This window comes from Ixodes scapularis, unplaced genomic scaffold (assembly GCF_016920785.2).
Source record: "Ixodes scapularis isolate PalLabHiFi unplaced genomic scaffold, ASM1692078v2 PGA_scaffold1__304_contigs__length_218370807, whole genome shotgun sequence".
NCBI lineage: Eukaryota > Metazoa > Arthropoda > Arachnida > Ixodida > Ixodidae > Ixodes > Ixodes scapularis.
The window spans coordinates 85,975,897-86,120,075 of NW_024609846.1; the positions used below are offsets into that span (position 1 = coordinate 85,975,897).

At 43.8% G+C, this 144,179-nt stretch overlaps 2 protein-coding genes across 3 annotated transcripts; one reads left to right on the forward strand and one right to left on the reverse strand.

Annotated features, from left to right (window-relative positions):
• The first annotated feature begins 18,384 nt into the window (after window positions 1-18,384).
• On the forward strand, window positions 18,385-93,149 carry LOC121832955 (cytochrome P450 2H2-like). 2 transcript variants are annotated; one of them, XM_042290828.1, is made up of 9 exons: window positions 18,385-18,475; window positions 56,501-56,712; window positions 68,979-69,109; window positions 71,019-71,125; window positions 73,985-74,289; window positions 78,866-78,981; window positions 83,383-83,641; window positions 86,873-87,063; window positions 92,363-93,149. In XM_042290828.1, the coding sequence occupies exons 1-9, from the start codon at window positions 18,437-18,439 to the stop codon at window positions 92,542-92,544; spliced, it is 1,542 nt and encodes a 513-aa protein (XP_042146762.1). In that variant the 5' UTR covers window positions 18,385-18,436; the 3' UTR covers window positions 92,545-93,149. The 2 variants fall into 2 exon arrangements, with proteins under 2 accessions (XP_042146762.1, XP_042146763.1); XM_042290829.1 differs by lacking the exon at window positions 18,385-18,475 and adding an exon at window positions 54,855-54,906.
• A 7,191-nt stretch (window positions 93,150-100,340) lies between these two features.
• Window positions 100,341-119,880, reverse strand: LOC8023600 (cytochrome P450 2J2). Its single transcript, XM_042290258.1, has 7 exons — window positions 119,673-119,880; window positions 115,164-115,270; window positions 113,769-114,073; window positions 112,682-112,797; window positions 109,065-109,323; window positions 102,006-102,196; window positions 100,341-100,573 (listed from the first exon to the last, which is right to left on the reverse strand). Exons 1-7 carry the CDS (start codon window positions 119,878-119,880, stop codon window positions 100,398-100,400), a joined length of 1,362 nt encoding a protein of 453 aa, XP_042146192.1. The 3' UTR covers window positions 100,341-100,397.
• Window positions 119,881-144,179: the final 24,299 nt, after the last annotated feature.

The following is a 144,179-nucleotide window of genomic DNA, read 5'->3' on the forward strand; positions in this document are numbered from 1 at the left end:
CCGGCAGAAAAATTGGGATGCGGGCCTTTTGTCGAAAGACAATTCCCAATAGGGCAAGTCATAGAAGCGCTATTCGTCACAAAGTGAAATTCGTCATATATATATAGGGCAATTCGGCAGTGGGACAACTCGCTGAAGAACCGGAGATAATGTTTGAGGATATTGTTTCCCGAGTACTAGCTTTTTTTAGCGTTCGGTCGCTTTCGTTATTCAGCTTCTGTGTAGTGTCCTATTCAGAAAGTTTTAGGTTGGTAAGCACTTTAGTTCACCTTGGAAGCATATAATATGACTTTCAAGAGCTCGACAGTGCTACTGTGCATGCACTACACGAGCTTGGCATGGAGCACACGCACTGCGCAGGCGCGACCGAAACGTTTCATAAACCCCCCCCCCCCCCCCCCCAATTCCCTAGCAATTTGCCATCCTTTTTTTTTCTATTAGTGACTGAGAGAGGTGCGAAAATTCTGGTGGACAACACATAACTAGTCAATGGCTATTAGCAATTAGTCAGTCTGATTTCTTGTGTCAAGGAAAAAATTAATTCAAGGAAGGTGATCGCTGGTAATTGTACCCTCTTGGTAGATGTATGCTTGATAAACATAAAAAAGCTACAAAACAAAAAGAAATACATGTTATTAGTCGGACGAATTTTCATAATGTCGAACTGCCCTATGAAGAATTGCCCTATGTGACGAACAGCCCGGCTACCAGTTGACGTGTGACGAATTGTCATTCGATGACCTTTTTCCTGGCCTAGAAAAATCGACCTTTCTGAAAATCCGAAGTCATCGGAAAAGTAACGGTTACTTTTTCAATTAATGTCACATTACTTCTCCTTTGAAGTAATCAGGTAATTTATTTGAATAATTTTTAAACAAGAGGAATTATGAATTTAGTCAATTATTTTTTTTATTAACGTGTATAAAACTGATTAAAACATGGAACAAGTAAACACACATAGGTAAGGTAAAACAAGAATGATACACAGCCGCCAGTTAAACGTAAGCTTTTCCCAGTAGCGTGGCGAGAGCGAAACAATGTTTTCCCTCATACCGGAAGTTCTGCGGTTCAAGGTGGCGGCGTCCACGTCGAAAAAGTCTACAGGATAACCGTTTGCTTACACTTAACATATGTGTTATCCGTCTCTCGACTAAGTGCTTCTCACTTGAAAAGACGGAGCAATGATAAAGAGGGAGCGGGCTTCCCTGCATTATATTGTATTGCAAGTGAAAACTGGACATTCTAAAACAATTTGTGTGCGTCTCTTGACATCCAGCTAAACTTTGACATATACAGAGATACACTATTATTCCGCGAGACTTTATTGCGAGCATCGCGTCCACTGGTAAACTCTAGGCGTATAATAACGTCAAAGTTGTCGTCATTGAAGTGCATAGGGACTTCACACGAAATGTAATACGCGAGAACAGGGGCTGGGAAAGTAAGCAGAATCCCTTATACACAATGACGATATATTCGAAAGAACATTGGTCACCTATTAAACACATGAGAATTTTGTGGAAACAAAATAAAACAAAAGGGCCACAGAAGCAAAGACGAACAGTTATTTACGAAACATAGATGGATCATTTTCGGTGTATCATTGCTATGTTATATTTCACTTAGTAATAGCCAGAGCCAAAAAATATGTACGTTATTTCCAATGTGCATTTCGTGTTCATTAAATTACTCGTTCAAATTAATTTTAGTTTAGCCAACATAAAAGATGTTTCGGAGAGTGCAGGTAGAACGCAGCCTACGGCAGTATAGCTTTGCAATCCAACCGTGTTGTCGCAAAAAAAAAAAGAAGATAAAATAAAGAGTTACTAGAAAAGCTGTCATGCAAGCAATGAGACAACACTCTATTGTTGTTGACTCTTGTAAAAAATGCGTGAAATTTATAGCTTGATTTTAGTGAAGCAATGACCGAATCATATATTTTGCAGAAAATGTATTAACGAGATATTCTATGACATAAGAAAAGTACAGAAAGCGATCAAGGGCCTTTCGTAGCTGAAACGCTAGAGGTAAGATGACAATAACAATGGTGTCAAGTTTCACAATGGCCTCGAACATTACGCAGTAGTTTAAAATACTGTCATCTCCGCCGGTTCTGTTCATTTTTGTCCGTTCCATATTGGAGCTTGCTTCAACTGCCTAGAATTTAGTTTATTCTTCAAAATCTAAGCGCACATAAAGCGTCAAAAAACGGTTTAATCGTTTTTTTTATCACCGGCACAACGGCAAGAAATATTATGACTATAACTGGCTGCTGAATAAAACAGGTTTGGACACACTTTCTTAAAAAGGAGATATTCAGAATTTGTTATTTTTGAACAAACGTTTAACCGGCAAATTGCCACGCTCAAGTTTATTATCCACCGTAAGTCTTTTTTGCTTCTTTCCCTTTCAAACCCACAGAACTGTTTTATGTTGATGGGGCGCTCGAAACTTTCGCCTGTGATCCGAATGTAAGATTTGTGTACTCGCATTTTGTCATCTTCGATTGACATGTTCATGCCTTAAAGCTATTTTAAAAGTGCAATGTCAGAACCATAACAGAACATGTGATTTTATTTAATTTGTTATTTTTGCGTGTAATTTCGGTGTGCTGGATGTGTATGTGTGTGTGTTTTTCTTCGTCAGTACTATTATGCACCACCGGGAAGGTAGGTGGCTGTTGGTGAGAGTCAACAAATAAACATAAACGTAAACATAAACATACAAAATTTGCTCCGCGGTTTCGCAGATCTTCGAGCTTGGTCACAAGCGTCGTGTCACTGGTGTCCCTAATTGAAGCTTCATATTAAAGCTTGGGTCGAACTAGTTTTCCACGGAAGTCGTTTTAATAACATAAAGGAAAAGTTAAATTTTTTCTTCTGATATCCAAGCACAAAGTTAGGCTTCGCGATAATGATATGAGTCTTATGTGTAGCAGTTAAGGGCACACCAAGAAGTTTATGATACGCCTCCTACTGCAGTTGGGTATTACAAATTGAGTATAACAATAGGGACGTGTTCCGACAAGAAACCCACATAGTTTCACATTTGTTGAGAGTAATGTGCCATGAGTTTCACCAATCGGATACCGCACATTTGATCGCTTTGAATCGCGGCATCCGATTCGTTACTTAATTGACGATACATTTCAAAGAGTGGGCGCGGGAACGTACGCCCGAAAGATATTCCTGACCTCGATATGTTTGTTTTCGTACAGTTTCCGCTTGGCCTGCCGGTATCAGCCCTACAGCTCCACCCGTTTCTAACACTGTAAAAAGGCGTCTACTTCCCCGCACAACACCCGGAGGTCCAATCACCTCAACTTACGCAGGCAGCTCAGCGAATGACGATGCCGAAACATATATCTAGACAAAAAACGTAGTCAGCGTTGTGACATTAAGCAAATCAAGCGTGACGTTTTGCGTTGCTTAATGTCCCAACTCCGACTGCGTTTTTTGGTCTAAACATATGTTTCGGCATCGTCATTCGCTGAGCTGCCTCCGTAAGTGGCGGTGATCGGCTCTCCGAGTGTTGTGCGGGAAATTAGACGCACGGGCTTTGATCTACAACCGGCAAGACGGACTGCATCTCGACGCTTATCAACTTCTGTGACTACAACAACGCGATCAAGATATCCATGGTGCTTCTCGGCACCATAAAAAAGGAACTGTAGCAATTACGGTCACTCCAGTGGGCGCGGCAGCGTACGCCCGACAGAGATTCCTTACCCCAAAATGTTCGTTTTCGTACAGGTATGCAAACCCTTTATGTAAAATGAAAGGTAACAATGATGACTTTATTGGGCTCCCGTGCCCCCGTATTTGTTTTAATGTTGTACGCGACTGTGCGAGTGTACTCTGGTCCCTACTTTCACTATCGGGTGACGTTGAGTCCAACCCAAGAACTTTGACCGTTCTGCAAGCAGAGCAAGTTAATGCAATGCACGAACTCCTTATGTCACTCGATGTTAAGTCTTCAAGACTTGGAGAGCGGCAGGTTGCTCTTGGAACTGATGATAAACATGTGCTTATTGATAAACATGTACTTGTAGATAGCCGTATCGCATCCCTTGATAGGAGAATTGCTACTAAATGCTAAACAAAGCCCGTGCGCGTATTTTCCGCACAACAACCGGAGAGCCAACCACAGCAACGTACGGAGGTAGCCCAGCGAATGACGATGCCGAAACATATGTTTAGATAAAAAAAACGCAGTCTGAGTTGTGACATTAGGCAATGAAAGCGTGACGTTTTGCATTGCTTAATGCCACAACTCGGACTGCATTTGTTCGTCTAAAGATTTTTAGAATATATTGAAAGTGAGCTTTCATCGGCTACCTCGATAAAACAAATAGGTCGCCGACTTAAGCAGGATCGTCAATGACCAGACAACTGCTACGTCCTCTTCGGTATCTCGTCTGGATGACGCTAAAATCGCTCATGGCGGTGCAACCTTATGTTTTATTGTTGACCAGATACTGCGGGTGGAACCTGGTCTGAATCGGAACGAAAGATCATAAGTCTTGCAAATGAACATCTCGGCATTACTCTTGATGACTCCTACATAGAGCGTGCACACAAAATAGGTAAAATTAATGCAAATAAAACTAGACCGGTTATTGTCATGATTTCTTCATTTAAAAAGAAAAAAAAATGTCCTTCTTTGTGCGTTTAAATTGAAAGGCTCACCGGTTTCTTTGTCCGAAGACTTCTCTGTGGCGACGCGAGCAGCTCGTAGCCGTCTCATTGCGTTTGCAAAATCGCAACTGCAACCGTACAAAATGCGCTATGATAAGCTGCACACTGGCGAAAGGACTTTAATTTGCGACCCCGCGACTACATCTTTTAAAGACCTCACTAGATAGGACCGTGCGGGGAGTGCTTGTACCGTTGAATCTGTGACAGCGAAAACCATGCACACCAGTGTTCTTCATGAAAATGCTGGAAGTGCTGATGTCGCTCGCTCTGTAATATGTAATAGCGAAACCTACCACCATCAGCGTTCTTTATCCTAATTCTTAAGTATTCTACCCAATCAAGAGCATCTGTGTTCCTTAATCAGCTCCTGTGAAGCAGGTAATATTTTCATATCGGGAATGTTGGTTTTCTCCTGATATAGATGACTGTGAAATTTTAGGCGATCATCATGACTTCAACATTTATCGTTGCGACAGGACAGGCCGGCGGGCCGGTGGTTTTCTTATTGGTGTTAAAAAAGACATTCCCAACCGGCTTATCTCAATATCAAGTGTGCTGGAATCAGTCTGGGTGTATTTAAAGTTTCCCTGTGAGACAGTACTTATAGGTGTTTACTACCGCCCTCCTGACGCCCGATTGGCATTTACTGATTGACTACAAGATGACCTACCCGTCTTGCCGCGCTCCGGTCTTGATTGTCCCGGGTTTATCTTCGGTGATTTTAACTTTCCCGGTATAGATTGAAGCGGTACTACGCACAATTCTGTAGAGGGGCAAGCGCCCGTGCATTTCTAGGTTTGTGTTTGACGTTTAACCTGAGCTAGTACAGTTCGCAACTAGAGTTAGAGACAATTGTTCCAGCACCCTAGATTTATTTATTTCTAATAACCCTCCATTTGTCCATTAAATTTCCTGCTTAGGTGGGTGAAGCGACCACAAAGCATTTCAGTGCTTTCTTGTGTGTGGTAAAGTGTGTGAGTGTGGTAAAAATATACTTTTCTTCAATACGAGCGATGTTGATTTAATTATACCTGTGTATCAGAGTACTAGCTTTCCCTCCTATAAAAGCAATTTTGGTTCGAGAAGTGTTAAACAATTGGTGTTTATTCCATGGTAAAATTAAAGACCTTATAGAACTCTGCGTTGCTCGCGTTGTAACTGAATCTAATACCTCGAGTTCATGGTTTACTCGATCGCTCCGTTCCCTCTCTAACCAAAAGAAACGACTCTTTTGTACAGCCAAATTTATCAGTACGCCTGTGTCTTGGTTACGACACAATGATTGCGACAGTAAGTATAAAATTGAGCTACGTCAGCGTAAGCAAATATTTTTTTTGTGATACATGCCTAGTATTTTTCAAAGTAACCTTCCCCAATTCTGGTCTGTTGTGAATCCTAAACTGCTGTCTTTCTTTAACCTTGTTAATGACTCTTGCACTCTTATTCCGGATAGCGAGCATGCATCCCTTTTTAATAACGTTTTTTAAGTGTTTTAACTGATCCTACTTTTGGCAATCGTGACTCCTTTGTCTCATGCGATTACCTCCCAATAGACCTAAATTATAGTCGATTCCATTGGCATTGTTAAGATCAGCCATTCTCTGAAAAAATTATCTTCCTGTGGCTTCAATAATATAAGTTCTAAAGGACTTCGTAGTACAAAGCTGAAAAATGCCCTTTTTCTAACCAGGACATTTCAACAATTGCTCGAGGTTGGAGAGGAACCTGATAATTGGAAATTCGGCAAGGTCCTTCTGATCTGTTAGGGACGTGCTAAAACATCCCCTCTCAACTATAGACCAGTTTCCCTAACTTTCATATCTTCCATAATTCTGGAGCCTATCATCGCCAAACATCTTCGTACTTTTGCTTGATTCAAACAGCTTTTTCTGCAGCTCTCAACATGGTTTTCACATGTCCCTATCCTGTGAGACCCAACTTGTCTCCTTTACTAATGACCTCTATCAGAATATGGACTGCGGTTATCCTACTCACGCGGTGTTTCTCGATTTCCCCAAAGCCTTTGATAAGGCCCCACATAACATTTTATTTCATAACTTATCTACGTTAAATATTGACCCTCAAGTACTAGAATAGATTATTTCTTTCCTATCAGATCGTTCGCAGCCTGTTAATGATAACAACGCAGCTTTCGCTGCCATTTCTGTTACTTCTGGCGTCCCTCAAGGAACTATTCTTAAGCCTCTGCTTTTCCTAATATATATAAATGATCTCCCTCTTCACATTTTTTCCCCTCTTCGTATCTTCGCAGATGATTGTGTTGTGCACAGAAAAATAACGACCCCCGACTATACTTCCTAACATTACAGACAGACATCGTTAAAATAGCCGACTGGTGCATTACGCGGACAGATGAATCTTAACATTGATAAATGTAAATGTATGTGTTTCTTCCGTTCTCCATCTTACCCCCAATGGAATCACACTCTTCGCGGTACAACCCTAGTTATACTAATTAGTGTAAGTATCTAGGTGTCCACATTACTTCTGATCTCTCCTGGCATACTCATATTAATACTATCATAGCATCAGCAAACTGCACTTTAGGATATTTGAGCCGCAACTTTAAGTCCTCTTGTCCTGTCCTTGAGCGTATTCTATGTGCTTGCCTTGTCGGCCCTAAATTAGAATATTCGTCTTTGATCTGGAGTCCTCACCAGGTTATTTTAGCAAACCCAATTGAGTCCGTCGAGAACCGAGCCGTTCGTTTCGTCCTGTCTAATTACTCACGTGCCTGCCATGAAAGCCCAGCTTGACATCCCCGATCTTTCTATTCGTCGTGACATTTCCCGTCTTTGTCTACGGCATAAAATCTATTATTACCCACCCTTATATTACTCCCTGCTTCACCTGCCTACTTACGTCTCTTCGAGGTTTGATCATCCCAGCAAAATAGCCCGGCCCAAATGCAACTCAACGGCCTACCTTTATACTAAACTTCCGAACGACATTGTGAGCTGGAACGACCTTTTGGAGAATATCGCCACCATCAGCTACGGCACCCTCTTTCGGAGCGTTACAACTAGTCGCCTTACTAACACCCACTCCCCTGTGTAATGCCTGTGGCCTTGAGGGTATTTGACATAAATAAATAAATAAATGGATAAATCATCGGTGAATGAACTAATTGATGATGCACACATTGATAACTCATTTATATAAATAAGGAACAGAAGAGGTCCAGAATGATCCCCTGGGGAACATCAGAGGTAACAGTACTAAAGGAAGAATTAGCTCCATTAGTGCGACAAACTGAGATAGACCAGTTATAAAACATTTATTTTGGTACAAGCTGTTAGGATCAATATTATACTGACTAAGTTAAAAAGAAAAAGTTCATGAGAAACTCAATCGAATGTTTTGAAAGAAATTAAGAAAGATAAAGATATACAAAGCACCTAGATCCGAAGGTAAGTAAGAAGTTAAGTTTCGCAGGACAAATATATTTTTAAATAATAAGGTGACGGAGAGAAAACATAATTGGTGACCAAAAACACTAAAAGATGAAAGTAAATACAGATGAAAATTTAAATTCAGATTTATTCATTTTTTCAGAAATTTAGTGCAGACACACAAAAAGTGTTTGGGCCCCTTAACCACAGTGGCTATAGTGTCGTGCCCAATCACAGTAAGTTTACAATACTGCACACATGTAGAAATTGCAGCACAAAAAATGGCCAGGTTTTGTTACGGAGTAATATGCAGTTTGTCGAATTAAAAAAATTTGTTACGGAGTAATATGCAGTTTGCGAATTAAAAAAAAATATTTTTATGTTGCGAAAAAATTTAAGTTATGCCTCATATTTGTTGGCAAAGCATTACAAATTAATGTACAGAGCGCGACACTGCTAGCGCGAACAAGCGATCGCCGGGTTTTAAAGTTTTTCTTTTTGAAACCAAGGTATGTCATCCAAGTTATTATTGCTACGGAAAGAGCTCATTTAGTTCTATAATGTAAGTGATAAAATTTCGTGCTTGCTAATACTATTTAGAAGTAAAATACAAAATGCGTCGATGTCGTGTTCGCGCTAACAGTGTCGCGATGTGTACTTCTACATTCAATGAGTCGTTGAGCGTAAGTATTTTCACATAAAGGTAAGTTAAAAAGATGACTAAACAGACCTTGTATTTGTAGGTATTACCAATGTAGCAATATTCATTTTACTAAAATATCTAATTTATTGAAATAAAGTTCGCTGTGGCAAGCGTTACGTCCGGACGTAGCACTGAAACGCGTATACCTAACCCTTCCCCCCGCCCTCCTTTCTCTCCCCCGTGAACCTAGGGAAGGCGGAGATTTGGACGTAACTTGGGTTACGTAGGACGTAACGCTAGACACTTTGAATAAAGTTACATGGCCGAATTCAGAATAGGAATAAAGACGCGGTGTTTTCGTATGTCCCTGCCGCTGGTCTCAAGTCGTCTCACCTAGACCAGGGTCGTGCTTTGTCTGCTGTACTTCCTCTTATACCGGCACCTCGCAGTGCATCGCTTCGTTGGAAGAAGGAAGAGCGATGGTCCCAAACAGCAGGTCGGGTGTCGGCCCTCGCTGCGTGCAGGGTCTTGTGAGAACGCCGTCTGGGGGACGTGTTGGTGGAGTGGAAAGCGGGCGCCCCTATGGGGCCGAACGGCCACATATTCCTTGTTGGAGATTTACACAAACTTAATGGAAAGGCTTCATTAATTTTATCATGGCAGGTAGAGTCTAGGGTGTTTTTTATTGGAATACTGTGCTTACGCGTAACACGTTTATATATTGATTGGTAGCATTTTAAAGGTCTGTTTGGGTCGGTTAGACTTGTAAATGTGATATCTCCTATCGTCTGTTTCTGTAATTGACTAATTGTACGTATGGACATAGTATATGCATTTTCCAGGGCTGTATGGAATAGGTCAGATGACCATGCACAAATGCGAAGTAAAGAATGCGAAGGGTCGATATATCAAAACATTCACGCGTCTTTAAACTACACAGGTTTTTTTCATTGTCTCCGATTTGCGTGAAATTTTGCTAAACTCACCAAGAAACATCGCTAAAGTAATATAAAAATATTAACGAGAAAAGAGTCAAAGTACAGGCTAGCTGGTGGAAGTCAACCATTTCGTCGTTTACCCTGAGACTGGGGGTTTTTTTGAAGAGCAGAAGAAACAGAAAAAACAGACAGGTCTCAAACTCAGCTACACGTTTATTTCAAAAACTTCCTCTTATATAGTTCGTTTTCGTCGTCAACAACCAATCACATACGACTTGTCCTTTGCACCGTGACTCTACATGTTCCACTATATCACAAAAGAAGCGGACACTCCCAACGTTTCCAAGTGAGTGGGATGTTGTTGTTGGCTGTTGTCCTGTTTATTGTGAGGACACAAAAGAGTTGCTTGGGGCTTTGTGAGGCATATCTTCTGCTAGAACCTTTTCACTTGGAAACGTTGGGAGTGTCCGCTTCTTTTGTGATATAGTGGAACCTGTAGAGTCACGGTGCAAAGGACAAGTCGTATGTAATTGGTTGTTGACGACGAAAACGAACTATATAAGAGGAAGTTTTTGAAATAAACGTGTAGCTGAGTTTGAGACCTGTCTGTTTTTTCTGTTTCTTCTGCTCTTCAAAAAAACCCCCAGTCTCAGGGTAAACGACGAAATGATAAAAATATTGTTTTTTTTTCGCGAAGTTATTGAATTTACAGTTCTGGTCTTCACTGTGCTTTTGTTTTTTTATCTGAAAGTCTCTACTGGCCACAATGAAAAAGTGACGTCAGTGGAACGCAGGGGTTCTCTTTGGACAGTAGACTTTGTTCCCGACTGATTCGAAGCAGTTTCATGGTGTCAAATGAATGCTTTGGAACCTCGCTCCAGTAGCCGCGCTCCAGCACAGAACAAATGGTTGCCATATTTTATTTTTTAGACTGCTCGCTCGATTGGCAAGCCTGCCTGCCACTGACGTGACGGCGCAGAAAAGTGTGGGTATATTTGAATCTTGGTTTTTATCATTTTCATTGGTCGATTTCACAATAACTATTATAAATTTCGGGATACTAAATAGCATACCGGAAGGGCAAAGGCCGGGGAGTTAGAAAATATAGTTAGGCGAGGTTGATAAATATTACTAATTTGGCTTTTCCACTGGGAATTTAACGCGAAGAGCGCACCTAGGTAGTTAAAAGAAAAACCTTGCTGCAAATCGTTAATATCTAGGCGTATTTTCATAGCCTACTTAAATATTTTTTAGAATTAATTTTTAGTCTTCGTTATCTAAAGGTGAGTTTATTGTGTGCGGACTATTCATTATACCTAGACAATCTTACTTCCTTTACACCGTAGTTCGTCTATATTTTGCGCTATAAAATTAATCATGTATCCTCAGCATACATTAGCACCCCAGAGTATTTTAGACACAATAAAAATCATTATTGTAAAAAGAAAAAAAAATATGCCCATGAACTTGAGCCCTGCCCCAGTCAACACATTTTGGGAGGAAAAATAAATATTTAAATATTATTTATTGTTTTCTAACTGTGCTAGAGTGCATGTGGGCAAGGCGAAAGCGCAGGGAACAGAGCGCTCATCATGTGTCCTTTCGAACTATTACAGACCCTGCTGCTATCTTTTGCCGGTGCATTGGCTTCGCGACCACAGGTTGCTGACCCTGCATGTCACCTAACGTCATCGAGCTGCTGCAGTCATGCTGACAACAGCCATTTCATCAAATCCTTCCTGGACTACCACGTGATCAGCGGAGGTGGGACGTCATCTGCCTGGACCCCTATAAGACCGTCGCCCCACACGACCATCTTCAGTGGGCAAGGCGAAAGCGCAGGGAACAGAGCGCTCATCATGTATCCTCTCGAACTATTACAGACCCTGCTGCTATCTTTTGCCAGTGCATTGGCTTCGCGACCATAGTTTGCTGACCCTGCATGTCACCTAACGTCATCGAGCTGCTGCATTCATGCTGACAACAGCCATTTCATCAAATCCTTCCTGGACTACCACGTGATCAGCGGAGGTGGGACGTCATCTGCCTGGACCCCTATAAGACCATCGCCTCACACGACCATCTTCAGTGGGCAAGGCGAAAGCGCAGGGAACAGAGCGCTCATCATGTGTCCTCTCGAACTATTACAGGTTAGTTACACATGCTCGTGTAGAAGTGATGATAAATGCCTTGTTGTTGTGCCTTGCCCACGTACTTTGCTAGTCATTGCATCCGATTGTCTCCATGTGTGCAAATTATTACTATGCGGGGACGTGGAAGAAAACCCGGGCCCAACAGTTGAAGAAATGTTTGAATCACTTTTAGAAGGTCAAAAGGCCATACGGAATGATTTGGCCGAAGTTAAGAAAAGGCTAGAAGTGACAGAGTCAACTGTGAGCAATATTGGTGTGCGGATAAATCAGCTTGAGAGCAATGTTAAAGAAATGTTCGAGAAAACTGAGACCGTGGATAACTTAAATCAATGCGTCATGAGGATGCAGGAGGCCATGAGATTGCAGAACCTAAAGTTAGTCGCGCTGGAGGACCGTGGCAGGAGAGCGAATTTGGTTGTTTTTGGAATTAAAGACTCTCCTGAGGAAACGGAGGCGGTGCTGCGTCATAATGTGATCAAAGAAGTGTTCCTGGATAAACTGGGTGTAAGTTGTTCTTCCGTGGCAAGAATTCATCGGCTGGGGAGGCCTGCTAAAGATCGGCCGGTCATACTTTATTTCCAAGACTATCATGAAAAACAGGCAGTTCTGCGGAATAGTGGGAAACTGAAGGGAACGCGTATTTTTATTCAGAACGACTATTCTCCAGAAACACTCCGAAAACGAAAAGAACTTTGGCGGACCGCTAAAACCAATAAAAATCACGGTGTGAAGGTTTCTCTGGTAAACGATAAACTTCGCATTAACGATGCGTACTACGTATGGGACGACACTTCTAACACACGTATTCCAGTACAGGCGGCGAGTGGGAATGACACTCATAATAAAGACAACTCAGTAGAAGTGATGAGCAGGGACGACGCTTTTAATGAACGCATCCCAGTGCAGGCGGGGAGTAGCACACAGTCTACCATTTAGCAGTTACGGTCCCCGTCGCATCAGTTACGTGTGCTTTCATTGAATGCCAGAAGCATTGTAAATAAAACTGATAGTCTTGAACTGTTGCTTCCTTCATATGACCCCCATTTAGTTGGTTTAACAGAAACTTGGCTCCACGAGGGAATCCGTGACGATGAAATAATTCCACCGGGTTATCAACTACTTAGGCGTGATCGTGGTTCACGCGGTGGAGGCGTAGCAGTTATCGCAAAGTCCCATATCAATGTAACCTTACTTGATCAGATTGACGACCATGAAAGTTTGTTTTTGAATATATCACTGTGGGGTTTCACTGTTTTACTTTGTGCTGTTTATAGGCCCCCAAATGCGGCCGACTTGTTCCTTGATAACTTATACGATCATCTTCTAGCCCAGCATGCACAGAATGTTATTGTAACAGGCGATTTTAATTTGTCCGCTATTGATTGGAATCAACTGGCCTATGGAATGTCCGATTGCAGTGATAGAATCTTAGACATTATGCTGGCTTTAAACCTTGATCAAATTGTTTGTGAGCACACTCGTGAAAATGCTCTTTTGGATCTTTTTTTTGTTAGTCAAATGTTTCTCACTGGAGTGCTAAGTGTTGAACCTGGTATCTCTGATCATCGTTTGTTGTCTTTTTGTTGGACTGCTAGACACGTGGGAAGTACGCGGAATCGTTCTGTTGTGAATGTTAAAGACTATGAACGAGTTAACGATATCGACATAATCGATTACCTTGATGATAAGTTAAGTATTAACTCCGAGCAAAGCGTTTCCGGCTTGTGGAAACATTTTAAGGAAGCTATAAAGTTTTCCGTCGAACACTTTGTCCCTTCGAGGAAAGTACGAAATAAACGTCAAAACCCCTGGATTAGCCGAGAAATTATTCAGATTAAGCGTAAATTAAAGCGCCGTAGAAGACAACATAACACTGCATCAGAGTACTTTGAGGAACTTAAAAAACAACTTGTGGCTATGGTAAATTTAGCAAAAACACGTTATTTTAAAATTACGCTTCCTGAGTTCATTAAAAGCGACCCACAGAAATTTCGGCGTTATCTGGGATCAAATAAACAAGTGTTAACAAAAATTAAAGTGGATGGGAACCTTGTGACCGAGGGTAAGGAAATAGCGACAATTTTTAACCAATATTTTCAAAGTGTATTTATTCCAAAAGATGACAACGGAACACCAGCCCCTCCTATAAATTCTCTCGAGGTTCCAGTAACTTCAGTCGAAGGTGTCTTGTCAATGTTGCGTAAACTGAAAGTAAAAAAGAGTTCTGGTCCAGACGGTCTACCCAATGCCTTTTTAAAACGTTATGCACTGCAATTAGCTGAATTTTTGACCAAGATTTTTCAAGTTTCCTTACTTACCAGAGTAGTGCCAGATGACTGGAATAGAGCTCGGGTTGTACCGATTCACAAGAAAGGGGATAAGTTATTGGTGTCTAATTATAGGCCGATTTCAATTACTTGTAGTTGCTGCAAGTTATTGGAACACGTCGTGGCCGGTTATATTAAAAGCTTCTTATCTGAAAAGGGTATCTTATCGCCTAAGCAGCATGGATTTAGGAAGAGAATGTCCACCGTCACGCAACTCGTTACGTCTGTTCATGAATTTCTCGCGATACTCGATGATTCAGGGCAATGCGATGTGCTTTTTTTAGACTTTTGTAAGGCGTTCGATAAGGTGCCGCATGCAAAACTGCTTTATAAACTTGAACGCATAGGACTTCCCTCTTACATTATTCTTTGGATAAGTGCCTACTTAAGAAATATATCCCAATTCGTTGATGTTAACGGCCATGTTTCAAACGTTCTATCTGTCACTTCCGGCGTGCCCCAAGGAAGTGTGTTGGAACCATTACTATTTCTTATTTATATAAATGATCTAACCGAAGTGGTTTCTTCGTCTGTTTCCATGAGATTGTTTGCGGATGACTGTATTGTTTTTAAAGACATCAACACTGCTGACGACAGTCTTGCGCTTCAAGAATCTATTATCGAGATAGAGCACTGGTGTGAAGCTTGGGATATGGATTTGAATATTGAAAAAACTGTGCTTCTAAAAATTACACGAAAAAAACATATAAGCTCATTTGAGTATCAACTTCACAACATTGCCATTCCTGAGGTCACTAGCTATAAATATCTAGGTGTTACCATTACTAATCGTTTAATTTGGTCTACGCACATTTCAAATATTTGCTCTAAAGCTTTCGCTAAACTGTGTTTTCTAAGGCGAAAGCTCAAACACGTTCCCAGTAGTGTTAAGCTCCTCGCATACAATACGTTCATCAGGTCAAAACTCTAATATGCATCAGTCATTTGGGATCCCCACAATAAAAAAGATATCCACCAGCTTGAACTTGTACAAAGAAAGGCAGTTAGGTTTATATTCAGTAAATACAATCGATTGGACTCGCCCACGGAACTTATGAGGGATAACCAAATACCACCTCTCGATACACGTCGGAAATGACTCGTATTTTATTTCTTTACAACATCCTGACATCCAGAGTAAGCCTAAATACACTCCCATATCTCAATCAACTAACTTCAAGAAAAACGCGACACACTAGGGATCACGCACTACAGCCCATCTTCGCAAAAACAAATGCCTTTAAGCACAGTTTTTTTCCACGCACTATTTCGGACTGGAACTTGCTACCAGAAACCATTATTCAGTCAGCCAATTTCATTCAGGAATTAGAACGGTACCTAATTCGATAATGCATTCCGCAGCAGTGGTCTTGTCTTCTTTCGTATTATTGTTTTTGTCATTTTTTCATGTGCACCCATATGTTGCATTTTTTGCCCCTCCTGCTTGGGCCAGAGAACTGGCCTGCAGTATTGTAAAATAAATAAATAAATAAATAATAAATAAATAAATATACTGGTTACACAAACTTGTCAGTAATTCAGAGGATCATAGTTGTAACCAGCTGTTTAAGTGGAACCACATTTTCTATTTTCGAATCATTTGGTGAAGCTCCCTGGTCTAGTAAATATCTCGTCTAGGATAATGTAAAAATAAATTTAAATTAAATATTTAGTATTTGTAAGATATTTAGAAATAATATGTCGGTACAACAACAACAAAAAAGATATGTACAAGTTATCAATCCGTTTAACTATCCCGTCATGTACAAAACAATTGAAGTTGTAGGGGGAAAGAAGTAATTAAGAGGATGAAAATGGCAGGCTGTCTCTTTAGGAGGCTAAACCTCCAGCATACCTATAGCTTTTCCAAGTTGTATTGTCCCAAGAAGATCATCACGTTGATTGACGGGAAAAGCTTCCACCAATCAAACGAGGACACCAACCCGAAAAGCACTGATAGAAATTGGAGAGCATGGCGTATTGACTCCGCACCTGTTGTAGCGACAGGCATGCGCTGCCTATTGTTTTGGATTTTTGGAACTGTTATCTCTTCTACATGCGATAGCATTTCCAGGGCCGCCCTACTTTTGGGTTATGAGCGTCTGTGCGTCCCGGCTCGATAGCTAATTAAACTGAAAGCGTCTCTCTACGAAATCTAGCGAGAAACCTTGCATATCATTGAGGCAGTGCCACGCCATTTAAAAATGCGTCACAAGACGTGACGTCACATGACATCGCAGTCATCTGACATCACGTTATGTCACGTCATGCTGTTACGTGAAGACGCACGACGTCAGGTCTTGTCAATGAAGCCACAATGTCGCAAAACGTCACGAGACAATGAGCAACAGTACGTGACGTCAGGTAACTCGCCTGGCAAATATACATAATTCTATCGTGTTACATCTTTAGAAACCGCCAAAAGAAGGCGCAAATTTTTTTATTGCGAGTTTGGCAGCGATGCATTAGTATCTTGAGTAATTTAATAGTATCTAAAACCCATGGATTACACCGCGGCAAGAAGCTGTGCCTCTAATTTACCATTTTCTTGTAGTTCGAGCACATTGAAGTAGAGGTTGACGTGAGCGTAAAGGTTTGTTGAGCAGCAAATTAATCCAGAAGAGCGTTTCTTTTTAATTAACAACCAAAAAAAAGAAAGGATTCTTAAGATTTCACTTTTTCTTTGGTCACTTTTCGAAAAGGCGTACCTTAGTCGAACATCGAAAGTCGGACGCCGAACGCCAGTCCGGCGCTCGAACCCCAGACCGAGCGCGAGGAGCAGATAACGCTCTTGTTCGCTCTAATTGAAGGGAGACGCTGGGTAAAGACAAAGGCAGCTGGCCTTGGCGTTTACCCACCAATCTTTCCAATCAGAGTTTGGGTCTCTGACCTCCACGCACGCCACGCCTTATCTCTTCCTCTCCCTTAGTTTGTCATCGTGTAGTAGATTCGTGCCCACGTCACAGAGTTCTGGCCACGTCCGAAACTGATATCTACGTGAATGAGGCTGAACCTTACCCCTTATCGTGTTTGTCAGCCGAGTAAAGTTGCGCAGCGTTGGGCGAAGTCTTCACCAGGGAAATCCTTCTTAAACTTTGTTTCAACTTAAGTCTATGCGAAGCCGACTCTACAAGCTCATAAAGCCAATCAGAGAGCGCAAAAAAAAACGCACAATCATGCTCTTCGTCATGTCTCTGCACGTGTTCCATCTTCACTGAACCAATCATTAGCAGAAACGGTCCAGTGACTTACGCTTTTAACGTTGTTTGATCAGTCCCATTAGCTCGTAGCGTCGGCTGCGTTTGTACTTAATGAAACGAAGTATACGGTTGGAAAACATGAGTAAGAAAACCAGCTGAAATGTAGATAAAAATCGGAAGTTAAAAAAAAAGTTTCATGCTATTAAAAGAAACGCAAACCACACCAGGGTATTTACCATGCTGAAATCCCGGGTACATGCATTTAACGGGACCACATTAGCGGGTTTTGTGCGATCAATACACTCGTCTTCAAAAGCACGAAACAAGTTTCGCACGTTCCGATTTATTTTTAAGGTAAATTTTAAGTTTTACAGCAAAAGAAAAAAAAACAGCTACAGTGGTGCTTTTCATGCTTATTTCCCCTTTAACCTGAAAAGGCAAGAAAGTTCCGTCTCTAATTTTTATTTTATTCTTCAACTCAAGTGTCAGAAACAGCCTTTAAATTGCCGATATATCGCCCGGTTCATTTTCGGCATCTAGGTGGAGGTTTCGTTCAATGGACCCTCTTTAAAAGCACGTCGAGCGACACTGGCCGTAGCCATTTCTCGGACACGAAGCGTGTGATAGGTTCCGAGTCTTCACCGAAAGCAGCCATCGCACTCGTTGGCACGCGCTGAGCCGAGCTCACGCCGAATGCTGACAGATCCCTGGTGTCCCATACAGCCTCAGGGTGCATGCCCAAAACTCTGCGTGTTCAATAATTAGCTCAACAGCTAATTGATGGTGGTCACTTTTAAAGAGGGTCTATAGCAACAGGTGAGCGCATTGTTTATTAAAGATCTTACTTTGTTTCTTAGTGGGGTTCTCTCTGCCAAGTCCGCGTTCGGTCGATTGCGCACATGTCAGACCGTCCTTTCGCGTTCGGTCAGCCTTCCTCTAGATATCTTATCAAAGGAGTTGCCCGAGAGGCAACCCCCCAGTAAAAATATAGTCGACACACGCGATATCGGAAACTCCTCGGAACTTCGCGCTCTTATTCACAGGCTATTCTCTCCGGTGAGAGCGATGGGTGGACTATTATACAATGTGCTCCAGAAGGCCGTGGTGAGTACGGACATTTGAAACTTCGTGGTGCAACCTCTTGTCGCAGCTGAATTATGACATGCAAGCAAGTTGTTGTTAATGGGTTACTCGGAAACGATTATAGAAAAATTATCTGTTCGCTTCATGACTCGGGGAATGGAACCGAGCTGAACTTGAACTACTAATTCTGCATGATTTTTTTAAGTCAAGCGCATATACTTTTGTTTGTTTGTATCAATTGAATTGGAAAAATTTGAATTTACCGAAACGGACATGCTTATTGCTGGTTCTTGTCCCTCTAGCAAAAGTGCTGGTGTACTATTAGGGGAGACGTGTACGAGAGGCGTTGCAAATATTTTTCTATTTTATATAGCACATGAGTCAAACGAATCGTTGCCTTTTGGAAGGGACCGAATAAATCGGATTCGGAACGTATCTCTATATAATTTACAACAGGGGTGCCTAAAGGTGGTTAATCTTGAGTATAAACACCTCATTAATTTTTTTTAAAAATTGTCCTAACGTTGTCTTCGATTAAAAATTAAAAACAAAAACACAGACGGATTTTGAGAAGACATCATATGAGAAGAAAAGGCCTCAACCACAAAACCAATGCGAAGTAAAGAGCGTTTTAGACCTGAGTGTGTACACATATACTCTTAATTTCTTAGAAGCTTCACCACGATTGTCACACCGCTTTATGCAATGGCAGATCATTACATAGAATTTAAATAGAATATATTAGTTAAAGAGTCACTCTTCATGCTCAGGCACCCTCTTACCATAACTTCAATTATTTTGCTATTTTTTTTAAAACCAAAGTGCTGGTGTGTCCTCGACACCGACGCCGGCTTAGATGCTGTTTTGTCCTACATACAAAATGGCTCTGAAGGGGCTTTTTTTAAAAAATGAAGTGTTGAGAAGGTCACCAGAGTGTTAAAAACCGAACAAAGCTACAGCATTAAAGGAAAGGAACCATTATCAGTTGTGAAAGCCATGACCTATTTCCACCATTACTTGTACGGTATACAATGCCCCTAAGAAGTGATTACGCAGCGGTCAGTTTTTTGTTTTTTTCCTTTTAATTTAAAAAAAATTATAAAGACCCGATTGGTGCAGTATTGGCAGCTGTGAAACACCAGCAAGTTGAGCAGAACCTTACGAACCGGAGTGTTGATGCTCCCCGCGTTCTTCAGAAAAACGCCAACGATTTACGATCTATTCAACTGAGGAAACCGGCTCGAGAGCTAGCAGATTGAAACATGGTTACACCATATAGCAACGTAGTAAAAGCCTTATCGGCTCGATGGGATTTCCATATTCTGAGTGTTGTGCCCGCTACCGAAGTAAGTAAAGAAATAGCGTTACTCGTCAGATTGGAACAAAAGCTAACGCGTTCAGTGCTCGGTTACCATTTTGCAAAGAGTAAAGCTATACGGACTCCGTCGTGCACCTCGACCGGAAAAGGCTATACGCACTACGCAAAATTCGTGTAAAACGAATGGTTACAACCAGTATTCTAAGCGATAGCATAGCATCGTGTAAAGATGTCTGCTTCATACGCTAGTGGACGCGGGTTCGATCCGCGGTGTGAGCCTACTTTTCTCTTTTTCGAATTTTTTGTAGTGTCGAGACATTTGACGATATTTAGGACATTTCGTTTTTACGATAAACACTACAAAAAAAGAAAAAGAAACGAATGTTGTCGACAAAAGTTTGTTGAACTTAATGGTATGGGACTCCCTTTCCGGAGGTGCAATCGTGGACAGCGGGGCTTTGGTTGCCAAATGGGCGCCGGGAAGCGGCGTGTACGGGTGAAGTTTTGTAATTAGCAGCTGCACACTGTCGCCATGAAGCGGCGTGAAAGCAGGCGGGGAGGTGTGTTAACGAGCTCCCCAGTGATACACGCGCCGTTCGAAAAGGGTGACCCAAATGATGAGCTCTCTGCGTAGTGCGTATAGCCATTTCCGGCCAAAGTGTACTACGTATTACGGATAGCTTTACTCTTTTCCAAATGTAGCGACATATCGGTGTCGTTAGTTGCCATGGCTAAGGAATGTTAATTTTACGTTAGTTTGTTGTTACTTAGTGTTTCACTGTTAGTATATTACAGATATTACATGACTGCCGCGTCTCAACCACAAACGTCTCCACAATATTGTTGAACCGTTCTTGAGAAACGGAAACTTGATGCATACGGTTGACCTTCATCTGCTTCAGCAAGGGTGCTTCGGGATATAGGGTTGTTGTCTCGGTTTTTCGTTTCTTTGAAAGCACGTCTAACTCTGATAGCTTCTGCGAATGGAGGGACTGGCGGAAAGGAAACAAATGAAGAATGATGCGAAGCACCGCTGTAAATTTGTAGTTATGAGTGGTGTGGTACAACGAAATATTAACTAAATAGACTGTATCACGAATTATTATAAAAAGACGGTCTAAATAAATCGCAAAATTAAACAAATATCAAATAGGAGTGTTTATATATAACTGTCGTGATTGATATATTCTCCTGAAATATACAAGTAAACTAATTTAAACCGTTTTTGAAAAGTTTTCGCTAGCTAACATTAATGATCATTGTGAGATGTAACTGAAAAAAATATGCGACTAATAAAACGATCTCGAAAAAAAGAGGGCGTGTTTTGGGTAACAAAACTCAACCACGACATTTTAACAAATAAATGAATAAATGAATAAATAAAGGTAAATGACACTGAAAAATAACTCGCCTTAATCTATTTCTTTTTTTTTTAAATTAGACTTAGACGTCCCGTGTGTACTCACCAGCTTGAGTTTCAGCATACAGAATAGATATTTAAATAGCAAATTGTCTGACTTCGTTTCCCTCAGTTCTAACACTGCACTTAGCCTGGGCCATGCAAACGGAGTTTCGGTGGCTATTGCCGTCTTGCACTAAAAAGTGAGTGGGAGATGGCAGCAAAAAGGGGCTTTTATAACAAGCGTTCCAAAACGCCTTGTTGGTTGTTGACAGACTTTGCATGACAAAGACAACTGTTCAGTACACAGACTGCTCACAAACAACACACCTGATAGCCAAGCCGGTTTTAGTCACGGTCCGGTTTAGGCTACACAAGTAACAAAAAGTCGACACCGATCGTTTATTATAACCAATAACTATAACGAAAGTTGATTATGGGTTATTATAAACGAAGTATAGTGCCAGTCATACTATGGTTATAATCTCATACATAGTCATAGTATATTTGCGTGTATATATGACTAAAAAAGGTGGCGAGAGCTAATAAGCTTTCTACACTAACTTTCTCTTTTACATCCAAAAACCTTTTTCTTTTTTTTTTTCTCGCTGGCAGCAGCAAAGTAAGGGTAAAGCAGACGAAAGCCATCACCATAACTGCTACGAATGTGTCTCTCTAGAAGAATGGTATCGTAGTCTTCATACACAACCAGGAACTGCAAGAAGGAAAAGGCGGGCGCAGCGTCCAGCAATAGAAATTTCGGTCTTTGAATGAAAGGAAGTTGAGGGCGTGCTTTCTTGTGGAAGAATATGATATTTATGTCTGATGAACTGCGATACAAAGAGGTACCGTTCGTAGTGGTGATCCAGCCTTTCGTCTAATTTTTGAGGCGTCATGGGAAAAAGGATGCCCAGAGGATTTAGTAAGAGGCGACCTTCTGAACGGGAGCCGTTCTCCATCGAGAGGCCGCACCTTTGTACTACGGCCACAGGGATTCTAAAAGATGGTGACGTCTTTCTCCTGCTGGTCGCCGTTCAGTGCTGCGATAACCTTGCCATTTGTTTTGGTTCAAAGCGTGGGAACGTCAACTCTTCCAAACTTAGAGTTTATATTTTCTTTGATTGGTAGAAATAGAATTCATTTGTTTTGAAGAAAAGGATGTGACTAGCTAGAGTAGCTACGGACGCCGAGGCAAAATCTTTCGAGCGGCGGCAGACTGCTGCCTTCTAGACGGATCTCTTTCGAGCGAGACGACTGCTCCTTCAGGGTACGGCGACGTTGATCTCAGCAGCTTCTTTTCAAAGACTGCACCAAGGACGCTTAGGGGATCCACACAGTGATAATCTCGGGTCTATTGGGCCTGGTCGTGGCAGTGTAAAAAGTGTCTTCCGAAGAAATTGGAAATTACGCCGTTTAAACATAGCTTTAATTGTTGGGGTTTCTTTGCCACTTTTACGCAGTGAAGTGAATAAATATTAGTTTATTTCCAAAGAATTATGCGGTTATTTTTTATCAAAGGTAACAAGTAATTGGTAACGTAATTTTATAAGAGATGCTGTAAAATAAGAACGACATTACTTTACTCCTTAGCCATTTGAAACTCTAACGAGTACGTTAGTACGTTAGTAAAAAAACTAACGCGTTACCAGTAGCCTCGTTACCTGTAACGCGTTATTTCCAAGAATGCTTATTCTTTAAGATAGACTACTGTATCGTGCCCGGGAGACCAAAAACGGAAGATGAAACATGCATCAGCTAATTTTACCTATACATCCTGTTGACCTTGTGTCGCATTAAGTACACGCCATTCCTGTTGGCGGACATCTAGGAGTGTACAAGACTATACGATGAGTTCGTGATAACATCATTAGATTGCTTCCACTCGAGACGTGTGCGAATAGATCAAAATGTGTAACCACTCTGCGTCGCGCTAAAAATCACCATAGCGAAACAAAGGGCAAACGGGCCTTTACGCACTACGTAGGTGCCCCGTTTAGAAGAGCGGCAGTTGATGATGTAGGTCTACATACCGCAGGAGGCGCAGGGGAATGGATACATAATCATAGCTGGCTTTGACCATTTTACCAAAAGGTCAAAAGCCAGACGTCCACGTCATACGAACGTACGACAAAAACGGTGTTACCAGTGTCTTAATGAAAACTATTGTCCTAGACACAGTGTAACAGTCGAAATTTATTCCAACCAGGGTAGCACTTTTTAGCAGCATTTTTTTTAGGAGCATGTGCACGGCGCTCGGATCAGCGAAGAGGATAACAACGCCCTTACACCCCCGGTAACATTACAAGGCTGAAAGGTTGAACTTTTCACTTAATCATTAGTTTTTCTGTCCATTCAATAAAGCTTGGGTTTGGGCTAGTTGGTTTTTCATTATTTTCTTTCTGCGCTGCTAAGGTATACAAACTTGGACAAAGAAGAACGACACTTACACACGAGAGGCGCAACTGTTTGTTGTTTGTAAACCTTAGCAGCGCAGAAAAAAAAAATTAAAGCACCGTTGACACTCACATTCAGTTTCAACGGATAATGTGCTTATGGGTTTGTAATTACGAGAAAAGCCTAACGCTCGACTGTGACCAAAACGCGTTACAGGCAGTACAGGGCGACATAAAGGACACTCAGCTCAAAGCAGGCAGTGCAAACGTATTCAAACAGACTCCATACTTTGTCATGATACCACCATACCTAATCACAATTTTGCGCAGCTGATTGTAACAGTGAAGTTTTACCACGCGGGTTAGCGTGAATTAATCCCCCGACCGCGCGATCCGTATTTCGATGTCTTCGTTCGACACCACAAATAGGATATGAAAGGGATCGCAAACAACGGAACCAAATAGGACTCACGCGTGAGCCTGCGTGAGCTAGTTTAGCGTCGGCGCGCTTAAATCGCTTTCGAATATCCAACGTTCCTCACTTCGAGATGTCACAACAACACTGGGCGGATATTAACACACAAATGGTTAGCCCAGCGGGCATATAACGTCATTATTTCGCACAGCAGGCAAAAAAAGATATCATTTCATTTCATCCATTTGTACCTTAAGGACCCGTGAAGGGCATTACATATGGGGAGGGAGATATTCGAGACTTGTACAATACAGGAACGCAAATACAAGAAAAATACAAAACTAAAAACTTTACACACTTAACATATTTGGGACCGCTTACGATTACACATATCATAAAGACGAAAAATGAAGTTCAATACAAGATAGAAATTTATTCGGGTCCAAAGTGGTGACAGTGGATGATGGGAGGTTGTTCCAGCCGCTGATGGTCTGAGGTAAGGAATGATCGATTAAGTGCGTTCGTATATCCTGAAATACGTTTGATGGCACGTGTGCTGTTAAGGCGCGAAAATGTTTGGGGGGGTTATAGGAACTGATCTTTAAGGTCTGGAATGTCGTGGTATATTTTATAAAGGAGGCAGAGCTTAGGGACTTTCCTGTGGAGCTGCAAAGAGGGCATGGTTAGTTGGTTTTCAATGCGGAAACACTGAATCCTGAAGGATTATAGCTTTACAAGCTAAATCGGGCAGCCCTGTTTTGAACAGCTTTGAGTTTTCTAATTATGTAAATTTGAGCGGTATTCGAGATGGCTGCTGCATATTGCCCCGAGCGCAGCTGACCAAGCAGGCAGCGCGCCCGTGGCCTAACGGTTATTCGCGCGTGCCTTCCACGCGGAAAGCTGGGTTCGATTCCTGGCCGCGGGGACGCATTTTTGTTGACTCTGACGTAAAGCTCTGGTAAATTCGAGAACCGTGTTGCTTGTTCGAGGTCAGAATGTTCTACACGCAGAACCTTCTACGCCGAATCTTCCGGAACCCCACGCGTGTACATAAGGGGCTCCGCGTGGCGAGCCGGAGTCAGTTTCGCCCCAGCGTTCGACTCTGCTCTTTCGCCGACTTCGACGCCCGCGACGCTCTGTTATTATCTTTTGTTTCCTTCTTTAATTTGGGCACAAGTTCGCTCGATTAAACGTTTAGTTTACTCAGTGGTTTGCCGCCTCATCACTTGTCATTCGTGACAATATTCTAATTTAGATCTTACGTACGTGTCGTACACCAGCTTGCGGACAATGGGAGGTGCAGATCGTACGTTACGTCTTACCAGGTCAGGGGTTCTTGATGAGACAGCAGTGATTGTTTCAGTGTGATTATTTCAGGAGAAAGGTGGTGTTAGTCTTACACCAAGATATGTAGACATACTAACAGTCTCAATTAAATTGGAATCCAGGTATTATTGGTAGGACAGTACCAATTTGTTTCTAGTGAAGGGGAGTAGTTTGCATTTAGGTTTGTTTAGCGACGTCAACCAGTCATTTCACAATGCGTTAATTTTTATTCGGTCACTTTAGAGTAAATTATCTTGGGCGCTTGTTACTTTGTCACAGACTTCGCAGTCATCTGTAAAATACCTATTTGAGAGGAAATAGTGCTAGTGAGGTGATCTATACACATTAAAACAATAGAGGCCCTAAACGGACCCCTGCTGAACAGCGGAGGACTTGTTTGTTAGAAAATATTCTTTGTAATTAATGAACGTTTGGTGCACGCGGGACGACAGGAAGTCACGTATCCGTGCAAATGTGAGCGGGTGAAGACGAAGAGATGACAACTTAGAGAGCAGGCGTGTATGGCAAATGGTCAAATGCATTGGAGAAATCAAGAAAATCTCCCTCAGTCGGAGTATGGCATCACAGAGCTGGGTCTCGCAGGAAAGTCCCTTTTGAAATCCGTGCCCCTGTTTAAAGAAAAAAAGAATTACTTGTAAGGTGAATCATGATGTGGGAGTAAAGTGTATGCCCTAGTAGTTTGCGAGAGGTAGAGGTTAAAGATATTGGGCCATAATTAGACACAGAAGAGCGACTACACTGCTTAAAACTGGCATGACCTCTCCTATCTTCCAGTCGGAGAGAAGGCAGAATTCTGATAATGATTGGGTAAAGGTGAGTTTCAAACATCCTTAGAAATTATACTAGTATTTTTTTTAAGACTTTAGGGTTGATGTTATTGGGAACAGCAGATGATGTAAGTTTTAGTTTATTAATGAGATTTTTTATTTCGGCAGAGTTAACAGTGATACTAAGCATGGGCTCATAGGTTTTATCGGAAATGATGGGAACGTTGCCCAAACATTCCTTTGTAAGAATTGAGGAAAAGGTATTGTTAAAAGCTATAGGGCAGTCGCTCTCCAGGATGGGGTCACCATTAGCGTCTGTAAGATGTATGATATGGTTGCTACTTTTTGGCAAGACCGAGTTCCAAAACTTTCTTGGGTTACTATGAAGTATGTTAGGTAAGTTGTATAAAAAAAACTTTTTTTTTTTTTTTATACATAATTCGAGGTTACGTGTGTACACTTTGGAACAGAATTATAAGCATCCCAAGCTTCGGGAGTGTTCGTACGTTTCGCTTTTGCGAAAAGTCTTTGCTTCCTGTTACCTTATGACAGATTTTTTTTGTAAACCATGGGTTTGTTGCATCGGAGCGTATATGAATTGTTGAAACAAAGACGCGAACAATATTATTCATTTTAGTCTTGAATAACACCCACTTTTTTTCTAATGGTCTACAATGAAAACTAAAAATGAAATGGTCAAAGAAAATTGTCAACTCACTGTTAACTTATGCGTAGTCAGCCTTCTTATAGACGTGAATGATTTTGGAAATCAGATGCTTCATGAGAACGGTCAGTGACAAGTCGGTGTGCAGAACTTTGTAATCACTAAGCCCATCGCAGTAGTGAATAGATTTGGAAATGTCTGATGACGTAGTTAAAATCAAGTCGAGAATGTTGTGTGAGCGTGTTGGTTTATCAACCATATAACTGCGTGAAGTTTAAAATGAGGCACATATCTAAGAACAATTTTGATGCGACGGAGCCTCCGGGTGATAGATTAGACCAGTCTATGGAATAAAAATTGAAATCGCCAAAAACGAACAAGTCAGGTTTCGGGAAACTATTTTATTTTTTTTTTATTTTTAGAAGGACAGTGTGAAAGGATGAAGCACAATCAGGTGGCCTATAACATACACAAAGAATGACTTTACTATACGGTGTACAAATGTATATACACATAAATTCTAAGCCATGAATTATCAAACAAATCTGAAAAGAAGAAATATGCTGTTTTATAGCACTTAGCACACCGCCGCCTCTGCGGCTGGGCCGGTCGTGCCGGAAAATGTGATAGAATAGATGTACAGGGGAAAAGTCTTTATCTTCAATATCAGCTTTTAACCAGGTTTCAGTGAGAATGACTATGTCAGACGAATTGTCCTCAAGACCACTATGCAGCTCGTATCGTTTTGGTATGATGCTACAAATATTTCGGGAGAAGAAAGAGAATGTATTATTTTTATCGCGCGTTATGGGATGACGGAAAGATGACAATGTTTTTTTTTTCCATGTACATAGTTATGCAATCTCCACTACAGACTTAGACTCCAAGTTGAAGACGAAACGTTTGATATTGGTGTGCAATTTGCTAAAACGAACTTTATACGGCATGTTCAGGCTGTTTCTGTACTTATAAGCGCACTCTAAAGGGGTATCTTTCAGCTTTAATCCGGCAGCCAAGATGCTCCCTTTATCTTTAAAGCGGGTAAACGTGACGATAATTGGTCTATTTTTATTGGGTTTAAAGTTCGCTAAGCGGTGCGATCCTTTTTTAGGTTAGAGCACGGTATCCAGTTGTACGCCTAGATTGTTTGTGAGGAAGTCGACAATTTTTCTTTTCGATTGACTTTATGTTTCAACTCGGTCATCTATTGGGTCTGATAAGCCTAAAGCCCCTTGATGTGTTTGTGTTTGTCTTGCAAGTAGCCTCAAGTGGGTTAGTGCACAAGGTCGGCACCGAGCGCAGCTCTTCGAGAAGAAACGCCGGCGCAGCACTTGCACGAGGCACGTGTTCATCACGTTTGCACAACAACAGTTATCGGTACTCGCAGGAACCGCAAAGCGTAGCAGGGGCTCCAGATAAACCTCCTGCCGTCTGGACTAATTCAGCTACCTAAAGGTGTTCCTTTCAAGTCAAGAACACTATAACTCAAGACACTACACGCCACCTCAGAAGGAGTAGAACCGATAGAAACGTTTCATTAAAGCACACTCCTCACATACTTCGCACCAGCATTTGGATTAAAATAATGCATAATTTTAGATGTAGCACTCGTAAGGTCATTTTAAGCTTGTCTTAATCGTTGTAATAAACCCGAGGGGCACCGGAGTATGTCGAGTGACCAAAGCATCCGAAACTACCTAAAGCTCTCTGTAACCAGGCATAACAAATCTCCCGCGTGATGCACCTGCGACACATTCTGGGATTCACTGGAATATTGAAATGGTCAAGACAAGCTTTAATGCAATAGCATGATTACGCTATTACTCAAGATTATTTTACAATATAAGGTCCTAGCAAATACTTGATTTATATAGAAGAAACACCAATTTCCTGTCCTGGAGCATAGTTTTTTTATGTGTAACCGTTGATAAATCTCTCACGTGGGTCCTCACGTCAAAGGGCTTAAAAGAAAACTAATGTTTTTAGTCAAACTATTCGAATGATCAGCGGTGCAAGATGGGGGTGTTCTGCCTCTGCACTAATGACTCTTTATCACTCGCGTTTTGTAGGACTGTTGAGGTCTAGCTTACCAGTTATGCGCACTGCCTTGAAGACAGTAATGAAAGATCTTTAGAGTGCCCAGGCACAAGCCCTGAGCACGTGCCTAGGGATACCCAAATACACGTCAAACACTGGTACAGTCGCTGAAGCTAGAGAACTACCGCAGCTGTCTGCCCTGAGAGCTCAAGAAACGTTTCAACTTCACCTTCACCACGTAACTCGTAAGAAATACAACCACCTTGAAAATATTGTTTAATAAAAACGTTCTACTGGTTTTGCCAAAGTAATCTTGGATTACTTTGCTCATTACCCTAGCTCATTTAGGGCAGCTGAGAGTCCAACACATCCACCATGTATGTATCCTATATTAGAATAAAGAAATAATATTCTAGGAATTGGAACGAAAGCGGCGATAACTATAATTGTGATGATGCAAATTGCTTTAGAATACATACATCGAACATATTCACTATCAAGTTCAACTCATGTATATAGGGACGGCTCTACGACTATGACATCATCACATTTTGGAGTGCATCTTCCATACATCATAACTACTATAAAAGCAAAACTATGTCACGTAACAGTCTCCACGACAGTAGGCTTGCAGTGATAAACGCAGCAATTAAATATATGTGTCGTCAAACTCCGAACCTCTGGGTGATCTTTGTCGACTCAAAGTGTGCACCCCTAGCTATATAATCAATCAATAAACAAAGTCTGCATCTTCAACTTACTCACCTAATCCTGCAACTTCACCAAACTGCATCAGTTGAAGGACATGACGTAGTCCGGCAATGAATAGCGGGACATTGTGGGATTAATGAGGATGTGATTGCAGACAAGGTCGCCAGAGATGCTCATGAGGAAAATGTAACTGTCCTTATTCTATTTTCGAAAACTGATTCCAAAGGCATTACTTGAAAGTTCGACAAGGAAATTACGTTGTTATTATGGACATACCCCGATTTATTACTACATATACCTAAAATACAGCGATCCAAAATTACGACTTCATATGCCAGGAGGTCTTATAAGAGATAAAGAAACAATAATTCATAGACTACGTCTCAATGTAGCATTCACTCAAAATAACTCCAAAGAAGAATGACCTATGTGCTCTTCGCGCTTTTCACTCCAAGACAGCAGCCATGTTTTATGCAACCGCGCTACATGCAACTCTCAAAGGGAGACGATGAAGATGAAAGTGGGACCAAGAACAAGCGAAGATATTCAACTGCACCACCTTTTTGGGCCTCGGCCAACTCCCTAGGATGAATATTAGACTGCTAAAGCACTCATCAATTCTCTTACTAGGTTGTATACGGTCGGGTATATACGTATATACGGTTAGCAATCGGGTCAGCTGAACTCTTGGTAGTACTCGTTTGTTGAAAGTACTTTACACTTCACTGTTGCGTGAGCAAATTGTAAGGCGAAGCTGTATATAACTCGTAGGTAGTTTTTTTTTTGTGTCCGTCAACAGAACAGTAGTCGACAAGGCAACCATAGCGTGCGTCTTATCATCATTAGCGCGCGCCTTGTCATCCATTATACGGTTTTGACATTTGTTTAAATAAGAAAACCACAAAGCAAGTGTCAAAACCACGAGGTAGATGATAAGGCGCGCGCGAACAATGAGAAGCACGTGCCACTCTCCGCATGCGTTTCTCAGTAAAGATTGCGGCTGCATAAGCCGCCGCGGCAACGGCAAAGTACGAAGTGGGGTATGACGACCCTAGCCCCGATAACAACGCGAAGCATGTAGCGCTCCCCCATGTGCGCTTCTCGATAAAGAATGCGGTTGCATAAGCTGCTGTGGCAACGGCAGCGTACGAAGCCTTTCATACATAAAAAAAAAAGTTTTGGCACAGTGAATTTTGTTTTCGTAAATGATTTGGTACAGACCCTTTTAATGTTTACAAACATGAACTGCCGCTTGCGTCCCAAGCGACTTCAGATCGCCCCGTTTTTGCAAGCCTATTCAGCCTGCTTATGATCAGTGCTAGAAAACATAAATGCTACATTGACAACAAAGTTGGAGATTCAACGAGGACCTTCGACTGTACAATATTACATCTTGGAGGAGGCAACTTGGTTTACGAATACTCGACACATTCTAACAGACCTCGCACTCCCGTTATTTAGGCGTTCACCTGGAGAATTGGTGGTTAAACGTTTCATTGACATTTCAAAGAACAGTGTAAAGGCTCGTTCACAGAGACCCGTTTTCTTACATTACGTTACGAAAAGTCACCTGGAAATCTGTGCTTCGTATCAAGCGTGGCTATGAATTCAAGAAGATAGCCTGGCACGCAAGATTCGAGACACGAATGTTTCGGTAACTTAGACGTAACGTAAGAAAACGGTGCAGCGTGAAAAGTTGAACTGAGCAGAACTCCTTACGTTACGTTATGACGAGACTTGTGTCCTTGGTTGCCACGGTAACTCACCGTCCTAGCTCGTCGTCACCGAAACATTCGTGTCTCCAATGTCGCGTGCCAGGGTATCTCCTCTAATTGGTCACCACGCTGAATACGAAGCACAGATTTCCCGGTGACTTTTCGTAACGTAACGTTAGAAAACGGGTCTGTGTAAACCAGCCTTAAAGGTGGCCTTTCTTCACGATTACACAAGAGAAGAATATTATGGCAGTACAATAACTAAGTCATGCATTGATCACATAGTTATAAGAATTAGTAATGCAACATTAGTGCCGGCAGTAATTAAACAAAAGGTAGCTGATCATTATTTAGTAGCACTAGCAATATTAGGTGAAAGTCCAAAAAATGAAATGTCAAACCAAAGGGTATTTAAAACCATTTTAGATAACAAAAAGGTAGACCATCTTATCAGTATGTATGACTGGAATTCATTATTAGTACATGACCATGTTACCGCCTACGACTTACTCGTTGATAAATTTAAAGAGATATATAAAACATCTGTCAAAAATGTAAAATTGAAGCAAAGAAAACACGAAAATGTCTGGATTAATGAAGAGATTTTAGAACTATCCCATTTGAAAGACAGGTTATGGCATAGATGTAAACAAAATCCGGGTAATACCACTTTAAAAACCGAATATCGTGTGCTAAGAAATAAGTTAACTGCTAAAATTAGATTGGCCAAAAGAAATCATTATACTAGCAAATTTAGTTCTGCGAAAAACCCAAGGAAAACATGGGATCTCGTGAATGAGTTGATGGGTAGGAAAAGAAAAACTAACACTGACGATACAATTAGAAAGAATTTTCCAGCATTAGATAACTACACCGAATTAGCCGAATCTTTCAACAACAGTTTCATTAGTACCGTACAAGCCCTAAGGCAAAAGATAGCGGTGCATATGAATGATGAACCGGCTGACCAAATTGACTGTGTAAATTCAGCACATCTACCAGAAATAAATGAGTACGATCTGATGAACATTATTAATTCAATGTCAATAACAAGAGTGCCTGGTATAGACCAAATTCGCATTAGGGATTTGCGCTACAATTTTTCAAGTGTAAAACTGGTCCTCCTCGCTATAATTAACGGATGCCTGACAACAGGAAAAATACCGGAAGGACTAAAATTGTCAGTAGTGAGACCGCTATACAAAAAGGGTAGTAAGAAAAAAATAGGAAACTATAGGCCGATATCGATATTACCAACAATTGCTCACATTTTCGAAAAATGGGTACAAATATGTATGAATGACTTCTGTGAGAGATTTTCGTTATTGAACGACGGGCAATACGGTTTCAGGCAACAAAGGAGCACTATTTCATTATTTGAAGTTTTCTCGGACTGTGTTAATGAAACGCTTGAAAATAATAAAGTAGCCCTTGCCTTGTTTATGGACTTATCCAAGGCATTTGATACAATTGATCACGCACTCCTCCTATCAAAACTCAATAAGCATGGTTTCAGGGACCCGTTTCAGAAATTCTTCACTGACTACTTTACAAACAGGTTTCAGATGGTTAAAATTGGAAGCAGCACTAGTACAAAACTCAGAGTCGATTGCGGCGTGCCACAGGGTAGCACACTAGGTCCGTTATTGTTTAATATATATGTGAATGATCTAGGGTTATTACAACTACGATCTAGAATGTTTCAGTACGCGGATGATACCGTTCTATTCCTACCGCATGACAACTATAACCAGGCGGTTCCGCTGCTTCAAAGCGATATAGATGTATTAGTTAACTGGTTCTCAAGTAATCTCATTTCTGTGAACGTCAATAAAACTAAATTAGTTTGTTTTCGTAATCCCCATAAACAAATTACTCTAGTACCAAACATATATCTTCACCTTCATGATCATGCTCAACACATTCGTACGTGTAGACCATTACCTTATGACTCCTCGGTTAAATATATGGGGTTAATATTTGACCAACATCTCCTTTGGAACCAACAAATCGAATATATTATTAAGAGAATGCGGGTGGTATCGGCGTACCTTTACAAGCTAAAAAGTGTATGTTCTGTAAACTTGCGGAGAACTATTTTCAGATCGCTAGGAGAATCTGTTATACGGTATGGGATTACGATATATGGGAATTGTTCAGAGTACAAAAAACAGGGCATTGATAGAATCATAAAATATAGTGTAAACAATATTTTGTTACGGGTCAGTGTTCGATAAACTAGACATTGAAGAAAAAATGCGCGCGTTAGAAGTATTGTCATTTAATCAGTTTCATAAATATGTGATAATAACAAGTAATTATTATAGTAGAACATTTAAACAAGAGGTAAAAAAAAAAGAAAATTGCGGCGTACAGATAGGTTCAAGGTCCCTAAGATACAAACAAACTATGGAATAAGTTAAAACGACACTATGTCCCTTCGATGTTCAACTGTTTGCCAGAATCTTTGCTGAACTTGTCCTCCTTTCGTGCGGTAAAACGAAATGCAAGAGAATGGTGCCTCACGCTCGCGCAATAATAATTAAATAATTACTTAGTGCGTATTCGTTGCCCAAATGCCTACATTGCTGTTGTTTGTTTGTTTTGTTTCTCCAGTGTTCAATGTGTCACGGTATTTTGTTGGCTGCCTGGTCCCACATACAAGCATCTTTGCTTTCGTGGGCCAGCACGCTTACACCTGTATTTTTTCAAAGCTAATAAAGATATTATATTATTATATTATTATATTCGTTTTATAAACCGGAAGTTCTCTGGGACGTCAAAGACTAGAGCACCACCTGATAACCTTTGCCACAAAAATGGTCTATAGTGCAGTTGGCAATCGTTGGATGTGATACCATAGCTTCGCTGGCCAACCACCTTCAACGCGTGGATTGGAGCCCCACATTCTTTTTACTATCTCGTTTTATTTTAACCTTTCTCCTTTTTTTGTCCAGAAACCCACTTCTTTCTTTCCTTTTTTTCACGAAGTCTCAAATCAGCTTTGAAGCAGGTTGACCTCTTCATGTGTAAATAAACAGTTTCTCTCTACCCAAGATTTTCAGCTATGTATATTTTTCCTCCTAGTGCGCAGGAGGTATGCGCCATAGACCATTTCAGCTCCCCGTTTTCGCACTCCATTGCGCCGGCAGTACGCACTCCTTCACATTCGCACCCCCTTCAAAGGACATGACGACCTTGACGTCGTCCTTGACGTCGTCCTAGAGGTGATCTTCGAGATCATCCCCCAGGCTGTAGTCCTCGACGTCGTCCTCGAGGACGTCCTAAAGGTCTCCTTGAGGTCGTCAAAGAAGTCGTCCTAGGTTGTCCTAGCTGGATGTCGTCTTTGACGTTGTCCTCTAGTTCGTCGTCCTCGACGTCGTCTTTGAGGTCTTTCTGGAGGTCGTCCTTGAGGTCGCTCTAGAGGTCGTACGTATTGTGTCGTTCTAAATGTCGTCTTCGATGTCGTCCTCGACGTAGTCCTCTAGTTCCCTCTGAGTTCCTAAGCTTGAACTCGGCGAAAAAGCCGGTGAGATTTCTGACCGCCGCGATTGGCCAGCGCCCAGGTCAAGCGCGGCTCTGGCCAATCGCAATGGTCAGAAATCTTGCCGACATTCTCGCCGAGTATTTAGCTTAGTGCCCCGGGACGGCCTCAATGACGACCTCTGGGGTGATCTCACGTCGTCCTCCTTAAAGGACCTCTTATGTCTCTTGCCTTTCCTGGAGCTCGGAGAGGCCACTTATTTGGAGGCCTTTTAAGGTGTTTGCAAGATTTAATGTGACGCCGGCACACCCCGAAAACATCAAAAACGACGTCCTTGACGTCGTCCTAGAGGTCGTCCTTGAGATCACACTAGAGGTCGTCCTTGAGGTCGTCCTAGAGGTCGTCCTACCGATCACCCTAAAAGTCGTACTAGGGGTTGTCCTTGACGTCGATCTTGACGTCATCCTCTCGTCCTTGAGGTCTTCTTAGAGGTCGATCGCCCTTGCGTCTAGGACGACCTCAAAGACGTCTAGGCTGTTATCACGGACGATAAGAATTTTGAGGGGAGTTCCTCGCTCCATTTAGCGGAAAATTTGACGTCACTACCTATCAGGGTGTTGGAACGAAATGTTTTTCGTTCCGTTTTCATTTTCGTTCCATACAAAAAAGTTCCGTTCCGTTTCCGCTCCGGAACGAAAAAAATAATGCTCCGTAACAGTTCGTAACGGTTTCTTTCTATAAAAAAAAAAAAAATCGCAACAAAAATTAAAAGGAACGTAACGTTTATTTTTACACAAAAATAGATAATTCAGGCGCTCCAGAGGAATCCGCGGAAACGACATTGCTTCTGAGATCATGTTCATTGCCTTGAGAATTAGATCATGATCAAGGCACCGAGCATGATCTCAGAAGCAGCACGTCATCAAGTGTGCTCGGTGAAAGGCAGGACCTCTGGTCCGATAAAATAAATTTCAGCGCCGAAAAGGCCCTGAAGGCCCATAGGGATGAAGAAGTACACTTTTGCAACAGAGTCTCAGACTGCCGTATCCGTAGAAAAACAAGATGGACTTCTACAACGCCGGGTCACAAACTTCCCGCGCTTGCCGTGATCTGTTGTCTGTCTGTGTCGTCCGAAGAAAGCATGGAGGGAGAGGGCGCAAGAGCCAAGGAGAGCATTGCGAGCGTGTGGAGGCGTCGCGTCACCGCGCTCTCATTGGTGGGAAGCAATGGCGCCTTGCGTCATGTTTTTTTGTTTCTCGTTGTATTTTTTGTCTTTGCTTTTGCTATGCTTGTTCGCCCGGAGTTTAGACGCGGGGGCGATGGCTTCCTTGTCTTCTCTTTAATTATGGTACAAACCAACGGCAGTCTCTTCGCTGCGTGAAACGAATTACTGAAATACCTGATATTTTCCCTTGAACCGAAAACCGATAAGAAAATTTTTCGGTTTCACTCCGGAACGAAATAATAAATAACGTTTCGAGTACGTTTCCGTTCCGCCAAAAAATATCGTTTTTTTCGTTTTTTGTTTTTGGTTTTCGTTTTGTTCCGATACCCTGCTACCTATGCACCAATTCAGTTTTTCCGCTAAATTTCGCGTTGTGCTACCACAAATGCAATTGCATCCATAGATAATAACCCCTGTCTTTTCTACGAATTTGCCTCGAACATATATTTTTTCCTACTTGCCTACGGGTCAGTTGCTCATTCTGCGACCGAGCGCTGTCACGAACCAGATGAAAAAGCGCCGTCGACAGCGTATGCTTATAAAGCCTGCAAAGGTATCTATCTATCCGAAGAAATTGTGTCCATTTTCGAAGCTTTAGCTGCAGATACAATCTTGTCGTTACTGTCCGTTGGACCGGCTGTCGCCGAGTTACCGTAAAACACCTTCATGTCTTAAAAGAAGCGCAAGGTGCGTTGGTGAAAAAGGCACGTGCAACGTGCTGCCCTTGGGAAGATGTTGGCGGCAGAGCGCAGCACTGAGCTACGTTTCAGCTGCCATGTTCTTCCCAGAAGTGTGGCGCGCGGTATGTGTCTCGAGCATTTTCACAACAATGAATGGCACCACTTTGCCAAGATAGGGAAGCTTTAAGTTAAAGTTAATTTCAGCGGCACTCAGAGGCGTTCCACGACAAAAGGCGAAATAAGCACGCAACTAAAACTATTAAGTCGGCAAGCGTAGCAATCAGTTTTCGGGCGTCTAGTAACAAGCAGGGACTCAAACCGTAACCGTAAACGAAAGCGAAAGCCCTTAGGGAACGAAATTTTTTCATTAACAGTATCCGAGAAACCGTCATATGAAATTTTTTAAAACCGTAACCGTAACTGTAACCCTAAATTATTTCCCGGTAACCGATATTAACCAGTATTAACCGAAAATCAAAATATTAGTGTTTCTTAGGAATGACCTCGAGGAGAAATCTTGAAATATCATGGCCATTTAGAAATCTAGTGTCAGCGAATCGTGCGTAATACATTTCCGTTCAAACTATATTTAAGATTAAGATTACCTAGTTCAAATCAGTGGTCGACTTTATATTGAAAGGTCTCTATTTCTAAATTTGCCACATTCCTAAAATCTCTACATGTATTAAGCAAGTGAGCCCTTCTGGGTATTAACTAATAACATTGAATCCTGAGATGTCCACCCCACTTGTTTCTTTCAAAACCACCAATGTTCCTGACCTGCAGTAGCCAGTATGAGAAACGAGGTAAATTGATCATCATGCATATCTGGCGGAAAACAAAAGGTGTTATTCATTTCGTTTGTTCCTCTGTCGTTCGTCCTTTTGTAGTTGTCGGTTTGTAGCTCGAAACTCTACCACCGACGTATGACCTTGGTTTTCTACAGGAAAGGTAATCATGTGAGCCCCCCCCCCCCCCTTCCCCCCCCCTTTTCTCGTCCAGCCGCCTCATAAGCACCGAGAGGGCAAATACGACCAAGGCAATAAAAGGTGACGAGGGAATGGAAGAGGACGTAATCAGCAAAAATTGAGAACGTGAAGTGTTGTCCTACGCTCCGCCGATATTTTGAGCTACATAATCCACAGTCATCATCTGAATATGAATGGCTTCCTGATTCTGAAATGCTATCTCGTTCCTCTGGATTTACTCTAGTTAATTAAAAAAAAAATGAAATTTTGTTTGCTGCCCAAACTAATACATTCTTCTCCCCAGCTTTCCCCTCCATCGAGACGTGACGTCACCGACGGGCAGCGAGGTGCGCGGCCGGCAATCGGGAACGCTCGAGCCCGCCGTTTAGCGTCGAACAGCGAGGGAGACAGGGGCGTTCGTGCTATCTGAACTTGATAATAATCTCTAAATCCGCAAAGTATGACCCTGGCTCAGTGTTGGACAAAATACTCGAAAAAAGTATTTAAGTTAAGTTACTAAATACCTGCTTCGGGAAGTATTTAAAATACTACTCAAGTTACTTTCACTGTAAAGTATCTCGAGTAGAATGCTAATACTTAAAAATGTAATTCAATTACTTTTGAAGATACTTCCGCATTGCGTAATCTGTATCGACGTCACTAACAACGACAACTATACAGCTGCGTAAATCTGGTTTACCACTATGGTTTATTAGCACTGAACAACATAAAACGAACTATACACCAGCTCATGTTTACAAACAAACCGGAGCGCCCCTAGCGGACGCCACCGGCACCGCGCATGCGCGATCGGGGTGTGGGCAAGAAGCTCGCCGCCGCCCATAAACAAACCATTGAAATTCGATGTTGTCGGCGTCGGTGTGAGTCCCCCTGTCCTTTTTCGCGTTCGAATTGTTGATTCTACGTCTTCCTGGCGATGTCTGACTACTTGAGCGGCGACAGCGAAATTACCGAGGCTCGTTACACCGCAAAACTTCGCGTGAATAATGTGACATGCGGCGATTCATTCCGCGTGGACGCCGCAGAATGGACGCTAAAGCCTGATTCGTATGATGAGATTTCGCTCGCAATTTTCAGTCGCTACGTCGCTCGGGCTGCAAAAGCGTGAACCGTAGTTGAGATGGTCGACGTCGATATTGAAAATCTCAAGCAGAATCGGACCGAGTGAATCAAGCATAACAGGCCGGTGATGGTTACTGGTAACAATTATCAACATCCTCTTCTATCTACCGTTTACCAAACTTTTAACTTAAGAATTTCGAGGCCTGCACTTACTTCTTATCGTAAGTATCGGGCCAACTTTTGGTCTACGGGCTGATGCCGTCTAAAAGAGCAGACGACAGTTCAAACGATCAGGCGGCCGTTTGAAGACGGACTGAATGTAGTCCGCAGATGGCCCGTACAACTTGACGGTTTTCTGGCGTTCATGTTGGAATAAAACAAATAAATCTGATGACCAAAAGTATCCGTGAATTTAACCTTAAGTGCTTCCCATCCAAGCGATCGTGGTCCGATGGCATTTGGTTTTCCCTTTTCACAGCACATATGCACGTTCGCGGACGAACCGAGCTCATGAAAACTGACCTTCATACCTTTCTCGACTCTTTTGGTGCAGCCCTAGTCGCGGCGTTTTGACGAGAAGGCAGGTTTCTATCTGGTTCCTTTCAAAACAAGGCAGAAATACACATCTCACATGGGGACTTCTGCCCACAGCCCCAGACCGGAAGTGCGGCCGACGCGCCACCACCGCGACGCCGTGACGTAACAGAAATGAGTTCGTGTATACGTGGTTTGCACATGACGTCTCTTCTGATGACCTCCAGAGAAAAGGGGAAGAAGGAGCTCCCCTTTAATCAGGAGCCGCCCGGATTTGCACAGTCGTCGCTATTCTCCTCCCAGAAGATTATAAAAGATTAACCTGCCACTCGAACTTTTTACAAAAGCAGCTTCCCCCTCTTCCTTTTATATGGTGTTCAAAAGTGTGCGATGTGACGTCAGTGCAAGGAGCCTATAAGGAGCGGGATATTGTCACGAATGACAAATGATGAGGCGGCGAATAACTGAAGAAACTAAACGTTTAATAGGGCGAACTTGTGCCCAAAACAATAGAGAAAGGCTAGTGTCGCAGGCGTAGATGTCGGCGAAACCGCAGGATTGAGTGCTGGGGCGGGACTGACTCCGAATAGCCACGCGGAGCACCTTTTGTACCCGCGTGGGTTTCTGGAACATTCCGCGTAGAACGTTTGGCGCGTAGAACATTCGTAATGTGATCAAAGGACAAGGTACTCGAACAACGAGAATGTCAAGTTGAAAAAATAAATAAAAGTGGAGTTCAATCCCTGGTAGCGAACCCGGAGCCTCCGCGTGAAAGCCAAGCGCGGTAACTAGAGTCACTAGTGACTTTAGCGGTAATTATTCGGCCAAGCGCTTTTTTTTTTTGTTTTTTGTTATCTGGTTTCGCGCTTGCTCGGCAACGCACGTAGCAATGGGGAATTGTAGTAGACCGTTTCCGCAGCCCGCTAAACACCCGGATAGCGCTTCGTAATCCGTCACAAGACCTTGAACTATGCAGACAAGGCTGGTGGCGCGCATGCCGCAGCTGCGGTGTTTTCTTTCCGGATACCGTAGCGAAGGAGAAAAGCGGTCTACTACAATTGCCTAATATCACTGATACATGTTGCAAAACATTTCTGGGACAACAAGAAAGAGGTCGCTTTAGCTATTGGGGAGAAGATCAAACCGTGGCGCCCCAAGCGGTTAACTTTAGAACCACGCGGATGGGGACAACGAATACAATGGCTCAGCACTCGGCTGACATAACCGAACGCGGCCTCAGCGTTCTGCTGGAGTGCGTGTTCTCCGGTAAGGTAGAGGAGGGTTTCTTTTGTTACCAGTCCAGCCTGCATAAACAATGCAACATGCACAGTGCCCGGCTTAGCACAAAAGCCCTCAAGCTGGCATCCTGTTACTACTGCTTTCGGGAGATATCCGACACTTCGTTTATTTTTAATATTTTTACATTACACGGTCGTGCTCGCGCTCTATTAAAGGAGATAACATGAACATTCCCACAAGGCCTGTGAGAATGTGCACAGGCCTTGTGTTGGGTAAACCCCGAGGTGTGGGGGCAACAAACGGGTCAGAACGCCCCGCCAATAGTAACATCGCTGAATATCAAGTCCTCCAGCGTGCCTTAGACGCGTCGTCTAACCACAATCCAGATTTCCTATATGGGGAGTTCACTATAAACGAACTTGGGATACGGAAATGAGTGAATGGATAACAAAGAGAACCCACATAATAGCCACGGCAGCGGTCGCACCTTTTTTAAGTAGGTTGCATTCAAAAAGGCACTCAACGTTTGGGGACGCTTTGTTGGCATTTTGAGAGGTCATCCGGCTCCTGGTTTATTTCCTGTCCTGTTCTCTGCTTATCAATGTTCGCTTACGGACACTGTTCGCGAGAACAGTAAGTGACGGACTGACGACAAAAAGAAATAAACGAAAGAAAACCTTGACGCTTCGCCGTAGCGAAGTCAAATATACAAAAAGCAAAACATTTTTTTTGGTGTCCACTTTATGTATTTTTTGTTTGTTTGTTATTTTCTTGACACTCGAATCTGCATTGTCGTCGTAGGTCGCTTCCCAGTCTGCGTTGCCCCTCGGTGTGGCTATCTTTACTTCCGTAAAACCACCCTTTTCGCTTGAGGATTTTTGGGGGAAAACTCTAGGAAACAAAAGAAGCCTTTGGAAAGGCGAAGGGAAAACCTTAGAGCCAGCAACAAGAGTTGGTTGCTCGAAAGAATGTTCGCGTTTGCTCGTGCCACGCCCACGCCACTTCATACTGAAAAACTCGGAAAATATCAGAATGTCAAACACGTATTTGAGATAATGAGTGCAAGATACTCAGAAAATGTAATTAAGATAGAGTATTAAATACTCTCGATCAAAAGTATTGGCAAGATACCAAGATACTTCAAAAGGTATTTGAAATACAGTATCTTGAGTAGAGTATTTGAAATAGGCGCAAGTCTGCCCTGGCCTACGTGCCGAAATAGGAGAAAGTAAAAAAAAAAAACACGGAAGCAAACGCGATTTTGAGAAAAACTTTTTTTGCCATTCAGTGCGCTCAAGCTGAGGCTTGAGCGCGCTGAATGGCGTCGGCTAGATGGGAAGGAAATTAGAGCAGCTCCTATCAGCAACACGCCTACATTGCTTAGTTAACCTATCGTCGGAAAACTATCACAATATTCAAGATTTTTATTCGCTAGATATGTAGCAGAATTTTTAGAAGGTGCGGCTATGAAAAGATTTTTTTAAAAAGTCATTTATTTCTATAATTTTTGTCTTCTTCAAAATTGGTAAAGATTTGGTATTTTGTGTCTTTGACAACATGTCGACAGTTCTCATACAAAAAAATCCGTAAAGTGACAAAGAAATTCCATAGCCGCCTTCCTTATTAAATTTCAGTCAATAAAAGTGAAGAACGAGCCTTCCTTGTATTGCAGTTATCAAACGATAGATTGACTAAAATGGTATTTATACCAAAAAGTGGAATGAAGAAAAATGCTTTCAAAGTGCTCCAAACCCTGCCTTTTCTTTAGCGTCGGTGGACAGAAAATAATTTTTTTTTTAAATTTACTACGCAGTGTAAACTAATTAAACTTTCTGGGAACTATCTCTAGAAGTTGGTAAATGTAAATATGTCATTTTTTCAAGGTCAAGTTAAAAAAATATTTTTTTTAGATAGTGTCTTTTTTTTTTAAGTTGGTGGGCCGCAACTACGACCACAGTAGAACAGGGAGCCACCACGCCCGTATTCTTGTAAATGAGGCCTGCTCCGTTTTTAAAAAAATGACATTGCAGCTCTGTCCGTTTTATCTTAACAACGCCTTGCAAAACTTTTTGTGGGTGTCCGTGCCACCGAGCTCACCCTGCTTCATCATTGGGGTAGGAGGGGGGGGGGGGGGGGGAATTCATGCCATTCGACCCCTCCCGAAATAAAATCCTGGCTACGCCACTGCCAATACGGATATAATGTTTACAAAAAAAAAATCACTGAAGTGATTGTGAACAACAAATATGACTGCGCAAAATGTCGGCAGTAGCGCTGGAATGTGCACTATTTTTTTTCTCGATACTAATAGCGCTTTTCTTTGGACGGATGTCGTAGTGGTCACAGACGGCTTGAGTCACCGCTTGAGGCTATTGAAGTTGTTCCAGCTGCAGAAGGATACTTAAGTCGCAGCACGCGGCTCCACAAAAATATTCCGAGCATAAGTGAGAATGTTTCACGTGACACCAGTTCCCTTGGAACACATATCGGGCAAAAGTACATCGACGTGGCTGTCCTCCATTGCTGCCTGGGTGCACATTTTTGTTTTGTTTTTTGTCCCATGTAAACAAAGGTAAAATAAGCTTTTCCGGGCACCTTTCCTACAATCTACCGCGGAGCGCAGATTGCTTCCAATTGCTAAGGCTTTTTCAACCTTGAAGGTGTGAAACAATAATCTCGATCGCTGGCGCCCGGAAAGCCACGTTGCGACTGCCCGGGTCGTTCGTCCGCCTGCTCGGCGGTGACGTACGCTGGCAGAGAAAAGTAGGGATTTTTCATTATTGCCAGTAAAGAACCGCTTCCTGGAACTCTCGCGGCCGGGGTAACTTAAACATTCAATAACGCCAAGGAAAATATCTTATTTTATAAAATATTTTGGCTATCAGTTGAGAAAGGGATAGTAATGCGGTCTTCCAGTTTCCAGCCAAAACGAAGACTTTAATATATCGGTGGAGTTTCCATTGATGCCGTATGTGCGTGCGACTAGGGATGTCGCGAACCAGTAAACCTTCGAGTTCCACCAAGCACGACTTTTTCGAAGTTTCATGACAAAGTTAGAGAAAGTTTGACTAGTCTCCAACTGTCATCCGCATGTGCGAAGGGCTGGCCCAGTTGACTTTGGATTGGATGGTGATGGCCACCAAATGATAGGGTCAAACATTCTACTCTTAGTAAGAGTAGAATTGTTTGGGTGGTTAAGTAATATAGCAAGAATACATTACGTAAGTAACTTTTAGGTTATTAGAAATACGTTCCATTGATCGTAAATATTTACACAATAAAAAAAACGTATTCAGTAAAAAAAAAAAAAAAAAAAAAAAAAAAAAAAAAAACGTTTTTTCAAACCTAGACATGCTTGTGTAACCACGCTGCCCAAAACGTCGAACGTTGTAGAACCCGGTTTAAAGTTCGGAGGTTCGTCGAACCAGTCGAACCTTGAGGTTTGTCGTCAAAATCCGGTTCGACGAAAGTTTGTAACATCCCTTGTTGCAACATATCTGTAGGAAAACCTCTGCCTTCAAGCCCCGGAGCAAAAAAGAGCTCTATATAAATGCACAATTTTTCTAGCTTCCCAACATCGGACAGCCAGAAACGTGCGCTTCTATAACCACATGCATTTGTTTGGCAATATAAAAAATGGCGTAGGTGCAGCAGCTTACAACAACGAAAATTAGGGAAAGGAACGAACAATACAGGACATCTTTTTTACAGCTTTCTGTGCCGTTCGTTCCCCTCCTTAGCGTTCCTTATTTTGCGCTGTTGCATTTATATTATCATTGACTTTTACCAACTGGCCCTGCTCACAATTTTATTACTTTTTTCCACTTAGCAGTATTTTACCAGGAAAGGGATATAGTTCTGCTCTCTCCTTATGTGTGGGCGAAGCCCCTTCTGCATATATTAGGTTGCAACCAACTTTAGCGACGAGAAGGTGCGAATATTTCTTTAAGTACCCAGTAGGAACTCCCTGAAAGATGTTTACAAACGCGGCAGAACAACAAAGTGGCGATGTTTACTTTTATTTTTATTATGTAGAATGCGATGATTTCTGAGTAGCGGGGGTAACATGTGTACTTGGGTATCAAAATTTATGAGGCAAATAGATGTAGTGAAAAAGTGTTGGAGCTAAAAACGTGTGAAACTTTTGACCAATTAGAAGTACTAAAACGTTTTTGAGTTTTTTTTTTTTTTTTTTGTGAATATCCCGTCGGCTGTCTACTTTCAACCGTTTATTATAAAACTGCCATTTAGAATGTCAATAAACAGATTACTGCAGAAACCGGAAAAGAACGGGTTTTAGGAACGTGCAACCGGTAACCGAAACCGTAAAAATTAAAACTGCAAGAAACCGAAACGCAACCGATATCAACATGAAACGCAACCGTAACCGTAACGGAAACATTAAATTTTTCGGTCCAAGTCCCTGATAATAAGTACGAAAAAAAAAAGAAGACGATAAGTAGTGTTTTATGAAATGATTTGAAAATCATTTATCGTGCTTTTCTCATTCCTTGACGTTATCACGCACCCAACGATGAACACACACTGCCTTATGAACTTTGTGATTCCTCGCTCTCTCCTTTTATGTCGAACAGCCGCAAACTTGATAAAAAAAACCGCGCTGAAATTAGTGTTGGCGCAGTAATCGTTTGTCGACCAAGTGGGGAGTAACAGAAATAAAACAGCCTTTGATACGCCACATGTCCACACAATGGCCTGGGTAATAGGTGAGGTTTATTGCAGTAGACCAGGGGTCGGCAACCTTTTGCTGCAGCAGGTCAAATCGGAGCACAGCGTAGTCGAGCGGGTCAGACGGAGAAATGGAGGGGGGGGGGGGGGGGGCAAGCAGCTTATAAAAGTAAAAGACAAAAATCTGTCACATAATCAGTCATATGCAAGGATGCTCAATAAATTTAGGCACACGTAGCTGTAAGATTACTGAGCCCCCTCTCAGTAAGAGAGAGTCTGGTTCTGTATAGTGTTGTTTGTAAAGATGGGACCATTCTCATGACAAGTCAAAAAGGGCAACTCCGCTGAATTCCGATGATTTCGAGGTAATGAGCGATTTCGCATTAAAAAGCCCTAGTAAACGACACCAGGTAATTTGCTTCGCGGAAAATGGGATAAATATTTTTAAATCTAAGTTTAAACACGAACAGAAATCGAAACTGCAACTTCGGCTCCATCCAGCAACATTAGACTCGGGCCGCCACAAACACGGCTATCACGTGGCGCGAGATGTCACGTGATCCTCTACGCAACGACGGGCGGGGTTGGGGAGGGCGCGTGCCAGGGCGCAAGTGTCGTCTGCACCGCACTCTTCACCACATTTTGGTGTCTGCGACATTCGACGACGTCTGCACAACTGCGGCATAAGTCTGCACACGTAGTGTCCGTAGCCTGGACGAAACTCCGAAAGGCAATAATCCCAAACGGCGAGACGACGACGGGGGTTGTGACACGGAAGACGGCGGTAACGGCGGACCACGGAAAGGGGGGGGGGGGGGGGGGAGGCGGCCGGAGGGCTTCTAAAAAGCGAGCTGCGCAGGCGCGTTACGCTAATCACGTGGACGCGCGTTCTCGGGCGCCATCCTCAGAGTTACGGGAGGGGAGTAATCGAATCATTGGCAAAAATGAAACCCCGGCGTCAATGTCTCTTCTCCCTCGCTAGCCTTCTCTGATAGAGAGATAAATTTTCTGCACTTGCAGTTTTCTGGAGTGACTAGACGACTTTCGTGAGCGGCACGTCCCCAACAGGTCGACGCACCCCTCCGTCCTTCCCACCAGTCCTTCCTTCTTCTGAATCCCGCCCACTGCCCCTATTTCCCCCCTTTTCCCTAAGGCTGCGCGGGGGAACGGACGATCGCACACAGTGGAATGAATTTTGTTGTGAGTTGGTAGAACGTACTCGTCTGTGTTTTATTCTTTACGCTTACATGGATGCGACTGCAGCGCGTCGGATACAAGGAACTACGAGGCCGAATTCCCCGAAGGGGCCGGGTCTCCCTAGCCCATTTTGGGTGAACGCGCCGTCGGCACACCCTTGAGAGTTATAATGGACGCGACTGCTAGCGGCCTCCCCGGGCGCGTCCATTCTTCGAGGCTACATAAGCTGGCCCCGAAGTAGTGCCAGGGGCTCTCGTCGGCGGAGGCCCTGGCTTTACGGAGCTCGGTTTTTCTTTGCGGGCCTCCGACTTCCCGTGAATCTGTCTATTGCGGCAGCGCGAGAAACCGACCGGGTGATACTGGCAATTGAGCCAGCGCCCAGACTTTTCATGTCTAAGAGCGAAGCGTGTCGGCATTCGAGTCAATAAACACGTCTTTTTCCGGACCCAAGGAACCTTTCTGTGCTTCTAAAGGCCTGTTCACACATGCAGCGGAGCGCTACAAGCATAGCGCTAACCTCGCGCTTAGCGCGTGTTGACGGCAGCGTTCACCAGCTTTGTATCGCACCGTCCAAACTGTTGCTCATGACAGACGATAAGTAGCTGACGACACGTGAGGAGCGCTACATCAGCGCTTCGCTGCATGTGAGAACCGGCCTTAAGTGGTAACCCCCCAAAGGGGGAAATCCCACAATGTATACGCTAGCGGATCGAATCGAGTGCTCGAGCGGTGGATCATGGGAACGTTGCGTTACATGCCGGTTGCGAATGCGGACGACCTGAACGACCAACATGGCGGCAGCAAACTGAGCTGACGGTGAAGTTCCCCGTGTGGTTTCCAGTTACAAGGAGGCGGAGACATTCCTTGCACTAATAAGTGAAATGAATACTAGTTCATTACTGGACTCGCGCCGGCAGCGCGAACAAGTCAACTTCCAGAGGTTGGAGGAGCTGCGGTCGCTGGGATTTCAGTGGGACTGGATACAGCTGAGAACCCATTGGAAGAGTCTCATAAGCCGCTACGTATGCGTTGGCCGCAATGCTGACGTTGAAGAAAGGTGGCAATGAAGACAGCATTATGAAGGTTTGTCCACGCGACAACGAGCGTGTCGTGGTCGAGATAATATTGATTGAACTGCGTAGGTTTATTTTAACATAGCAATACGGGTACGTGTGAGTCGTGCCGTGTCTGGTCGCGATCTGGTGGAGAGAGGGTCTGCGCGCGGAAGCGGCGGGCAGAGTCCAGGGTCACCCGGCGGCTGTGGCGATGATGATGATATCCCGACACCTCCCCCACTTTGGAAGAACAACACTCACACTTTCCCAAAGCGGTTAGGTGGACGACCTATACGTCCACTCCTTGTCACGGTAAATGCCACGGCCGGTTGCAGGTGTCCTCTTGTTCGCCGTGTAGTGCCGGTCGTCGTCTGCACCACGTAGGAACGGGGTTGAGGCGCTGGCCCTAGAATGTGGCCGTAAAGGGGTGTCCAAACAGGACACTACAAAACGCACGACTCCGACAAATCGTGAAAATTGAAGCGGACAAGCCCGCTTCAAGCCCGCTTCAATTTTCACGATTTGTCGGAGTCGTGCGTTTTGTAGTGTCCTGTTTGGACACCCCTTAAGACGCTGCTCCCGTCAGAATTCTGACCGCAGTTCCGAGTAAAAGGGTGTCGAGCTCACGTTTTCTGCGGAGCTCATCATAGTGCTGGCGCATCTTTTCCTTGTATAACGCGTTTCTGAAGCAAAAGTCAGCGGTGTCCCATCGAGGTTGGAGAGATTCTGGTTTTACTGGCACGTTTGTGCGCAGTCTTCGTCCCATGAATAACTCCGCTGGCGCGTAACCTTCGATTCCCGGGGTTGCACGCTGGGCCAACAGTGCCTTGTGGATGTCTGTCGACTTCCCAAGGAGTTGCTTAGCCGTTTGGACTGTCCTCTCGGCCTCCCCGTTGCTCTGCGGATAGTACGGGCTCGACGTTGATTGGGTCACTCCCCATTCCTTCAGAAACACTGCGAATTCGCGTGAGGCGAATTGCGGTCCGTTGTCTGTTCGGAGAATTTTCGGCGCTCCATACCGTGCGAACATTGGGTCGAGGACGGCGATGATGTCCTTGGTCGTCGTCCGCCTCAGAGGTTCCAGCTCGAAGAACCTTGAATAGTAATCGACAGCAATCAAGTAGTTACTGCCTCCGTGGACAAAAAGGTCCATGCCGACGACTTCCCACGGGTAGTTTGGCAGTGGAGTCGCCAAAAACGGAGGTTGACCTGGTTTCCAGTGTTTTTGACAAACAGGGCATTTTCCGACGAAGCTGTCGTTGTGGAGCCCAATGCCTGGCCACCAGACTGATTCTCGTGCTCTGGCGCGGCATTTGGACACACCCTGGTGACCTGTGTGAAACTTCTCCAGGATTTCGAAGCGTAGGGCTTCCGGTATGACGAGCCGATTGCCCTTGAACAACAGTCCGTCTAGTACGTCTAGTTCTCCGGCGACTTCGTAGAACTGGCGGACTCCTTGAGGCAGCGTAATTTTATCCGGCCATGTCCGGAGGGTGTACTCGATTACCCTCTTCGTTACCGGGTCTGTCTGTAGGTCGTTTTTGATGCGGTCGAGCATTTCTTGAGAGGCTGGAAGCTGTTCCAGCGTGAGGAGCTCGTACTCTCTGGTGTTGAGTTCCCTTGTACGAGAGGCTGTGTCGGGTAACGGCTTGCGTGAGAGCACGTCGGCTTTGTACATCGCTTTTCCCGGAACGTGACCTATGGTGTAGTCGTACTGGAACAGGCGCATTCGGAATCGCTGGAGTCGCGGGCTCAGCTCGTCGAGTCGCTTTGTTGTCATTAGGGGAACCAACGGTTTGTGGTCTGTCTCAATGTGAAACTGCTGTCCTAAGATGTACATGCGGAAGTGATCACACGCCCATGTGATCGCGAGCGCTTCTTTCTCGATTTGAGCGTAGCTTTGATCCGTCTCAGTGAGAGAGCGCGATGCATAGGCAATGGGCAGCCGCTTGCCGTCGGCCTCTTGTAGCAAGACCGCAGCAATTCCGTAAGATGATGCGTCCGCTGAGACGATCAGAGGCTCCTTCGGATTGTAGGGCGTCAGAACTGGCGCTTTGGCTAGAGCTTTTTTCACTGCTTCAAAGCTTCGCTGCTGGCCGGGTCCCCAGAGCCACGCAGCGTCGGCGCAGAGGAGATCCCGCATTGGCTTCGTTGTGTGTGCCGGGTGTGGCAAAACTTGGCAAGGTGGTTTGCCATCCCCAAGAACGATCTCAGTTCTTCCACATCTGATGGTGGTGTGATCTGTGTGATCGCCTCGACTTTTTCAGGATCAGGCTTCACACCTTCGCCGGAAACGATGTGGCCTAGGAACTTGACCGTCTGCTGTAGGAAGGCGCACTTGTCGCTGTTGAGTGTTATGCCGGCTTTGCTGAGTCGTTTGAAGACTTTAACTAGGTTCGCGTTGTGCTCAGCCCGTGTTTTCCCCTAGACGATTATATCGTCTTGCAGGCAAGCTTGGCCTTCCACTCCCTCAAGGGCTCTTAGCATTTCGCGCTGAAAAAACTCTGGTGCGGTCGAGATTCCGAAGGGAAGGCGAAGAAACTTGAAGCGTCCGAACGGCGTCAGAAATGTCGTGTATTTCTGTGATTCCTCTGCCCGAGGTGCTTGCCAGTATCCAGCTCGAGCGTCGAGTCTGCTGAAGACTGTGCCACCGGAGAGCTTCGCCAGACATTCGTCTACGGTGTGCATGATTACCCGCTCTCGGACGAGGTATTTGTTGAGCTCGGTGTAGTCAACGCAAATGCGCAGTTCGCCATTTGCTTTTTCTGCGACGACCATCGGAGCGCACCACTGTGTGGCCTCGGTGACACGCTCTATAACTTGGAGCTTTAGCATCTTGGAAAGCTCATTCTTTACAGGTGGTAGCATCGCCAGTGGCACCATTCTTGGGAACGTAAGAGCAAAGGGCTTCGCGTCTGGTCGAAGAACCACCTTGTACTCGGCGTTCATCTGTCCAAGCCCTGAAGTCAGCTGAGGGTACTTGGCAAGTAGTTCGGAGACGTCCTCTGCGCGGCTTGTCTCACCACTGACGTTGAGGAGCTGTGGGAGAACTCTGAGAGATCGGATGGCGGGCCTTCCGAGGAGAGCTTCCTGTAGACCTTCAACTACGAGAACATCCTCTTGAACTTGTTGACCGCCCCATTCCATAGAAGCTTGGAAGTGTCCAGCGGTCGAAAGCTTCTGATGACCAGGACCGAGAAGTGCTCTTTCTGGCTTTCGCAGAGGGCCCATCACTTCGCGATTGTAGTCGCGCGGCGCGATGGCAGTGACGTCGGCGCCCGTATCGACCTTGAATGTGATCGAGATGCCGTTCACTGACGGGGTGATTCTCCAAGCGTCATGAGCTGAAGTATCTTTAAGTTCGCCGAGGTATACCTCTTCCACTTCTGCTGTGGCAGTACCTGGTCTCTCTTGATGGTTCGAAGACAGGCAAACAGAAGCGTAGTGGCCTTGTTTTCCACACGACCTGCATAATTGACCGGATGCCGGACAGATCGTATTGGTGTGAACCGAAGCACTACCACACCATCTGCATGGCTGGCGGACACCTTCGTTGCCTTTTTTTAGACGAGCCGTCAGCGTTGTTTTCTTGCTCCAGTTTTTTTTTTTTTTCTGCGTGCGGAGAGCTCAGTTCGTCGACGGCGGCGCCGTGTTGAACTTGCGTACCTCGCATTTCTTTGTGTTGTTGCTTCACCGCTTCGGAGTTTCGCGCGGCAGCCACCGCGGTCTCGAGGGTGAGCGCGGAGTCGAGTTGTAGCTTCTCGCTGAGAGCCGTATCGAGGAGGCCTACCACGAGTCGGTCCCGGCTGAGCTCGTCTTTCAAGGCGCCATATTGGCATCTCTCTGGCAGCTTGAAGAGGTCGGTAACGAAGCTTTCGACTATCTCGTGACTTTCTTGCTTTCGGCGGTTGAACGTAGCGCGTTCGTATATGATGTTTCGCCGTGGAAGAAAATTCTTTTCAAAGGCATTCTTCACGCAGTCGTAGTCGAGCTTTTGTTCGTCACTGAGCTTGAGAGAGGCTAGAACGTCCTCCGCTTCGCGTCCCATGGCGTACAGGAGAGTATTTACCTGAGCAGCGCTGTCTTGCTTGCTGAGTCCCGAGATGACTCGGTAGCGATCCCATCGCGTGATCCAGGGCTGCCAGTCGTCTGGACGGCGGAAGTCTAGCTTCTCTGGAAGAGCGACGACAAAGGGGTTGAAGGCTGGCGTTGGAGCCGTTGCTTCTGGTTGCTGCTCGGACTGGGCCATGGCATCACTTTGGATGAGTGGGGAATTGTAGCCGCTGAATTGCTACGCTAGCACCGCTGCCACCATGTCGTGGTCGAGATAAGATTGATTGAACTGCGTAGGTTTATATTAGCATATCAATACAGGTACGTGTGAGTCGTGCCGTGTCCGGTCGCGATCTGGTGGAGAGGGGGTCCGCGCGCGGAAGCGGCGGGCAGAGTCCAGGGTCACCCGGCGGCTGTGGCGATGATGATGACGGCGGTGGCGATGATGATGATATTCCGACAGAGCGAAACAAAATAAAGTTGCTGAAACACCAAACAGAGCGCCAGCACCGCTGCTCTGTCAGCCATTTTCGCTGCTCCTAAGTGCCGCTGCGAGCTCCATTGCAACTTCCGCCACGTTAGGCAAACTGGAAACCTCAGAAGCAATCGAAAGGTTACGAGGTTTGCGTTGTGATCATTCGATACGAGGTGCCGCTACTGGTTAATCTGAATCCATGTAAACGCAGTGGTTGAAGTGGGTCCGATTCGCTTACTGGATCTGATGCGCTGCTGTCGCATCCATGTAAACGTAGGCTTATGGCTATGTTTACACGGATACGAGTAGCGAATCGAATCCAGTTAGCGTATCGAATCGTCCCATGTGAACGCTTCGATTCGCTTGCCAAACGCATGGAATCGAGTCTGATCCGATCCGTTTGAAGAAGTTGGTTCGAGATTCTCAAACCGAGTCGAGACCTCCATGTAAACTCTAGTGAATCGAATCGAGTGTCGGCAGGACGGGGGAAGGAGGAAGGGGCGAAAGGCTAAGATGACCTTCAAACTCCCCCCTACGCCTTGTGCCACCGTCCGGACCGTGTCGTCGCCGATGGACTCCACTAACCCCCCCCCCCCCCCCTTTTTTTTTTCGACAGGTCGCGTGGGGTGCTAATTATTCGACGTGAGGTGTCGCCACCGGACGATTCGAATCCATGTAAACGCAGGGGTTAAAGTGGATACAGTGCAGTGCGCTAACTCGATTCGATGCGCTACGGTCGCATCCACGTAAACGCAGCCCATGTTTTATTCTTTCTGTCATTTAGTGAATTTTCTGATACGTGTTGTTTATTAAACATCAAAATATTTTGTAAAAAAAAAAAAAAAACGTGCAACAAAAAGAGAAGATTCCAAAGTAAACTTTAGAGCCCATAGGAAGCTCCCGATAGAGCGCAAGCACCACCTGACCAGTGAGCAGTCACCTGACTGCTAGCTGCCTCTTTTCCGCGGGCGACAACTTCACATTCGTTTCGTGCAGTAAATATAAATCTAAAAAGCATTTTGTTGTTGTAAGTTTATTTTATGAAATCCTTTTTCCATCCAGGCTGTTAAAAAAAAAAAAAAACCTTTGCTTCTGTTTTTTAACGCCCTTAATTTCTCGAGAAGCTTAGAATAAGCTAAATTTTTCAATTAAAAATTAAATATTGAGTACAAAGAAATGAGAGGCGTTACTTGCTTTTAGAAAAAAATGTATTAATTATATAAAAAAATATAGAGGTGCACGAAAAGATGTCACACTGATATTTGAACATAAACAACGCTTTTTTATGCGTAGCTTATTACCGGGGTGGTTTATCAGAAAATATTAATGGCCCATACAATCAAATTGCGGAAAATGTGGATCAAACAACTACTTCAAATATTTTTAACGTTATCAAAACGAGAATTAAAACTACTCGTGCTCCGAACTCAACGGACTGGCATTTATGCACGGATAATCTAGTTTTCACAAACGGTAACGTTTCGCCCCTTTCCTTCCCCTAACCGCTTTTCACATGTCCTGCATCCAGACAAGACTTGTATACTTCGTCTCACCCTACGATGGACTAAAGGCAGAAGCTACGAACCGCCAGATCCAATCACGAGCAACTTAGACATTGTGTGGTATTTCGCTTCGATGCACGTATCGGTGCCCGCGTCTGCGATCACTGATGGGAACGGGCGGACAGTGGTTCGGAGGGAGCAATGAGTGACTCAACAATTTTACATTGCAAAGAAAGCCACGACGTACTGGCTCTTTGCAGTGTCGAAACTACAGAAATGACGCAGCGTTTTTGGATTCGGAGCATTTTCGTCCAATCTTAATCAACGTTAGGCATGTCATAGTTTAGCGTGAAACGTGATTGAACCTGGCGGCCCGTGGCTTTCACCTTTAGTCCATCGTAGGATGAGACGAAGTATAGATAATCCGTTCCAAATAGCGAAATTCTTGTAATCCGCTACATTTATCGGTAATTTCTTAAGATATTTGCATATGTTTCAAGGTAATTGTAAAGTAAAATCTTTACTTTTTTAGCTAAGGGAATGGTTGTAAACCCGTGAATTTCTGTTTTCATTCACGAACAAAACAAAAAAAATCTTGAGTATCAAACACCAAGTGAAAACTGTTTTTTTTTTTTTTTTTAAGGATAAGTTTACCGGATTTACTTTGCTACCTGCACTTAGAAAACCCGGGGTCTGGCAGTGTCTACATTCTCAAATTCAAATGTACTCTTGTGGACGGACTGGACGTGTATTTATCTGCACTAATGTTTGTCTTCGCTTATTTTGTGTTATTGCCTTCGTGTGTCGCTTTTTAGGCCTTTTTACCTGTTGATTTCCCTTCCTTGTTTATAGTCTTCGTCTCAGTGTTTTCCTCGTGTCTCAACAAAAAGGTCGCTGGCTGCTTTTGAACACACAATTAACACCAACATTATTAGGGGCGAAAGGGGCTAGCGTTGTCCGTATGTCCGTCCGATGTGTTGCGTCGGGTGCTCGTGTAAGGCAAAAAAACACAAAAAACCGCATCTCCACGTGGTGAATGATGTTGATTGGGGCGAAGCTCTGGTGGTGCTTGTCTGCGTAGACGGTGAGCCGCAGCATGTCGAGCCTTTCGTTTATTTTCATTCATGTCAAAAATAGAATGTGTGGTATGGAACGTGGTTATATACACATTTGAGCATTTGACCGCAGCGTGACATGGATGAAAACGAACAAAAGGTTCGGCATGCTGCGGCTCAGCGTTTACGCAGACAAGCACCACCAGCGTTTCGCCCCAATCAACATCATTCACCACGTGGAGATGCGGTTTTCTTTTTATTATTATTAATGTTAAAGAAAACAAAATAATAGCTGACGTCAGCTTTTTAAATTTCTTTGCGGACAATGTTAAATAGTAGATTCCCTACTCGACTGTCGTTGGCTGTTGCAGAGAAAGGACGCTGCGCTGCCTTTGCCTCACCTGACATCTAGCTAAATAACACGGAGCTGTGGTACGGCCACCGTGGGTACGGCCAACACGTGCTACATGAGTTTTTGATTGCATATCGACATTCTATTTTTTGTTTGCCCTAGGACGTAAAGATAAAGCAACAGCGGGAAAGTAACAGACTACCTTTTAAGTAACGGTCACTTACGTTTATGGAAGCGTAATTTTAAGGGAAATTGGTTACGATTTAGTATTGGGTAATTGTAAATAGAATTTCTTACTTTTTCTTTTAGTAACGTGTCAAAGTCTGTTCCAGGGAACATAGATAAACTCTTGTGTCCATAAGCTAAACGTAGTTTCTAACTGAAAGCGAGTGCTTCTCCTCAATTGCTTTCAAAGTAACAAAAGGCCCCTTCACACACTTTTCACTCTTTAGGATCGTGTGCCTTAAAACATCTGAAAATTTCTTACGACAATATAACACGCTGGCATGCTGGCGCCATCTATGTGGTGATCCTGGAACTACATTTCACTGTAGCGAAGACTTTGCGGTGTTTGCGAGATCAAATGTACGTACCGCCTACAAGGAATAGTCGTCTATAAAGTTGACAAGTGTTTTTCAAGTTCTGAAAAAAAAAAATGATGCGCGAGAAACAGGAAATGTACTGGACTGTGAAGTTCTCTGCGCCTACCCAAAGGTGGCGTCAGTGTGTTATCACGCCATAAGATATTTTAAGATACATCAAGTGTGTGTTAACCCGCCTTAATCTCTTCGTTTCTTATATTCGCTGTGAAAACAGTGCCTGGAGTGCAAGAGCCTTACTGTTTTCATGGAACTTACGATAAGTACCATCTTGAATTGCACTTTATTTCTGTGGCTAATGGCGGCCACTTAGAGATCGGTAGAAATGTCCACCTTCTTCACATAGTCCTCCTTGAGATGAAAGCGCTTGCGCCACCAGTGTGACCATCTTTCCCGTCTGTGCCAAAACCACTTTTAAGACGTGCATCGCGAAAGATCTAGACAGCAACTTCGAGCTCATTACTTACCACAGAATAACGTTCCCGCAGAGGTTTTTTTTTTTTTTTCTTTACTTAATTTAAGTGATAACCACGGGCCAGGCTGGGCCATATACATACACGTTCAAATGCCCTGCTGGTCCCAGGCCGGGCATCTGGATTGGTCAATCACAACGTCGCGTGCGTTCGCGTGAGGCAGTGATTGGCCGAAGCATGGTTGGGTTGGACGCGCATTGGGGCTTGATCTGTCCCCCAGAGCTTCTAACCTGTCTGGGGCTATAAACGAATTCTCGCGAGTACGACATTTGGCGGCTACTGATGAGCTGAAAGAAAATGTTCAGAAGTGGGCACGACGCACCAATCGCATTTGGCTCAAGCCAGAGTGTGTGAAAATGGTGGACATATCAACCGATTTCTAAAAGGCCGTTAGCTACAGTAAGAAATAAAGGAATAAAATGCAAATTAACATGATACGGTAGTACCTTCAAATGCCTAGTATGCTGCTTATCACATGGATTGAATTGATTGCGGTTTATACAAATTGCCTGCGGAAATATCATTCAATGCAACTTACCGCGGAAGTCTTCAGAACTTGTCTTCGACTGAATAACTTATAGTTGTCTCATGTTCTCTTTTGAATTTTCGGCCCTTAGATCCCAGAGTACACTTCATGGCTTCACACTGCTGGGACCATGGTGGTGGCGTTGCTTATTTACTGGTTCATTGGTGGTACACGGCTCCACAAATCGAAGCATCCCCCTGGTCCTTCAAGCCTTCCGCTATGGGGTAACTTGTCTCTGAGAAGCAACAATTCTTTGTATCGAAAATGTAAGGAATACTGCAAAATCTACGGACCCGTTTTCAGGTGAGTTCAAATAAATGTTGGGTTTTTGCTGAATACTTTTTACGAGGTGTGATAAAAGAAAAATTCCGGGACTAATCTTGTAGCGTAAAAAGAGAGGGCAGCGCGGTGATGCGCGCGTAGCAGTGGAAGGCAGGGACTTTCCTGCATCATTATGCCAAAGGGCGTGGCTCTATGAAGATTTAGAACTGCGCTACACGAGCTTGTTTTACCACGTGCACGAGCATAATGGGAATCGTTCCATAGACTGGAAACCAAAGCAAGAGCCAACATAAATTTTACGTCAAACACGGCAGATATAAAACAGAGACCTCTGGAATGACAAATGGCTTATGTCAAATATTAGTAAGGAGTGCGAGATGGTTTTCAGTGGCATTCGCACCTCAGGAATGGTAGAACGTCACTGAAGTCAAGGAGAGGCGGGTAAGGTCGCCTTACCACTCTCAGACTTCGAGCGATGTTTCGCCGTTTCTTAAGATCGAGTGCCACTTAAAACACCTCGCAAAATTTACTGGTTTTTGACACAAGCCTGCTGACTCATTTCAAAGTTTTCACATTTGCCTAGTTTGACGTCAAACTGATGTTCGTTCTCGCTCTGGTTTGCAGTCTATGGTGAAATCGCCATTGTGCCCGTGCGTGTGGTAACAAACGTCGTCGAGCGCAGCTCGGAATGTTCACTGAGCGACGCCCTTTGGGGTGACGGGACACGAAGGGCCTCTTTTTCGGCCGTTAAGCGCGCATCACTGTGCAGCCCTCTCTTTTTACGTTACAAAATCTTTCCTGGAACTTTCTGATAACACCTGGTATATACATGGCGTTCAATATATTTTCATACATTAAAAAAAAAACAAATTTAGAGCAACATGCCTGCTGTTTCTACCATGTGTTTACCAGGTTTGGCGTACACTAGATGACATAATAACAGAAACATCAAGCTGACAAATTAACCATAGTCTTTCAAATAACAGCTTTAATATTGCTCGTGGATGTCAGTGTATAACGTGTATTATTTACGAAAACCCACCCATATATTGATCAAAAGGTAAAATAAAAAAAATAAAAAAACGCAATAAAATATAGACAATATTTAAATGTGGTGTTGCAGTTGTTGTCTTGACGGTAGTTTTGATCGGAGGCTGAACACATTTAAACCGTTTTGGGAATGCCAACGGATCTTTCAGCTGCTCATCAACCAATTTTCGCGTTTTCGTCGAATGATTTCAAAAATGGACGTACAAAGAGTACTGGAACCTCCGTTCATAATGACGTGTAAAGTTCGATCCTAGCCGGCGATTGGAGCGCAGGTGTTTCTCACGAGATCCGTCCAGTACGGGGTTTATGGGCGAAACACGGATATTTCCGCGGACTTCGCATTGACTACGGAGGACCTACAGAGCCCACCCTACTTTCTTCGACAATAAGTGTCTTCTTCGAGGAATTTTTGCCGTTTCTTCGCATCCGGTGAGCACCTTGCGGAGCGACATCCCTTAGACCTAACTCAGCGAGGAGCGGACGCAACCACCCCTGCCAACTGCCGCTTCCAGCGCTGAAGACGGCTTTAGACCTAGGAAACCTGCAGCCCCTGGCAGATTTGAGGCACAAAAAGAAACCGCGTGAGCTTCTCGGCCTAGTTTGCACCGTACTATATTGAGCTAGCCCCGTTTGGCTTCAGATAGCTGCTTCGCCGGGCTATATACGGCCATTTTCCAGCCACCTACAGATCCCCAACATCAGACCTGTAGACAACAGATGACAACAACAAAAAAAAAAAATATATATATATATATATCTGTATGTATTAACGTCTCAGCAATCCGCTTCGACAAGTGGATTGTAGCTTTCGGCCCACGTCGACCTATGCCAGTACCAGATAAGGACGAGGCCTTTGCACGGTGTCAACGTTAGTGAATCCGAGACCCTACCCAAGCGGAAAACACACTGAAGCTTGGGGGGGTGTCCACTTTGACCACCGCCCGATCAGGCCCCGCCTCGACCGCCTAGAAGAAGACCATACAACGCATGGTACGAAGGATCTACTGTACCACAGTTGGACAATCTGGAGGCAGCGCCTTGTCCTTTACCGTGCCGTCGCCGATCATCCGCGAGCCCGCTGACCGAGCTCTTCCAGTGCCGTCCTCTTCGTATTCTCTACTTGGCCCCGGCGGACCCATGTCCGGCGCCCTCGTGGCCACTATCCCCACCAGCTTCACGTGAGTCTCCTCAATGTGGCAGACGCGTCCGTCTTGGCGATGCCGCGTGCTACCGTCGAGCACTCTTTGTGAGACGCTTCAAGGCGCGCTGGCGGCGATTCGGACGCGGGAAATGGAGCCGGCCTTGCCTTCTGGTGGAAAGGAGAAGGCGAGGAGAAGAAAACCCACTTAAAAATTAAAAAAAGTCCTAGGTCCAGGGCCAGAGTGGCGATATTGCCTACGCATTCCAGAAATTACGCCACCCAACCCAAACACGGTGGCGACCGTGCGTGCGTCGGTGGAGCACGCCACCATGAGACAAGCGCCAATCGCATTGCCGTGACAAGTCAGAAGTGCAATCGACACCGCGCCTCTTGCTCATGGGTAATGACACGCAACACCAACGGACTCTATCTGCCGCTAATGATACCGATAGTCTTAAAATTGTATGGCAAATTGACGAAAATGATCCCTGAATAAGGGCAACAAGGAGTGCGGAGGGCAAACAAATCTCCAAGCATCGCTAGATGACCGGTGCGCGACCGAAAAAATAAGTCTGGTCCTGTTCGGTCGCGCGCCACTCGTCTAGCTGTGACTAAATATTTTCGTTTGTTTTTTTGTCCTCTTTGTCCTCTTGAGCGATTATTTCCGTAAGTTATTTTTGAGCTCGCTTGCACGTTTCCATTTAATTTCATTATCATGGCGAATTTCTCGCGATTGTGTTGGGTTCTTTGTAACGTTCTCGCGTCACAAACGGCAGTAACCTCCAGGCGTTCCTTCTCGAGCTGTGCCTCCAGGTCTCTCCAATCCTCTCCACCCCACTGACTCGTTGATTCAGGGACTTTTTCCGTCGGGTCGGCTTGTGTTTACAGAGTATAGGGAATGGCGGGGTAGCGGGTACTGAATCTACGTGTAGGTCACGTGACGTCTATTTTCCCTCTAAATCTAGCGAGAAAATTTAATTTGCGTAAGATCTTGCCACCCTCCGTGGCATGGGCGCTGCCATCTTGGAATCGCGTGATGTGGCCGCCACAAGGTGACTTCAAATAGTCGCTCCTCTCTCCCCTCCGCGTATTGGCGAAGACGTTGTATTCGTTCCTTTCGTCGCGTTTTACGGCAATTTTTTGTCTTGCTTTGCGACGTTTTGTCTCATACTTATTTTTACTACCTAACTGCATGCCATCATTATGTGCACAACTTCTGAACTGAATTTGATAAGAGATTATGGCTATTTCCACCGTCGGCGTACCGGATACGTGTGAGGAAAGGGATCAGCGCTAGCACTGGCGCACATTGAGTATGTAGATGTCTCAAATACAGACGGGGTTTTAGAGGCCAATTATTTATGACAGCTGCAATTTGCTTGAGTGATAGTGGCTAGGTTTTAGTGGCGCATTAAGAAGCGCAATGTATATTTACAATCACAGATTTATTATCTCAAAGAAGGCAAATATAGTTAACTCAAGTAAATCACTACCTGTAATTCTTGAAAGCATTAATGCTCTGCCTTCATAACAAATCCAAAAGAGTTGCTTTTGATTATAGGGGGGAATCATTTTGCGGTATAAACAATCACTTGATCTGTTCATTTATGAATTTAAGGAGACTATGCATTGTGTTCGGTGTTATGTCTGCAGTCATTAGAGAGCCTTAAGATATCCAATTCAATTAATTTACTTGGACACAGAGGGTTCGCTCCACGGGTGCAAACCGTGCCAAAGAAAGCCTGTGAGTGCCTGACAATGGCGCTTGAAGCATGCAATATGTGACGCCGAAAAGAAGCCGTCTGCATGGAAATCACTCGAGTGCAGCGCTGACGATGCAAGATTTACTCTCGACACCGCTGAAAGTAGAACTCGCATCTGTTCAAAGAAATGAAGATTTCTTTACACAAATCCATGAAGTGGTGCCTGGAATTTGGCTTGAGCTAAGCTTGCTGTAGGTCAGTTCTCTTGCGCCAGTCATTTTATTTCGCAAATTATACGGAAGACAGACATCAGACTTCAGTTGACGGGTTTGTCCTTCATATCCAATCCTCAATACGTCACGAGGAAATATCCGTATAACAAATAGCTTTCTGTAGTCATCATTGTGAAATGCTGCTAATGAATAGTTTGGCAGGGCAGATAGTTGAAAAAAATTCCTACTCGGCTTAGGATGGGCCATCAAAACATATCTCGAGTATTTAATTTATTTAAAAAAAACAATAAAGCACGATCACTTTCTTTTTTTTTTTTTTTTGCATTACACGAACTTTCCGGTCGGCAATTTTCACAAAACGTTGGTGTCGTCGACCGGCTTTATTACCGTGTCTCCAAGCATTAGTCTCCTCATTAGTTTATTTTTATGGAAACTAGTATCAGCGAGCACTTCCAATACGGCCGTAGACGTCCGTAATCCTTTGCCAGCATCATCCCCAAGGGATTGGCAGTATTTTCAAATAAATAAATAAATAAACATGGTCAGATAAAGGCAAGAACGTTTCGCATTTAAGCTTGTAACTACCTCATTGTTCTCATGGTTGTTCATTACTCCTGTGTGATTAATTCTGTACCACGAGGGATACATTTATATTACGAAACTAAGCGAAAGAGACTTAACACACCAACTCAGCGGCGAACCGGCTGAAACCGAAACCAACAAAATAGACCATTTTCTATAGACAATTGCAAGCATGGCGCCACAAGTGGTGCCCCATGCGTGCAAGCGCGTGCAACGCGCGGGTGAACGTAGCTTTGGCAAGCTCGTAATCGCACGGGCGTGCCTGCTCGAACAGAGACATGGCGGCGGCCAGTCGCCCAGCTTGCAATCGTCTATATTACCCAAGCATCAAGAAGAATGCAGGGATATGTGCTCCATGTTCCACACGCGCAAGCCTTCCCGTATAAAAGATTCGAAGTAAATAACCAAAATAAAGCGTTCACGAACGCACGTGCTATATGCCCTTTGTTTTAGGTATTTGCTTTAGAAACGTTACTACTGTTGAGGCCAGCACGTGCGGCGCGTGGAACGCCAATCCCTGCATTCTACTTGATGCTTGTATAATATAGCAATAGGTCTACTGAAGCCACGTTATGGTAATGTTGATGATGATGGTGATGACTGTGCGGCTTCTTCCCTTTAAAACTGGCGGGCGCAAACTGATTTCGTGCCCAAGCCTGGGACCAATTGGGTCTTAATGGCTCCTGTTGTACACATTTTCCACCAGTCTACGATCCTTTTTTTGGTCGACTCTATACAGTAGTCTTGTGCACACCGCTGGAGAGCACGTTTGACTTTGTAGCAGGCCTGTCTGCATCTTCTCCCCGCCTTGTTTCGTCGGGTTGCTGCGGTTTCCCTGTTGGTATAAGGAAGTCCAATGCCTTAGCGAGCGTCAAGGGGGTCCCAGGTTGTGATCCGTTGTCCTGTGGCCGAGTAGGCTGGAGACTCGCACAATCTAGAACAATGCGTGCCACCGTTTCGTCATTAGCCCCGCACGACCTGCACACACTGGTGGTCACAGTGTTGTCGAACCACCGCTTGTAAAGCCGCGTCCGGAGAGCCGCCGCTCTTGCTTCAGACAGCAGGTGACTGACTAGGCTGTTGTAATACAGCCGGGTCTCCCAAGTGATGGTCTGCTTATGCATCACGTACTCATACAGCGTCGACTTGGTTTGGGCGTCTTGGAGACACGGATTGGTTTCTTGGTCACGAACCTTTTTCCGGACCTCTGACTCCCACTCTTTCGCCGTCGATGCTTGTACAGGGTTCGAAAAATATTCATACTAGCGTTCGAGTCGATAGAAGCGCTTCTGCTAGAGGGTTCGCAATCCAGTTAAGTAAGTGACCGTGCAAAGCCTCTTGGCCCAACGGCAGCTGTACATATGGTGAAGCCGTTCATCGTATTCTATTTTGCTGTTCGCCTCCCGGGCATCAAAGAAGCACCAGCCCATGTCAACCTGGACGGCCTTATTTGCAACTGCCCCATGGCCGCTCAGAGCGTGAAGCCCGATCCCTCTTTGCCGACACTCCATATGGGCGCGTATATCTGCTGGGACACACACCATCGGTTTGGCAAATGTCACTCCTAGTACTACTACCGCCTTCCACAGTTCTTTAGACACAATAAACCTGTTACAACACCCCAAGTTGCGTTTTCGGAGGATGTTCGTTCCTCGAATGGATGCTTGTGGAGGTGTGTGTGATGCATTTGCAAATACCCTTCGGTGTTTGACAGCTTGTTGCCCAAGTACTTGTACGCGTGAAATATTATGACACTGTTCCCTCCGAGTCGAAGAGTCCCAAGTGTTGTCTCGTGTGGTCCCTCAAACCCCATAACTGCTGACTTGCTGGTGTTAAATTTCCAACCAAGCTATGTAGCCTTCTTGGTGTATATGTCAAGCAGCTGTTGCATATCGCACACTGATGGCGCAGTCAGAACGACATCATCGGCGTAAGTCAGTCACGGAAGCACCCATTTAATACTGTCCCTGTGCTCTAGGTGAGCCAGCGAGAAGACAAGTCCCGATCGGATGAGTTGCTTCTCTAGGACGGCTACATACAACTTGTGCAACAGAGGAGAGAGCGGGCGTCCCTGGCGTAGTCCCCTCGCACTAGGACATCTTCAAAGTTAGCCGCATCTAGCTGTGCCCTAACAATATTGCCATGGTATAGGCCGTAGATGACCGCGGTCCAATCTAGGTGGATGTTTAGCTGTTTTAGCTGGCAAATAAGCCGAGCTCGAAGAACGCTGTCATACGCCTTTGCAATGTCCAGGAAACAAGATATGAGACCCCGGTTGTTGTTTTTTTCTGACCGCTTCGATACATTGTGTGAGAGTAAAGATTCAATCTTCTAATCGACTTCCCCCACGAAAGCCTCCTTGAATTTCCGTATAAGCCCCACCCCCTCCGCCCATGCGGTCATACGCTCCTTCATAATGTGGGCGAAAGTCCTATATATTATGTTAGTCACGGTTAGTGGTCTACAGTTCCTGAAGTACTGAGGGTCGCAGCCTCTTTTCGGAACCATAACGACTTTCCCGTGCGTCCAGTCGCACGTACTGGCTTCCGTTCCAGAGACAATGTCATAAAATATTTCTGCGGGTAGATCTCTAGAATCCTTCCCCAGTACTGTGAGGACGGTTGCTGGAATCTCGTCTAATCCCTGGGCGATATTGCTCTTGATGCGAGCCAGCGCGCGAAGCACTGACACTCTGCCGATCGACACACTGTCAATATTGTCCGGTGTACAGCCTGTACTCTGCTGGGGTCGGATCTTAAAGTGGTACTGCTCTCGGACGCGAGAGCACTTCTATCATGTGACCGGTAAGGTTTCATCCCAGTCTCTCCGTGGGCAGTCCTGCGCCCTCGTCAAGAATGGTTGGTCGATGATTTTCTCCATTGAGAGTTCCGAGGTATCTCCAGAACTCACTCGGTGCATCTTTACCACTTGAATTTATGTCTTTCACAGTGTCCAAGTTAACTTGACTCATTTTCTTCTGTACAAGCTAGTTAGCTTGCTTCTGCTTCTGATAAATGTTCCACTTTATTTTAGCTCCGTGGGCAGTTATGCGCCCTCGCCAAGATTTGTTGGTCGCTGATTTTCTGCATTGAGAGTTCCGAGGTATCTCCAGGACTTACTGGGTGCATCTTTACCACTTGAATTTATGTCTCTCACAGTGTCCAAGTTAACCTGACTCATTTTCTTCTGTACAAGCTAGTTAGCTTGCTTCTGCTTCTGATAAATGTTCCACTTTATTTTAGCTCCGTGGGCAGTTATGCGCCCTCGCCAAGATTTGTTGGTCGCTGATTTTCTGCATTGAGAGTTCCGAGGTATCTCCAGGACTTACTGGGTGCATCTTTACCACTTGAATTTATGTCTCTCACAGTGTCCAAGTTAACCTGACTCATTTTCTTCTGTACAAGCTAGTTGGCTTGCTTCTGCTTCTGATAAATGTTCCACTTTATTGTAGCTTCGTCGCTTCGCCTGTGTCAGCGCACTCTGTCCACTGGTCAGGTAACTACTAAGACGAAAAGGTCTATAGGTCAGTCACTTCACGTCAATTTTTCCACAAAATTTAGCGGCGAAACTGAATTTGTGTTAGGTAACGTGACATGAAGTCATGAGACATCGTTTTGCCCGCTAAATTTAACGGAAAACCAAATTCGTGTTGAGGTCACGTGACGTCATTCTTTTCGCTAAATCTAGAGGGGAAACTGAATTTGTTTATAGGTCCCGTGACACAAAGTCAAGGGACGTCATTTTTCCCGCTAAATTAAGCGGAGAAACTGAATTTGTGTTGAGGTCATGTGATGTCAATTTTCTCGCTAGATCTAGCCAGGGAACTGAAATTGCATATAGCTAGCGCGACACGAAGTCACGGGCTCTAAATTGAGCGGAGATACTGAATTTGTGTTGAGAGTCAGACGACGTCAGTTTTACAGTTGAATCTAGCGGGAAACTGGATTTGCGTATTCGCGCGACCATATCACATGACGTAAATTTTTCCGCTAAATGTAGCGGGGGAAACCGATTTTGTGTATAAGTCACGTGACACGAAGCCACGTGACCTCTATTTCCCCGCTGAATTTAGCGGAAAAAATGACGTCACGTGATGACGTTGTGTGACGTCACGGGCCAAGGCTTCACGAAATACGGAGCAACTATAGCCAAGGAACGTTTCACGTTAAAATACTCAGGACGTGGCCTATGTACCCGCTCCACCCGCCGTGATTCGCTCTACTGCGATCTTGTCGGCTAATATAGCGATTTCATTGACTGCCATTAAAAAAAAAAAAAAAAAGCCAAAATTATATGTCGCCTTCTGTTGAAATTGTGAAAAACGGCGCACTGTGCAATTTTGAATTTTAAATGAACCTTGAAGTGTAGTTGAGAGCAGTCAAAAAAGAAAACGCCCACATTCAGAAATTATTACTTCAGCCGCAGAACTGATGAAGTCCGTTGATTTTTTCGGGCAATAGAGAACTCCCTTGATTGTTCACAGCAGTCCCTTCTGCGCTAAACGGACACCACAACAGGGCGTTGAAGTGGCTTTTTACTCGTATAAACTTCTTCAATTGTTTAGAGTTACGAATCTCGCCCCTACAGTTTACTTTAGGTAAAAATCTCAACTAAAGTTTGCCTTCCTGCAGGTGCCCTCGTCCACGTCTGCGTGGTGAAAGCGTTGCATTTTTGCTTTTTTTTTTTTGTTAGTCGAAATTTAACCGATTGACTGGCAACAAATCAATCGCGATAAAACCATGAATCGATAATTCAGCACGTCAACCGACTAAGTGCCCATCCCTAATTAATAATTTATGAAAATGTTAAGTATCCCTTTCTGGTGCTTCGCCATTTTGTGGGAAGCGCAACGTCGGCGCATCCGGCATTGTCACGCTGGTGTCATGCTGAAAATGTAATCAAGATATGTTTACATCCCACTTTTATGTGTCGTTATGGATTGAAGTTTCGGCGATTTTTCAACGTTCAGTTCCAAAAGCGGGAAATAAAAACGCGAGAATTGATCGATGACTATTTTGAAACCCGGTGGCATCTCGAAGACTGTTTTAACTGGGATAGTTTCTAGTCCTTACTGCCATCAATACCGCAATTACAACATCACTCCTAAAACTGAATATTGAAAAAAAAGGCTTATTCACCAATTTTAAATGAGATGAGGTGAGGACAACGTTTAATTATACCTAGGACCAATTTTAGGTAAATTGTCGACTTACCGCGACGGGTTTCCCTCGTCTAATATCCGCTAAATTTGATAATTACGTTGCGAAGAAGCTACCCGTGCAACTCTCATCACCTTAAAATAATGCGTTCAGATTAAAATCAAGTATCCTGTAAGTTGCGTCTTCAAAATTGGCAGTCTTAAGTTATCTTGCTCCTTCGCCAAACTATACCGTTACTGACCAAAATTACTGACATTAAGTTCTGTAGCATGTTAAATTCTTGACTATTAAGCGGATGTATATACATCTGAATGGGGATATAGCGACATTTAGTGTAGACATTATTTTTGGAGGTATTTCCTATTGGTGTCTTCTTCATATCTGGCAAGTTCGGAGAAACCAAATCCAGGAGGATCGTAAAAAGGGGGATTTTTTAAGAAAGAAATTTGAACAAAAATTTATTTGATGATAACTTATCTACATTTATATTGCACTGCTTATGCTAGCGAGATACATCTGGGCGTCGCTCTCATTGCAGCTGTTTGTTACGAAGGTAACAACTCCATGTTTAAGTGCGGGTAAAGGCGGGTGGGTGTGATTTGCGATTTCCGGAAGATTTTCCTGTCAATCGTACAACCATACAAATTGGTCGAAATCCAGGAGTCCCCCGGGAAATGCGGGAGACTAGGCAGATATGCTTCCTTATTTAAGTTCAAGAAATTCACCGAAGTGCATGTTTCATTTAACCAGAAGATGAAACCTAGTAAAAACCGTGAATAATTTCGTTAAATAAGTATGTAAAGATCGTTTTAACTTATGCAGGTTGTTTTCGCTAAACTGTACGAAGTCTTTAAGCTGGCGCGCTCTACACCTGTAGAACGAGTGCAATATTCTTCGTAGTCTTATTGAGAGGGTCAATTATTTTTTGCAATGTGTTTGTTCTACTGGTTATTAACACAACATAATTGGCTAACTAAATATTACTTTTGTGCACAAACCCTTCAACAGAGAAGTTGCAGAGCGTGTTGTAGAGTGTTTAAACGCCTGCTAATTAATATGTGTTAATTAGCCAGTTTAGAAAAACAATATCCTTCTTGGCTTGCTCAATGTGGCTGACAGTAATGCTGTATGGTGCAACATGCGTAGCCTGCACCATCATTTGTTTTAAACTTGGCACACTTCAGTTGATACAACCTGTATAACAGACGGAATTCGATTTTACTTCCAGGCGCCATTGTATTCCGGATAAAATGGCAGTGGTTGACACGCGTTAAATGTGAATGATGCAACTACGCCGCTATAAGCTGAGTTAGGCAGGTGCGCGCAGTATGAGTTGGGCAAGTTTTCCTTCGTAATAAACAGGCTAATTATGTTGTCAAAATCGAAGACGTTCACTCTTACGTGCGGAAAATGAAAAAAAAAAAAATGACACTCTTCAGAGAGACATATTGCCACGCGCGTTGCCGAGCGAGCGCGTGCGTGCCCGAATGATTAGCGGGCTTGACTGTCACGCGGAAGGTCTAGGTCCGATTCCAGCTAAAGCCCCTTGATAAAAGTGTTTTTTACAAGTACCGCCATCCATTGTTGTGGAAGCGCGCGAGACACGTGCCATGAGCGGGTGCTCCGCCGCCATTCGCTTCCAAAGCCCGCTCATTTCAGTGCTGCGCCGCCATTTGCTTCCAAGGGCCGCTCGAGACATGGGCCTCGTGCACTCGCGCATTTGACGCTACTTGCAAGACAAGCTCAAACACATCGAGGGGCTTTAATTCCAGCCAGCGGAATGTGCTTTTATTTATTCTTTCAACTTGGCATTCGCGTAGGTTCCAGAACATTCTCGTCTGATCGAGTTCCAAATGTTCTACGTGCCCAAAGTTCTGCGCCGAATGTTCTAGAAACCCATGAGGGTACATAAAAGACTCCGCATGGCGAGAGGAGTCAGTCTTGCCCCAGCGTACGATCCTGCTGTTCCGCCGCCATCGACGCCCGCGACGCTCTACTGTTATCGTCTGTTTCCTTCTTGTTCTGGGCACAAGTTCGCCTCCTTAAACATTTAGTTTCTTCAGTTATCATCGCCTCATCAGTCGTCATTCGTGACAATATACAGCGAAAAGAAATAGCATCTCAAAGAAGAGCCATACTGGGCCGTGCATAGAAAGTTATTTTAGAAATACATCAACGTTTCAAGTATTTATAAAGCCATCATTAACACTGGAGTTGCACTATCTCATTAGACTGCGCAAAACGATTCTGCTAGCTTCAAAGGATATCGCCGTGGTCTAATTTCAAGTTATCGACTATGAGAGCTCACACAAGCCCATGTTTCTTATTGACTCGAAATATGGTGGGCATTTTATTTTATGTTTAAGGGTACTTTTAATAATACTTTGTTTTTACATAGGAAAACCTTTCTCTTTCTTAGGGTAAAGACTGCAACAGCTAATATCGTCATCCTGAATGACTGGGCGCTCATCAGACAATTCTACTGCGCCGAAGATGAACGCAGCAAACCCCGGCAAACTATATTTTATGAAGTGACACAGGGCACCATGGGTACGTGACCACCAGTGCTGCTAGCTCAGTTCGAGCTATTAGAGGGTCCGAGTTATAAAGTGATTAATTAACACCCTGGTTGTGCAGAAGTGCTTGGCGTTTTGGACGCGACTTCCGTCGCTATTCGCTTTGCGCAATTACCATTGGCGCTCTATAGCACACCGGGTGTACGCAACGGCCCTGGTAAATAAAAGTGAAAACTTCAGCTTAGCACATTTTAATCAGAGCTTTTTAATGGTATATGTGCCAAATATAAGAGCACTAAAATCCCAACCTCTCTTTCGAGGTATTAGAAATATGTTACACTATGTTCCTCGTCCGAAACAGAATGGTATAGATGGCCAAGCCACGGGTTAGGGCTTCAAGACTGTCGTATAGTTGGTAAAGCCAATAAACATGTTGTGTTCCAGGTTGCGATCGCCGTAGATAAAAGGACATTCCTCGAAATTAGTGTCGTGTAAAGACAGTCGTCTGAAAGTGACATTTGCGTGTGACTTGTGGCTTGTAGCTCCTGTAAACGTGCTTTCCGAAAGTTACCGACACTTACTAGGTAAGTGTCAAGTGACGACAGTGTGAACCTTCAGTATAAACCATTTAATCCATATGATGCACCTGGCCGTTAATTATATTAACCTATACATATACCGCTTTTCCCAAATAGCGGCCAGGCTCTTTAAATCGACCGCAAAAATCGGTTTCTTAACCTATCGCGTTCGGATTTTGTACAACGTTGGCCAAAGGTGTTGCATTTTTTTAAATAAAATTCGCATAGAGCGAACTTACCTGAAGAAAAAAAAAAGAAAAAGAAAAAGGCTTAACTCCTATGAAAACGCAGAGAAGTCACCGGTCTTCAAACCATAGGACGCCCCATGGTGTGAAGACCGGTGGCTTTGCTGCGTTTCCATAGGAGTTAAGCCTTCCGTAGTAACCCTGCGTCTCAGGGTTACTATGGATATCATTCACCACCTCGGCTGCGTTTTTTACCTTTCTTCACGAGTTAAGAAATCTTTGCGAATTTCATAGAAAAAATGCCCCACCTGTGGCCAACGCTGTATAAAGTCGGAACGCGATAGGTTAAGAAACCGATTTTTGAGGTCGATTTAAAGAGCCTGGCCACTATTTGGGACACGGGGTACAACGTAAAGTAGAAGCTGGCGGTTATACAATTTTCCAACTTTTAACTGACCCTTGCCAACTCAACTGCAAACTGATAAGAATCAAACCCTCTAAAGGGCCGCCCACACTAGCGAGAAAACGCGCGTGGCACGCCGATCGCGGCAAGTAACAAAATGTCGCCGAAGCACAGTCAGCGCCACGAGCACGTGCAGAGACACGCCCTTTATCTTCCCGCTTAACCGATTTATCGGCGCGCCGGGCGCGTTTTCTCGCTAGTGTGGGCGGCCCTTAACACTTCCTTATTTGGAACGATATAAGCTTTTGGTAAAAACAGCAAAGACCTTCATACTGGTTGTGCAACTACGCTAGTGGAATTACCAAATATTTTCATCGAACTTTTTGGAAGTCTGGCGGGATTTATGATATGATTATGTGTAGTCAAATATAATCTCCCACGAATGTAAACATTTCAGTATGAAAAAGACCATACGGCCGGTCCTAATGACGTATAATGCCATTCTTTGGCATATACGCGATTACATGTCGAATATCAAGGTCCCTCTTGGTGCGAAATATGACTGCGATCCATTCATATCAAAGCTTGCACAGTATAAAAATTACAATTACTACAAGTTCTTGTTAAATGAAAAGTTATGAAGTGGAAACAACTATCTCTGAAGTTGCCGTATCTTCAGGATTGAAAGTTTGGTTCGTTGAGGACAAATAAGGTTGATCGTCACAAAATATATTTAGCAAACGTAACCACGCATGTGGCGCACTTCTTTTATTTCAGGTATGGCTAATCTCAACGGTGAAGCGTGGACGGAGAATAGAAATTTCGGTCTCCGAGCGCTCCGAGATCTGGGCTTCGGAAAGACACCGATGGAGGAGAATATCAAGGTACTTATGATTAGGTAGTAGATTTTTTGGTTCTAACCGAAAAACACAGATAAGCATCTGTCGGTTTCAAAAACACGCAACCAAAACACTGATAAGCAACCGTTGGCTTCCAACCGGTTTTTAACGTTTATTCGAGACAGATCACCCAAAACACACCTGTATTACAAAAAAACATAAATACAACCTTCAATTTCCTTTTAAAACATAACGGGAAGCTTATGGCTTACTCTACTCACTTTTAAAGAATGCAATGCATTTTAACGGAACCATTCAATCCCAAAAGATTGCCCGCGCATCCCTGCATTTTGGGCAACATTTAGCGGGCAAATTGAAATCACGTGACTTACGCTCACGTAAGAAATACATCAAGTGAAAAAATTGTCGTCTCATGACGTAAAATCAGTTTCCCCGCTAATTTTAGAGGGAAAATCCACCTCTTGTGACGTAAAACACCTCTTCAGATTCCCCGCTAAATTTAATGGGGAAAACCATCTTGACGTGACCTATATACCCATTCAGTTTTCTCGCTAAATGACGCGGAAATATTGATGCCACGTGACCTAAATATTCGTCCAGTGTCCCCGATAAATTTAGAGGAGGTGATCGACCTCACATAACCTGATGTCGCGTGACCTGTACGGAGATTTCGTTTATCTACTAAATTCAGCTGCGAACTATACGTCAGGTGGCACACCAATTCCCTCTCATCCGTTGCCCTTCCCTTTCCCCCTCCCCGTCCCTCTTCTCTCTTATGGTACGTTTACACTTGCGGATCCGCAAGCGAATCCGCCCAGCGTTTGCCGCTGGGGCGAAACGCTGGGGGGAAAACGCGGCGCAGAGCCGAATAGGTCCAGGACCTATTTCTGCCGCCGAACAAGGCGTTTCGCCGACCGGAAATGACGTTCTTGCGCAGCACGACGCTGCCGACGTCACGAGTACGTGTTCTTCCTCTTTGTTTTCGGCAATGGCGTCAACGGCATCGAAGACACCCAGCGTCGCTGGCATGGCGAAGCGTCACTGGCATACGAGCGAAGACGAGGAAGGAGGCACCTTGGTTGTCCCGTCCTTTCGCGATCTCGTAAGCATGGGCGAACCCACGACCGCTGACGGCAACGCTGCTTTTTCGGCGGTCGCTGCTCCGCTTTCTCCATCGCAAACAGGGAAGACGAGAGAAGAATCCTTGCAATTTCCTCTTCTTCGTCTACGTAATCATCCATCAGCTTCGCGCTGTTTGTTTTTTTTCTGTATGGGATGCAGCGTCAACGAGAAGCTCACGCCTACTTGTCGAGCCAAGAACAGAGAGACTGGGGAGCAGCAACGCCCGGGAGAGACAGTTGAGGTGGGAACTCTCGAGCCTTTTCGTCATATTCGACGGGAAGTTACGAGAACAGCTTCCGCAGCCGGCGCCGCCGCCGCTGCTCGGAGGAAATAGATCTAAACACAACCCGCTCGTCGCCGTTGCCGCCGGGCGCGGATCCGCTCCCGCGGCAGCGGATTTCTTCTCAGGTGTAAGCGTACCATTATGTGTCCTACCATTCTGTCCCTTCCCCTCCCTCTCCTCTCCCTACCCTTCACCCGACCTCTCAACCAAGCTATCCCCCATTGTACGGGGCCCTCTCTCCCATCCCTCCCCTCCCTTGGTCATGTGACCCAACAATTCAGTTTCTGAATTCCTCTCTTCTTTCTTCCCTCTCCTTCCTCTTCTCTCACATCACAATCCTTCAGTTTCCTCTCCCCCCCCCCCCCCCCCCCCCGTTCCATGTGTCCCTTCTCCTCCCACTCCCTGGTCACGTCGCATCAATTCAGTTTCCAAAATATATATAAAAACAAAGGGACTTTACTCTTGGAACGACTGTTTAATGTATACCTAACAAATGAAACAATAGTTCCTAAAGAGTGCATTCATGCATACAGGACTTCTAAATTTAAAAAAAAAACGCGGACAATATTGTTAACGTTTATTAATTGTGAACATATTACGGGTATTTTCTTTACTATAATTGCTTGGAAATGATAAAAAAAAATTTAAAGATCGGATAAAGAACACTGCTATGAGATGAATGTTCCGATGATGAGGTTTATGATGATGAACTAGCTCTTCCGTTTGTGTCCGGCGAGTTTAATATATCGTACACAGGTCTTGCATAGGGCGGGGGGGGGGGGGGGGCGGGGGGGGGGGAGGGGGAATTAGTGTGGCCTATGTTGGATCTTTCGTCGCCAATGCTACAAACGACTTTTTGTTTGTTAAACAGCCTTCCACAAGGCCATGTCTGAGCTGGCACCATTTTTGATAGCTTGCAGCTATCACGAATTGCGCCCTTTTTGCCGTTACACTCGAACTACGGTTCACTAGAGCGAAGAGTTTGCGGTTTTTGCGACATCAAATGTATGTACTACCTAAAAGAAATTGTCGTTCACAACAGCGGCAACATTTCTTTCAAGACAAAAAAAAAAAAAAAGAAAGAATGATACGCGAAAAATAGGAAATGTATGGTACTGCCAACTTTTTCACAGCTTTAATAGGTGGTGCCAGTATGTTCTCGTTGTTGAAGATTTTAAGATGCTTCAGTGCACAGGGTCATAATCACTAGCAAGTGTGTGAACAGGCCTTTACTGCGCACCTTTAGAACGCTGCCAGGTAAATAAAGATTGAGGTGCGAATAACACATTCCTGAAATAGGTTATTATACTTTATCGTTTTCTAAATTCATCGGCTCGTCTGTGCACTTCTAGGCAAGTTGACGTTGGCATCGCGGGCTGCCGAATTTCGGTGCCAGTCAGTTGTAGTCGAAGCAATCTTAGCAGCATTGGTAGACGTGTTGCAATGCAACACAGCAATAATTACTTCTTATATTACAGGAGGAATTGTTGAACCTTATCAACAAAATAGAAGGAGCCAAAGAACGTGCTGTTCCGGTTTTCGAGTTCATCCTTTCAAGCACGCTCAACGTTACCAGTCTTTTTTTGTTTGGAAACAAATGTGTTTTAAACGACCCGAAGCGCGGGAACCTTGTCAAACACGTCGAGAAATTCTCGGAGTTACTTCATTTCGACTCAATAATCGAATGCAAACCCCAATGGCTAAGCCGACTTGAAGCCAGCCTGCCCTTCACTAGAACGGGGGCCATGAGGAGAACCCGTCAGGTGCTTCTGGACTATATCAGGTGAGCTTCGCACTTTCATTTCGCAGAGGGACGGAGGGCAGAGTAATATGGCGGTTTCAGTGACAAAATTCCAGCTCAATATTCTACCGGACGCCATATTGATGAACTTTTGCCGTCTGCATGTCTTTGCGCGGAGGCAATGTTTTCCAGGTCTTTATAGCTTTTGCTGTCATGATCGACAGCGTTTTCAGGAGTAGTTGGCAACACAATGGAGCATAACCGGCCTCTGAATTTTTATACATGCAGGTCTTTATTCAGACTTGAGACCAAACGGTGATCGAGAAGCCGACCCGGCAGCAGCCATTGAAGCCTAAATATATATAGACGCCGTTGGGGCGACTCTGAATAAAAACGCATAGAAATAAATTTGGGTTTCTGCGGCCCGAATACGTTCACGAGCGTAGCTAGTGAGTTCTGTCGTAGACGAAGCCACTCGCCATGTTTTAGCGTTTCATCGGCACCTAGAACGACGCCAATGCATAGAGCAAGTCGTCTCCTTCTTCCGGAGGAGTTGCGGTGACGTCAAAATAACGCCGAGCTCTGATTGGCTCTATCTTTTTTTTCCAGCCAATAAGATTTTGGCGTTCTGACATCATCGCAACCCCTGTGCAAAAAGCAGACGAACTTAGGCTTTGCATTCGTAAGCTTCTGTGCATAAACAAATAGCGAAAGTGGCAGATGTTGTTCATCAATATGACGGAACGTTGTTTGCCGGATGGGAAAAGACGTTTCGTGGAACCGCCCTAATGCCTCATTCAGATTGGCGGTTGAACCGCGATCGTGAATCGGTTGCGAACGCGGTTGCTTAAAGATTCAGAGCAGTTTCAAACGAATTTAATGATAAAACAAGCATAGTCACTTCACGGTTGCGATTAGAACGCCATTGTGAATGCAGCATAAAAGCTACAGTAAAGCAGCACATTGAACGTCTTATTGACAAAAATTATGAGATACAAACATGTAACCCTTTAAACTATTTTAACGTGCTATAAAGGAAAAAGCTTCGCCGACAGGCGAGTTGATTACAAGCAGGAACTCCCGATGAAGACGGTTCGGAAACAAAATGAGATTCACGGCCTAGAGCCACAATATAACTAATTTAACTACTACGGTAAGAACAACATGCAATGAAACAAGAATGGGGTGTAAGAAAGATATAGATGTGGACACCGAACGCGTCGCAGTTGCCAGAAAGAGTACTTCCGTCGCCTCGAATGTAACCGGTGCCACCAGATGACTTTTCGACGAACGGCTAGGGGTCGCCCGTCATGAGCCCGGTTTCCAATGCTGCTTTATGATATACATATTTTATTTTTAAGGTTGTTTTCATGCTTGTGCCGCGTAGAAATTGATCCGTGCACTACGCGCGTTACTTAGACACAGCTTTGTCTTTGGCCCTAGTTTCATGCCTCAACGGCAATATGAAATGTTTCACGAGCGCTTTCAAGTGGTGAGTTCTATGGCGAGGTGCTCAAGCCAGCGCCCGTCAAGGTCAGAGCAGACGGACCAAGTGGAACGCGCACACGCAGAGGTGCCATAGCAACGAGACACCTTTTTTTTTTTTTTTTTTTACCTGCGTCGTCTGGCCGGCGGAGACGCTGTCGGAATAGGTACTGGGACGCGACCCAATAGAACTTCATCTGGTGGATCGCGTCGCAGCATTCGCCGTGATGTGCGTCCTCCACTCAAGAGTATCTTATACCTCTGTCAGACGGGCACTTAAAAGGACCTTTGCGCCAAAGGCCTTTAAGATTTTCAAATGACTTTTAACTTCCGCCGTGCCAGACAGCGCACGTATATTGCCTGGAACGCGTCTCCCACTGGTGTGTTTAGCGTCCTATGCTGCCCATACATCAAAAGTGGTCCCCAAGTGGCAACAAATGACGTCACAGAATCTGGAGTGTCATGCTGTTGACTGTCGCGATCCTGGCGGCTGGCCGTAGAAATGCTGGCGAAAAGCGCGAGCGACCGCGAGTGTCGCTGTCGTCACGGCGTCCCAAATTTCGGCTCCTGTAGCTTCCGTGGACTGTCACAGTGGGGAGCGACCTGCAGCAGAACAGGCGGCTGCTATATCCACCATAGCAGCTGAGACACCACCAGGGTCGCGACCGGTGACAGCATGACCCTTCTATGATGTCATCAGGTGGAACTCGAGGGACCACTTCCTTGGGCGCGTTAAACACGCCAGTCGGAGACGCGTTCCAGGCACCATAGCGCAAGTAAGTGTCATTTTGAGGATGTTTACAGCATTTGAATTCTCCTAACTCGTTCAAACGCATAAATAACGTTCACACCAAAAAAATTATATTTTGGCGAAATAAATATTTTTTACAGTTTTTCTTGAGCAAACAAAATATTTAAAAAGACAGAAGGGCGAGTTTAGTCGAGTCATTTTAACAACGTTAACTTTAAGCCCAAGCAAAGTGTTTTTTTTTTGGCAATTAGTGGCAAACGTGAGCGTCCCCCGCTCACTCAGTTGTGGTCCTAGAGTTGGTCGGAGCGTCCGCTCCTCCCGTGTTTCTGCTACGCTTTTGCCCTGTTCGGTTCGACGTCGTGCTCGCGCTTGAGTTTCATCGCACGCGTCGGAAGTCCTCCAGCCGGTCCTCCCAAAGTCGTATCAGCGCCCAGGTCGCCTCAACGCTCCAATGCAAGCGCGGCGACGCCTTCCTAGTCGAGGACGCTCCTTCGTTGTTCGACATATCGCACGACGAGAGAGTGAGATACAGAAATATGTATGTACAAAAAGGAGTTAGCAATGCACTATTAAAGGATGATAAAATATAAGGTAGACAAGTAAAAGGTAGATAACTATGGTTGTAAGGAAAATCGAGAGGAGAAAAACCGAAATGCCGAAGCAGACGATACGAACAGGCGAGCAGCAGGACGACAAAGCCTACTGGATAGCTGGGGCCGTGAGTACAAAAAACTATTAGAGAGCGATGTCTGTACGTGAAACACGCTCTTTTTCAATAATAAACATACAAAATCATTGATTTTAGATATCAGTACGATCTTGTAATTCAATTCTCTTCTCTAGTGTAGACCGCTGCTGACGAGAGTACGCCTTTAGCAGCCGTAAAGGAGTTGCGGGAACTCAAGTTCACGAAAGGACCTTTACGCTAAATACCATTTGAGTTGCCGTGTGGCCCTGCTTAAATGACATTTACACTTCAGGTCCTTTGGCGTAAAGGTATCTTTAGGTGCCCGTCTGACAGGGGTATTACACACTGAGCTAGATGCACGGCACTAAATGCAGGAATGGTAATCTCTATCCTGTTTTGTAAATCGCAAGGTCAATTCGATTGCTAGCTTCATCAAACCATTTTTTTTAACTGATCGCTACATTTCTTTATGCAGGTAGATTTGAATTTGTTGACGGGGCAGACTAATGGGAATCGAACACAGTTGAATTCACACAAAGATTATGCTTCAGGATGCAGTCCACTACAAACTTCAGGCGTCAGAGAAGCCCTTCGTTGAATTGGTGTGAGAGAAAAAAGTGGATTATTGGAAAGACGTAGAGGTTAACCCAGCTGAATAGCAATATTGTAAGAAAGGAGAAGTAGCAGACGACGCACCGGTCTAACCTATCATTGTTTCGCCTGAGCACACTCGATGAATCAATGCGCAGAACACTGACGTAACAACTGGTCCATCATGAGTAAAGACGGCAAGGGGAAACGCGTGGCATTGCTCTGGCAAAAAAAGTGTTTATATTCAGTGGCACTTGCTAGCCCTTCCTATTAGGGGTGCACAAGTATTTCAGTTTAGAACTCGAATCGAATAATGAATGCCCAAAAACAATTCGATTCAACTTTCAAATTCCTCGGGGTTAGTTTTCGAATAATTCGGCACATCCAATAATAGCACTGCGGGCAATTTTGTTTTGCTTACTCAGGAACGCAATTTATAAGGTGAAATAATCGCCATGGACATGTGAGACATGTAAATCCCGCACGCCGCCATTTTGCGTGTATACATCTTGCGTCACCGGGACCAATCCTGTTGCACTATAAAACTAGCATTGTTTGTTACTTTCAGTAAATGATAATTTAGTTTTAAGATCAAATAACAGCGATTACTGAACCGACCTTACCCGCTAACCTGTCGTTCCCCTCAGCGTCGAACGAGGTTTGATTTTTGTGGCACAGGACGTAACCTGATTCAAACCTTCAAGCCACATCCATTCATTCGCCCAGCAAGCTGCGTTTCTACACGCGGATGGGTGGGCACATCCATCAGCTGTATAAAGATTGTTGCTTCAATGTGATCATTAAGAGTGTTTTTTATTTGTGCTAGCCTTTCTTTGTTCTATATGCCTTGCAGAAGAATAAGTATGGAGGGTTTTTTTCTGGCCCATGTACCTTCTTAAAACACTATGAACATACCGATAAATTATTTAGTATTCGTCTTTAATCTGATATGCAACTTTCTGGCTAATATTCGGCACTATTATATTCGCATTCGATGAGAGTTGTAACTTTGCTTATCACACACTTTTACTTCTTATAGGAAACCACCGAGAACATAACACTCCAAATGAACACATTCCTGTATTGTTTTCTTATTCAAATAGGGATCGGATTAAAGAACATGAAGATACGATAGAGCCGGACTTCAACCGAGACTTCATTGACGGCTACCTCAGGATGGTCAAGAAACATCAGCATGATCCCAATTCTGCGTTTCATGGTAGGTAGTCGATCGACGTGTTGCAGTTGTCCCGTTTCTCAGTAGACATCTAACCAAGGCTCAACTGTAATTTGCATACACTCTAGAAACCTGGACGCATTTTATTATCCATGAATCTGAACAATTCATTCAACATTTAAATATAAATTAAAATAAATCTGCCTCCCTCGAGCGTATGTTTCCTGTTCAAATGACCGCAAGATCTGAAATTTTCGAGAGTTGTCTCTGACCACAGTGTAAAATATGTAGTATATACGTGAACACACAGCACGGCGAACTTAGCAAAGCGATCTACCAGATAAAGTACTATTGGCGCGTCACCATGTAGCTCATTCCAACAGCATCTCCACCGGTCAGACAAAGCGAACAAAAACAAAACAAAAAAAAAACTGTCTACTTTACATGGAACTTCTGCGCGTGGGTTTTCCACTTGCGAAGACTGCTTTGACATATAAATTCGTTCACTCTTAAGCTGAGACTAGAAGTTCCGCCTTCAGTGTTAACTTTCTGCTTTTGCTAGCACAAGTGTGAATGCGCAGGCACGCGCCACCAAAGCACTGCAGAAGCCAGCGAGCTCGCGTTGAAGGCGGAACTTCTAGTCTAAGCTTAAGGGTGAACGGAGTATAGAGGACGCTGGCTTGAACACCAGGTTAGAAAACTGGCCGTTTCAACGTGTTCATATAGCTGTTCTTATCGCTGTTGAGGCACGAAACTAGGGTTAATGACCAGGTTGTGTCTAACACGTAGCGCAAGTCTAAATTCCTACACGGCACCCCAGAAAGCGACCTTAAACACAAATTCGTCTCCCGTAGAGAAGCATGAGAAACCGGGCCCGCGACAAACGAGCACTACACTCTCTTCACCTTTAAGTTGAAACTTGAGCCAACGCCTCAAGCCCATGAGCACGAGGTCACTGCTTTGAAATGTTCTTCCACAAAGCGAGCACTCGCGCTAGAAATGCGCATCTCAAAGTTGGGAGCACGGGTTAGGTCGCGCTTGTAGCTCTGGTTGCACTCTCGGTTTAAAGGCTGGTTCACACATTTGCAACGGTTGCGTTCGTATGCTACCGAAACGACCGTAACGACCAAAACACCATAAACACCGTCACTCATGGATGGCTTCGCGAAGCTACCGCTTGCATCGCTTGCCATGCTGTGTACGGCGAACACTAGTCCCGGTGACTTTGCGGTTACAGTCGTTTCGGTTGCATGCGAACGCAACCGTGGCAAATGTCTGAACCAGCCTTAAAGGTAAAAGGAATGTAGTCGATTAAAGAAACGTCATGTGGTGGCGCCGGTCGCAAAAGAGGCGAGGAGAGAACTTTATCTGTTAGCTGAGACTCGCTCAGTGTCTAGACCTAGATTTATATATTATACTGTGGCTCCGACTAAACAGCTCGGGCGGGACAAAAGATTGCCTGACGTGGACCCTCACTCCGGCGCGAGCGCCTCGTAAGGCAGGCTATGCACTCAGATCCACATTAGCTCCGTCTTGTTATAGCAGCTCCACGCGTAAAATCCTGAAGGTATTCTAGCCCTGTACTGTTCTCTCTACCGGCTTTTGCGGACGTCTGTGTAGAATTTGAGGCTCGCACAAAGGCTAGGAAACTTACAAAAACGAGCACACATACGTTCACAACACAAGAGCAAAAATTCGACAAAGGTAATGATCACGGTGTAAGAAGAGAGGTGTCTGAACGGCGCCTCCACGCCACGGTGCAAGTGTGTCAAAAATCCCATTTCGGACAATTGCTGTGAAATGGCGCTGCATAAGAGGAACTCGAGAAACCCACCTTATTCGCTCACGCGTTTTCAAGGCCGCGAGGCGCGCAACTGCGCCTGTGCGTAGAGCCCCAACCTGACAGTGCCCCGCCTGGAGATCTGCAAAGACCGAGGAAAATTTGACCTTTGTTCTTGTCTTTGCTGAGACATCTCTTACTTCTTCAACCGTGGACATGACGTAGTGCCTTCGGTGCTGCTTGACTGGTCCTATCGGCTTGTAGCTTCAGCTACGCTTTGCCTGAAAGGATTCTCCTGAGCACAGGATCACGGGGTCATGATTATTAATTTAGTTTACTACTTGTAAATTCGATTCGCCTGAGTTTTTGAATAGAACCAATCGAGTCATCATGGCTCCGCCGTTTCAAATGCCCTCCAACCGTAGCTATCAGAGCGACCGAAAGTGCGAGCCAGGTAGTCGCGGATGATAAGGAAAAACCTCAGGCAATCGCGTGGCTAGTAAGACCTCCAATGCTATCTAACAAAAGAACGCTGACATAACATCGAGGCTATTGTGTGCACGAGCGGCATTTCAGCGGCTGTTAATTTTTTGTCGTTACTCCCCAGTGGGTCGGCAGGCGACCACTGAGCCTTCACCGAGTCCGGCGCTGTTGCTGATAAGCTGGTGATGTTCATATACAAAAACGCGAAAGCCAGAGATCGTGGAGCTCAAAGTATCTTGCTTGATAAGGTCTTGGGACGGACAAAGACTAGCGGTTTTAGTTCATTTCATGAAGTACCACTTAACGTTTCCTGTCCCGCGAATTCGTTATCCAAGGCCCGAAATCTGATCGATCAACTTGCCGACTCGGTCGCCTCAGCCACGTTTCATTTCGCCTTTGTCGCTTAACGCATCTACAATCAGCGCTGAAATCAAAATTAAATAAGCAATTGCCAATCAAGCGAGGAGTGACGACAAAAATTAAACAGTCGCTAAAGCCTTTATAAAGATCGAGCTCGTGTCTGGTAAATAGCGCTGCAGGGCTTCCAAGCCACGCGCTTCCCTAGGCATTTGTTTCATATTGTCCTCCAGTGTATAGACCTGCAGCATACCTCAGAGTGGGACGCGGAGCTGTGGAAGCCAGCGGTGCTCTTAATTCCACGCTAGCCGCATGAGGCGCTCGCATCACTCAGTGGGCACACACTCCGCTCCGGCTCTATGTTTTCGACAAGCTTCGAAATAGAAAGCTCCGTAAATATTAACGGTGATAATCCCTGAACAAGGCGAACTTGGGGGACAAAGGACAAACACAGATCTCCAAACACAAGGTACAGCAAGCTAAACATTTTTGTCCAACTTGCTGCGCCTTTGCATTCATCGTGTTAACATCATAACCGTAATATATAAAAAAATCTTCGCGACGTTGGTTTTCAGTGTCTCGAGATTTTAATCGGCCAAGTTAACTAATTCCATAAGCAAATAGCTAATCCTCGTGATCAAATGCTGAATGGTAACGATGTACCGAATGCACTATGAAGTGCAGTCAAAGCCTGGCTTCCTGGGCCACCCTAAAATTTCCGATGGGTTCATGTGCACTCCGTGCATTTTGATATATACTGTCCCAGCCATTGTTCTTCGGTGGATGTCAGTTTTTTTCTTATACCTGTATACTGCCGAGTCATTTATGTTCACCACTTAAAAACTAAGTAAGAAGACAATATGGCCAGCACTGAATCATCTATTCTTCACTCAAGTTGTTTTACGAATGATTCCTTTTTCTGTTGATGAAAAAACTGAATGTCCGACAAAAATAATTTAAGAACACCAGTCTGTAGGACAGCCCGCCAATTGATTCTTTCATATAAAATAAGTGGTGTCACCTAATCAATACATTTTCGGTTAATTCTAGTTCAAAATATAATATACATTTGGTGAGCAGAATTGCTGCGAATATTAGAGCCCTATCAATGACGAACACCTATGCTTCGTTTCACACTAACTCAGAGCGCAGTCAAAGGCTATACGTCAAAACTGCGCCCTGGCAAAACGTTCAAGTCAGCGGTGTTTCCACTGTGCTTGATTGGTTTAGCTAGTGTGGCTTCTTGTGCACTTTGCGGAGGGAGATGACATCTGACCATTTTGTTTCGAACGGTTATTTTTCTTTTCTTGTTCTGGAGCGCGTAAAAGGGCGTCTCCCCTCCAGCGCTCTCGTCGTTGACTGTTTGATTGTGCTATGGCGGCATTTTGTTTCCTGCGATTTCATTGTATTTGGTTGGGTTGAGTTGAAGTGTTGAGGTACAGAGGAAGGTAGATGCCGGGGCAGATGTTGGCCTCTTCTCAAGGGCAACTCGCTACCCTGCTTTGGGAGAGGGGAGACCCGAAGAAGGTGAAAAGGACATAGGGTAAGTATGAATGTAAACAAAAATGTAAATGTAAGCTACAAATAATGTCATCCACTCAATAGAGGGACATTGGGGCGCCCTAGCTGTAGCCGACGACAGTACACGCACAGAAAAGGACGAATGCAGTAAGTGTCGCTTTAATCGCTGCTTTATCGGCCTCGTTGGCGTGTAGCCTCGGCGGCACTCTGACTTCAGTTGAACCGAAGTATAGTCAAGTAATATTCGGCAACGCTTACTACATCCTCGCTTACTATCAGGGTATTTTTGTATATCTGTACAGAACGTCATCTCCTGGGCAACACCGCTGAGCTCTTCTTGGGCGCCGCGAGCAACGCGCCATCCCTGATCCACTGGCTGCTGCTGGTCTGTGCGCAGAATCCGGACACGGTGCAGGCCAGGATTCAGAAAGAAGTCGACGACGTTGTTGGTCGTCACAGACAACCCACGTGGGAGGACCGCAAGGCGATGCCCTTCACCATGGCCAGCGTACTTGAGATGACGCGTTGGAAGGTCATGATACCCATCGGTATGCCAAGAGGGTACGGCGTTACTCCTTATCGTTATCTGGCGTTCCGACCATGCACTTAACAGCTAAGTCACCTTCAACGGCAAAAGAGGAGCGTCAGTTGTTCCCCATCCAGTGCGAACTTCCTATAGACGCTTTACACACGCGCCAAATTACAGCCGCCATTGCTGACCTTCTCGTGTCTTACCAAGATGCCGAGCAACTGGAACGGTAGTTGACGATCCTCTACAAAGGCCGATGCTTTAGAAAAGGACACAGTTGAATCTAATACGGCAATAACCTGGCCAGCTATGGTAATGATGAAGTGAAATAAACGAAATAAGAGGAAACAAAAACTGAAGGTTAGTTATGGCGGCGTCCATTCACAGCTGCTGCAAAGCGTCTATATTCGGAAACGTTTCGGGATCTCGTGCACGTCGAGCGCGCTCGAGCAGACAATGTACGACGAAAGCCTACTTGTGCCCGTTACTTGAAAAATGTCGTGGATTACAATTACAATATACCGAGCCTCATATATATGATCAATTACCGCTGCAAATTACTTTCGCTGAAGGGTCACGGAATACTTTACTCGTTACGTTACAAATTACTTTCACGATACCGTTTTCCCGTTTCTGTTCTCTCGTACAAAAACAATACAAACATTTTGATGCTTTTAAAGTATGTTTTGCGACACAAGTTTTCATTTCTTATACGCCCGCATCATGGTAGCCCTCGTTAACAATAAAATATTAAGAGAAATAATGTAGGTGCCCTCCGTTCACCCGTAACCTGACAAGGCAGCGAAAGATACAACCACACCCGCCATCCCGCTAGCTATACGGCGATTGGAAGTGATCCCTGAAATTCTGCGGACAAAGCCAGCGGTACGAATGCTCAGTAACAGTGCCTACCTCGGCTAGGTGATTCGGACGTCAGGAGCCGATTTACGAAAGCTCCCTTTCAAAACGGGCCTTTGAAGCGTGAGCGCAACGTCTCAAAGCTGCCTTCTCGTGCCTGTAGCTTTGACGCACTTAAAAATGCACGTGGGCGGGCGCTCGTTTCTGAGATTTGTTCGAGTGGGTGGTTGCACGCTCATAGTTCTTCAGTTTCGTTTTATGTCCACATTTTTAAAAGTAACGAGCATTTAAAGCAATCCGCTACCAATATTTGCAACGAAATTACATTACAAATTACAACCACCGAAAATTACGTGGCAATTACAAAATTACTCGAAAAAGTAACCGATTAGAAGTAATTCGTTGCTTGTAATGTATTACTTCCTAAACCTTGACGGAAGGCATAAAACGCGAGATGGATGCCGGGCGTTCGAAAGACACGCCCTGCCGTTCTCACTTGTGAGTAACTACCGCGGGCAATTCTCTCCTTTAGGATTTGCTAGACTATGAAATTTCGCACTATTCATTTATTAATATTTTTATTTTTTATTTTTTTTACGGGCACGCTAAAACGTTTAGGAACGAAGTTGTTGTCTGTTACTCTCTCTGAGAATCGGCGAGGCAGCGTACGCTGATAAGATCACGTAGAACCGAGATCGTAAGCTTATTCGCTGGTTTTTAAAGGAGTTCGTTCTCAAGGTCTTTTAAGCGCACATGAAACACGTCATAAGCCCTTAAATAATGTACTGCACCTATGACGCACTTAATTATGATTCCAATAAGGTTATAATCCTTGTAGCATGCTTTATGTCTCACGTTTGAATTTTTAATATTGTATTTGCGGCATACGAAGGGCGGTAAAAAGATGATAGAAGTGTATAGTATATTTATTCAGCCAGTTATTTGATACAGCCCGAATTTAATCGAACATATGCCTCCGTACTGTTACCAATCTAACAGATAATGTAAGACTGACGCATTTGCTAGTTCAGTCACATAAGTGACACGGCCTCACACTCTTATGAGACAGAAAGTCAGATTAATGAATATAAAAGCTCAGTCCCGTTCAAACTTTCATGCTGTATTAAAATAAATGGCGATTGAACTTGCCCTGAAATACAGCAGTTCAAATATTACGCTGAGGCCGAGGTATCAGCGGTAAATTGCAAAGCTTTGTCCCTAAGGTACAGTATTCGTTAGGGAAACGAAACATAAAATAAAACATTCATTATTTCATTCAAGCATTAATTAAATAATTATTAACTCAGTTATTCATTCAGTAAAAGGCTGAAATGCAAGATATACGTGACAGTGTCACAATTTTGATTATCCTAATGCTTCTTAACTCTGCACGTTTTGCTCGTACTATGCTCGGTGAGAAATTTATCAGAGCAAGATGATTAGAACAGTGGTTTCGCAACCGTCTTAAAGAGGCGTTTGTATAAATTAATTTCAGTTTTCTCTTTTTTTATGATTGCTTAAGCTTGATTATATTTGCTTTGCAAAAAGGTTTATTCTACCTGGAATAATTACATGCGATAATACTTATGAAGAGCATTCACCGTTAATTTATTTTGCGTATTTCTTTCGACATATTTTTGTCCCGCTTCATTGTTCTTGAAGAAGCACCACTCAAGGAATACAAGCACTACGAATAACCACGCGGTTAAAAAAATCGTTCTATTCTTATTTTGCCCAGTCTGAAAAAGTCTATAAACGTAATAAATATTGGTTTGTGTATGACTTCGTTGATTAAAGGAAAACAATGTGAATTTGTTTAATAATTTTCTACGCAACGTGAACGATCTGAAATACGTTTCCCCAGTGCTTCCAATGACCATAAAGTACGTTACGATATGATCATGTTGTAATGTTTTACAGCAGTTTGAGGTCATGCATTGCCATCCGGCATGATGACCTGAACGCCGAAGAAGTTCGGAACTATTTGTTAAGCATCGTAAAACAAGTTCTATATGCAAGAATAAACCACGAAACTTGGCCGGAGTGGACTGCTGTTTTCAAAAGGCTTCATGAAATGCACGAGCTTTGGCAAGCTGTTAAAGGCATTGTATAACTTTTTTTTTAAATGGCTTAATTTTTTTCTTGTTTTATGCAACGACATGAAAAACAAAGCGTCAATAAAAAAAAAACATAAAAATCAAAGCAAGCGTTTTTGCGAGCTCTGGGTATGCCCAGAAAAAATATTTTATATACTTTTTAGATTGCGATATTTTTGTTTAATAGCTTTAGCAAGTGACATTTAGCAAGTCAATTATTTCAATGCTTTAACAGTTGAACTGTCTACAAAGTTTAAATGCAGTGTTTTCAACTAATGTTGACTATTTCTTCGATTCGCCTTTGTGCAGAGTACAAGAAGACACATCCATCGGCAAGTACTTCATTCCGAAAGGAACTATGGTTCTGGCGAATGTTATGGGAGTACACAGAGACCCAGAGCTTTGGGCAAATCCTGATGATTTCGATCCAACAAGATTCTTGACAGCCGATGGAACTGAACTCTCAAAGAAGCCAGAATACCACATCGCATTTTCGCTCGGTAAGACCTGCAGATATAAAATTAGAGTGTATGCTTAAATCACATCTGGGCAAATCTAAGTCATGAATGACTCTGCACGAAAACCCTCACAATCTGGCGCTTCTCTAAATAATTGTTTAAGCAATGACTGGGGTAGCGCATGAAATAAAATACTTAGAAGTAAATTCCTTGTTTTCGTGATTTATATTTATTAAAATTTGGGTTGTTTATTTGGTTTTTTTGTGTTTTCCAGTGGTTCCGGCGTTTTTTGGTTGTAAATTTCTTTTGTCAGACGTAAATAGGCAATTATCGGTGCTTAGGTTGCAGAAGGCAGCGAGAATGGAATTCCCCAACCTTCACGGAATATGGGCATGCCCAGAATATTTTGGTAAAGATAAAAAAATATAAGGTGAATGGTTTTGAACAAAAGAAGCAACCTGACGTGCCGTTCAGTGGGGCTCTGTTCCGAGTTAACACAAAACAAAAGTTTAGTTCAAAATATATTTACCGTGAAGAATGGGTTTCATTTATTCAAAAAACACTACTCAAATCTTTTTTCAGTGATTTTAAGAAAACTGTTTTGAAGGTTAATTTCTAGGGTTTTCAATATTTACCAAAACACAAAATCGTACTTCTAAGGATCTGGAAGAAAATCTGGGTGCAAATTATAGGGCTCCATTGAGACTTGACCAGGTTCTCAACCCTGAGAATCGCGTGAACAGAAACAAAAGAAAACTACTTAAGGAATAATAAAAAAAGTCAGGAAGGTATTATCCCATGTCATAAAACTTACTACCAAAAATGGCTAAAAAATTCAAAACACCATTTTCTATATTTTTTTTAGAATTACGGCGTAATATTTTTGAATGAAGTAACGTGTGAAAAGTTTAAACTTGGAGGAGAGTCAGAATGTTTCTATACTCACTGGGAGCTTAGCAAAATCAGGGTGTGTCAAGTATCCAGCATCTCATTATCGCTGACTCAGCCAATTGGATTGCGGCATCAGACTGTAAGAACGCAGAAGAACCAATCACGAAGCAAGGAGCGTGAACATCGTAAGCCAGGTCCTGCGGTTCCTAAGTTTTCATGATTATGCTGAGCGCAAGTTGGTCCGCTTCTTGCACAGGGGCTTTAATGACGTCAGAACGCCGAGCTCTGACAGGCTTGATTGGAAGGATAGTGAATAGACCTCAAGGGAGCTTGCCTTGAGGTCTAACGACTATCCTTTTAGCCAGAGTCAATTAAAATTCAGTGTTTTGACGTCACCGCAACCCCTGCGCAAGAAGCAGATGACCTTTCGCTCCGCATTGTGACCATGTGAGAGGGAATCGTCGAAATAAATGCCATCGGTCGTTTCAGTTTGTCTCATCTTACGATGGACATAAGGCCAAAGCCACGGGCCGCCAGGTCCAATTGCGTTCCACGCTAAACTATGACATGGTTAACATTGATAAGGGTGGACGAATAATGCTCCAAATCAAAAAGCGCTGCATCATGTCTATAGCTTCGACACTACAAAGGGCATGTATGTCGTGGCTTTCTGTACACTGTAAAATTGTTGAGTCACTCAGTGCTATTCGATTCGAACCACTGTCCGCCCATCACCATCTGTGATCCGAGACGCAGGCACCGATACATCCTTTGAAGCAATTTCCAAGTGGCTCGTTAATGGATCTGGCGGTCCGAAGCGTTTGCCTTTAGTCCATCGTAGGGTGAGCCGAAGTATAGTCGCAGTCTATACTTCGTTTCTCCTCAAGTCCAGACGCAGTCTTCGCTACGAGCTGATGAGACCACTCGGACGGCGTTAAAACGCACCATCATGGTGTTCCTCAAGTTTCCGTACGGGCTCTGTCACGGCTGCATTAATTACAAACCGAAAAGGCCTAGTGACTTTCGCTTTCGATGCTGCTTAATTGGTCCCATTAGCTCGTCGCGTTGGCTGCGTCTGGATTTAAGCTAAAACAAAGTATAGAAGAAGACACGAGCGTGAAGCACGAGTACGTGTCATGCAAAAAGAGACCTTTTTTTTAGCTAATTGTATAAAAGGCAGGCACTTCTCAAATTCACGGGTTGGGTTTCACTCATTCACCTTATATATTAAGCGGAACATCGGCCTTTCAAAATCTTCTTTGACGCACAGCCTCGAGTAATGTTAAAGACCCATTCGATGAGGTAGTTTCAGGCGGCTGTGTTGGATTCTCTTATGCCGGGGCCACGTTGCTTGGAGGGAGGAAATAAATGAGCGTTTGTTGTATTCAGGCTCTAAAAATAAAGTTCATCTGGTCAAAAGTGTACTTAGCACAGCCGCATAAACTGCATCGGCGAAGGAGAGTTTCTTTTTGTGATAAACTATACTACTGGTTAAGCGCCGTGGTGACTTTAAAATGTAAGGTGTCACTGTACTCGCCAAGCACATGACGTGCGAGCCGATATTGCCGATACAAAGGCGACGTCCGGCCGATTGAGAGCAGAAGCATTTGGGGTATCTGGCCGATATCTGGCCGACAGTTCGATCTGGGCAGTACTTGCACGATATCCTGCTGATACTAGGCCGGCGGTGAAACGGCGGAAAGCCAATACCGGCCCGATATCGGGATGTGGTGCCAAACTGCATATTCGGCCGATATTGGGGCCGGTTTTCGGCCGACACTGGCATGACACTGCCCAAGTATTGTCGTGCTGCTTGGGATGTACTTCAGTGTAGAGGTGCAATGACCAGCAAACCATAATAGGTTGTCATATTCCCTCATATCGCGGTCTTGTATCCCCGCATGTTTCTTAACGGCGCTTCATATTCATCGGAATTTCCTTCATATTTCTCTAAATAAGTGTACCATCAATTTTTTATAAAACCGCAATTCAAAAGTTTTTAAAGATTTCGTATGAACATATTTTGTTCATACTTTAATGCGAACGCAAATTTCTTTATTGATAATTGTAACTGCTGGGTAGCAGCGCTTTTAAAATTTTACAGAAAGCAGCGTCCATACTTCCTTCGAGCCCGTGGAATTTAGACGCACGCCTTGTTGTTCTCATTTTCTTGGAAATTTTTCGTGTTTTGATTAAATAATACCGTGCCAGGATGCCAGTTAAAAAAAAAAAAAAAACTGCGAGCTTGGTTTCTGAAAACTCCTGTCATTATAACTTTTGTGTTAAAAATTATCGGCTTTGATGGCAATCTTATTACTCAAATTGAGAATAAATGTGTACTTTCTTCAACATTACCATATTTATTTGAGGAAGCTTGTATGTTTTTAAAATTTTCCTGATCAAATATATTTTGCTGACAAAACAATCCGCGCGTTCTTCGGCGTCGTAATGTTTCCTGGAAAACGTGTGTATTTATGTCCAAATGCTATAATGGGAGCATTTTGATTGACACTAATGACTTTAGTATGGATAACAATGTTTTAACTCAAGGGAAACTATCACTGCTTTAAAGGTAATGAAAGTGGTAGCTCTTCTTTAAGCAAGGAGTTCCTGGGCTAATGATATAGATGTATCTAAATGTATCAAACAGCACTGATAAGGCTTCCAGAACCAAGGTGTCAAAAATAAACCTATATTTCAAAACACGTCGAAGACACGCTAGAAACGATACATGTTAATAATCGTACACGTGAAGAGTTGATCCCCATCTGGCTTTTTCAGTGTGGTGTGCGCTATGTTATATTTTACGAAAATCTCAGAAATTGTTGCTTCGTTTCTTTTTGCAAAGCGATGTTGTTTGAGCTAGCTCTAAGCTTGGGGCTGAAGCATAACTGTAATTGCGCATGATAGCACACAAAATACTATAGAATTTTCTTTTCAGTGTTAAATTTACACAGACTTGCTGATAATAAAACAATCAGTTTAGATTAGGGCTTTGGCGTGCACAGACTGAGGAAAGGCACCAAACCATTTAGGAGCCATATGGCTAAACAGAAAGGAATAGCCGCATTAGTTACAGTTGTCTCCACCTGTGCATGCTGCAGCTGTAAAATACTTGACACGGGGCAACGTTTCATGCGATAAGAGACTTGTTTACCAGCTTTGTAAACGCTGTCTTGTCTGGTAATGGGGTTCTCGTGTCGACGACAGTTTGTTTTTGTGTTTTCTTAACTGCACACTTCAACCGCATTTACTTTGTCGACAGATCTCTCGTCTGACGGCGGGACATCTGTCATAGCAACTGGCGGACTGCACACGAACAGAATAGTTTCGCTTGCAGAAGGTGGTTGCGTTCTCTCGATCCATGGCGAACGAACGTAAAGTGATTAAAAAAAAACAAAAAAACTGCCAATTAAGAAGGGGTCTGAATTAGTATAACTGGCGCAAAAATTACAGTTCTTACAGGAAGGACAGATCTGTTGGCGGCTACAGACTTAGCATGCATACCGCATAATTGGACTCGCTCCTCAACCAGAATTTAATTTTTAACTTTAGGCACTTTTGAACGTCAGTAGATGTTCTGAAATGCCGCTATCTGAGGCAGTCACACTCATTTTCATGCGCACATCCTTTGACGGCCCAACACCAAATCAAGAAAACCAGTTGATATGGCGGTTTCATAAAACTCATTTTCACTGCGGGTAAGCCACGCTCCGCCAGACTGACAAACAGGGTCTGTCACTTCCGCCATTACTTTGCATGCAGACGCTTAGTTATTGACATTGTTATTGACTCGCCATGCACAAGCATGGCTAGTAGCATTTTCGATAGCAGGACTCAGTAAATACGACCGGGGACCTACTTGGGCCGCATAAAAACGCATTCTTTCTCCGGTTTTGATACTCTCGGGGTGGGTTCGGTGGCATCTACCGGGGTTATTTTGGTCGCCGGCTGGTCGGCTTCTATAAAAGTTTAGTGCCAGCCGATGCTCATTTACGCTCCTGACTACTCCGGCCGGGAAGGAACTCGAGTGAGCTAAAAAAACACTGCTTTGAGCTGGGAGAAAGGTCATCAACGTGGTGCTCAGCGGAGATTTTGAGCCCGATGTACGTCACGTGGAACTGCTCCATAGCCCATGAAAATGTGGGCTTCATTGTCCGGTGTAGCGTTCTGCTTTTTTTTTTTTTTTCAAGTTTAGTGCCTGAGCTGTGCACTTTAAACTATCATAACGTAGACTGAAGGGCCTTACCGCGTAGTCGGGTATCATTTCAGGCACTTCAGTGGTACATTAAGACCAGCTGTTTACTAGCTTTATCATCAATAATTTGGTGGTAGCCGATGGTTCCGGCATATTTTATGGCGTTCACAATCGGCTGAACATTTCATAGATAACGTTCCTTTTTTTCGCAAAATAAAAATAAATAAAATCGTGCACATTCATTGCTTTCAGGCAAAAGAAATTGTCCCGGAGAGATGCTAGGGAACGTCCAAATGTTCCTGTACCTGGCAACCCTGCTGCAGAAGTTCAGCGTGCTTCCCGTAGAAGGAAGACCCCTGCCCGATCTAGGCTGCCTCACCACAACGTGCTCTCATCCTTCTGTGAAGGAGTTGCGCTTTGTCTCCCGCCAGTAGCCGCGGCAAGAAGGTGCGGAGAGGCATATTAGGAAAAGAATGTGGAGGATGTGAACCTGTCCAATTTCAGCACATTGATGGGCGCAATTTCACTGACGTCATATCGACTGGTTTAGGGAGGGGAAGAGAGGAAAGGAGTAGTAAGCGGGGGAGTTGTAGGTAAACACGTTTTAGTGGTTCACGCACTAGCCTTTATAGTTAATTCCTAGATTCGCTTAACGGATAAGCGTAGGCAAATCTGGGAGCGTGCTAAAGGTTAGCGCGTGAATCACTCTCTTGCCCCATAAACCAGGTGATGTGACATCCATGAAAACGGCTGAATCAGAGAGCCGAAATTGGCCGACGTACTTACCACACAAACTTGTTTTGAAACCGCTACCGGAATGCTTCACACCTTTGGCAAAGCTTTACGTGTTTTCACATATCCATCATCAGCCATGTTCGAAGCGTTCACCGGTAATATGAATGTTCTAAGTATATATCACGTAAAGTCGTGACTTTTGGTGCCCTGGTATAAACATTTCTTTCACGCGGCAGATGCTATAAATTGTTGGACGGGCGGAGTGTCACTTTCCCTCTAATAAACGTGCATTTATCAAGTTCAATAATGACTGTATGAAATATAATCAAACTACTAATTCATGCAAAGGTACAGGTTAGCTGGAAGGATTTTTTCAGCTCACACAAGCATCTAGTGGTTTTTGGAGATTTGTGTTTGTCCTTTGTCCGCTTTGTCCCTCTTATCAAGCATGGTGTAAGGTGCACAAAACAGCGGGCACAAGAAAGAAGGCACGCACACATGCGCCTGTCTGTGTGTCTTCATTCTACTGCCAGTTGGTTGCGCCTTACACCGAGCAACGTATACCAACTAGCCCAACTAAAAGTTATTCTACTTGTTTCCTTTCTTCAGGAATTGTTACAATTCAAACTACTAACTGCTTCAGAATTGAAGCTAAATTTTCCAGGTGTGCCCATTACCTAAAAACCACTGGATGGTTTATACGCCTGGCATCTAATTCATGTTTTGGTTATCACGAGGTCATGGATGGGAACAAAGATTGAAAAGATATATTTCGCTGAATCAAAAAGAATAATTGAGCGCCTTTGCACACTGTAATAAATGTGGTCGTGGTGTGATGGCTTAGATATTGTGAAGGAACACCAAGAAATGTCCAAAGTATACGCAATCGCTCTGAGACGCTTCAGATGTATCTCAAACAATGTAGAGATCCAGGAAAGGCCCGTCCACCCTGTAATACAAATTCAAGGAGAGACGAGGGGAAGCACCGTCTACCCCAAACCTGCAACGAAAACTGGTGTTGCCTGAGAGAGAGAAGGAGAATCATAATCCACGGTTAGGTTTTCAAATGCTAGTCCCCGAGAAAAGCTCACCCCCAAACCGACGGGTACGATAAAAAGCTCACCGGCCCTTGAGCGGATGCAAAGGAATTCTCACCATTTTTGTTTTATAGCGAGGCTGACGGATCAGGCTTAACATATATCAACCTATTAACATTAGAATTCGTCAGTTTTGTAAAACTAAAATGTTCTTTTTTGTAATATTTGTGAAGCTTATTGGGTATATTGCTCCCAAAATGAATGATGTCGGGCGAGGGTTTTCTCTGGTTTACTCTGGCAGCAAAAGCCTAACTAAAAACTTGATGAACTTGGAAAACAGGACAAAGTTCAAAAACTGAATAATGTCTCTCTAAAACCTAAAAAGCAAAACAGTAAATACCGAAAACCCTAAAGTTCATGCGCAGCAAAGCGGTGCCCGAAATTCTCTTTCAAACTTTTGTGAACATTTGGAAGCATGGATAGAACGGTCAGTAGGATATTGAGATTCCTTCCTTCCACGGACATGTACACTCTAAAAAATGTTTGTGCGTCTACTTTCACGCACAATACTCGGAGAGCCAATCACCGCAACTTACGGAGGCAGCTCAGCGAATTACAATGCCGAAACATATGTTTAGACCAAAAAACGCACTCTGAGTTACATTAAGCAATGCAAAACGTTACGCTTGCATTGCTTAATGTCACAACTCATACTGCGTTTTTTGGTCTAAACATATGCTTCGGCATTGTCCTTCGCTGAGCTGCCTCCGTACGTTGCGGTGATTGGTTCTCTGAATGTTGTGCGGGAAAGCAGACTCACGGGCTTTTTTGAGAGTGTACTTTTTCTATCCGTTTGTGCCGGTTTTTTTCACTGGTTGCCTTTGTGTGATAGTGCCCTTCTACGGCGAACCACCCATAACCTTTAGAGCTGAACACTGTCACTGTTTTTACTGGTGACCCATAAAAGAACAAGTTTCTATACTAAGGTGGCGAATAGGGCCAGTTGGTAAGCGTTATACATGGTGAAAAGAGCTCAAACGACGAAGACGAAGTGAGGACAATAAACACGACAGAGCGAAACTGTTCTCACAGCTAAAGTTTTACTAGTAAAAAAAGCAAAAAGCAAATAACTGATTACATAAACTAATACCTACTCATCTATCAGACCACACAATCTTCGGTGTTGAAACGGTTCACAAAATGCTTTCCATTAACTTACGAAAAGCAAACCTTTCTCTGACGTAGCTACCGACGGCGTACTAGCTCTCAATAAATTTGTTGTCCTTTTTACGGCTGTCCAATGTTCTGTGTTTATAGTTGCGGCGTGAGAAATAGACAGAATTGGTGATTACTAATTTCTGGAAAATATGCCCGGTAAACTTCAATAATATAACAAAAAATGACAGTTTCTTAATTGAAGTGACGAATTATAATTGTTTTAAATCGCCACGTGTGACGCACAATCCGGTAAACTATAAAAAATAAAAATTTCGGTGAGCTTCTCTCCACATTCGCTCAAGGGCCGGTGGGCTTTTCTCAGCATCTACTGGTTTTGCGGTGAGCTTTTCTTCTGTGAGCATTTCTCCGGTGAGCTTTTCCCCGCCGCCTTTCAAATGCTGATCAAATCTTGTATCCAAGCCTAGACATCTCGCAGAACAAATTTCTGTCTAACCAGGTTCGAGTAGTGGACGGGTATGAATCACGCAGATGATGTGAATCTCACATAGCCGCTTTGCGGAGATTGACTCTGATGTTACATATATCCTCATCAACTTCTACAGATTTTGATGCATGCTATCAATATTGCGTAGTTACACCATTTCACAAATAATGCTCATATAAATATGCTTTACAAACAGGAAGTTATTCAGAAACCCAAGCAGTTCAAAATGTTTTATATTCCAAATGTTTAACGTCCTTTGATCTATATTCATACCTATTTCTTGTCGCAACTCCAGCTCGGCATGAGAGTCTCCACCAACAAAAGCAGTCACGGCCCACACAGTAAAGGATTGGTGTATTGACCTTGTTCTGAGATAAACATAATTAATCCATCAATTGAAATGTCATATCATGTTACATTCCTAGCAACATTTTGGGGATGCAGAACCGCATACTTTGTGGTGCCCCACCTTAAGACGCAAGAAAATGGAGTGTTTTAGGGAAAATATATGTGACTGGAAACTCTGGGGCGGCCCTTTTTCTGCAGATATAAGATAATAACTTACCATTTGCTACAAGGTGATTTCGTGGCTCCTTATGCTTTCTATCTGTGACGTCACAAGTAATATTACTGATTGCCAGGGACAATTTTGATATGGCATGTAAATAACTGTAGAAGTGTGTCGTCATTGCCTTCTTAACCCAACATTGTCAAGGCTAACAGTCTGATATTCTTCTTTTTTTCAATAATGAAAGTAGAATGGATCATACTCAAGACGTGGGAGAGCGCCTTTTGGCGACGTGCGCGATCAAAAGCGTCGCTGTGGTCGGCCTTCCACGATTGGCCGAATGCTGACTATGACGTCAGCAAAGGTTTTCTCATCGACGGAAATAAGAGGAATGGAAGAACTTCAATTTCAACGGTGTTGGTAGTGTGGCTTTAAGAGCGCAATGATTTCAAGCTTCCACCGTGCTCCTTACACACACCATCGAACTTGTTGCTCGAAAGGTAATGACGTCACGAAAGGTAACCATATGAGGGCGCCACTAAAACATCTCGCCGCTATTAGAGCCCGCGACACTAGAGCGCCGACGTTAAAGCGCGCGACACGAGGGCGCTGCGACAGTAGCGCGCTAGACACTAGAGCGCACGACAGGACAGCGCATGACTAGTTTAGCGCGCGACACGAGGGCGCACGACCAGTTGAGCGCGAGACACGAGAGTGCACCCCATTTGAGCGATCACCGCAAAATGTGCGATTTACCCGCGGCTCCACAGACAGAACAAAAGTGGGCGACTCATCGGATCGGAGCATTGGTGATTTTTGATTGATTTAACATGTCTTTAATGAAAATAGAAATAAAACGGGTACGACTCTTTCTAACCAATTGTTTAGTAACATCGGAGAGAAAAGGGGGCAGTCGAGTGGGGCATATAGGTATCGGGAAAGTTTGCAGTTGAGTGGAGCAGCGAGTCTAAGATTTCTTCACAGTGCTGCGGTGCGCCTCTCGGATACACTATAAATAGTTTACTTTTTGTTGTATCAGGTCTATTCTTCACAGGCATTTGGGCTCCGATCTATTTGGTGGCTATTTAGACGTCTGTCGCATAAGTTTAAATGGTATTCTGACGTCCATGTCCGCAATGGACGAAGCTCACCGTTAAAAAAGTATCAGTAAAAAACTCATTGAAGGAAAGCTCAACGCAACTTCATCGGATGCAGATCTTTCTAGTCTTTTGACGGATACAGAAAATCTTACCCTGCAAATCTGTGATATACAAAATCAAAGAACTAATGAAGCTAGGTGAGCTTGAAAGTTTTTTTCTGCGGAAAAACAGACTCCAGATATTCATCTTTTATTTATTAATATTATATATTTTTTTTTTTTGCTGTCAGCTGTTTCCAACGTTTCTTGGTTTGTCACACGCAAAAATTTCGTCGACGTATTTAGCAATGTCCTCGCTGATTTAAGCGGCATAACTCCCTGCCAATTTTACATAAAACACGCGATACCCGAACTAGTGGTTGGTCCGGTCGGGCCAATCGCGCTGGACTGGTTGTGCGCTCTTTTGACGGGCGCTCTAAGGTTCGCTGCGCTCTCGAGTCGCACGCGATAACGTCGCAAAGCTCTTGTGTCGCGCGCGCTAAAGTCGCCGCACTCTAGTGTCGCGCGCTCTATTGTCGCGGCGCTCTAGTGTCGCGCGCTCTAACGTCGTGGCGCTCTACTGTCGGCGCTCTTGTGTCGTGCGCTGTACTGTTGTGCAGCCGTCCAGACATCCCGAACTTAAACCTGCTGGACTATTACGTGTGAGGCGTGGTTGAAATGGAGATCGATGAGCAGGCTCACAGTACCAAAGACAAGCTGAAGGCTGTCATTGTGAATGTGACAGCCAACATCAACCAGACCCACCTCATTACGGATTCTAGGCACGTCCAATGGCGTACCAAAACTGTCATTGCTGATAATGGAAGTATTGATGAATGAACTTTAAGAGCCTGCATTCGGAGACCTATCTACCAGATTTGGTAAAAATGCATAAGAGCTTGAAGAAGATAAGTTAGTTTGGCTTGACCTCTGTTTTCGTTCTTAAATACTGACCGCACCCAGTCTTGAAGTTCAGCGGCCCGAGCGTAGTCGAGGAGTGACGCCAAGACCATATGTTTGTGTTTAGCATAGACTTGAGGGTGTGCCTATGCTCGTTGAATGTCAGGTCGCAATGGTGGGGGAGCTACTTCTGTGCCCGAAGCCTCTTACCTTCCAGGGCTGGGAAAGTCTAAAGTATAGGTGTTTCAGATCGGCAACTGGTCGAGAGTGGGTCTACATGCAATAAGAACAGTTACAGTCTCCTGGGCTATAGAGGAAGCGACCCAAACAGACCTTTCCGGAAAATCCCACAAGGCCTCACGTCGACGGCACATTGCACCGCACAGCGCAGGGAATCGTAGGGCCGTTCCGATGCATGCTCGAGCCGGCTCGTGCATTCCGTATATCTTGATAGCGTCGCAATTCTTTCTGTCTTACCATTGCAAGTACAGAATGCAAGGAAAACAAAGCGAGTACATCACAAAGCCGATATATACCTTGTTTTGTTATCCCACATCATTCTTTGCATCCTAAATTCGGAAAAGGATAAACCCACATGATTCGTCTCTTTTATTCATCGGTACTATTTCAAGTGCCGTACATCGATATTACCGAAGCGCGTTGAAGCGTGGAAAACACGATGGGAAGAACTGCGTATTTCTGAAATCAGGTTTTTTTTGCGGCGTGACGGCCGCTTTCGTTCAAATCCTTCGAAGCTGTAACGTTGCCCATCGGTTGAAACCAAACGAATTTGGATTGGCTTCCTCAAATATTAGGGAACGGAGTGTGTATGATTATATCTTCCGTAACGCAAGGAAACTCATACGTTATATAACGAGCTTGGGAAGCGATATTTATTAATCTGCATAATTTTAAGTTGTTCCATTCATATGTTGTCTTGAACTTTGTAATATAATACGAGTAGATATATTACAGACCTCGCAAGAAGTTAAATATCGGAAATATATTTTATCGAGTGGATTAATAAAGTCACACCGAGCAGATACGTTTTGATTTATATCTAAATAATGTATTCGTATATAATTTAAAAAAAACTGTGAAAGATTACTCCTTGTTCGATAACATCTAATAAGATATGCCCATTGCACCTGTTTTCTTATATGTCTAAGATAATTCTTGAAAGACCTACTGCACCCATTTGACCATTTTGCCCCGCTGTTGTGCTACACAATTGTTGTGAAACAGCTTCGAACTAACATCGGGTTTGTTGACAGCCGACTTTTAAATGCAATTATTCCCTTTGCGAATCCGAATTTGACACCTGACCCTTCCCTTATACACCAATATCGACATCTAACAAGTTTTTATTTATTAGGTTCAAATTGGTTTTGGGTTCTTTTCATATAGAGACGACTGTAAAACGAAGTTCACCAGAGCTCACATTGAACCCAAAATCCACGTAAGGCATACTTGGCCGCGTTGCAAAAACCGTCATTAGGCCAATGTAGTGAACGTTGTGGCGGTTCGCTCCCACAATGATGACGCAACACAATTTTCTATTTTGAAGTTTGCTTTCTAACATACAATATTACATGGGAATCTTATTGTCCAAATATTTAAAATAAAATTCTAGTAGATTAAACGTTTCGTCTAAATTATTTAGCTTGTCCCTAATACACTGAACAAGTTTATATCGTACTGATTTAATTTTGGTTTCTTTAATGTAAATCAATTGTATTTATTTAGTTATTATATTCTCCCTAAGAGGATTAAACACTCATCATCGACCCTGGCCATAGGTTTTGTACACGAAACATTAAACTCCTGCACAAACAAGTGCGTTTCGAGGCAACGAGAGGCTCTCATGGCATAGGAAACAATGTTGTTGCACTCCTTGAAATGCAGCGTGCAAAGGGAGTGTGAGTGAGGTGAACATTAGATCACTAAGCTTCACCTCGCTTTCGACAAAGCAATCTATCGCCCAACGCACCTCGAGAATCAATCAGGAATCACTTTGTTCGCACCATGTATTGATTAGTATGAAAAATGCAAAACAATTCACGACATTTGTTCGGCTTTGTGTATTCATTATGAAAAACGCAAGCAGAAGCAAAATCAAAATATAGATATAAGATGTACGAGCAACCACCATTCCACTTTGTTCGCTCGAATATAGAGTATAGCAATGTGTAGATATATTGCGCACTGAAATATGCTATATATTAAAATATATAAAACACGCTCAAGCAATTATGTTTTGTCCGCTCGTTAACTGCCCTGAATATTTTGCTTCCTTAGCGCGAAGGTTACCTCAAGACAAAACGCAATCTCTGAACAAACGTATCTGCCGTTGCGTTGGCGGAGCCGATGTTGACGAGCTGGTCTCTGTACTCGGGGAAGACGCTGAACTTCTGCAGAAGCGTAGCGATGTACAGGAACATCTCGACGATGGCCAAACTTTGACCTGGACAACTTCTCCTTCCTAGATAAAAGCAGAATAGGACCAGGAAATCATTAGCTGTATGCATGTTGTCAAACTTCAACGTAACGTAGTCAACTTGCAGCGTGACAAAAATTACAGAAACTTAATAACGCTGGTGCCGGCGAGCATAGTTTGCTAGGCGGTAGTTCGTGTTGAGCAGAAACTACCCTTTCTTAAAACCGTCTCACCAAAGATTTACGTCACGTGCCTAACGTGACGGGGTCAAAGTGACATTAATTCTCCTTTTTATTTAGCAGATAAGTTGTTGTGACGTGACACTTGCCTTAATAATTTAACGGGGAATCTGACGTGATGGTGTTTTGTGAAGGGTTTTTGTGTGTGGTTCTCCATGACGTTTCTGACGTCACGGAGCTAAAAATAGCGGCGAGAAACTGAAAGTCTGCGTCGTCCTCTGGGCCTAAAAAGCAGCGCCAAAAACCCCCAGAACGCGAATGATCGTGGGTTGTTCATCAAGATACCACATTATACGATGACACATGGTGGATCGTCGGCATTTAGACATTGATGTCTCGTTAAGGTGGACCCAGTTAATATCAATATACGCCTCTGTATAAACAAAGTTTTTGGGACGAATTAGAAATATCTATTTTGGTCTCTTAATTATGAACAACACAGTTTATTCGTAACTTTTATTTTATTTTTTATTTTTCGGGGGGGGGGGGGGGGTGGAGGGCGGAGATGTTTATAGGCACCGCACATTTTAAAGGCTACAACCCCACTTTTATAATATTGCAGGTGAATATATATATATATATATATATATATATATATATATATATATATATGATAGATGTTAATATTTTTAATTTATTATGATGAAATAATGCAGTTAAATATATAGAGGGCCTTTTTTGTATTTACAGCTTCTTTCCTAAGAACTATGAAAGTCACTCTTGTGAGGTTTGTGCACTTGAGTTAGACGGCCGGGAGTATAAAAAATAGGATATACTCACAACAAATTAAATAATTAACGGAAATAAGAGGATAATTCTTTTCTAAAGCAATAAGCTAATGGTTCTATCTAGAAACTTGCTTGGTGTCAACAAAAACTACTAAATCAACAGACTTTAGGAAGGCTTGAATCGCGTGCAAAGCGCGATGGTTCACTAAAGTTTCTAGTGTAGCAGGCGCAAGGCTGGCGGTGCAAAAACGAGAATGAAAATCTTATACGTTCTTTATTACGTAATCGTAACTACACAATTGTAAAAAAACGGGACTCTTCAAATATCAATTCACCAATTACACAAACATATGCCGCGACTTTATAAGTTGTTTCCGTCAGTTGCATTTTGCGATCTTTCGTCCGTTATTTTAATGTAGCTATTGTTTTAACCATGATTCTATCATCAATAGCTTGACTTTGTTGAATCATTCCGAACTATGGAAGATGGTATCTCCCAAATCTACTTACCAACTCCGAATGGTATAAAGGCATCCACCTTCTTCTCGAGTTTATCGCCGTCATTCGTCAGAAATCTTGTTGGGTCAAAATCATCCGGATTGCTCCAGTACGCCGGGTTTCTGAGCACCGCCCTCACATTTATCAAGGCTATACTGCCTTTCGGAATGAAGTAGTCGCCAATAATTGTGTCTTCTGGTACACTGCAGAGTAAAAACAGAATAATCCTCAGTAATTTAAGAAAACCTGTACTACGGGTTCCGCGCCGAATTCAACTTTTGTAAAATGGATTTGGTGGCCTGAGAAAAAATTTTTTTTTCTTGAAAATAATTGTTTTTAATCATTCCGACGCAGGGCTTGTTCAAAACACTGGGATGAAACCATTTAAAAGCCTTTCAATATTTCTTTAAATGTTCTATGTTGATATTTGGCCACAACATAAAATTACGGTTATACAGTATATAATATCTCGAACGAAAAGGATATTTGTGCGGCATTAGCGTTCCGCTTCATATAGATTTCTCTGCATCCAGACATATTTTAAGATCACTCAGATTATATCGTTTGTAGTAAATACAGTGGCAAACAGCACTTGTAACACTTCCGAGTAATAGAGGAGTAAAATACCTTCTAATAATAAGATATAACATGTCTAACAAACTGTGTCTATTTAGTTAAATCACAAATTATAAATAGCCTTGGAGATATTTCTATAGGATAAAGCATGTATCCGTCTAGTAAAACTGACTTTTTGAAGTGTGTAAATTTTTGTATTTTTATGCACCCCTCATGTGTACAAACAAATCGGAGCCCCCCCTAGCGGAACTCCGCCGGCGCCGCGAAAAAATCAAAAGTCAAATTTGGGGGTTTTACGTGCCAAACCAACGACGGGCATCTGGCACGCCCCAGCCGAGGACTGAGGATTAATTTCGACCACCTGGGGACCTTTTGACGTGCAACCGAAAGCTCGGTTACACGGCGCCTTCTCCGCAATAAGCCTCCGTCAGATTGCGGGCACCTCGGCCGGGATTCGAACCCGCCACGCCGGCGTCGCGGACACGCGATGGTGTCGGCAAGAAGCGCCTCGTCCCGCATCAACAAACCATTTCAATGAGATGATGTTGGCCTCGGTGTCAGTCCCCGTGCTCTTTTTTTGTGTCGGAATTGTTGATTCTACGTCTTCGTAGCAATGTCTTACTGCTCTAGTGGTCTGAACGAAATTAGCGAGGCTCGTTACGCAGCAAAACCCAGTGTAAATAATGTGGAGTGCAGCGACTCATTCCGCATGAATGCCGCAAAATGGACGCCGAAGCCTGATTCACATGATTAGATTCTGCTCCCTATTTTTAGTCGAAACGTCACTCGGGCTGCAAAAACATGAATCGCAGCTGCGATGCTCGACGTGGATACTGAAAATCGCCAGCAGGAACGGACCAATTGACCCCGTAAGTGATGACGTCACAACATGGCGTCTGGGTCCAAACAAACCGTTGCTAGGGACGTATTCCACTCCGATTTGCTTTGGTAGCAGACGACACGATAGATTTGCTGGCCTCTGTTGCAGCGGGCGTCTTCATTGAATTGCGTCGGTAAACGAGCAACATAAGCAAGTGCATCGCTATGGCCGCAAAGGCCTCCGCAATGTGCGTTTTTTTTTGTTTTTTTTCTTTTCTGAGAAGAATTTAGCTTAGTTTAGAGGGGCGAAAATTCCGAAATATCAAACCACGTCATGCAGATCAGTTACGACGATGACTGAAGTGCATTACCGGCGTAGTGCAGGCCAGCATGAGAAACAAACCGTACGCCGTCGAGGTAAGTCGTTTGTTATAATTATTATTGAGGTTGTCAGGCTATTAAAATATTGCATGTCTATCGCAATTTCCCTTTTCCTTCTTTTTTTTTTTTTGGCATACATTAAATTTAGTAAATGGGCTTTTTCGGTGAAGGTCTCCATCGAACCCGCGATGAGAGTACAAGCTGTAATAAACTCACCTCATGTTTTTTTATCCAGTGTTTTGGGGTTTTGCGGAAATCTAAAGAAGCTGCAGGAATCTTTCTCCACTCGATGGTTACAACCAGGTACGAAGAACCCCCCCTACTCCCCCCCCCAGCGCGAGTCCACAAACAAAATTTGGAATCTCTACCGATCGCCTGAAGTGCTTTTCTCACAAGTGCAATGCGATCTTTTAGCAGACGATCATCTCGATCGACGCCTGGACTTTCGATATACCATATTTTGCATCGCACCCCACTATGAATTCTTATAAGTGTCTGAAACTCATTATATTTCAAACAAATGCAATATCAGAATATCGTCTTTATTCACCCGATTCAGACGCCGGCGCCGGCTTGGCCGGTGGGCGTGTGGCGGGCGGCATTCTTCTTGCATTCGTCGTCTGCTGCAGGCATCTTTACGACCGGAAGTTGCAGTCGTAAATATTTCAGAAACAAGCAATTACCGGCACACTTCTGTCGAAACATATATGACATTCAAGCTTTCTATATTTGGGATCTTTAGAAGTTTAAATCCTACTCCTGATTTTTGAACGGTCGGGTTTTCGTAGCGAAACCTAGCCACATGTATTTGTCCATAACAACGACCCTAGCAACGGTTTGTTTGGACCCATGACGTCACACTTACGGAGTCAATTGACTCAGGCATAACAAATCACTGGGGGCCAGTGTTTATAATGATCAAAGTCCCTGTGGTGAACTGTGATCCGACCTTTCACCGACGTGAAGGAAAGAAGGAGACAGGGGGGCTATGTTGCACGTTTTGGACTCCCAGGAAATTAGGGAAAAGGAAGTTATGTCAACAACGCTCTTAGGGTGTTGATCGGTGGAGTCGCTGATGACGCGTTGCGTGGTGCTGCTAAGAAACGTTCATTCACACCTACGTAACTTCCTTGTCCCTAGTCTCCTGGGAGTCCAAAACGTGCAACATAGCCCCCCAGGGTTCGGAAAGAAAAGAAGCACGAGACAACTAGGAAGAGAAGAAGAGGTGGTTGGAAAAACGAGGACGGAAAGCTGACTGGGACTGGGACTGGGACAACGATATGGTGGAGATGTTTCCCTGGGAGCCATCGACGCAAACTGACAAGACTGGGCGCAACTGCGAGGGAAAACTGGGCCGTATCGTGAAGACGATGTTGCGTTGTCTTGAACGACTCCCAGCGGCGGCTGAACCGAACCATGAAAGACATCTCCAGCACGTCGTTGCCCTCCAGCACGTCGTTGCTACGACGTCACCGCCGTCGCTTTCAGGTGAAGTGAAGCGGAGTATTTCACCCTGACCTCCACTAGCTTATTTGACTCGAGACTCGCATTTATTATTCAGCATCACATCAAATAGCCGTTTTATGACTAGACTACTGGAATTGTGTATCCCGTAACGTATTTCATGGTTTTCTTTGGATTCGTTTCGCTATTGTTTTTCAATGCAACTACTAAAACTCACACACAAGCAGTACTTGCCTCGTCAATAATTTAATGTATCCGAAGAAAGCTTGACCACGAATATCGAACCTCCTCACAGTGTCCTTACGTCTACTGTTTACACAGAGCCTGCTTACCCCAAGCAACCTTGTTTGGTCTACGGGCCAGTGTTGTTGAAACGAACAGCAACAGTTTTAACTAGGAGACGAATTTCGAAGAGAAGACGACAGTTTGAAAGTTCAGACGGCTGTTTGAAGAAGTAAATAACTGAACATGTTCCGCGGGTGGTCCAGACACATTGACGCTTCTCTCGCTCTCATGTTAGAGCAAAAAAAAAAAAAATCCAACGACCAGAAGTATCGTCAACTTCAACCCAAAGCGCTTTTCGCACATGCAATCGTAGTTCCACGGTATTTGGTTTTCCCTTTTTACGGCACTTATCCACGTTCTCGGCCAAACCGAACAGACAGAAAACACATGAAAACTGAGCCGGCTTGCTAGAACAACGTCTCACCTGAGACTGGTTGAAAGAAAGCACTACAAAGGCTGAAAAGTGCGAGCGTCCTGGGACGCGGTTTGAGTCCCGTTCAGCTGGTGCGCTGGCTTTGGCTGTGCTTCCCCCCCCCCCCCTTCTCAGCTGTGACGCTGTTTCTAGCAAGACGGCCCAAGTTTTCACACATCCTCGTCTCCTTTGGCACAGCCCCAGTTACGGCGTTTTGACTAGAAGGTAGATTTAACTCTCGTGTCTTCCAAAACAACATAGGAATGCCCGTCCCGTATAGGGATTTCCGCCCGCACCCCCAGACTTGGAGTGCGCCCGAAGCACTCCCGGCGCTACGTGACATATCAAAATTAAGTTGGGGTATACACATCAGCAATTCCATTAAGGTTTTTTAGAGCGCAGCTCTCAAGCGCCTGTTTCCGCGTATAACGGCGTTGGCTTCGGCGTCAGCGTAACCACGCGCGTTGCGTTATGGGACGTCACAGGCCTATACACCAATAGAGTTCCCCGTTAAGTTTAGCGAAAAAACTGAATAGGTGTTTAGGTCTGTGACATCCCTTAATGCAACACTGCGCACTTAGTTTCCCTGTTAAAGTTAGCAGTAAAACTGATGTCACATGACCTCAACACCAATTAAGTTTGCCCTCTAAATTTAGCGGGAAATCGAATTGATGTTAAGGTCACATGACGTCAATTTACCCCTAAATCTAGCGGAAAAACTGTATGTGATGATAGGTGACGTGACGCGAATTCATGAGACGTCATTTTCCCCGCTTAATTTAGCGGGGAGATTGAATTGGTGTTGAGGTCACGTGGCGTCAATTTTCCAGCTATATTTAGCGAGGAAATTGTGGGAGGAAGGGGGGGTACGGAGGCGGAGGAAAAAAGGAGAAGCAAGAGAGGAGGGCAGAGGAGGAGGGGGGAAGGTAAGAAGGAGGAGAGAAGGAGGAAAGGAGGAGGGGTGGAGGAGAGGGTACGGAGGAGGAGGGGCATACCGTCCCCTTCATACCTCCCCTCCTCCTCTTCAAGAGCTGCGCTCTAATTTCGCGTTACAGAAATTTGTGAACGTCTTTCATTTTTTAAACCTTATTTTTTGCTTCCATAGTGTTCTATTATAAATCTAAGATATCTTGTATCAAGGTTTGCTGCTCTGCAGACAGTGCGAGTACTCCCTGAAAATATGCATGAAAAGATGACCACTATGCTATGTTTACAAAATTTAGAGCCTGCTAAATTTAAAAAAAAGCAGAATTAGATGTCTAGCACATAAAAGTCAAAATGTTTCTAGATGTTAATGGTAACAATAGTAAGCAATGCTACAATAACAGAGCTGTCGTTCCCACTTGAGTTCAATTGCGAAGATTAACTTTTCCGAGCAACAAGTCAAACACTAAACACAAATATCAGAAAATATTTAAGTCCCTAAGAATCCTTTATAGAATCTTGTTGTATATATGCATGGCCTAAAAGCAAAAAAAAAAAAAAGCAATGTTGATTGTGCAGGCTAGCTGGTGTAATTTCAGCACATTTGTAAACCCGAGACTGGAGATAGGGCAGCCTGTGTTTTCATCCCTTGTCCCTATCCCCAATTTCGGGTTTACAACTACACTCAGAGAGATTAATTTGATGTACGGAACATGAAATTCATTTGTCATGCTGTATGTGCTGTGTCAACAGCGACTGAAAATATTTTTTAAAGACAACATAAAATTAAAGGGAGGATCGTTTTTAGAAATAATTGCTTTCGACCTCGGCGAGTTTCAGAGTTCAGATAAAAGGTGATAATTAAGAACTTAACCACCTAAATTTAACTAACTGACTTTGCGTTTAATGGTCTCATATGGCACATTTCAGTACAAAATTTGGTGTGTTACACTTTAGCTTTATCTCGAATGGAACAATATTACTGGCCGCGGCAGGGCCAAGAAGCATGCTTTTGGTGTAAAACTCGTACAACTAATAGGCGCAGGAGAAAATCAGCCATCTTCCTTTACTCCTTACCTCTAACTTTTTATTTTTCACGTTCCGTCAAATGAAAAGCACTGCAAAAGAGCCAAACCACGCAGAGGATCTTGTTATACCGCCGTCTCCTTCCACAGAATAAAGTATAGTTTCAGTGGTCACCTTTACCATGGCAACGAAGTCTCTGGTGAATGAACGCGCACGAGAACGACCGGTTTAAAGTCAGCATCAGCTGACGCAATTTTCCGAATACCGTCTACTAAAGTCAACGCGGCAACCGCCAGGGTTAGGAGTGCCGTAATATTAGTGTTGAGGACTACCGACGACGACGATGACGGAGTGACCAGTCAACGACGAAAACGGCGACTGGGGAACATGATGGAGAATTTTAACGCAATAAAATTAAAAAGTTGGCGTCGCAAAAAAAAAAAAGCAACAAAAAAACCAGCGTTGGTGGCGTTTGCTAAAGTATAATATCGGTTGACACTCTCATGACATGAAAGCCACATGACCTCTGCGTGGGAATTTCAAACCCACAACGCTCACGTTAAACGTGGCGACACGCGTTGAGTGAAAGTGACTAAGACATAACATGTAATGCGAATTAAAAGTCGACGACTCATGTCTCAAATGATTTCACTTTATAAAGTAATTGATTTGCCTTAAAGGAAAACATGTAAGCATTCAGGCGGGATTTGAACCCACGACGCTCCGGTTAAGAGTCACAAACGCTACTCACTAGGTCGCGTAAGGCACGCTTGCTCGGCATTCGAACCGGCGGGAGTTCATATGTTCATATCCATGCCCGTGAAACAGAAGCTAGACGACAGTAGCGCAGGACGACCCGGAGATGCGATAGCGTCTCCGGATCTGGGAGCGTACTCGCGTCTCCGACCATGAGAAGCCAAAGAGAAGGCAATGCTAATGGGGCCCGATAACTCTATCGCTTTCCACTCTTAAAGGCGAAGCTCAAGCGTTTTCTAAGTTTTTGTGACGTGGTATTATAATTTTAAATGCTGCTGCATGCTCTACTTCAACTGGAGACTTCATTTCACCTTTTGAAATTATTTTCTCCAGATGTTCTAACAAAGATAAAGATATACACCCCTCATTTTGGCTAAGGTACATTAGCTGATTGCGCAATGCTATAATTGAGAAGAAAAAACAAGTACCTTCTGGAGCACCCGATGGTTCCTACCGAGATCCATCGCAATGCCTCTTTCAAGCTGGCCAAGGTGAAGGGCATCTCCTTGCGGTCCTCCCAAGCAGGTGGTCGGTGACGACCGACGACGTCATCGATTTCCTTCTGAATCTTGAACTGCACCGAGTTCGGATTATGGGCACAAATGTGAAGAACCCAGGAGATTCTCATAGAAAGTGGACCCGTGCCGGACAGAAGGAATTCCGCGGTATGTTCCTGTAGTTTTTCTTCTGTGCACGGAAGAGAAATTATGAAACTTCTTTAATACTTAGGTAGTCCGCGATATAGAATGTCCGAGTGCTGACTACAATCAGAACAAGCTAAAAGATTGTCATGTTGAAAACATATCCAACCAAATGCTATTGCACTTCTGAGTGGCAACTTAATAATTAGGATGATAACTCAGATGCAGACAGTCAAGGAGTGTTTGTCAACTGCTTGCTGTTGAAGTTGTGCTTTTTTCATTATTGTCGCGCATGTGTTAAAAGACACTGACACCCCCCTCCCCTTTCCCCCAAACATTTATTTTTCTTTTCTGCCCGGTGATTTAATATGGAGTCAGAAGTCTACCTAATCAATATTTTGCTAGAGTCACATATAGTTTTGAAATCAAAACCGAAACACGAGCACTGAGTAAGGATACGACATGTCGACTAGAGAGGAGGCAGAAAAATAGAGTAGGAGAGAGTTGCCGAAAGTTACGCAACTAAAACCGAGCGCATTCTTTTTTTCTTTTTATTTGCTTTTTTGATTGTGCGAAGCAGACAACAGTTATAACATTGTTATGGTCAAGCACACGAGGGAAAACTCCTCGTCCGCAGTAATGCAGCCAGACGGCTGAAAATCAGAAAGAGTGCTGCCGATTCCTTTTTACAAAGGCACTCGCCAGGCTCGAAGTCGGGCAGCACCACGATTTGGCCACATTCGCACCTGGTAAAGAAATCGTACGCATGGATATTCAGCAGCAAGTACGCACTTCGTGCTTGACATTCGCGCGTTTTAGCTCGTAAGACGAACGATGTCTTCAGCCAAGAGAAGGGACGACGACTAGGCGATGTCTCCGTGCCAATCAGCTTTGATGTTGGGCATGTCGTACGGAATAAAGCATAATTGTTTTCGTCGGTTAAAAAAAAAATATTTTGAAGCTAGATGGATTCGCTGGTACCGCTAACGTCAGTTCTGAAGTAGAGATTCCAGGCCCGTCGTCCGCTACCTTCGCGTAGCCCGCTTCGTCCAGCCGTCCAGGCCGCGACTCCCGCACTACCCCTACGATCCGGCGATACGATGCCGTGTTGAGAATTTCGAAGTGCATGTGTTTCAGGTGTCCGCAACTTTTTTTCTTCCATTCAACGTATTTGAAACTTTTTAGAAGCCGCAAAAATCGGTTTTATATATATATATAGGGTGTTTCAGAGAACTCAGGCTAAATCGCTCCTGCGAAACCTCTGCTGTGCTGTCATTGCGCGACGCAGCAGAGGCTGGTTGCACTATCTCTCCAAGGGGCGCGGTGCCGCCCGGGCCGAGATGCGCTCCGATAGGAAACCGAAACTTAAAAACCCGGCAAATTTGTGCGATTTTTTAGAAAGCCGTAAAATGATGCGCGTGCCTTCTATCGTTCTGAAATTTGTTCATTTACTGTTTTTCGACGATGCTGAGCAATTTTCTAATTTAAACCGTGCCCTTAAACACAATATTAAAACATTAATTCGCAAAAATAATTAACAACTTAATTATGCCGGACTTTCATAATTTTTCTAAGTGGGTCCCTGGCCCGGGGCCAAAACGACACAAGCCTTTTTTGCTGCTATGAGTAGTTCTCCCTAGAGCGATTTGGCCTGAGTTCTCTGAAACACCCTGTATATATATAAGTGAGGTAAGTTAAATATAAAAAAACAATAAACCGGGAAAAGTGAATAAGTCAAAGATGCGTACTGTCGGAGTTACTAATTCGAAGTTTATTACGACGTTTAGTGCGGGGACCGCTCTTCATCACGTTTGATGTTATTAATATTGAGTGTACGCCTTGGATGACCCATGACTTTGATTAGTTTTGGTGGTTGTCTCTGAACCGCATGGAACCACGGAGAAGGCAGTGAGCGCAACTCAAACCGGCCAGTTCTCGGTCGTTGGTTTTTGGTAGGAAAACAAAAACAAATTCTGAGCCGCAAATCGTGTTTTTGGTAGCTGGGCTCTCGTACGTTGTGTACGCATTAAAACCTTGTAGTGCATATATATTCCCCGTGAGTGTCCCTTTAAATATCAAAATAAATAATATAGAGCCCGAAAGAAACTGCATAGCGCACCACACTCGACGGTATTGCCACTTAGCATTATTTGTCATGACACTCATTGCCCATGAACGCAAATAATAATATTCGCCAATGGGGATTGTTTGCGAGCGGAATCCCAGTCACGCAGTGCTTGTATTCAATAGGTAAGCAGGATTCGGGTCTCCTGTTTGGCCACTGCAGATGCATCACAGTTAAAAAGGCACAATTATTTTAGTGTTGAAAATATCTGCAGCTTGAATTGTTTACATTCTTTACCTTGGCACAAGCGAAAGCAATCGCGCTATTTTCCCCAAAATACCGCAATTTTGATGCATTTCTGCCATAGAAAAAAAAAAACGCAATATTTCCCGATCTGCGGCCATATGTCATATATGAATCACGATGTCACGTTGTTGGGCGTGGCTAAGGTTTCGTTGCGCCATGTCGCGAAAATCAACTAAACCATTGCTCTCTTCGCAGTTACTTCTGCGTCCGGACCGTCTACTGTCACGATCACTCGACGTGATCTTCGGCGATGCTAAGCGCTTGAGAAATCCACAATCGCGGAGGGAGCGCTGCGGTCCCGGGAGATACAACACAACAGAAAACCACCTGGTATCCCCTGTGACGTCACTGAAAGGGCCGTGCGAGAGTTCAGGGACACCAGATACTTAAATATGTCTCACTAATCATAAAACTAGCGCACGCAAAAAAAAAAAAAGCTTTTTGTTTTATTATATTGATGACTTAGGCCGGTTCGCGTATTAATTCGTCTAAAGTTTGAAAATCGCTGCAGCGAGCGGGTTTTCGAAGGGCACACGAAAATAAACATTCAAAAACTGAAAAATACGCAGAGCGTGCATACAAGCTGGTGAAAAGTTGACATACCCTTACTTGAGGCAGGGAAGGAAAAGGCGGACACGTAAAAGGGAAGGAAAACACACGACGTCTTCGGATACGTTGTGTGTTGTCGCTCATCTTCATTTGACTGTCTTTTTCTTCCTTCTCTCAGATTAAGCTGTGTTAAGAAAATATTGGCTGATATATTTTAAAAAATTTCATATCGAAATTCAAGCTTTGTTGCTTCTGCCCTCATGTTCTAGAATTTTTTTTTTTTTTTGACCGACCAAACGGTATGCGTTTAGTAAAATTTTAAAACATGGTTCCTTTTACAAGGGAGTGACCACCGGATGAGAAAAATGACTTTCACAGTTAGTCATTTTAGCCGTCCGGTGGTCAATCGCTTCTTCTTGCTTGCTTTTTTTTTCTTTTTTTTTTTATTATTATGCGAATTTTATAACCATTTGCGACAACCTACCGCTGAAGGGAGAGGTCGGGTCAGCATGATGTTCTCTCATCTTTTGCAAGTAGCCATCGATGAAGTCTCGATTCAAGTCTGGATTCAGTGTATTCTTGTGTTCTGTGATTTTCTCTCTGAGAATAGCAAAAAAATATCAAACAAGATGGGTCAGATACAAAATCAAAATAAACCAACAAAAGGACCGATTGCCAACAAATCATATATAATTGGGCAGAAAAAGAATGGCGAGAAATTTGCTTTGCACTTCGGAATATAGCTACAAATATACCTTATTTTCAAACGTAGGTCGTTATATACGTCGATGAAAACAAATACAGATTTTATTTGTTATTAGAAAATTTGTATTGGCATTTTTGTACTGATATTTTTCTTGCGGGTTCAAAATTGTTTTTCGCTCAAATTACTAAGTTACAATTAGCTGGTTGTGTTCGTTGATTAAGTATATCTTTAGTTTAAATATGATATGTCATAACGTTGAATGTAACAAAAGTTGTCCTCATGAAAACATGGTAAACTATATTCAGAGGGCTACGTTTTTCTAAATATGTTTAAGACTAAAAGCACATTTTATTGCAATTTAAGTCGTTTACTATAGTTTAATAAACTATGTAAAATGTTTACTTCAGCAAAAAATATTCCAGCCAGTCAAAACGCATGAATACATGTTCTGTGACGATTGCTTAAATCTCAGTCTGTAGTAGGCAGTTATAAAGTAACATTCTTGATAACTAAAACAACAACAACAAAAGTTTTATTCGGGTCAACACTTTGCCCAGCATATATATTCCTTTAGAATATTTTTAATCATCGACACATTTGCTTACATGATTTGAAATAGAATATGTTTGCGTATTGTTCTTTTTTTGTTTTTTTTTTGTACTGGTATAAAATTGCGGATAACTGAAACTATCTCCCTACAGGTACAAAACGCTTCCAGTAAAACCTTGTTTTTTCTACCAAGATATTTTTAAAATAAAGTACCGGAAGCAAAAGGAAACGTTTTAGTACATTAAAAGCAGGAGTATGCTGTTAGGGGATTGGCTTTTTAAGGCTGTACTTTTTCCGAGGAGTCTCAGCGACTTACCTGACTAACTCTCGTATTGCGAGCCAAGATTCTCGCTTGCCTTCTGGTTTATTTAAGCGAAGACTGGCCATGACTCTACTGAGCCACTTCGGTTCAGTTTCTACCGGCAAGCCGAATTCGCCACCATCCAGGATATTTTTCAGGTGCTTGACTAAGCATTTGTGTGTTGTCTCGCCAGTTTCGAATCTGGATCCAAACATAACTGCAGCGATGATGTTGGACACGCTTTCTGTGATGTAATCTTTGACGTTGATCAGGCACCCCGCAGTGTTTGATAATTGACTAATCAGCTCCTGCAACTCTTCCTGAGTGATAAAAAATAAAAATAAAACGGAGATTGTTTTTGAATACCCGAAGTGCAACTTTAATAAAACTATAGCTGTTTCATGCTGCACCAGCTACAAGCGGCACACACTCACTCTTTTGGGAATTTAGGTTATAAAACGCAGATAATTTTTACGTTTCTTATTTAGAGCGTTAAATTATATTCGACTTAGGATTGATTTTTAACTGGGCGCACACCACTCGGCACAAGATATCAAATATGAAAACAAAAAGTTTATGTGTCAGTGAATGTAAACATGACGTGCAAGAAGGAAAATGTTTCGACACGGGTTTTAGAACGAAGGAAGTGAATGAACGCCGGCGTCCTGATGTTCAAAGCTTTATTGGGTCAGCTTTTGGAACCACGCCCTCTACTATCGACCAGCTTTAACAGCAGGTCGATAGTAGAGGGCGACATAAACATAAATGGTGCCAATCAATCACTAATCAATGTTACAGTTTACAGGAATGAGCTTACATGATGTTCCTATCACAAATATAAAAAATAAAGCACTAATAATGAAGCTCTATCAGAGCTATCAAACCATATTTATTTCTGTCATTGTTTCGAGCTTAACAGTCTGCGTGCTCCTGGTCATATGAATTGTAAAAGGAAAGACCAATATTTTTCGAGGGTCGGTTCAACAATCTATTGATCTATGGAACGACTGTTATGTGACATATGCAGATTAATACATTTTCGTATGATTGTAATTGTTAATTGCTGTTGTGGAACAAACACGTTTTCAGTAAGTAGGTTACAAAACGAGTCAACATGTAAGTATATAAACGGTTTCAAAACAGTAGGCACGATAGAAAATTAAGAATGTATATTCTAGAATTGTAGTCTTCGAGAAGTTACAAATTGTAAAACTCCAGGTGGTTCGGGTACACTTCTGAATTATTTTAAAGTGTAGTCTTGGCTCCTTAACACGAACGTACATTATGCAACTTGTAATGACGGCATTGTAAGAGTCTACCTCCAGAATTATCTTCCGTGGAATTTACGTTAGTGACTGACTCTGCGTTTATTGCTCTAATGAAATATGTAATTGTAAACCAATGGCTTACCATGATATGATCTTCGATGGAAGGCTTCCCGAAGCCCAAGTCCTCAAACACGGTCAAAAGAAAATTTCTATTTTGTTTCCACGCTTTTCCGTTGAACTTAGACGTGCCTGTAACGACTAAAATTCGCTTATGTATAAATAATTGTATTGCAGAAGCTTATTAAGCGCGTATGAAAATACATAAAATGCTTTGTCAGTTGTTTTTTTGCGTTAGCACGCTCGCTAACGAAGTATGTAATGAAACTTTCTCTAGTTGAGGCGGTTCATATTCTCTAATCACAAAGCTTTATGTTGTAGTGTGCACGATGTTGCAGGGTGCATGCCCTTAAAATTGCAGCGTTCCACTAATGGCCATTGTGCACATATAATGGGAACTTAATTGCCAATAGTAGCAGTGTGTCACATAAAACGAGGTAAGTTTCGGAGTTCCGAATTTTCACCAATCAGGTGGATAAATCACAAAGGTACAAACACCAATTTGTATTATCGGTTAACCCTTCTGTAATCAGGTAAACAATTCTCTGTCATAGGTTCTTTTTTTATTTAGCTTGCATGGTGTCCCTTAACATAAAAGAACGAAACTCTTGCAAATTACGTATTTAGAACACACATAAATGTTCAGTAGACTGCGCTATATGACTGAAAAAACGGTATCATCAGATGTATATATATATATATATATATATATTTGTAAAATAATGCTCCTAATCGCTCCAAGTCCACCATTCATTTTTTTCTGTCCCTATGGGTATACTGGGTGTTTCAAGGAGCGGCCAGGGTCTTTAAATCGACCGCAAAATTCGGTTTCTTAACCCATCGCGCTACGACTTTGTGCAGCGTTGCCCACAAACGGTGCCTTTTTTTTTCTTTTTTGCAAAATTTGCAAGGAGCGAGCTTACCTGAGGAAAAAGTAAAGAGAGAAAAAGGTTTACCTCCTATGGAAACGCAGCGAAGCCACCGGTCTCTAAACAATACCGCGCCGTTTCGCACGGGAGACAAGAGATGGCGCAAGCGGTCGCGTCGCCAACTGCCGCCAACGAACGTGCATACGTCGCCGAGATGCGGCGTCTTTAGAAGACGATCGTTTCGACTCGAAAGCGGCGCGCGTTCCGCAGGCGGCGACAGTCGCAGACCCAAACACAGGCGCGGTAACAACAAGGAACTGCAAAGCAGACGACATCAGTACCCCTCCAAAAAAACAATCAAAATACCGCGACAAATCATTTTTTTAATCGATTATGTGTCCATTCAATATGTTTTATTAGTAAGGATGATAAAATAATGCATTGGCAACTGATATCAGAAAATCTCGCGCCGCTTTTGAGTCGATAGGTCGTCTGCTAAAGACGCCGGCTCTCGGCGCTGTATGCTCGTTCGTTGGCGGCAGTTGGCGTTGCGAACGCTAGCGCCATTTCTTTTCTCCCATACGAAACGGCGCCGTATTGTTTGAAGACCGGTGGTTTCACTGCGTTTCTATTAGAGCTAAGCCTTTTTCTTTCTTTATTTTTTCCTCGGGTAAGTTCGCTCTTTGCAAATTTTACAAAAAGAGAAATGCACCATCTGTGGGCAACGTTGCACAAAGTCGTACCGCGATAGGTTAAGAAACCGAATTTTGCGGTCGATTTAAAGAGCCTGGCCGCTCCTTGAATCACCCAGTGTAACCCTAGGAACTTGTAATCTGCAACAGTGCAAGAACTAATGTATATACGACAGTGAAAATAAATCTGTGAGCGTAAATGTACTTATGCATAAAAACCACGTTATTAAATACGCATGATCATTAATCGCATGCTAAACATTACATCAGTAAAAATAGCTACCTCAAGCGTCTTGACTGGGTAGAAATAAGGGCTTGTATACTTATGAGGTCAGAGCAGCCGAATGCACGATATAAATATTATTAACATGATTAAATTGTCGAAACTTATTTGTATTTTTCATTAGGGCATGTACTTATTGAGTCAAAGGATTATGACGTAAGTTCGAAAAACATAAACCATCTCCCCTCTTCTACTACAAATTGATGATGGATTTGCTGGTCCATGGTCAATCATAAAATATTATGACATAGAAGAGACATTGTCTAGCCATAGGAAGGGTAAATTTTCAAAGGACGGGGTAAATACTGCATACGCGACACTGTAGATGCGGACAACAAGACAACAGAGTCCCGAGGACGTCGAAAATCTTTTTCGCGGACCCCTTCGGGTCGATCCATTCCTAGAGGGTACTCGAACGTTTGTCCGGAGTTATCTTGTCCCACAGAATAGCTTTTATTTGTGGGATAGCTTCTGGATCTTTGCAAAGCTTGCAGCTGGGGTTTAGAGGAACCCCGCAGGGCTGTATTGTTGGAAGTTGGCTTAGTTTGAAGATGTGTAGCAGACGGACGCCGCATTTGCATCTCTAGTAACGTACGCGGCGGAGAGTAAAGGCTCTGTTATACTCCGACCTAACGCGTGCGCGCGTGCGAGCGCGTCACAGCGACGTCACGTCGGCGAAAACCCGACGCTCTATAGACCTTTCCAGCGGCAGTCTCGAACGAAGCGATTTCCAGCGCGCGTCCCTGGTTTTGAGAGTGTACGCCAGTGTTGCCCGACTGCGCTGAGCTGTGGGTTTTCTCGTCAGTAGGCTGTGGAAGCCTGCGGAGGAGCAATTTTGAACGCTTGTGGCAGCAAAATCACCTCGCTTTATTTTTTGTTTTGTGTTCCATGCGAAGAGAATTTCTCGAAGTTTTTAAGAAAGCGTTGAACTATTCTTGGGAACAAAAACAAACAAATGAAAGCTATTTTCGCCGAGTCCGTGCGCGACAGAACAAATGCAACTGGGATGTTTGTTTCATTTTATGCGGATCTTTTTAACGGCACCATACACTCAGCCGTGTCAAACTACAAAGATATTGACTGCCTAACATATTTGACCACACCAGGGATAGCCTAACTGCATGGGTATTGCCCGCTCACTATATGAAATTCAATGAGTCTCATCAATCGAACAACATATATTGTACGTACCCCACGGTGCCGTGTCATCCGAACAGGATTTGAGAAAGGTCTCAAATAACACAGCATATCTAATATACACTGTCGACGATAGTCGCTTCACGACGATCGGACGGAATCCGGCTTGCCTTGGGGTACGTTTTGAAGAGTGGTGTTTTTTTACACAGCACTAAAGCAAGTAAACGAACGTGTCTATTCAGTTCCCATACCTTGGACCCTATCAGCTACTTCTCGCCAAGACCGGGAACATAGCCGGAAAGGCTTTTCGGAGATTATCTCAACGGAAATAATCCTCGAAGAACGTCGAACGGCCCGCGTCGGGGGCTGCTTGACGTTCGCTCTCTTCGTTCGTTTCCTGCGAAGGTCGAGCAGGCTACGAGCCCTGGTATTCCCTGGTTCTCACAGTGGAAGATAACAAAACACGCAAGCATCCTGAACAGGCAAATAGAGTGAACACTTTCAAGGAAAGCCGACGAACTTCGAACACACAATGCAGGTGGGGAGTCGCGCTAACCGGGTTTCCACAGCTCAGGCGGGTAACAGAAATTTTTGGCTGATAGGGGTCGCTCGACTCGCAAAATGGCAGCAGCCAGCGAGCTGTTTTTGCAAAGGTCTATACTCCGGCGTCGTAGCGTAACCGACGCGACCGGCGGCGTTCGACGCAGCTTGACCGCCTCAACGCCAAAATGGAGCATGCCGTATTCCGCGCCGGCGGCGCCGTCCGCGCCGGACCAGGATGCATCACGCGCTGGCTCCGTCAGCCCTCGCGGCGAATACGAGGAATAGCAGACGACGGCAGCACCACCCCGTGCGGCGTCATGTTTGAAGAATCGGACTCGGTCGTCGAGAAGCTGATCGAGGGAATTCGTCCTCACCCGGGTGTCTACGACTCGAGGAAGCTTGAGTACCGTAGACCGTGCGCTTGTCAAAGATGTACCGCATGTACATTTACCGCCTAAGCTTGCGGCGCAGGCGGTGCACCAACAGTGCAAGCCCGATTTTTCGTCGTGCAAGGTACGTCCACGCTATCGCTCGAACTCGGCGCTCGAGAAGCTCGAGAATTCTCGTCTGCTATTCGAAACGAAAAGGAACCGGAAACGGCGCACTCTCGCAGGAAACGCGCCCTCGTAGCCAGATTCTGCGCATGCGCCGCACTGGCGGCCCACCGACGCGCGCCGCGGAAGTCGCCAGGGCCGCCGGAGTCTAGAGGGGGCGAATTTTTGACGCGCGCGGCGTGACTGACGTGACGTAGCCGACTTCGGCCAGCGTTCGCTTGCGCGCGCGTTACGTCGGAGTATAACAGAGCCTTAACTGTGTCGCTTCTCGTGAAGTGGCCCAATCGGATGGGGTAGTCTCCGGCTGTCCACAACTCACTGAGGACAGGCGGCATTTAATATTTGCCGGTCCGAGCTCCCCTCTAGAATCGTAAGTTTCGGATGGGCTTTGCGAAGAAGCGGATGAACTAAAAGTACTCAACGTTTACTTGACTACACTGTCCGCAATCGTATTGCCCAGGAACTTCTCTTCATGTCCGGGCACATACCAGACCTTAATCTTCGCTTGATCTAGAACATTTAGCGTGTGCTTCAACTCGTGCGCCTCTTGCATCGTCGGGGTAACTTGCGTCGAGTACCTAATCAGCTCGTTCACGGCCCCCATAAAGTCCATGTGCATGATCAGTGTCTTGTCGGCCGGACGTAGTATCAGGAAGAGTTGCATCGCCAAACTTATTATTTTGACTCGGCGTAAGTAGCCGAGTTTGCTTCTTAAGCTAGTACACCTGCAGCCGTCTTTTTGAGGATTGCGTTCAGTCATTATCCTGCTTATAGCTGAGCTGCATCGCACGAGCACCGCGTGTCGTTGTACACCTCTCTGTCGGTATACGGAGCAATGCAGGTTTTATGAACTTATGTCAGCTCTTCTACTTCTTCCAAGTGCTGCTTGATTTGGCATTTTCTACGCTGCTTCTGGTTTTTTTCCGCATTTATCTTCGTAGAGGCTTGTTGTCCATGATGTTGACGTTGACAACGTGATATGGGTAACTCTTCCGGAACTACGATGCCATGCTAATTGGCCGTAGCTTGTCCTTTGTTGGTGTGTTGAGTTCTTACAAATGAGGCTTTCTCTGTTGCAGGACAATATCTTCCACTTCTAGGGGATACAGACATTTCTTCAGCTCCCTGCTCTTCGTGTATCTCGGCTGCCTAAGAATAGCTCTTCTCTCTTCGTTCGTGAGTGCCGGGAAAGGTTTCATGTCCCTTTTGACTAAATGGTAGAGCTCAGCACCGTTGGCAAAGTTGGTTATTAAGAACGCGCTAGCCAGTTTCTGTGCCGTTCACTCACCCGTTCCATTCGGCTTCTGGGATATTCGTATCATTCAATTTATCTCTTTCTTGAAGAACTTGCACGACTCCTGTACCCAGTCTCGAGTTGCCAAAGAGCCATGTCCGAAGTCGACTCCAAGTATCCTAACATATAGTTCACTTTTGATGGCGTCGCATGCAAACCTAAAGTCGAGGTCAAACTTGGTCTTGCCCGCTCTTTGAGATTCAAATGTTCATGAAAACATGGTACTATGAAGAGGGTGACGTTATGCACTTGGAAAGATATCAAACATTTTATTTAAGTCGCTGTGGTAGACCTGGTAGCGGTGTATGTATACAAGGAAAAAATAATATCGAGTGCGAACTCAAGGAACACTTTCCTGTGTTTTATGAGATACTATGCTAAAGACTATTAGATGTTGACTGTAAAATATAGACTTTTTATTTTTAGTCCTGCACTACCCACCAGTAGGTAATATTGCTCAATTTGCTGCATTTATCGAGTCCTTATTTTGCTCGGTAGGAGACGACTTCCTGAAATTAACTTTGGGGGAGATTTTAACATTGACATTTTAAACAATTCAAAAGAAAAGAGAAAGTATATTGTGTTGATTAAGTCTTTTGAATTGACTAATACCGTAAATTTTGCTACTTGTGTGATTTCAAACTCTAGCACAATTATACATCTGTTTCTCACAAACGGTGATGCCTCACTGCTACAAAGTGGTGTTGTAAGCTGCTCAATCAGTGATCATCTATTCGTATATTCAATTCAATTCCATTTTTTATTTCAAATCAAGTCACACAAATATATTTTTGTCCATCGGAATTTTCCCGAGGTAAACCAACATAATGCTTCTTCATTACATTTCAAGCCATGTCATTTACCACCTGAGAAAGTTTTAAGTGTCAAATCTAACATGCGAACTGGGATGCGGAATTCTCTACATGCTCTGTTGATGAGGCATATAGGACTGCTTTATCAAGATAATCACGACCATTTACAAGAACAATTTTAAATATAAGAAAGATCACGCCCCAAAAGGTTCTCGCAAACATTGGATAATGGCTTAAATTTTAAATAAATAAACACAAGAAATAGACTATTTAAGCAATCTGTTCGAACGAAAACTCAAGAAATGCTACAACTTCTTAAGGAATGTTGTAGTGAGGTAACAAACTTTCCAAGGCGAGCTAAATCTACCTATTATTTTCACATGTTCAGCTATTTAGGCACGAGTGCCAGTATATGAAAAAAGCTAAACTCGATATTGGGAAAAACGTCAGCCTCTTGTAGAACGAAAGCACTACAAATAAACGGACAATCACTCGAAGGAATTGACCTAGTCAACAAATTCAATGATTTTTTATTATCTTAGTCGATAATCACCACAGTAGAGTGAATGGAGCACTGGTGTACGAATCGAGATAATTAAATGACGTCATCTTCTTGGGATGTTTATGATGTCAGCTCTGTGTTTTGTAACCTTAACAATAGTAAAAGTCCCGATATTGATGGCATTCGATTAAAAACCGTTAAATATGTGATTGCGCCAACTGCACCTATGTTAACTCTTTTATTCAATCTATCGTTATCACAGGGTGCCTTTTCTAAGAAATGCAAATAGCACATACTTGATAAATTTGAATATGAAAATTATTTATTAAATTCAATTCCGGTTTCTGTACTTTCGATATTTTCAAAGGGTTAGAAAAAACTGATTAATTTTTTTATTAAATCAGTATTGCAAAAACAATTTCAGTCACTTAAGATTATCAGTTTCGATTCAGAAAGGGCCGATTGACTGAACATGCGCTGGTAAACGTAAAAATAAATAATTCAGGAAAATTTCCAAAATAAAACTCTACTGATAGGAATTTTTATAAATTTTTGGAAAGCCTTTGATCGGTTCAATCATAAAACACTTATTAGTGAACTTTAGCATTATGGCATTCATGAAAATGCGGCGACGTTATCAAGAAGTTGAGTTGTCGCTTTCAGAGCAATCACATCAGTTGCCAATTCTCTTATATTCGATCAAGCAATCGCATCAATATGACAATTCTCCAGTATCAGAGCGATCACATCAGTTGACAATTCTCTTATCTAAAACAACTACAAACAGGTGTACCACAAGGACGTGTGTTAGGACCTATTTCATTCAACTTACTATATATTAACAACATCATAAATATTTCACGTAATGCCCAGATACTAATGTATGCAGACGACACGAGCATATTTGCTCAAAGAAACGGACAGAAATATTATTTCATCTGAAGTGAATAATTTCCTCAAAGTGCTCATTTCGTGTGCACCAGTAAATTCCTTGAATATCTATAGCGGTTAAATAAAGGCCGTTCTATTTCGCCCTAAAAAGATTTCTGTAAAATAGGTATACCACTTAAGTTAGATACATCTACCACACGAGTTATTCCAACGGTAAAACTACTAGGGATGTTTTTAACCAAAACATGAGTTGGAACGAACACATAAAATATGTTATGTCTAAACTATCAAAAATAATAGGCCATATTTATGAACATCGTTTTTGTTTACCAAAAAGAGTCAAGTAACTTTATATATAAATCATAGTTTGGTTCACATTTAAAGTACTGCCATGTTGTATGGAGCAATACTACTAAATTCAGAGATTATACATCGCACAAAAAAGGTCTTGCGTTTAGTAGCCAATCTACAGTATAATATTCATACCAATATTTTATTCTCAACATTTAAAGTCATGCGTGTTTTTTCCTTACACCCACAGCCATTAATCTGGAAATATAATTATTGTATTTATTATAATAGCAAATCATTCCTTCACTTTGCTTCGCTGGTTGAAGACTCTTCGTTTTGTCATCCGCGTAGTCCAGAGCACTGGAGAGTGCCGCATCCCAGGACCACTCACGGATTTCAAATGTTCCAGTATCCTGTATCATCTACCATTATTGAACTCTTTAAAATATTCACATAGATAATATGTCAAATCACCAAATTAGAAAATTGTATTTTAACAACAAATAATATCTTAGTTGTGCTATTCTGTTCTATGATATCAGACACTGTATCATGCTCATCTGCCGTTCTCTTTTTCATGATTGATGATGTCATGTAACGCTTTTGCAAGCGCTGACTAAGCTGCACAAGTTTATATAAGAGGCAGGGACCTATCAAGCTACACAATGTATCATTTTTCCCTTCCTCTTTCTCCAAATTGAAGTCAATAAATGTGAATTGAAGGTTGAAAAAAAAGTCTATTGAGTTTTTTCAGAGGATGGGTCCATGCCCACCTCTTCTAGACACTTGCCTATAACGTCCAGCTATTTCTGTAAAGGTGCGGCCAGTGTCAAGAGTTCGCCTTTGCACGTCCATATGGTCACCTCATCGGCGTAAGCCAAGGCACCAAGGTTGATAATGGGGTGTAGTACCCACAAGAGCGAGGCTACCGCTATGTCTTATAGTGTTGGCGATAGCACAACTCCACGGGACCCCCAAGTCATATGTTTTCCCATGGGCCCTTCAACCCCAACGAAACCGGCCTTCAGCCTGTAGGTTTGGCTCCTCGGGAACGATTTTGCAGAGTCTAAATGCTTGCCAGTTAGTCGTTAATTGTGCAAATTGTGTACAATTGGCATGTAGATAGACACGATCGCACTCATTTTTGCAGACATTCGAGGGTAGTCTATCACATTCTTGAACAAATTAGTAATGAATGAAGAAAGAAGAAACAATGAACACTGGGACAACACAACCACATCATTCATAAGATGTGAGGAAGGTGTGGTTGTATTGTTTCAGTGTTAATTGTTCATTCTTTCTTCATCCATCACCTGAACCAACACGCTCTTCTCCCAAACAGATTAGTAAGGTTGTCGAGGGTGCTCGAGTTTGCTTTAAAGCCTAGTTGCATCGGGTGAAAGATGCCGATTTGGCCTGCGTTGTACTTGATTCATGCTAGAACCAGTCTTCCCATGAACTTGCCCGCGACAGATATGAGACGAATTGGTTTCACGTTCTTCGGGTACGTTGCAGGTAGGCCTGGCTTAGGAATCAATCAATCAATCAATCAATCAATCAATCAATCAATCAGAGAGCTTTATTTTGTTTCCCAAACAGCTTAGGGGCCTTTTTTAGGAATTAACTTGACATAATAAAACAGAACTGAACTAAACAAACCACACGGCCATCCTGACCACTATATATTTCTTAAGGGGTATAATAAAGCCCATGTCAGGGTAAAAAAAAAAAAAAAACTTGTTGTGCATGAGCATCATTTGTGTCAGCGGAGGACTGGACTCCAGATAAGATGGGTAAAAAAAAGAGTAGGCTGCTTTTGTCGCTCTGCTGTTGTTGAGATACTACTCAGCCAACATTGGGGAATCAAAAACAGAATTGAACAACTTATATAGAAACAATATGTCGCGGACTATAATCGCCTAGTTGAAAGAGGCGAAAGACTAAGAGTCTCCCAAAAGAACCACATAATCATAAAAACACTCCATCCAATGTGGCGATCGTAGACAATTCTCGCAAGTCGTCTCTGTATGCAGTCTAACCTGAGTACCCAAATAAGTTCATACCGTAGAACAAACGTTTGACTGTGACAGAACCAAAGCACGAGAAAAGTTCAGTATACCGGTGTAATAGGCCATATGCGAAATGTAGAGCGCTATCTTGTTGGTGGCGAGAAAACAAAACCAGAGACACGACCGGCAAAAAAACCATGTAAACAAGCGACCGCACTTCGTGCGAGAGATGCGATGCCAACGATGCTGCGTTCCGCTGCAGATGCGACGATAAACCTATGATTTGTGCGTGACGTGAACGCAAACGTGAACAGGGTTCACCTTTTTTTTCTCTTATTTTTATTTGTTACTTGAGAGCGAGCTTTGGACAAAAACAATCGGTGACAACGCGAAGAAACATGCGGATGTTACCGCGCGGCGTGAAGTTATTTACAACTATTGAACTGGGCCCTATTGTTTTCACGAAGTTGTACCAAATTTGTTTATGACCTTCTTTTTTTCATTTATGTGCGTTGTAGTGTCGGCCTGCCTTTTTCTTAATGCGCAAGCAGCTCAATGCCTGCGGACGAGACCAAGGCTGTTAAGTGAGGCAAAAAGATGGCAGTTTTAATAATCTGCGTCACCAACCATAATTGAAGATGCGTATGGTTAACAGTTGTATGGTTAGGTTCATCACAGTGACTAAGACTTCGATGTCGGCGGCGGCAAAAACTTACGTTGCGGACCTCGGATGAAGCAACACGGGCGGTGCCAACTTCATCTTACAACCATTTTTTTCTTTTTTTTTGTCGCAGCCGAGGTAGAAATTTTGTTTTGTGCAAAGAAGCTCGGGGGTAGTTTTGAGAAAGTCACTGCAGTTATTCTGTTAGGGTTGAACAAATCTTCATTAATAGCGCAACATCCGTCAACTGTGATTGATGTCAATGCCATCTCAAACTAACTTCAGCCCTTTGCAACGCTTGAAAAATATTGCCCAGGGCGCAGTTCTTTTAGAAGAACACAAAATGTTCAACCCCCCAAAAAATTCAAATTTTGAGTCATATATCTGCGTAAAGCAGTATACCGCTGAACAGCACGACTTCAAGCATATTCGCATCGAAAAAAAAAAGAATTAAAAGTGTTCTTAAAGATGAAAGGTATGACGGCCTAGTCCTTTCGGAGGCCTGTGCACAGCTGGCGACAACAAGCATCCGCAGCGAAGGCGTAGGACTTGGTCCGCTGCTTCGACGAGGTTGTCGCCAGCCTGCACAGGCCCCCGAGAGTTTTGTCAGACAGTTGCAATAGGTTGTTTAAACTGTTCGTCCACATAATATGGTTAGGAAGCGGAAAACAGTTGCTGCGGCCTCGCGCATTGCCCGTACGGCTGTCTCCCATGCTTCTACCGTGCTTCGGTACCGACAACGCTTGCCAACATTAAAATGGCGACGCCCTCACTGTTGGCAGACCGCAAAGCGATTTCGCATCAGGCCTATTCCGGAAGTCACGCGTAATGCGTGCAATTATGCCAAGGATGCGCAAGGAATCCTTAATAACCTTTGAAATATGATAGTTAAAGTTCGAGCGTGAATCGACCGAAATGCCAAGGTCACACACAACTCAAGATCTTGAAATTTCAGAGCCGTCTTAACTGTAAGGATAAACAACATTTGCCTTTCGGGAAAAAAAAACAACCTTAGTAGGGGTGTGCGAATAGTGATTTTTGAAGCCGAATCGAATACGAACTGAATAATTGTGGCACCGAATCGAATACGAATACGAATCGAACAATTTTCGAATAGTTTCCGAATAGTAAGTAGATAGCTACTAAAGAAGAGCAAAGAGATTATACAACTATTTTTATTATTCCGAAATGTTTCTTAAAATTACGGTAAAAACGTGCTAGACAGTAATGACTAGAGTTCAACAATATATAATTAAATAGAAACAAAAGCTACGAAAATATTAGAATGCTAAACATAATATCACGGTTCACGCGGATGCTGAACATAAAATCACAGTTTGCTTTAGCCTGGCACATCCTGGAGCATTGTTCTTAGTATAAACTCCACATTCAATTTTTATTCCTTGTTGTAGCAGATATCCTTGAATAGAGGATCAAGGAAAGTGGCAAAGACGTGATGTGCCTGTGTGTTTACGTCCGGAAACTTTGTTTTCACTGATCTGTAAAAATTCTGGGAAAACGCATTGTCTCGTTTCACTTGCGCCCTAAAAAAATCTTCACGCACTGAACAAGTAGAACAACGATGGAAAATGTTGGGAAAGACTTCACACAAGCAGCTGTTGTGGCTTCTTAAATTGGTTGCATGGGAGTGGCCCAAAAACTTCAACTCTACTGCACTTTCTCTTCGAACAAGTTCCTGCTCCTGCAGAGCGGCGGTACCGTTGCAACCAGTTCTGAAACGTCTCCACGGCACTCTTTCCGAAAGCGTGTACGAACAGTCTCGCGTGAAAGCGGTACCTAAAGGCTGAACGGCATGTAAGCGATTTAGCGAGTGACGAGACGAGCGACAGGGACGAGAGTCAGAAGGTGCGACGGAGATTTCTCACTGTCGCTCGTCGCATCGATCGGTGTTTGGATTTCTAGAAAAAGTCCTCATCGCCTTCGTCGCTTGCTCACGCCACTTTCATGCGGCTTGCCTCATCATGCGACTGACCGAGCGACAGCGAAGCGGGTCGACGTCGCCTGTCGCGTCTCACGGCAAATCGCTTACAGGCAGGTTATACTTAAAACAGTGGTTCATAATGGAGGCAACAGGAACGTACGTTTAGAGAGAAACTACTGCTACCGATGATGACAATCATTGTCTAGGAGAAGAGAGTACGTATTGCCATCTTGCGGGCAGGTATGGCAGGTGTGCCGGCGCGTTGTGGGACGCCTATGAAGGGAATCCCGCGCCACAACACCGTAACAACTATTCAAAATTATTCGGTAAATATTCGAAACTTTTCAAAATTATTATTCGATTCGATTAACGAATCGAATAAGGTAATATTCGATTCGTTACTCGAAACTGGCGAATATTCGCACACCCCTAAACCTTTGTTTTGGTGGGGTTTAAAACGAGTGAGTTCGCACAGCACCACAAACGAATTGCGTCAATATCCTTTTGTGACAATTCACAGTCCACAGGCGTATGGATACCACGATACATTTTCACGTTATCAGCATACCGAAGCATCATTCAGTTACGCGCACTACTTACAAGATAATTTACAAAAGTATTAAAAAGCAAAGGCTCATGGATCGACCCTTGTGGTACCCCATAGTTCAACAAATAAGGAAATGATTTGCATCCTAAGTAGGAAACCATGTTTGAGCGTTCACCAAGTTAACTATACTTCGTTTCAACTTAGGTCCGAGCGCGGCCGATGTTATGAGCCGAAGGGCCAGTCAAACAGCGAAAAAGGCGCAACGTCATGGCGTGCTCTCTGCACCTAAGAGGACCAGATTTTGTTCACCGTCTCTCTGTGAGTGCTCGCCCGCCGGCTTGTCCTGTCAAGCGAAAAAAAAAAAACACGCCATGACGTTGCGCTTTGTATGCCGTTTGATTGGCCCTTCCGCTCATAACATCGGCTGCGCTCGTACCTAAGGTGAAACGAAGTATAGCAAACCAATCGCAGAAACCTGAAGAAAGACCCACGTGTAACAGCTTCGACAGCAATAAATTGTGATCTACGAGGTCAAACGCCTTCGAACACTCAAAATGCACAGCATCAACTTGACCACGCGACCCAACTATGGGTTTCGCGAACTCCAAAAGGTTAAAATATTTGTTTTAACCAATCGTCCACGACAAAAATCGTGCTCAGACGCTTAAGGGATGGTAAACCGAAAATTGGATTAAAAAAAAAAAAAAAACAATGCTGGAGATGTAGGCGGGACGCTACAATCCCTACAACACTACTAGTAAGGCGATATCTCAAATGGACGGCCGTATTTTTGGAAAAAAAAGTCGAGATTGAACCAGGCCGACGGGGCGCGTGACGTCAAAATACCTAATTTCCTCCTCTCTTCGCTTCGCTCCCTCAAGGACGCGAGGCGGAGAAGACGCGAGGCCGTTCCCTCTCCTTCTCGGAGAAACATGACGTCAACATTCCTCATTCCTGCCAAATGCGCCTCTTTTTTTTTAAAATACGGTCATCCGTTCGAGATATCGCTGCATGAGTGATGTTTTGGTGTTTGTACCATCCCGTTGCACGCTTTTGCCGCGTGTTTTGGGGAATCCAGATTTCGGTTCAGCATCCCTTTAAAAACGACTTTTTCAGAAAACTTTCGAAAAGCAGAAAGCAATGCACTTAGTCTGTAGTTATCGATACACGTGGAGCTTCCAGATTTGCGTACAGGCACAACCAAAGCAGCTTTCCAGGCCGAAGCACATGTACTTGCTATTAAGGACATGCTAAAAACGTGACGCAGTACAGAGGCCAAGATATAAGAGCACCCTTTAACAATAAAGGCCGGGATACCACCTTCCCCAGATGAATTTTTCGGGGCAAGTTCGTTTATGGACGGGACGACGTCATCAATAGTTAATAAAGGAATTGATATCAGAAAGGGATTTTCAGAACACAGGGTTGCGTTGTTGGACTGGGGGACATTGGGGGTTTCTTATTGATGAGAAGTGTTTTACAAAAAGATTGCACACACTGAATGAGTCAGACATGACCTGTCTGAGTCTTCCAAGTTTTAGCATTCGCTCTACTGGTTAGCCTACATACCTAAAATATTTCCAGAGGCGGTCGGGACAGAGCTTAAAGTCAGACTCAGCGGAGTCCTGCAGTTGGCATTTATCTCTTTTAATTAAACGCTTCACGGCAGAGCGATACTCCTTAAATAAAGAGTCATTTGTCCAAGCCAGACGACGTATACCTTTTGTGATAACGCGATTTCAAAGTCAGTGCCCGCCGAAGATCACGTGAAAACCACCAAAAAAATTTGCTTCGGCTACCACGTTTCATCGGTATAAAGCGGTTCATAGCAAACTTTAAAAGATCTGCCAGTTGAGAGACGGCACTCTCAACATCAGCACATTCGTAAAGAGTATTTCAGTTAATATCGCTCAAATGCGCCTAGAGTCCGAGGTAGTCACCACGAGCGTAGTAAAACATCGAAGCCTACGCATCCGATCTGACAATAAAGGGACATGAATCCACTACTGAAAATGTCGGATGCCTCTTGTTAACACGAACGACTGGTTAGGCAACAACGCTCTGCGAGGCCACTCCGATGTTCGTTATGCACGGGTGAAGGACTTTACCGGCAGCATTTAGAGCACAACTAATTTGTTGAAAACCATTAGAATTCGCGAAATGAAGTAGCTCCTGTTCACACCCACTGCTCAAATCTGCACTGGGCATGTTCAAATCCCCGTTAATTCCAGGTATATTAAAGTCACCTAATATAAAACGTCGTAATTAGGAAAAACGACCAAATTAGATCGAGATTGGGCTGAGAGCATGACCTAGCGTGGTAGAAATGGAACGAGGCGCAAAGTGATAGTTTTAAATAAGCAAATTAGGTCTGTTCGTGGCTCAAACTTCAGTCCAAACGCATTCGTTTATCTTAAGGTCAGACTGCGAAAGCACGGTAAGGATTTACCTACAGTCGTAAACACGCCTCCCCCGAGGGTGGAGGAGGAACCTGTCGAATCCCGGTCATATCTAAAAGCCTGGTAATCGGAACTAAAGCACTCAGAACCAGATATAGAACTGGTTAGCCAAGTTCAGGGATACATAAAATATCAAAATTCGAGGCCAAAATTGATGTAAAAAAAGATATCAGACTTTGTCCGCAAACCACGCATATTCTGTTAAGAGATTTGTGTGCTATTCATTGTGATAGGTTATAGGTTATAGCGCGATATCTCAAGTCTCGGAAGATGCAGAATCTACAAGCGCACCCTAAAAAGTCCTAAACAAGTACCCTCGGGCCACACGCAGGCATCGTTGATACGATTAAAGTTATCAACGGTGGTGCTTATGTGAAACTAAGCATAGGTGTCATATTTGCTACGAAGTTTCTTGCAAGTGAAAGAGCTCAGCTCCGAAATGGAGGACACAAGTTCACTTGGCTCTTCATATGTAGTAGACAGATTTAGCCTCGAGATGAACAGGGCACGTCTGGCAGGTGGTCGAGGCACAGGAGGCACAGGTGCGTTCTTGCGCGCACCCATTCCTGACGGAGGACGACGCTTGCTATAATTGACAATCTTGTACCCATCGCCCGGTTGATCCAGTATTTCCGCTTTTTCGACATCACCCGAACTCGGCGTGGCGGGGTGGGAGGACCAGCTGCGTCTTGTCGGTGCCCAGCGGAACCTGACGCTGCCACCTCGTTCCTCGATTGAGGAAGACGAGCAGAAGAAAAGGCGTTACAAGGAAGGATTCCTACTGTGCAGGTAGTTGGTTGCTTTCCAGATGGCATTGTACCACTCTGCCATGGCTTTTCACGCCAACTACGCCGCACTCTTGAGCATGGCAGCTGTAACCTTGTCCGCTCCAGGGGCACCCTAGCTTCTGTATTGCTGGATCCCTGCATTCAGTTCCAATTCTGTAAACAAGCCATCTCTGGGGTATTGAGATGGTCGGGTGTGTTTTGTTTTGTACGTGATAAGTGAACATTATTACAGGCGTTTGCTGCTGTAGAAAAAAGATTTGGTCAGGGTTATCCAGCACGGTTTCCGCGTACCCGTTCGTCTCGAGGGTTATAGAGGGTACCGGACTCGCTTCCTTCATTTTAGCGGACATCGCACGAAGGGCCTTTACATGTCGCTGATGGCCGCATTGCGATACACTCAGTTTTTGAGCCATTTCATAGTATCTATAAAGTCACGTACAGTTTTGCCTCCTTCGTTAGCCTGCTAAATTTTCTAAGGAGCCTTCGTTTCTTGGTAGCTCTATGCTTTTAGATATGCGCTTGACACAGAGGTACAGCAGACGCGTGTCTGTTCAATACCATCTAGAAAAAAGAAAGGGCTCCGACCGCATCAATCTTCCTTCGTGGAACGTCATCATAGTCGGAAGGCGGCAACTTGGACCCGAGCCCAATGCCTAGCCTCGCTCGATGCGCTGATTGGACGCGAGGATCAGCCGAGCACTAACGCAGCAATCGTATCCAATCTGTCTTTGTTCAGTCTCACTGTGATGACGTCAACATTCTAGTGTATAGGCTTTGATCATTCTAGGTGCTGTTGGTCGGGTGCGGGACGTCTTCTTCCACCTTTTTTCAGACCAATGATCTCTACTATAGGTGGCTGAATGGCGCTTAGCTACTCTCTGAGCCTGGCGCAAGTGAAGCCACCGGAAGTTCGATGCCTGTCCAGGAAGACGGGTGAGCGGTGGGCTTTTTATTGCAGTCAATCGATATTTTAGTCCATGCTTTTTTCTGTCTTTAATTGGGTTTTAATACTCCCGTTCTGGATTAAATCCCGAGAATAAGGCATTTGAATGTGGGACATACGCACAATTGATAAACTAGAATCTCAAAATTTTCCCATCGAAGGGCTTCCCGGGAGTCTTCCCGGTTCCCCATGCACTGTTACTCCGCAACAAGCAGGCTCTCTTGGGATGACAAGAAAAAACCCAGCGCCACGAACGCTGTTCGAGCAAGCACTTGGAAGAGTTCAAAAGCGTGTGAAGCGCACACTTTCGGGACAAGCGGTTACTTCCGGTAGCTTCATACCTGTCTGCTCAACGCGCCACCCAGCCCCTTACAGTAGAGATCAGTGTTTCCGACCGTGACCAGCTCTTTAGGCGGTACTAGAATTTGGGATATCATGCTAGGATCTAAGGGTTCCTCTCCCTGGTCCTCAAGGTTATTGAAAAATGCATTCCATATTACAGTCGTCGTCGTCTTACATTTTTTTTTATTTCATTTCTTTGCGGTAGTTTCATATTCCATCGTGATAGGGAAGTGGTCGCTTTTCTATGAGTCCTTTCCCACCAACCTTTTTATTCTGGCGAGCGTTTCTCTCGAATGTAGCGTAACGTTAATATCAGATTTACTTTGCTTACTGGAGTGTGCGTACCTTGTAATAATACTGGCCAGCGTTCTTCACTGATAGCATGGCAGCTGTTACCAGCTTCTCTCACCGATGTTTTGTGCTTTCTTCTTCAGGGTAAATTTGTCATCCATGTGGGTGTTGAGATCGCTGCAAATGATGATCAGATCATCCTTATCCTGATGCCTGAGATACGTAATCCAGATGTGATCGTTTTCTCTGGTGGGCCGTTAGTTACCCCCTAGGACACCGTCAGCCTCCTGTCCTTGTTGAGTAAGGCGACTCGAACGGCAACCACTTCTTGTGTTTCGGTGCACCCCTTCGTGGTGTCTATCGGAATGTGCGGTGGCTTGTTGATTTCAAAGAATCTGACCTGAGCCTGGGTCGTGAAGAGGGGGGAGGGATTGGAGAGGGGGGAGTCGCAATTAGTGTTTGCCCTTTTCTTTCCAGTTGATATGTATTCTATGGGCGGTTGACAGTATGTCTTAAAGCGCGATACCGCAACTTTATCCGACGTGGTTCCCTGTAAGAAAAAGATTTACATAGTTTTTGCTCCCTACTCACTGGCTTAGTTCTGGTTTCCATCGTGGTAGACTTCTGCGATACCATTGGAAAATCTTGGTCATTTTTGAAAAGGTTTACCCACCTTTGAATATACATCCGGAGACCCTCTGCAATTGATGCATATACGCCATTTGCACCTGCTGTTGCCACTGAAGTATTCGCTGGATCAACATTTGTGCACCAAGGCAGCGTTTTATTGGCCGTCTCCTGGTGAATTGGCTTTAATGTTTGTAGTGTTCCATTAATGTTTGCCTCCTGCTGTAGAGTCCTTCGTATCTCCGTTATGGCATCTATTTGCTTTTTGATAACCGCTATTCTATTTTCCCATCTTGCCACATTGTCCGCAAGTTCCTTCTTCGGTCGTTTGGGCTCCTGCGCTTATATCTGTACTTCTTCGTGGTTGGCTCTCTCTTGGTCTCCAATGGTTTGTATTTTTCTTGCCACGCTTTAGCTGTGGGTTTGCTGTCAAGAATATATCACCTCGTGTCACGTGCAGCCAGAGGTTAAGTAAATTTTGTAGCCGACCCTGACCGCTGTCTACTTGTGCACCTGGATGTTCCGCATGGTAAGGAGGCCGCGTTCTAAAAGTCCTGCGGTGGCTGAAACTCGAATTTTGGGGGTGCCTATTTTTTCCGGAATCTGGATGTATCTAGGGGTATCCACTGGATCTTGTATTGCGCCAGTTTTGATTAACCTTTATTTCGCACATCAGGACCGGAACCTCTTACAGCGCTTACATGCTTCTATTGTTGTGAAGGTGTTTCGCTTTTTGGACGACTTCTTGATTATCCTAGATTGCAAAGCTAAAGACTTTCAGCTTATGATGGCTAACGTTCTTTCGTGTTTTAAGACATATATAGATCCACAAAAAGTAACGCATAAACTTCCCACAGAAGGCTCCTTGCGATTTTAAAACCTTCGATTAATATTTGCGGATTAGCATGTATGCTGGTCATACGAACCAAGAGGAAAGAAACAACTCCTTCCGTTCAGATCGGCACACTCTATGCTAGTGAAGAAAGGTATTGTTAGGTTATTTCTCATGAATGCTCTTAAAAGTCATGTCTTCATTCTCTTAGAGGTAGCTTCAATTCACAGATTAGCAGGTTAAAGTCAGCGGGGCACCCTAGTTCCTTACTGACGACTGCAGCAGGAGATGTTTTAAAGAAAATTAGTTGGGATAATCAAGCAATGAGCAAAGAGATCAAAAAAGAAAAAGACGGCTGTTGTTTTATATATACATAATGCGTCACACGAACTGAAGAGGAGAGGTAACCGTATCAACATCAACGTAGCCTTTTCTGCACCAAAGCTTCTGAGCTTATGCAGGAAAGTCAATGTGTCAGCACACCGTCAAGCTTGGTTTACAAAAAAACACAAGAGCCTTGTTACTTGCATCGAGGGGCTAGTTTATTCTATTCTACTCTCATGTGGTAGAGAATATATAGGACAATCGGCGGGTGTTTAAACGATCACTTAAGAGAGCACTTTTATAACACCCACGGAGTCGTTTCGCGACACCGGGAATACACTGTATGGATTGTGGATGCGTTCCGAATTTTGAAAAATGTTCTGTAATTGGGGACGAGATCGAACAGTCACGCCTCTGGCGGCACGCTTCAGCTGTGGGGACAACAAACCGATTTTTCTTGTTTGTTTTTGATCAGCGATATCGATGGTGATGATGCGAATAGCCGCTCTTCGCGCAACCAAAGCACTGGTAAGAGTGAAGCGCTCGTGTCCAGACCGTACATGGCGAGGATCAATTACTTTGCTATTTTGTGTTAGTAAACACCGGACTGTGGGGACAACAAGCTCGATAAAGCTCCCCCTATAGTTCGATCTCCTGCCCAATAGGAAGAAGTCGGGGCCCGCTGGCCAGAAAGATAATAAAAGCTAAAAAAATAGCGCTTAGCGCTTTTCGCTGACAAGTGTGTTTGTAGTCCGTCCTTAACCTTGCCTCAAGAAAAGCTTAAATTTTTATGCTGGAAATTGCGGTGAGGCTTCAAAAGCATATATTTAGAAGCGGTTCCTGTATTCGTGCTATTATGCTGGTCATGGAGATTGGGAGAGTCGACCCAATGACAAGAACAAAGAAATAACAGAATACAAAACGAGTTGTAAGTCAGCGCACGTGTTTGTCCTTTTGTGTGTCGCTGTGTCCGATTTATCTTGTGCTGTTAACCTTAGAGCAAAGTATTCACACGGATGCTGCCTGTTCTTCGCGAAAACAGCGCAGATGGGACGGTTTTGTTAACTTTGGGCAGACGGCGTCACAGCAGCTCCAAAAAAAGAAACGAACCTTAAGAGAAGTAAGACAAGTGAACTTAAGTTTATCTACTAACGCTAGCGATCGCCGCCACGCAGGAAGAACGGCGGTTTGAGAGGAATTCTGGAGTGTTTTGGTAAAAGGTGGTCGAAACATTCTAGTGAGCGAGTTTTTCAAATTTTTGTCGCATTTTATGGACAAACACAGCACTTTATTACCTCGGAGACTTTGGGCCTAAATGTCGACTTGGATTTCCAAAGCATACCTTCCAACATGGAGCAGGCCCCGCCGAGTATTGCCCTCCGGCAACACCGATGCAAGCTAGCTTTAGATTACTCGTGCCAACGGCACCCAATTCTCAAGGCAACTGGCTTATGCACGCTCGAAGGACCTAGGACATGGTCCATTAAGGAGCTTCAACGACTTGGAACGCCCCAGCGTTTAGCCCGCAACCGAAGACCCAGCAGGAGCAGAGCCGCAAGCACACGTGCGAGGCTGGAGCAGCTGCGCGATAGTGTGACACCACGGACCCTGCATACCCGGAAGCGGAGAAGAGACCTAGGTCTAAAATGTTGAGTACCGCCTAGGCCGAAAGCTCTGAAGCGAATTTCGAAGACAGTAAAATGAACACCACGCAAGTGGAACCTTCGTTGGTTTCTACTGAGAACCCACCGTACACGAGTAATTTCGTAGCTGCTGCGGACGGGAAAGGCGGCTTAGGGCGAGAAGCATACTACCAAAACCGAAGGCTGCGAAGGCAGTGAAAGTCGTCGGAGTCTGCTCCTTTGAGCGGAACCAATGCCATTTTCGTATCGGTCTCGGTAACGACGGCGTCCACTCCTACGAGCAGCGGAATCAGCTTTGAATGCTCCCCTCAAGCGAGCATGCCTAACGCGGACCCCGAAGTGAGGTACGTGATAGTTCCTTAACGCGGACCCCGAAGTGAGGTACGTGATAGTTCCTTGTCCCAGAGAGACGTTTGATATTTCGGTTATCCCGCTGGGCTGCATTCAAAGGAATGTAGCCCAGCGGCTAGAGAAAAATAACATGCACAGGCCGGTGTTTAGAAAATCACAAAGGACCAACGGCGAGACAGTTACGGTGCGTTACCGTTTAAACTACACACACACACATCACAGCCCACGCACCGCTATACTACGGAAACTCAAAGCGAAGATCAACCGGCGACGGCAGAGCGGCAACTGAGCACGGCCTCATTCCACCGCGCGCGGCACAACGAAACCCAAGAAACTTAACGTTACCAAGATTACCAGACGACGAAGTAGTTTCGCATGTCTTAGATTCCCACAATGAATGGGCCGAAGTTTGGAAAACGTCGCACGATCCTTTTTGAGCCGTATAATTTCGTGCTTCTTATTGCCTCTTTTGGAAGAAGTGAAAAGCGGCCATGTAGCGTTAGCGTCATTTCAGGCAGTGCATATCGATATATATTTTTATTAATAAAACCTTTCTACTTAGTGCATTTCTTTCTTTTTTGGCTGTTGGGTGAGGAGAAATTAGTATTTTTCAACCAAGTTGGGCCTGCAGAAAAAAAAAAAGCTGCATCAATAGGTTTCTTTTTTTTATCAATGATTTTACGTTAATATGTGGCAGTTCGAGGAGCTAAAAAAATAGAGATATTTTCAACTGGAAAATATTCCACTCAGAAGCCGACACATCTGCAATGGAAAGCTGCATTCTAGGGGTTTATTGATAAACAAACGAAGTACTACTTCTGATAAGCCCCAATAAAAAACCGTTAACTAATTTGAACAAAATGATTGGCTTTTACGCCCGTTCAGAAATCTCAGTAGTAAAGGCCGGGGGGGGGGGGGGGGAGCGAGATTTAATAACATAGGTCGGAGATACATTTAAAGGAACTCTCGCTGAGACCCCGAGGCAAAGCTTTACGAAGGCGTACCACACTTAAGGCTTTCTTGAAGGCGCTAAAGTTGAAGGAAATACACTGACCCTTGCTGTCGTCATAACTCACGCTCATAATATTTTAATTCGTCGTGCACTTCTCAGAGAATAAAACAAAATATCGTAACTTTATGAGAACGGCGTGAAAGATGCTGGCAGTCTAAAACACAACGATTCAAAAAATGACACAAGAATGCGCACCGATGAGTCCCAATTTTCGCGGTAGTTTTGCTTCGGTCAGCACAGAAAGGGTTAAATCTGCTACTGCTCTTGTGATGATCGATTCCCAAGGCAATTAACAAACAAGCGCAGTTTGAGTTTCACATATTATCAAGATAATCGCACACGTGTTGACGTATTCTGCTCGTGAATTTATATATTAAAGAATTGCAGCAAATATATTGCCGCTTGCGGAGCGGGCTTGGAAGCACATGTGACTGTCACTGGGAGAGGCGGGGCTTGAAGCCCAGAAAAGTATTTTTAAAATCGATAATATTTAGAACTACTTTGGCTGCCGTATAGTGTACACATACCCATGCTACTGCGTTTGAGCTCCTCAACAACGGGGTTTGAAGGGCGGAATACAGCATTTTTTGAAGTATAGAACTTCTTGATGTGTTCTATGTCGCTCATGATGACCAGGTTAGCCCTCCCATTTTTCAATCTGTAAACAAATAATAATTTTTGGTTAATATCATTAATACATTGAAACAATCCCAATGCGAAATGAAGTTGTATAAAGCACCCATTTAAGTTGCTGCCGAAAAGATCCTGTCGATGCTCAGTCTATAAAAAACAATTAACTTCCTGTCCTTTGCAGTTTGTATTTTTCTTTTGAATTTTACAAGCTTTTAGTGAATTTGTGAGCGTCCTTTATAACTAATTGACATCAATCATTTAAAGGATCCGTATTCTAGGACAAAAGGTATATAATTATGCGCGCACTTATGCACCAACCCTAGCGCCATCTACGGACCTAGTAAACAAAGTCATAATAAACTACATTGTGCATGAGGAATTCGCTTTGTCATTCAGGGGTGTTGAAATTAAAAATGGTACCGAATTGAAATAGTAGTAAGTATCAAATTTTACTCCAGTCAAAATATCACTGATTTCTAGCACCACCTTTTTAATACCCCCGCTAATCATTACGCCGTCTAAAATAGTAAGAAGCTTATCACACAGGTTACTTATTAAGGATAATTTACACAGAACCTCAGTCACCGCTAACTCTTTCTGTACTCTTCGGTTTTATACATTTATGTCTAGAGCACCCAAAACAAACCTAGTTGTAGGACGAAACACCAAGATTATATCTGATATAGAAGAAATATATATCTTGCAATTCATCAAATTCAGTCAAGTATTTCGGAATCAGGCACGATATCAGTAAGATTCGGGCTGGAATATGGTCGATTTAAATAAAAAAAAAAATAGGTATTTTTCTTAAACTTAGGAATTATTAATTAAAAATAAACAAAAATTTGTTTTATTCTATATTTTCGCCTACACTCTTTTTACGCCGGCTAAAACGTGTAACACCGATTAACAAAGCCAGACGCTTCCTGCTTGCCGTAGAGAGTAAACTTTTAACACAAAATCTTGGCTTCATTTTATGCAGGTACGTTACGCCTCAGCGTCACAAAAAAAAAAACAAAAAAAAACGTCACGCCGACTTTAAAGGCTTTGGAGTCTTTCGAGTCGGGCAGCGTGCGCAATTCGCTGACCAGGGCATGAAAAACCTTTCCTAGCCAACCACGTTCTAACCGGTAACACGTAAAAGTGAAGTCGCAAGAAAAAATTGGTAAACACTAACGTAAGGTAACATTGCGACAGCTGATGTGTAACGTGGGAGCCACTAAAGTGCGATTTCGGAGCAGATGAACTGAATGAACAGTAAAGGTGGGAGCGCACATCATGCAGTCCGCGTAGACGTTTCGTATTAAACCGAGTAACACACCGGACGAAAATCTTATAGCGTTTTGGAACCAATGAGGCTGTATTAAATAGAGAGTATTTCTTGCGCCTGTTACACAATTTGATTGTACACAAACTAGGACTGCCTTGACGTAATTTAAGAACACTTCGAAAATCGAGAGCCCCAGTTTGAAATCTAGGGAAAAAGGAAACTGTATGTGTATGCAGGAACCGTTGCCTGTCGTTGTTGTGGCTGCCGGGACGTCTTATGTAAAGTTATTGCACACAAACTAACACCGGCTTGAGGTAACTAAAGATCGCTTCCAAAATCGCGCACCCAAGCTTCAACGCGCAGCTCCACCAAATTTCTCGCCCAGGGTTTCGGCGGCTTAACACCCGCCGAGCTTTATAAGTTTTATCGCCCGAGATCCTTTATGGCATAATTAGCGAAATTGCTTTTTTAATTGCTTCTATTATAAGCAGTTAATGTTTATGTTTCTTCGGGCCGTCAATATGCCACGTGATGATGTATTGTCACGTGACATCTGAATGTCACGTGACGTCGCAGTGTCAAGTGAAGTCATGTCGTGATGTGACTAATGTTGTCACCTCGCGTCGCTAATAGCATCTTCGATCAACTCGGACCGGAATCGCCCTGAAACCTGGACAGTGCACAGCGCTCCTCGGTCGTGCAGCACGAAGTCGGTTCGACATCGAGGACAAACTTCGCCGCTGTGGTGCACCGCGGCGAGCTCCACCATGCGTCACCTAGCATTTTATTCGTTTTTTTCTTGCGTAGGTCCGCGCGCGGTGCCCGTCTGCTGTCAATTTCTCCTGTTTTTTTACTCGCGGATTTGGCGGTCCCACGCGAATGAACATCGTGGACGTGATTGTCGATGGGGTCACGAAGCGGGTGACAATTCCACAGGTATATGCTGCCCATCATAGGTGGTTCGAGAAAGAGAACCACCACATAATGGCCGTACCTCGGTGTCATCGAAACACCTCGCAACGCTTTCCACGAAGTTCATACCTTTCGAGCGCTCCTTGCCACCGCAGCAATCGCCGGTAACCTCGGCAATGATAAGAAGCTCGTCGTTTCGCTCTCAGAAAAGCCGAGGAATTCATCGAGTGCAGATGCGAAGCATGTTCGATTTTGCAAGGTCGCCACCTCCATAGACTGCGCGTCTGCTATTCCCCGCCATCTTCTCGATTCCCGCTCCTGACCGCAATGCCTGATGGGACTGCACCCCGGCGCACCGTCGATTTTCTCGGTGCGCGTTGGGGCAACGAACAGCTGCACCGGGAGGGTGCGCTCCGTTATTCGAGGACGTCCGGTGCGCACCGGTGCACTTGATCGAAGACAACGGGGCGCACCTCCGTGCACCTGTGCGCACCGGTGCGGATGATCGAGGATGCTATAAGTCAAGTGTCATCATTGTGCAACGTGACTTGACATGAAATGTCGCGTCATGGCCAGCTGACGCGGGGAGACAGGTGACCTGATGCGCGGCGTGACTCCAGGAGCGTGACGTCAATGTGGAATCTTTTGGCGGAGTGCCTAAAATGGCCCGCGTCGATATGGAGCGCGGAAGACGGGCGAAACCAGCAAAGTGTCCCACTAACTGCTATAGGCCTCCTGCGCTGAAGCTTAGAATAAACTGTGGCGCCCTCGTTTTGGGTAGTACAAGCTCACCTGGTTGGGACTCCCACTATTGTGGGCCTTGAGTGTGATTTTTTTCCTTTTGTGTTGTGCAGAAAAACGGAAAAACACCTTTGGGAAAGTTCCGGATACATGCCACCACTGCTATGGTACGCGTCTCATATCTCTAATGACCGTGTCCCACTAGAGCGACATACAGAAACAAAAGACAAAGACAAGCCTCAAACCAGAGTCTTTCGCGATTTGAGATGCTTTGTAGAATAAAGGAGGCATGCTCAAACACGAGCATCAAGCACGCGAGGGTGGCTTTGGCAGGCTTGCAATCGCTCGTGCTTACTTCACAAGCACCGAACGACTAAACACCTGCCAAAGGTACCATCGCGAGCATGCTGCCTGGGTTTGAGGCTTGTCGCTGTCTTTTGTCTCTGTCTGTCGCTCTAGTGGGACACGGGCATAAGTGGTGACGTTAGAACATCTGTGGTCCCCTCGTTTCTTCCCCCCCCCCCCCCCCCCCTATGTTTCTTTGGGACGCGTGATACGGCGTTTCCTGGTTCACGCTCTTATCGTCCTAGCTTTGACCTGTGCTTCGACGGCGTTAGCATTTTTCGTTGTTTGTTTTTCCTATTTTCCTCGTTATCGTGTTTCGCGCCAGAGCAGGCACGCTTTCCATATGTGTGGCAGTTTGAGTCGCTCAAATTTGTGCTACTCAAAACAAGTATTAACAAGTTATTTTTCGCAGCGCCTCCTGGGCAACGCAGGTGTCTTCATCGACTCTACCTGAAACTATACATAGTATACATTTATTAATGATTTCCACGGTAATAAATTTCATCAGCCTGCATGTGCCTCCAGCCCAAAACTCGCGAATTTCCCATAAAGTTCAATTTCAAATGTTTGCTTATTAACACAATGCGGATTGCATCCATTCTGAAAATACTAACTTTGATACACAGACTAATCACAAATATTTGTCCCAGATTCTTAGATGACAGCAACGCAGGTCACTAGGTGTTATTCTGACCTTTTATGTGACTAATCTAGCAGTTGATGTTTGAATACCATGTTTACGAACTAGGGGAATAGGACGCTCATGAACGCACACTTAAAGTTTCGTGCTCGACCAATAGTTCTTCGAGAAAGTTCTTAAAATATTTTATACACAAAATCCCAGTTTTTACTTATTGATTCGTCAGTATGATTGCAATATTTACATTCGCAAAATTACTTGAAGAAAGTTAAAGTTGATAAGCTATGAGCTTAATCGGACATAGAAAGGAAACTTATTTATTGTGCAGATATTCATATTTCAAATTGAAAACAATATATGATCCTGAAATATTGATAATTTGGATGTCCAATTTATTATAAACCTTCAGGGAACCCAATTCGTTTAAATACATTGTGATCCGCCCCAACATAATGCATTATATTCGAAAATATTTATTTCGATGACATATTAGAGCTTTTCAAATGGTACGTTCTTTCAAGCAAAATATTTTAAAGAACATAAGATAAATACATATATTGCTTCACCTGAATATGGGACCGTAAATTTTCGTCCACTCCACGGATTTTCGAAACAATGACGCTTCGTTGCCGATTCCCAAGTTTCCGACAAGGGGGAGCGCCCAGGGACCACGAAGATGTTTCTTTGTTTGGGATTGGATCACTTTCCGTAGATATAAGATCACCACCAAGGTCACCAAAGCAGCAGCCACAATGTTAAACATCCATTGCGATAGTTCAGAGCTCTGCAAGTGTAGTAGGAAATGCGTTGTAGTAAGATGCTAAAGAGGTATTTAATTTCGTACAAGAAACCGCCGATATTCATGAGCTCTAAAAAAGTAAATATAGCATTCTTAACACTTGTTCGACTTCCGCACTATGCAGTTATTGTGGATTATATATATTTGCATAATGTGTATTAATTAATTAATTTGGGTAAAAGGATAAATTAATCTTGCATTCTTGGTCCGTCAAAAGGCAAGATTAGACCTCACGTTTTTTTTTAAATTTTGCTTCTACTTTGTAAAAAACTTATAAAAAGTAGTGTTGATGTTCATATCTTATCCTTTTTTTTTGAAGGTGTAGTGTTCCCATTACAATAAACATGTCATTGACGCTTAATTCATCATTTACTGTTTGTATTCAGTGACTCTAGTTTTCGATTATTTTGTGGTTATTACTGAACTGTAATGAGCGTTGAGGACTGTGGCAGGCTGAGAATTCATTTTCCACTCCCTCTCTGCCGGCCTTGACCTGCAGAATCTAATAAAAAAAAGTCGGTTATATGGACCTTTATTTTTTCCTCTGGCAGTGAACAGTATCTTATTTATTCCCGAATAAAGATACGACCATTGCGGACTTTAATATTTCCTCAGTTACGACTATATCGTGTTACTTTTTTTCTTCTGATATCTTGATTACTGTCATCACATTTATCATGCCTCTGTTAACATGTGCTATGTTTATATTCAAATAAACATTTGAGCCAAAAAACGCTTGATATAAATAATAGCCAAGACGTTCCGATTATGAAACACAGTTTATAAAAGAGAGGAGTAAAAGTGCAAAACAAACAGAACCGGTTAAGGAATCTGTCTTACTCGAGCGAAAGTATGTGAGCGTGCATCCTCACCCAAGATAGACGTTAGTACACCTTGACGGGACCGTACCAGTGGCGTTTAAAACAAAATGCTACCTAAGTCATATTAGGTACTCAGTGTGAATTCGAGCCGCATGATCATCAAGATGATGAGATAGTATTTTTTTTTTAGGGAAAGAGGGACCTTTTTGCAAGAGCTCGCCGCCATTTTCGCTGATATTTT

Excerpts from the sequence above, each read along its gene's own strand:
- LOC121832955 (XM_042290828.1), top strand. The coding sequence starts at position 18,437 with ATGGGTGGACTATTATACAATGTGCTCCAGAAGGCCGTG. Across the intron at positions 56,713-68,978 it reads ATCTACGGACCCGTTTTCAG|GGTAAAGACTGCAACAGCTA; the intron begins GTGAGTTCAAAT and ends TCTCTTTCTTAG. Across the intron at positions 87,064-92,362 it reads CCACATCGCATTTTCGCTCG|GCAAAAGAAATTGTCCCGGA; the intron begins GTAAGACCTGCA and ends CATTGCTTTCAG.
- LOC8023600 (XM_042290258.1), bottom strand. The coding sequence starts at position 119,880 with ATGCAACTCTTCCTGATACTACGTCCGGCCGACAAGACACTGATCATG. Across the intron at positions 102,197-109,064 it reads ACCATCGGGTGCTCCAGAAG|TGTACCAGAAGACACAATTA; the intron begins GTACTTGTTTTT and ends TTTACTCTGCAG. Across the intron at positions 100,574-102,005 it reads CTTTATACCATTCGGAGTTG|GAAGGAGAAGTTGTCCAGGT; the intron begins GTAAGTAGATTT and ends GCTTTTATCTAG.